The sequence below is a fragment of the Larus michahellis genome, chromosome 7 (genome assembly GCF_964199755.1).
Source record: "Larus michahellis chromosome 7, bLarMic1.1, whole genome shotgun sequence".
NCBI lineage: Eukaryota > Metazoa > Chordata > Aves > Charadriiformes > Laridae > Larus > Larus michahellis.
The window spans coordinates 8,215,603-8,353,507 of NC_133902.1; the positions used below are offsets into that span (position 1 = coordinate 8,215,603).

The 137,905-nt window shown below is 53.1% G+C and overlaps 5 protein-coding genes and 1 long non-coding RNA gene across 25 annotated transcripts in view; 4 read left to right on the forward strand and 2 right to left on the reverse strand.

The window, feature by feature from the left end:
* Positions 1-12,242: 12,242 nt before the first annotated feature.
* SRSF1 (serine and arginine rich splicing factor 1) lies at positions 12,243-17,185 on the forward strand. 2 transcript variants are annotated; one of them, XR_012588210.1, is made up of 6 exons: positions 12,243-13,859; positions 14,141-14,325; positions 14,594-14,766; positions 15,030-15,216; positions 15,633-15,752; positions 16,673-17,185. XR_012588210.1 is itself a non-coding variant. In XM_074593846.1 (5 exons), exons 1-5 carry the CDS (start codon positions 13,666-13,668, stop codon positions 15,653-15,655), a joined length of 762 nt encoding a protein of 253 aa, XP_074449947.1. In that variant the 5' UTR covers positions 12,243-13,665; the 3' UTR covers positions 15,656-17,185. The 2 variants fall into 2 exon arrangements, 1 of the variants encoding a protein (XP_074449947.1); XM_074593846.1 differs by having other exon boundaries at positions 15,633-17,185.
* Positions 17,186-30,047: 12,862 nt separating this feature from the next.
* On the forward strand, positions 30,048-45,062 carry VEZF1 (vascular endothelial zinc finger 1). Of its 2 annotated transcripts, XM_074595931.1 has the most exons (7): positions 30,048-30,269; positions 35,693-36,390; positions 37,118-37,181; positions 38,205-38,388; positions 39,821-40,036; positions 42,237-42,281; positions 42,629-45,062. In XM_074595931.1, exons 1-7 carry the CDS (start codon positions 30,237-30,239, stop codon positions 43,054-43,056), a joined length of 1,668 nt encoding a protein of 555 aa, XP_074452032.1. In that variant the 5' UTR covers positions 30,048-30,236; the 3' UTR covers positions 43,057-45,062. The 2 variants fall into 2 exon arrangements, with proteins under 2 accessions (XP_074452032.1, XP_074452031.1); XM_074595930.1 differs by lacking the exon at positions 42,237-42,281 and having other exon boundaries at positions 30,113-30,269; positions 42,629-44,540.
* Positions 45,063-49,767: 4,705 nt separating this feature from the next.
* On the forward strand, positions 49,768-72,689 carry CUEDC1 (CUE domain containing 1). Of its 3 annotated transcripts, none has more exons than XM_074595934.1 (11): positions 49,768-49,919; positions 63,065-63,546; positions 64,113-64,240; positions 65,676-65,802; positions 67,376-67,559; positions 68,811-68,894; positions 69,874-69,963; positions 70,841-70,934; positions 71,130-71,188; positions 71,760-71,830; positions 72,050-72,689. In XM_074595934.1, exons 2-10 carry the CDS (start codon positions 63,256-63,258, stop codon positions 71,825-71,827), a joined length of 1,125 nt encoding a protein of 374 aa, XP_074452035.1. In that variant the 5' UTR covers positions 49,768-49,919; positions 63,065-63,255; the 3' UTR covers positions 71,828-71,830; positions 72,050-72,689. The 3 variants fall into 3 exon arrangements, with proteins under 3 accessions (XP_074452035.1, XP_074452033.1, XP_074452036.1); XM_074595932.1 differs by having other exon boundaries at positions 49,781-49,919; positions 63,065-63,657; XM_074595935.1 differs by lacking the exon at positions 49,768-49,919 and adding an exon at positions 51,806-52,126.
* A 3,058-nt stretch (positions 72,690-75,747) lies between these two features.
* LOC141746790 (uncharacterized) lies at positions 75,748-76,403 on the reverse strand. The gene is made up of 3 exons (XR_012588486.1): positions 76,270-76,403; positions 76,049-76,127; positions 75,748-75,861 (listed from the first exon to the last, which is right to left on the reverse strand). It is a non-coding gene; the product is annotated as an uncharacterized LOC141746790 (long non-coding RNA).
* A 3,464-nt stretch (positions 76,404-79,867) lies between these two features.
* Positions 79,868-82,281, forward strand: MRPS23 (mitochondrial ribosomal protein S23). The gene is made up of 5 exons (XM_074594371.1): positions 79,868-80,045; positions 80,187-80,354; positions 80,479-80,556; positions 80,672-80,795; positions 81,864-82,281. Exons 1-5 carry the CDS (start codon positions 80,002-80,004, stop codon positions 82,020-82,022), a joined length of 573 nt encoding a protein of 190 aa, XP_074450472.1. The 5' UTR covers positions 79,868-80,001; the 3' UTR covers positions 82,023-82,281.
* A 47,325-nt stretch (positions 82,282-129,606) lies between these two features.
* MSI2 (musashi RNA binding protein 2) overlaps positions 129,607-137,905 on the reverse strand; it is a 251,924-nt gene continuing 243,625 nt past the window's right edge. For 5 of the 16 annotated variants that reach the window (XR_012588490.1, XM_074595967.1, XM_074595965.1 and 2 more), the window contains 3 exons: positions 133,834-133,988; positions 131,826-131,903; positions 129,607-129,824 (listed from right to left, as the gene is read on the reverse strand). Coding sequence is in view for 15 of the 16 variants with exons in the window: in XM_074595967.1 (XP_074452068.1) it covers positions 131,862-131,903; positions 133,834-133,988 (197 nt within the window). In the remaining variant the exon portion in view is untranslated. Of the gene's footprint in view, positions 129,825-131,825; positions 131,904-133,833; positions 134,043-137,905 lie in introns of all 16 variants that reach the window. The other 11 variants (XM_074595960.1, XM_074595958.1, XM_074595956.1 and 8 more) reach the window with 3 other exon arrangements.

Genomic DNA, 137,905 nt, shown 5'->3' on the forward strand with positions numbered 1-137,905 from the left:
TGTGCTCCTCCCGCCCTGTGGCCGCACGCTTCCCATTCCAGGCGATTTTAAGTCAAAAACCACAGACTTTGTGCACATCTGCCATAAGAAACGCAGAGGTCCGGGAACCGAAAGCTGCGCTGACAGCGCGGCTGCAGCATCGCACCAGCTCCACTTCCACACTGCACCTCCACAGTAACATCCCCCACAGAGGATTTTTCTTCTCATTTAACCAAAACTCACTTCGCTACAACTTAGCCCATTACTTCTGCTCTGCCTCACCACGAACACGACACATTGACGGATTTTGTAGCACATGTCTGTAGCAGATGACGGCAGAAATGTTGCCTTTGTGTCCTCTCCCTGCAGGAACTCCTTTCCTCTCTCCTCCTCCGTGTCTCCTGCACCTCTGCTCACCTTGCTCTTCTCCAGACTCCACCATCAGTCACTCTCCTTTGCCAATAATCAATAAAACAACAGCAGCAGTAAAGCACCTTCTTTTATTCATTCACCTCTTGCTCTCCCCACGTGGGCTGGGGGGTGTGGGGATGGCGGTGACACCCGGGCACCCCGGAGCAGGGCGGCTGCCCCGCACGAAGTGGGATTTGGCCACTTCATCGTATCAACATAAACCCCCTCCATCAGGTCCTGCCTGCTGCGGCCGGAGTGCAAACATGACAGCCAGGGTGGCTGCGGGTGCTCTTCCTCGTCTGGTGACATGGCAATCACCGATAATCATCCTCCTCTGGTTGATGCATCGTGTGAAGAGCCGGCAGCTCCCTGTCACCTGGCAGAGACATGCCGCAAAGGAACGGCACGGACAGGGATGCGAGCGTGGAGGGAGGCACTGCCAGCAGCTCAGCCCCACGTCCAGCCGCTGCTGGGGGTAAAGCCTCCTGGAGTCCAACCCCTTGTAAAACGCGCTGTTCTCCTCTGCAAGTGACAGCCCCTCTGCTAGGCACCCATGGGGTGGCAAGCGCTGCCCAGGGGGACAGGTCCCCCATGACCTGCTGATCCCTCTGGCATCTCCTCCCGGGTGCTCACACCTCAATGCCAAGACCTGGCACTTGCCCTGGGGAAGGGGGAGCGGGATCTGGCCCTTGCTCATCGCTGCAGTCCCCAGCTGGGTCCCTCACTGGCCGCAGCCCCCCTCAAAGCTGCCCAACAAGTTATTTTTTACCAGGACTAAATTGTTTTGGCAAGTGTTTTGCAAACTGCATTACAGAGGGTTTGCTATCAGTCCCGGGCTGCTTTGATCAATCTTGTTTGCGAAGCAGTTTTCAGCGCCCTGGTTAATGAACGTTATTATCTCCCTGAATCCCTGCTATAGAACCTGAATAAATCCCATGGAAAAAAGAAAATGCCCTATAAAAGGAAATGCTCTATAACACTCCAGCGGGGAGCTGCCACCGCTGATACGGAGGGTTTGACCACTGTAAGCAGTCTGTTAACAGCAATATCAGACCCCAAGTCCCCCAGTTTATTGTTCACAACTCTGGGACGATAAAGCGTTTTCACTGCCTGCCATCCTCTTCCCTGCAAAGATCCCATCTGGGCGCATTTCTGTCTCCCATGGGTTACTCTCACATCCCCCCTGCGCACCAGAAACCATGTTTTCCCTGTGCCTGGTGCTCTGAGAGCCTTCTCCCCATGCCTGATCTGGAAAGGCTTTCATTCCGAGTGAGACTGGAGTGCATGAATACCAGTCCAGGGACTGTCCCCAGGATCCCCAGCCGGGAAAGGGGTCACTTCCCATTATTGCTGCTGGGAGCAGTGGGGCAGCAGGTGCGGGGCGCTCAAGGTGCTCCTATCCTGGGAGAAATGCTCCTTCAGGGGAAGGACCACCCGGGGCTGGGTCAAACACTTCCTTCCCATCAGCGTCTTGCACCAGGGCTCTGAACCCCCCAAACACCACCTCCAGCCATGCAGTGCCCTCCCTGCCCGTCCCCAAAGCCAGAATGGCCCTCCTGTGGCTCCAGCGTGCCCGGAGCTAACACTCCCCCTCTCCCTGGGTCCGTCCCGGAGCAGAGGCAGCTGCAGCGTGGCACCGCGGCAGGGCAGCCTGGGCTTATCTCCAAGGCAAACGGGCTTAAAAATGTGACAAGCCATAGATGGCTTTTTGTCTAAGCCTTGCTTTCCATGAGGTAGCGTGTTCCTTGCCATCCCGCAAGATGATAGAAAAAACTAATACTAAACGGCTTGCGAGCCTTATTAATATGTATTCAGGTCATCCGCGCTCTGCAAGTTTTTGCAAGTGACTTGCGGTGTGCAGTTCATGCAGGATCCATAAATAAAAATATCTCTCTGGAATCTCGGCGGGGTCATATTAGCACGGGAACATAACAACTGTCTTTGTGCATGCGGAGGGATGAGGGGACGAGGGCCAGCCCGCGGCTCCCGGCTCCCAGCGCCCCAGCCCAGGCTGCCAGCCCAGCAGGATGCACCGGGAGCTGGGAACTCCCTTTAACCTCATCTCTCCCGAAGTGAAAGGCGGGTTTAGAGGCAATGTAAACACCAAAGGAAAAGTCACGTCGAGCCACACGCTGTGTGGCCATGCCTTGTGGCTTCACTCCCGCAGCTCCCGGCAGTCTGACGGCGAGGCAGAGGCGTTTCAGGACACAGACTCAGTGTGTTTGCAGGGCCAGGTCAAGGAGGAATGTTAATTTGGCTTCTTCCTTTGAGTTTCTCCGTTTTTTCTTTTCTGTCCTCCCTCCCTTTATAGCACTTGGGCTGGGTGCTCCAGCACAAGCCCTAAACCCAACATGGTTTATCTGCAGGGGTCCCTCCCTGCGCATCAAAGCTTTCCTAAATTTTTAAGACTGGAAAGGCTGTTGCGATCATCTGCTCCACCGTCCCGTGAGCCGCAGCAGGGCCGGGGTTTTGTGGTTGAGCGGAGCACTGTGCTGCCCTCGGACGCGCTGGGGGATGCCAAGGCATGCCAGGCGGCTTGGGACTGGCTGCGGGGGGGGTTTCCACGTCTCCGTGCCGCTTTCTGCACGTCCTGCGCTCTGCCGCGCTCCTTCCTCCCCTGCCGTGGGTCAGCCGCGGGCTGCAGTCCCCAGGGTGTCCCCGCTCCGGCAACACGCCGGGCGCTGAGGGGTGAACCACTGCAGAAACCACGTGTGAATCACTTGGTGCTCATGCATGAAGTAATTGAGCAGTCATGCACGCACTAATTGGGCATTCGTATGCAGAATAACTGGGTGCTCATGCGTGAGCTACCTGGGTGCTCATGCACGTGCTAATTGGGTGCCGATGTGTGCGGTAATTAGGCATTCATGCATGCACTAACCGGGCATTCATGCATGGGCTAATCCTGCACTCGTGCGTGCACTAATTGTGGCTCCGTGTGCAGGTTGGCCCCGTGCAGGATCCTTGTGGCTGCTCACACCTGTGCGGGTCGGGCTCTCATGCATGAAGTAATTGGGTGCTGATGCCTGAACTCCTTGGGTGTGCAAATGTAAATTTTCCGGGCACTTGTGCATTCACTGATTAGACATGTGAATTAATTAGGCACTCATGCATGACCCGGTTGGGTGCTGGTGCAGGGACAAGTGGAACCCGGCAGCGGGGCAGGGAGACCTGCCAGCGCTGAGCACGGGACGGCGCAGCACCAAAAACACCCGCTGGTTCCCCCCCGGCACCAGTGAGCTGGTGGTTTTCTCTCCCCAGCAGCTTTGCTGCCACAGGCGAGCCCATCTCACACCTTCCCCCGAGCTCCCCGCTGCGTAGGAAGCAGTTACTGCCGCACAGACAACTTATGCTCTGTTCTGGCACAGCATAAATACGAGAAGCTCCAGAAGCAGGAGACAAGGTCTCCACTGTGTAGAATGATTTAGGTCAGTCACACTTCTGCAGTGATTTATTTAAGCTCTAGCAGTTCCTGGCCTGAGCAAGGGAAAAAATGAGGGGGGAAAAAAATAGAATCCCCCGTATTTACACTATTTTTCTGTAATGTTTACGTTGTGGAAGTTACAGCATCATCCGCCAGTGCTGTTTTAATCCAGACCTGCAGACATTTCCACTACACACTCACATTTCTTGGGGTTTAGACTGTGGTGGAGCAACTTGCTAAGCACAAAAATCTCAGCCTGCAAAAGCTTTCGAGTGCTTGGTTGCTTCTCATGGAAAAACGCGTTCCTCGATTGCCACCGAAGCTTCACCAGGGATGACCTTGCCTTCCTGTAGTCGAAAAAACAGCCATTGCAAGCGGACGCAGAAGCAAATCAGCCAGAAACAACCTGCTGTGGGCACAACTCCACAAACCTGCAGCCGTGGACTGTGCGGTGGTGGGAGCCCAGCGCCAGGCAGTGCGTCCCGCGCCGGAGCCGGCACCAGTGCGGAACAGCAGCACCAGAAACGAGGGGCTCCCCAGGACAGGCACTGGAGGTGATGCCTAACTAGGTATCTATGTATATAAATGTATATATGTGTGTATATATATGTATATATACATACCAGGGAGGTATTCATGGGCTTGCTGTGACACAGGTGCCTGGGCCAGCAGCCCAGTGGGCTGTCATCAGTGAAAGCACCGGCCAAACCCCCCTTCCCTGCCCTCCTCACCACCCCGCTCCCTCGTCTATCGATGTCCCCACTGAACTCTACGGAAGGAGCTGCACCAGTTGATCCAATCAATAAATATACATCTTATACATCCCTCAAGTCTGTAATATCTCTCTGTATATAAGAGGCCATGAGGGATTTTGTTTTAATTAGAGGAATGCTTAAGGCTCCTCTGCCTACCGCTTAATCTGCCTCGGAAGTGCAGCGGGGAGAGGTTGTCCTCCGGCAGCGCTCCGCTCACAGCCCAGCGTCTCGCCAGCAGCAACCCGAGGGCTCGGCGGCAGCACGAGGGCAGGAGCGGGCGGACAGAGCGGGGCACAGCCTGTACCCCCCTCCCTCTGGCACCTCCAGCACCAGCCAGGAAAAGAACGTGATGCTAAACCAGAGTGGCTCTGATCCCACCACCCTCTGGACTCGGCTCATCTCCTGCCACAAGCCGGCCGGTGTGGAAAGTGGCAGTGCCTTCTCTAGGCACGAGGGATTTATTTATAAATAGTTGGCTGAAAACCTGCTTGCAACTCCAGCCTAAGTGCAAGGCGGCTCTTCTGTTGGGACGCAGGGAATATTCCCAGTTTCCTGCCAGGGACGGGGCTCTCCCTCCTGGCAGCGATGCCCTGCGGGAGAAGGGTCGAGTACCTGAACATCACCCACCGCAATAGATCCGACCTTGGCCAAACAGCCTTAAACAGCCACAGCACCTACCCAAAGAGTGTGGAGCTCCAGTCCCAGATGCACAAGCAGGAAGAAAACTCAGCTTTTGGTATTTTATGGCTTATAAAATCTCATGGTGTCCTCCCAGCACACAACCCAGGCTCCGGAGAAACTCCGAGCAGCGGGACACCCCCCGAACAGCCTGGTGCGGGCTGGCCCTGGAGCCGGGGGTGCACGGCCGGCATCGCTGCGCTGGGGGGTTCCTCTCCTGCAGGCAAACACGCCCAGACTTGATTTATTGGGGTGGAACTCACACCTGGGTTTGGGAGCACACCCCCAGGCTGGGAATTACCAGGCAGGGTCCAGCCACATCTCCGGTCTGAGGGGTGGTGGTGACTCATGGCGATGCGGGGAGGAGGTGTCAGGAATGCATTTCATGGCGAGGAAAGAGCAGAGGTTTCTAGCGAATGAACCGCACAGTGCCAAAGTTTGCAAAGGTGGTGGGATTTTTTAAGGGGATGGAACAGCTGCTCAGGTCCCACGGCAAGGAAATACCTGTGGGAGGAGAGCAAACCTCCGCACAGATGGTATGTGCCCTCGGAAACAGCCCTCGGTGGCCTCAGACGGCTCTGCCTCCATGCTGGGCTCCACGCGAGCCCGTGTGCCGGCTGCCATCGGACGCGACTGCCTTTGCCGCGGGGCACCAAGAAGCCAGCGGGTTTCCCTGGGCTCACACGCCGCTGCCAGAGCTGCACCCAAACCTCTGCCCTCGGTGTGCACCACCACCGCGGGCGTCTGGAAGGAGCATTTCCAGTTCAGCCCAGCCCCACCAGTGCACAGGGGGCACTTCAGCCCCGGTCCAGCCTGGCACTCAGCTCCCGCTTAACTCCAAACAGGCAAACAGTCGGTCAAGGAGCAAAGCTGCCCTCTGCCCGGGAGGGCGAGGAGGAATTAAAAGGGGAATAATAAACAAAAAAAAGCCCTAGAGGGAAACAAGTACTCACTGACGTCTTTGATGCTCTCAGAGCAAACAAGTAGACGGAGGCACTGCTTTCTGCTCGCCCCTAGGACCGGCAGCACACGTTTATTGTTCTGCTGCTGTTAACAGCAAAAAAGCCTCACAGGGGGTGGCCCTGGGCAGAGGGAGCGGTGGCCACCCAGGCCATAATGGCAACCGATGGAGCTCGAAGAGGTGTGTGGGGGTGTGTGTGTGTGTAGCGAGGGAAGGGGGTGCCAGGAGACCCCAGTGCCTCCTGCGTGGGATCACGTCGGCCGACAACACCCATCCCGGGTGGTGGCAACCCTGGGGGCCAGCAAAGCCCCCCCAAAGGCAGCGCTGGGCTTGAAACCAGGTTGCCACGAGGAGGAGAGACGGGGGCTGGCGTGGGAAGGAGCTCGGCGTGGCGTATCTCGCTGGTTTGCTCTGGCAGGGCTTCGCCCCGCTGTGTCCCACCTCCGCAGCGGCTCCTTTGTCAGCTCACGGCCTCTGCAGCGGAGGAACTCAGCAAAGCCAGTTCCCGCTGCAAAACGCCCACCGCGTCCCTTCAAACACAAAGTGGCGCGTGTCTCGCGAAAACCTCTGCTGCGGAAAGGCAAATGAAGGGAGCAATAAAGTCCTCAACGTTATCCAAAGCGCTGGGTTTAGGGTTAACTGGTTCTCATGGAGGAAATGTGGCTTTTACTGGTGCTCCCTGCCCTCCCCAGCCCATGAAGCTCGCTGCTCCTCTGATCCTTTCTTTCTCATGTGTTGTATTCCAGAGTATAAAAGTGTTAATCTGCTTCCTGGGAAACTATCAAAATAATTTCCAGCGTTTGTGCTGGGTACTGCCTGTAAATCACGATGATCTGCTGGTCTTCCTTACCACCCTCAAGCAACCGCACCCGAAAGGCATCGTAGGAAAAAAAAAAATAAATTAAGTTTCTTCTTTGTGTTTCCTATTTCAGTTGGGCTATTGTGGTACCTGTAAGTCCGATACCATACAAGAAATGAAAATTGTCTTGTTTTTGCCTTGCCCCGCACAGCAGGGTGAAGGGCAGTCACTGCTGGTAGATCGCCAGGCTGTTCCCACTCCCAACCTCTCACTACGTATTTTAACTTGCTAATTTAAAAGCAGTTGATTTTGCACCTTTCACCTTCTTTAAGAACGATTCGTCTACGAACTGTGAGGTTTCCTAAATGGGGAATGTCTGGATAATAAAATGCTGTGAAACAGGATTTCCAGTAGGACCAGAAACAGGCCCTTTAGCAGCGCCCGTCAGCCGGGGCACCGGGCTGGGCAACCTGCTGGGGAACGTGGCTACTGCTCCCACCTGTCAGCGCTGGGCTGGGCAACCTGCTTGGGAATGTGGCTACTGCTCCCACCTGTCAGCGCTGGGCTGGGCAACCTGCTTGGGAACATGGCTACTGCTCCCACCCGTCAGCCGGGGTGCTGGGCTGGGCAACCTGCTGGGGAACGTGGCTACTGCTCCCACCCATCAGCCGGGGTGCTGGGCTGGGCAACCTGCTGGGGAACGTGGCTACTGCTCCCACACGACAGTGCTGGGCTGGGCAACCTGCTGGGGAACGTGGCTACTGCTCCCACCCGTCAGCCGGGGTGTTGGGCTGGGCAACCTGCTCGGGAACGTGGCTACTGCTCCCGCCCCGGGGCCTCTTGTCAGCATCTGGTTTATTTTCCCTCATTTGTTTGCCTTTCGTTGAGCTCTGACAGTAAAGAATGCATGGTTCGGTGTCACTCCTGCCTTGGTCTGTGTGACTTTTTTTATCCAAGCGGTTACCGCAATCCCTCACCTTTCGAAAATGTTTACACAAAGGTACGCGTGTCAAGGAAACAGTTCACAAAACTTTATTTGCATTTAAAAATATTCTGCTTTGAAACAAATTTTAACGCGTTTCTCGGTCCTCCTATTTCCTTGCATTCCAAAAATCAGCAACCCCATGTTGATGCCACGGGGGTCGCATCCCCTCGTCTCTTTTCTGAGGGAGCGGGGCCGTCGGCAGCGCTGCCCGCGGCGCACTGATGGAGAGCTAATGGAAAACCTCCTTTTAGAAACCACTGAGGCTGAGCAAATGGGGGTTATTTTTGGAGAACAAAAAGATTCAGCTCTCCCCGCGCTCCTGAGGCTCGGCGGCACGGCCACCGCCACGTCTGAAGGCAGAGCTCGCTGCCTGTAGCAGGGCAGCTGGTGGCTCTGCCACGGCACGGGGGTTCCCTGGTGGGGAAGGTGACAGATGCCACCCACCAAATAAGAAAATATCGACGCCTCTGATGGACACGTACAAAATGCTGCCTGTTTAATGAGCCCTGCAGCCCAGGTGCCGTGGTTTTGTCTGGGCTGGAGTTGACTTTCTCGCTAGCAGCTGTGTTTTGGGGTCGGGGTGGGAGCGGCGATGCCAGCGCACGGCTGGTTTGGGTTGTTGCTGGGCGCTCAAAGCCTCTTCTGCTCCTCACACCGCCCCCACCAGTGCTGGGCTGGGGGACACGAGGAGCTGGGAGGGGACACAGCTGGGACCCCAACTGCCCAAAGGGACATTCCATACCGTATAACAACATGCTCAGTATATAAAGCTGGGGGAGACGAAGGAAGGGGGGGTACCTTTGGAGTGATGGCGTTTGTCTCCCCAAGTCACTGTTACGTGTGATGGAGCGTGGCTTTCCTGGGGAAGGCTGAACACCCGCCTGCGATGGGGAGCAGGGAATGAATTCCTTGGTTTGCTCTGCTTACATACGCAGCTTTTGCTTTAGTCATTAAACTGTCTTTGTCTCAACCCCACGAGTTTTCTCGCTTTTACCCTTCTGATTCTCTCCCCCATCCCATCGCGGGGGAGTGAGCGAGCAGCTGCGTGGTCCCGGTTGCCGGCTGGGGTTAAACCCCGACACCGTGGCTCGCTTGGCGTTACCTCCCCGGTGCTTTGTCACCGCTGACTGTTCCAGTCCCCTGTATCGGGAAAGGAGGTGCCAAGCCCAAGCAGGGTGGGCGAGCTCCTGGCGCTGCGGCTGTGTCCCCAGCAGTGGCTCCTCGGCGGATTCCAGTGGATCCCAGCAGATCCCAGCTCAGATGGCTGTATGCCGCGGGCCTGGAGCACGGGAAGGCATCGAAGGGAAGCGGGGAAACACCGGGAAATGCACGGAGAAATAAAAACAGCAAAAGAAAAAGGAGCAAAGGAGCAGTTGCAGGGGAAACCCTGCCAGCCAGGCTCTGCCTAACCACGAGGATCTTTCTGAAATGAGCAACCCGAACGGATACGCTCCTTTTTGTTTGTTTATTCCTCAGCAGGAATAAACCATAGCAAGTTTGTTTTCGTTAACAGTTTGCATTCATTTTCCTCCGTCCACGCCAAGCTTTGGGGCATCCCGCCAGGCGGGGAGAAGGAAGAGCGGTGAAACCGGCTGCTGCATCTCCAGCGGGGAGCGAGGGAGAGCAGACGGAGCCCGCAGAGCCCTGTCTGAACACAAATGTTTTCCCAGGGAAAGAAATCAATTAAAAGAGGTTTGGGGGGGGGGGGGGCGCTACTCATCTAAACTTTCCAGGCTGTGCTTACCGCCGTCTCTTCCCTTCCCCGCCCCCAGACGCAGTCCTGCGCCGGCACGGGGGAATCGAAGGTGAAACCGAGCGCTGAAAATCAGAGCGACATAAAAACACGGCAGCAGGAATCACATCAAAACCCAGGAAAAATTCACACCGTCACAGCGTGTTGCGGTTTTCCTTTGCATCAAGACACGCCACAGCACGTGTATATGAAATCTTTTTGCGCACATATAAATCTACATAAATGAAACGAGCTCTGCCGCTATCCACTTTTATGGGAAATATTTTCAAACTTTCACACACTTTCCCTGTCTTAACAATGTATTCAGAGTTTCTCTGAAAAAAAAAAAAAATCACTAACTGCACTTTTGCATCTTTTTTTTTCTACATGGAAATTAATAACTTTGATAACATTGAGGCACTATTTAAAATTGAAGGCCCCCAAAATATCAGCTTAATATTTCAAGCTCCAAAGACACAGTGTGTGCGGTTTTGTGTTTCTGTGGAAATGCCAAAGGAACCACTCGAGCAGCGTGTTCCGAATGACTCTCATGGGAGGGAAACAGCAAGTTTGGACAATTCAAAGCTTAGTTCTCAAAAAAAAAAAAAAAAGTTACAACTTAAGACGGCGTTTTAAAAATGACCCTTTTCTTCCAAACAATCTGAGCTTTGATGAACTGTTATTTTGCAACGAAGCAAGATTAGTCGAGACTAATCCCAGCTGGATCACACCGTGCTAAGGATTAGGGAGAACAGGTCCTGGCTGAGGGAGCCAGGCGAGCCTCCGGTTCGTTGTAAATAAAAACAAGCACTGACCCCATAATAAAATCATTTCAGTACCTTCGCATAAAAAGACCCACCTACGGCATCGGGATGGCTATCGGCTGTAACAAATGCTCTCCAGCAAATCTCCCCTGGATAAATTCAGGGCACTCGGACACTCCCCGTACCGGGTCACACCATTAATATCTGCATTATTCATCAATATTCTCAGTTGGAAAGCCCTGGTTTTCATTACTCTCATTTTGAGAACGGAAGCGTGTCATTTTACAGTAGCCGGCTTTTTACTTTAACAGCATTATTTGCCATTTCCTTCCCAGTAATTTATTTTCTACATAATTAATGTTTAATGATTCTCCACATATACATTTTGCCAGAAAGCCAAAAGCGACTCTGACAAAGCAAATAAACGTTCTGCAGCTTATCGAACTGTTTTAAGCGCTCTGCTGATAACACGGAGCTAAAAAAGGTAACGAGGAAGAAAACATTCAATATTCTATAAAGAGACACTTCATTAAGGTAATTAAGGCAATCACTTAAAGCAGTTATGAGGATTATTAACACACAAAAGAAATTATGCAATAGGGTTTTTGCAAACCAGGCAGACTTTCCATTATTTTATGATGCCTTTAAGAATAACTTTCGGCAGCTTAATAAGCTTCTGAAAATAAAGACTCATTTCTTGGCAAAGGATGGAGCCTGCCCTACACCTGGGAAGAGCATATTCGGGGCCTTTTGAGATTTTCTTTTTTAATATGCAACGAGTCTGGCAAATAACTGAAATAACTTGTTAAATTGTGCTGGTTCAAAACATGTATTTACCCCAAAGCACCCACTGATGTCACATAGATCAAGGCTGGAAGCGCGGGGGCACCGCAGTCACCGTCTCACCAGTCTGTGTTCCGCTATAAACGGAATTGTGAAACCATAACGCTCTTCTAAAGACGTAGAAAATCCCTGGGTAGTTGGTAGTTTATTCTTCGCAAACCACCGCTTCTGAAGACGGGCTTTCTCATAACAGCTTTCAGTGATTAATAGCGGTCTTTATTTAAGCCACTCTCAACCTAACGTAGATAGCACCAATGGTAAAAATCACCAGAGCAAAGCACATCACTGTATTTTAACCTACGCCAGAGAAAAATGAAAGGCATTTACAACAGTCAAACGCGCTATGACGTTACACTGAAAATATTTTTCTAACTGGAAGTCATCAGGATTGCTGTTTTTCTAGCGGAATATGCATTTTTAATTAACAGACAAAAAATGAAGTATGCATGACAGGCTCCACTGAAGAGGCATGACACATTTTTCAAAATCCCTTAATTAACTTAGGAGCCTAAAGGGTTTTTCTGCACACTCAGATGCTACTTTAGCCCCATCGCGGTGGTTACAGGGACTCCAACTCTTCTGCACTGCGGGAACTCGCTTGTGCGGATTCATAAGGTACCAAGGGATCAATGAGAGACATCCAGATTGCAAAAGCGCAGCTATTTCAAACGCTTTTGGAAACATCCCTCCCACATCAGTTGTGTCTAGTGGACCACGCTAAATATTCTCACTTCAGAAGCGATTTGCGCCCTGACTCTGCAGTGCGAGCAGAGGAAGGAGCTGCGCTGGCTCCGGGCAAGGGGGCACAAGCAGTTTGGGGTGCAGGGGAGCAGTTTTTGATTCAAAGCCACATTTACTGCCTTAACACATCTATTAGGGTTTTGTGACAAACTAGACTAGTACACTGGCGTTTTAAAGAGACTTTATTTAAATTATAACCTTGTAATCATAACATAGTTGTACATTATTTTTGTGCTTCTTCCCCAGGGGATCTGTTTCTCCCCTCTTTCATACACATTTCTTGTGTAACTACATTAAGCCTCCTAAGACGCACCACGTAACATGCCAATCTGCAGAAGCAGAGAGCCCTCAGGACACAGCATTTTCATAAACTCGCTCACTTAAGATATGACTTTGCCTTAGTCTCAAATGCTTTTTTGTTCCTCCACTTTTATTAACTTATATAGACAGAAAGTCAAACACGTTCTTAAGGTTTGGTCTGTCCAAAGTCATCGTGCTCAGCCTTCAAAATAGATTTGAATGTCCTTCCAGAGCAGACCACGAGATTAGTCTGATCCAACAGGCCTTAAGATAAGAGCATTCAGAACCATGATGTGTACAAAAACGGCAGAGGACAACATCAAGAGAAAAAAACCAACAAACCAAACCAAACAAGAACCCAACAGGCCTAAAACTGAACTTTAACGCTCTACTGAAGGGGACACGTAAGCAGGATGCTCGCATGGCTGAGCACTGGACACAGGCCTAGATTCAGCTCCCTGTGCCCTCAGGGCAGCCATTTTACCTCAGCGCGGGCGAGCCGGTCTCAGCCTACCTCCATCCTCCCCTCGGCCCTCCCGCCCGCCGGGGAGTGGACAGAACCCCTTTTCCCCACGCCACAATGTGACGGGGCCGTGATCTGCGGCCTCAGCCCTCCTGCCCGGGACAGGGACGGAGACCGATCCTCTCCCTGCCGGCCCCACCGCCATCCCGCCTCCTCTCAGCCGCTGCACACGGCCCGACTCCCCCCCCCCGCGGTGCATTGTGGGACACGCCCCGCGCCTTGGCGCCAACCGCCGCCGCGGTGCACTGTGGGATACACCCGCGCCTGCCCCGGCCGGGCCTTCTTGGCGCGGGCGCCGCACCGGATGTGACGCCATACGGGCTGCCGCCGCACCGACCGCGGCCGGGAGTTGCGTTCTTTGCCCGCGGCGGGCAGCTGCGGCTTTGGGAGGGAAAACCGGGCTCGTCGCGTCCCCGCGCTCGGCAGCGGCGCCGCCAGAACGGGCTCGGCTTCTCCGGTGGAGCGGCCGCGAGGCGAGAAAGGAGGGACTACTTTTCTCCGGCGCGGCGCATGCGCAGGGTGGAGGAGTGAGGGCGCGGCGGAAGACACGGTCTCCGCTTGGTTCTCTGCCAGCGCGGGCGGTGCTGCGTCCCGGGGTGAAATCGCTGCGCGCAGTAGGACCGCGAGGGGAGCCGCCGTCGCCATTTTGAAGCGGTTGTTGGGGGAGGCGGCGTGTGCGCTCCCCTCTGCCCGGCCCGGCCCCGCGCCCTCTCGCCCGCCCGCTCTCTGCGCTCCGGCCCTCTACCGCCGCAGCCATTGCTGACCTTGCCATGTCCGGAGGGGGCGTGATCCGCGGCCCAGCCGGCAACAACGACTGCCGCATCTACGTGGGGAACCTGCCCCCCGACATCCGCACCAAGGACATCGAGGACGTCTTCTACAAGTACGGGGCCATCCGCGACATCGACCTCAAGAACCGCCGCGGAGGCCCGCCCTTCGCCTTCGTCGAGTTTGAGGACCCCAGGTGAGAGACTCCCCTCTCCCCCCCCCCCCGCTCCCTTGGGGTGTCCGTGTCCCCCTTCAGCCCTGGGCCTGAGGCGGGGGCAGCCGCCCGGGAGCTGCCTGTCTCCACGCAGCGCCATCGGGCCGCGCTGACGGCCCCCCCGCCGCCGCCGGGGTCCCGGGGGGGGATGTGGGGGAAGCGGCGCGGGGTGGGGCCGGCGGGAAGCGGGAACAAAGGCGGGGGGGGAGGGGGGCGGTGCGTGGGCAGGGCGGCCGCGCTCACCGCCCCGTCCCGTCCCGCAGGGATGCGGAGGACGCCGTCTACGGGCGGGACGGCTACGACTACGATGGGTATCGCCTCCGCGTGGAATTCCCTCGGAGCGGCCGGGGTACCGGTAGAGGTGGCGGCGGCGGCGGCGGAGGCGGAGCCCCCCGGGGCAGGTACGGCCCCCCGTCCCGGCGCTCGGAGTACAGAGTGATCGTCTCGGGTGAGTTCTTTCTCTCTCTCTCTCGGCCTAAGCGCTCCCCCGGGGTATTCCAGGCAACCTTCCCGGCCAAGGGGGATGCAGCTCCGTGTTGCTTCTTAAAAAGCATCGTCTCTTGTAGCCTGGGTGGAATGCTGTCCGTAGGATGCGAATAGCTCCTCGAGGCAGCCCGTCTGCTTGCTCCACAGTCCTTTTTGTTTGCTGCAAGTTAATGCTGTAACTGCAGACGATGAGAATATAATCGGGTTTTAATGCATTGCTTTTTATATAGGGCTGCCTCCAAGTGGAAGTTGGCAGGATTTAAAGGATCACATGCGTGAAGCAGGTGATGTATGTTATGCTGATGTTTTCCGAGATGGCACTGGTGTCGTGGAATTTGTACGGAAGGAAGATATGACCTACGCTGTGCGAAAACTGGATAACACTAAATTTAGATCTCATGAGGTAGGTTTCATACTTACTTTCTTTGGCCAGAATTGGATACAAGGGGCTTATCAGTAGGATTTGAAGGTAAGGAACATGTGGTGTTCATTGTTTATATACAAAGCAGCTAAATAAGCCTGTGGTCCGTTTGTCAGGAGATAGACTTTAAAGCTTTGATGTCTATTTCCATGCTGTAGTAAACAATATCTTCAGTCTGTCAGCATGCCTAAAAAGATGGCCCTAAAGCCTAGACTTTTCAATCGAAAGTTCTGTCTATTCAATAGGGAGAAACTGCCTACATCCGTGTTAAAGTTGATGGCCCAAGAAGCCCAAGCTATGGAAGATCTCGTTCACGCAGCCGTAGTCGTAGCAGAAGCCGTAGTCGAAGCAACAGCAGAAGCCGCAGTTATTCCCCAAGAAGAAGCAGAGGATCTCCACGCTACTCTCCCCGCCACAGCAGATCCCGATCTCGTACATAAACGATCACTAGCTCTGATCTTTTTGTAGAACCCCATGTTGTACACAGTTTTCCTTTTACTTAGTACAGTCTTTCATTATTTTTTTTTTTTAATTCAAACTGTTTTATTCAAATTGGCTGAAGTGTTGAATTGCATTCTTGTGTAAAATCCCTAGTGAGTATTTGCTCCTTAACATCAACATTCCCCTCATGTTTTTGGTAAATTGTATTTTAATTGATGTCAGTCAGGATCGTTTCAATTTAGTTCTAGTTAAATACCAACATTCTTCGAACTGTGGTATTGCTGTGTAAATGTCTCAGTGTTCAGCTATGGTTTATACGAGCTGGGGATGTTGGGATGTTTGTGGCTAACTTGTCTCTTCTGGGGGATCTTATATTTTATCTTGCCTTTTCGTGTGTCTTTCTGTAGACATATCTGAAGAGATGGATTAAGAATGCTTTGGATTAAAGGATTGTGGAGCACATGTCAATCATTTTAGGATTGTCAAAAGGAGGATTGAGGAGGATCAGATCAATAATGGAGGCAATGGTATGACTCCAAGTGCTATTGTCACAGATGAACTTGGCAGTATTGACCTTATACTGAGAGACAGGCTAATTGAGTACGTGCACCTATGTGTCACTTCAGACATGTTCTAGTTACCGCAAACTACAATTGCTCTTTTCTTTAAAACTTTTTTTTTTTTCGGGCAATTGTGGCTAAGTACTTGCTTTTGTAATTATCTTACTCCATTCTAGTTTTTTAAAGGAATAAACTGGGACGGGGGTGGGAGTATTGGTTTCCTTTGTCATGCAGCATTTGGTTACAAGTGTTAATGTTAACGTAGTATTCGTACACTTGTAGTAGATCAAGGGTATCTTTAAATCAGAGTATAATATCAATACTGCTAAAATCTGCATGTCCTCTGTGTGACTGATACAGCGTTGCTATTTCATTTTTTTAAGTATCAGAATGAAAGGAAAAATAGAAAACCTAGTTGGGAATAATTTCTTAAGTCTCAGCCCTGCCCCCTCAGACTAATTCACAATTGACTCACCGATATGTTTGAAAACTCCGGTTAGTTAATTTTGTTACCTTCCAGCTGGGAGTGCTAGCTATAGATTAGACGTACAGTAGGTGGATAGCCTTAGCAGTAAGCTTTTCCAGTTTCATAAACATTTTTTGCAACCACAAAACCTGTAGCACACCACCGTACGAGCAATGAGTATGTTGGCATTTTCAGTTGACATATTGTAAATATTACAATGTTTCCTCCAAATAGTAATTAACATTTCTGAAAATTTATCTGAGCATCACCATTCAAAAGTTTGTTTTGGGGAATTGATAGTTATTAATGTACATCTGTATTAATTGATGGCAAACATAACTGATCATTCCCCAGAATCCTATTTTTTCATTACAGTATCTAACTTTTTGCCTCCTCTTTTTTGGTTTTGCTGGTTATAAAGGTTTGGATTGGAGAGGGCTCACTGGATCCCAATCCTTGGAGCTGGATCATTGGATTCAAATCATAATGTGGATAGGATAGGGAGGCTGAATTACAAGGATTCATGGAGCGGGATCAAATTACCAGGAACATAGGAGTGGATTCCTGCCCCAACCAAACCGCATTCGTGTGGATTTTTTTTATTCAACTCAATTGGCTATTCCAAAGATATTTTTTTTTTTTCCTATTTTTGACGATTGGAGCCCTTAAGATGCACGATGGAGTTTTTCATTTTTTTGGTAAAAGGAGCAAAGCGAGGACCTGGAGAGGTACGCTGGAGCAATCTCCTTGGAAGGATTCAGCACGAGTAGATGGTAAACGTTAAAGGGGAAAAAAAGGGGGGTTTGTTTAAAAAAAAAAAGTAAATAAGTCATTTCTCTAAATTTAAAGACAAAAATTGGAGTTAAAGATTAAGTAGGTTTTCAATTGGCTATTGCCTTTTTTCTTTGACAAATAAAATTTTTAAAAAAACATGCATGGTTGTCATCATTTGTTGCTAAGAGTCGTAGTCTTTGCTTGCCACTGTAGCTTTTGTTAAATCGCAAGTTTTCAGACAAAAGGCTTTTGTGTTCAACAGAGATGTAGTGTTTCACAGGAAGCGTTGATGTTTGAGCTTCTCCTAAATAAAGGATCAGTTCCCTGGGAAATGGGTGGAATTTATTATATGAGTAGGTGAAAAGAAAGAATTCTTCCCGCTTAAAGGCGGATGGTTTAATATGAATGTTGTTGCTAACGATACTATTCTAAAGAGATCACAGAGGGGAATGTGAGATTAATCTGGCTCCGTGCTCCCCCCGTGATCCTCTTGGAAATAAATACGGGTAGAACTGGTGTGTGCGGAACTTCCCAGTACCAAGTGTTGGATGGGAGGCAAGTAATGATGCGGGTTATTAAGGAGCAGGCTTTAGCGGCAGGTCGGTGAGTGATGACCGAGCTGTCGCTGCCGGCATAGGCGTGGGGCAGTGGCAGCCCCGTGGCGCCTGGAGCTTGAGGCCAGGCTGGGAACGCGGCACCTTCCCTCGGGCAGCGTTCTGATCGCGGAACGGGGAGTATGCGAATATGCCTTTAGTTGTCTGATGAAATGACATTGATTGTGTTTGAATGTGTTTTAATTTACGATGAATTACGGAGCAGAGTGTTAGCACAGAGGTGTTTCTTTCTGCAGAGTATAATTGCCCGTTTGTGGGACTGTCCTGGAGAGCGATCAGGTTAATGTTTAAATAGGGCGCTTGTGTAAATAGTGTATACTTTGCTTTTCAGAAATGGATGACTGTGGGTTGCTTCTGTATGGCAGGGAAATGCAGGGTCCTGTGTGGAGAGGGGCAGGAGGGTTGCTTTTTGTGGTAAGGTGGGATTTGTGTTTGGGGCAGGATTAGCAGATTTGGGTTTTGAGTGTGGCACGCATACTACTGTGAAGGGTTCTGCGTGCGGTGACTGAGATGGTGATTTGTTAAAGTTGTTTCCCTGCAGAATACTGTATTGCCAAAGATGTGTATATGAGGTTTTTCCAAAAATGATGAAATCCTGATAGCAAAGCACTGTATTTAGGGAGGGTAAAAGCTGTTATGGACAGAACACGCTCAAGTGCTGGGGTGGCTGTGGGCTGATAGTGGAGGGGAAGAAGAGCTGTAGGGATGAGCTGGGGTGGCTTTTGTGGAGTTTGTTCGCCTGGGTGTGGGAAACAGGAGCAGAGCAGGCAACGTGTGGGGGTGTGCTACTGAGGAAAGGGGAAGTTTGGCCCAAAAAACCCCAAACCCTTCTGGGCATTGATCGGTTCTGTCGCCTGCACTCAAAAAAGGTGAAATGGGAGCGGTTTTAAAGCAAAGGTTACGAGTGTGCTCAGGGAGGCGGAATGTTTTCTTTCCCAGCAGGGAACCTGAAGAGTTTCGTTTTGCTGAAGTGAAGTGGCATTTGGAGAGGACTGATAGAGAATCGCTTTCTGACTGGGTAGGGATTGGGAAAAAAGTCAATTTCACGGGGGGGTGGCGGGGAAGAGCGGTGCAGGCCGGGACCGTGGTAGACAAAGGGGTTACAGTCTGGTCCCTGGAATAGGAGAGTGGGTTCTGGCCCAGGGAGTCCGGAGTTTCTAAACAAGTTCATAAGGAGCTAATTAATTTGCTGGTGCGCTAATTTAAGGGGTGGTTCAGCTAACTTCAAGGTGGGGGAGTACCCGTAGGAGCTGTGATGATAGAGGTGCTGGAAGGTGCGGAGCTGGCAGGCGAGGGGTGCGCGGGGAGCGGGTTGGTGCTTCGGCCCCGTTGGGTGCAGCTGAGCCCTGTGAGTGGGAAATACTTAACAATTATTTGCTTGGGAGGTTGTCTCTAAGTGGTTTGCAGCTGTAGTAAACACCACCCCGCCGAAAGGCCGGGGGGAGCGCGGGAGGGCACTGAACTCCGCCGAGGAGGAGGCGGTGACACCGGCCGTCCTCTACGCGGGGATTTGTGGACCTTGTCATTTGCCTGCAAAGCTCCTTAACGACCTGGTGGGCACCGTACCTCTGCAAGAAGGCTGCTGGTCCTCCCTCTTAAGTGGAAACGCTGCGTTTTTGTGGAAAAATGGAAAGGAATGGAGCCATCCTGAAGTTCTTTCTCACGTTTTGGCTTCCCACACCGAGGGGAGAGAGGTGGGGTTGCCGCGGCGGATGCCCTGCTTGTCCCTGTCCCTGCCGCTCTGCGTCTGTCCCGGCATCGCGTGCCGCGACCGGCCCCTTCCCTTTGTCCTCCTGTCTGTACCCCACAACGCTGTTCAGCGCTGGTGTTTGTAACGCGCTTTGAGATCCTGTAATAAAACATCACGGTGCAAAAGCTCTGGTGCTTTTCATGCCTTTTTGCTGTAAAATCTCTTCTGCTGTCGTACTGCCGACAGCCGGACGCGCAGCTGCTGGAGCAGGGAAGCCCATTTCACTGGGTCACACTGGACTTTCCCCAAGTGCCTTGTGTTTTTCATTTCTGGTTCTCTGCAGCAGCCAGGGTGTCTCGCTGTCTTCGGGGGGGTGTCGTGTTCTCTAATTGACGTAATGGGCTTTGCAAACAGAGGAATTAAATTAATTTCTTGGAAACGTGCTACAAACCGGTTTTGGTAGTGCTGGGAGAAGTTAGATGGAGGAGTCCGTGCTTTCTGACATACTCTCAGTTTTTAATTGCACCATGTCTCTATGAGTTCATTAACTTTGTTCCTGCGATGGGTGGGGGTGAGCTGAGTGGTGGGAGCAGTCGCTCCTGCCCGGGGGGGCCTTTGGCTTCTGGGGCTGCGGGTGAAGATGAGCCCCTCAGGGAACGCTGGCTTTCAGGCACCGACCTCGCCAGTCACCCACTTGCCCAGCTCCGGCTCTTGGGTAAAACTTGCTTCAGTTTATTTTAATGTCTTAGATAAATTAGCGGAAACAGATTCCACTGGAAGGCAGCAGGAACTGTTCGGTAGCTCTTCTGCAGGTGCTTGTTCTGGGGATGTATTTTTGAGGAGTTAAACATCAAAACCAAGGCACCAAGCGTCTTTTTATGAATGTGTTCTTCCCAAAACTCATTCAAGAGTCCATTGGCTCTGAAGAAAATGGAAAGGGCTAGTAACTGGAAGATGGGAATGCCTGAAACCCCTTTGTTAAGGAGGAGGGGGCACACCAATTTAACCCCCTCTCTGAAACCATTGTGTTGTCCACCACAAGGACAGAGGTTTCCTGGCCGGTTGCACGTCCTGGGTGGAATTGGGCAGGTGCGGCGTTGCCTCCCTGGCGCCCAGCAGCTCTCTGCCATTTCTGCACGGGGAAATCTGCCTTTTCACAAGGTCCCGCGCTTCCGATAGTGCGGCTTTGTCGGCGCACTGAGGGCGATTGTCCCCCCGGGGCTGTGTGTCCCCTCTGTCCTGCCCGCGGCCGGCGCAGCTGCCCGGCGGCACGGAGCACGATACTGCCGTCATTGTGCGGCGGGGAGGGAGGGAGGGAACCCCGCCTCTATCGCTCATCCTACCCATTGCGGAGTACTTAATAAACCGAACATTAGCGCTGAAATAGAAATGGCTAGAAAACCTGTGGTTTCTCCTTGAAACCACAGTTTGGGGTTTTTTTTTTTTTGTTGTTTGTTTTGGGTTTGAACAGAAACTTCTGCTTTAGAAGAGCAGGCTCATTCATTGATCTGCCCGCGTGTGTTAGTCGCGGCTCAAGATTTCTTACTCCTGACAACAGCAGTTAGTTTTTAGCTGTAGAGCAAAATTATAGTAATTTCTAGATTGGCTAAAAATAGCTACAGCTTTGGTAAGAGTCCACTATGCCGAGTGCAAGATAATCCTCGCTGCACCTGCACAGTGAAGAGCAGTTTATCTTGAATTGCAGTTGAAGCTGTTTCAAGTAGCTGAATTTAAAGGGGGGGGTGGGGGGGGACCAAAACAGAAAAGCAGATTCCAGGAAGTTCCGTGTGTAACAAATGTTCCCTAAAATCCCTCTCCAGCACGCCTGAAGAAGGCGAGTGAGTCAGGCTGCAGAGCCTGATGTACCCGTCTGTGCCGTGCCACGCTTTGGCTCAGCCCGGTGGAGCTGCAGGATGGGCATGGATCTCGGCAGAGCTGCAGGACGGGCATGGAGCCTGGCAGAGCTGCGGGACGGCCACGGAGCCTGGCAGATCCATGGGATGGGCACAGAGCCCACAGAGCTGTGGGATGGGCATGGAGCCTGGCAGAGCCGCAGGACGGGCACGGAGCCTGGCAGAGCTACGGGACAAGCATGGAGCCCGGCAGATCCATGGGACGGGCACGGAGCCTGGCAGATCCATGGGATGGGCACAGAGCGCACAGACCTGCAGGGTGGGCACAGAGCCCGGCAGATCCATGGGACAGGCACGGAGCCTGGCAGATCCATGGGATGGGCACAGAGCCCACAGAGCCGTGGGACAGGTATGGAGTCCGGCAGATCCATGGGACAGGCGTGGAGCCCGGCAGAGCTGTGGGACAGGCACAGAGACTGGCAGATCCATGGGATGGGCACGGAGCCTGGTAGAGCTGTGGCAAGGACGTGGAGCCCGGCAGATCCATGGGGCAGGCACGGAGCTGCAGTCCTGGCCCGGGCTCGGTGATGGGCTCCGGGGTCGGTGAGGGGCTCCGGGCTCAGCCAGCTGCTCATCCCCTCCCAACCAGAGGGGCTGCGTGTATTCGCAACAGTTGTAGGGCTATTAACGTAATTTTATGCGCTAATTTGTGTAATCATTAAAGAGTTGAGAAGGGCATTGTTCACATGAGTAATTACCTCTGTATTCTAATAGCTCTAATTCATCCCTTAAGTGAGTTTCATATTTCTATGACTCAGCTAACGATTCACGCTTCGGGTATAATTTTTTATTTTATTTTTTTTTTGAAAAATACCCCATTTGTGGCGTGACTTTGGTTGCGCTCCGTGAAGCTGCCGCCGCGATGGATGCTGACGAGCTCGGACCACGCAGATGTCTACCTGGGAGGATTTGCCAGCGCGGCCCCGGCGCTGGGCTCCCGCGGCAGGGACGGCACAGAGTGTTTCACTCGCTGCCGAGAGGCTGCGGCACGCAGCTGCCTCCAGCGCGCCAGCGGAAATTTAAAACATGACAGACTTGGCAGTTTGCTGAACTCTGGGTATTTTCCTTCTGACAAAGGGCAGGTCTGTGTTTTTTCTAGTGATTTTTTTTTTTTAATACTGTTTCAAACTTGGAGCGGGGGCAGGGGGGAAACTTCCTCCGCGCTCGGCTCTGGCTAGGATTTGACTCTGCCTCCGTTAGCCACGTTGTTGCTCCTGCCCCAAAGACGTGCGTGTTTTTAAAGCCCGCGTTGGAAAGCTGCAGGGTGCAGGTGAGAGGGAAGGCATGGGGAGCATTGCAGGATGGTAGAATCGTAGAATCACAGGATGGTTTGGGTTGGGAGGGAACTTAAAGCCCACCCAGTGCCACCCCCTGCCCTGGGCAGGGACACCTCCCACCAGCCCAGGTTGCTCCAAGCCCCGTCCAACCTGGCCTTGAACCCCTCCAGGGATGGGGCAGCCACAGCTGCTCTGGGCAACCTGGGCCAGGGGCTCACTGCCCTCACAGCCAAGAATTTCTTCTAATATCTCCCTAAATCTCCCCATTTTCTGTTTAAAACCAATCCCCCTCGTCCCATGGCTCACCTCCCTGATCCAAAGTCCCTCCCCAGCTTTCCTGGAGCCCCTTTAGGGACTGGAAGGGGCTCTAAGGTCTCCCCGGAGCCTTCTCTTCTCCAGGCTGAACCCCCCCAGCTCTCTCAGCCTGTCCTCACAACAGAGGGGCTCCAGCCCTCCCAGCATCTCCGGGGCCTCCTCTGGCCCCGCTCTCCACGTCCTTCTTGTGCTGAGGAATTCCAAAGCTGGACGCAGGACTCCAGGTGGGGTCTTGGACCTTTTCTTGACGGCACCGAAATTCCTTTGAGCTGGAGGTGCCCGGCTCTGCAACAGTCAGTGGGTATGGCCAAAGATTTTGTTCATCCTTTCGGAAATATGGTGCAGAGTCAGATCCTTGGCCGGCGGGAGCCTCCGGCAAAGCATCCCCACTCCACCAGAGCGGGGATGCTCTGCCCGAGGCTCCCACCGGCCAAAGATGCTCATCCCCATGGGATGCGCTGAGCGATACAGCCGAATGCACAACCATCGATTCTTTGGGAGGCAATCCATAGCTGCCAAATGAGATTAAATAACACCCGGGGCCTGGGGGGGGGAAAAAAAAAAGAAAATAGCAAAAAATAAAGAAAATGGGGCACAGCGTTGGCAAAGGCACAAGTTGGGTCTTGGGGGACCGTGGCCATTTAGCCGGGTATTAATCCCCACCATCGCCATTTCCTTCCCCAAAGGATTTCCGAGCTCTTCGCCACTATTAATCGCAGCAGCCCTGCGGGGAAGGTAATGCAGCATTATCCACGTTTTCCAGCTGCGGCTGGGGAGGAGGGAGGCAGCCGGCTTGTCCGAGCTTTGCCGTGTGTCAGTGAAAGATCAGGGATTAGCGCTAGGATTTCCTTGCCGGCTCGGCTGCTCTAATTCAGTGGCCGTGGTTTTTTTTTTCCCCTAAATGCACTGACCTTATGTGCCTGCTGCCATACATCCCGTGCCCAGGAGGAGCCGGGGCAGATGGTGGGAAGGGGAGCGAGGCAGAAGCGGATGTTTCCCTGCAGTCCTTGGCCCCGCAGGAATTATTACTAAAAATGGTCACTGGTGATTAACCGGAGGAGCGCGGCGCTAAGTAATTGGTACGTGCTCTGTCTCGGGAAGTTTTCAAATCAAAGTGTGGATGCTTTTCTGGAGAGCAAGCGGTGGCTGAAAGGCAAAGCACCAGGGGCAGCGCGGGGAGGAGGGTGCAGCCAGCGTCAGCCAGCACCCGCCAGCAGGTCTCTGAAATGTCCTTGTGCGAAACAGAAAACCCTGGATATCGGCATATCTTTGTGTAAATCATATACAAATCATATATATGTGCGTAGAAGCGAATATTTGATATTAAGGTAGGCAATCCACACCGCATGGCATCCTCCACCCTCTCCGTGTGCCGGCTGCCCCGGGCTGTCGCACCCGCTGCGGGCAGCAGTCGGGATGGGCAGCCCCGCGTTTGGGGCAGGGGCGGTAATTTTGCAGGTGCCTGAGGGCGGTGACAAGCCATCAGCCTGCTGCCCATCCCCAGGGCCAGCGTGGCGAGCGGCAGGGAGGGCAGCTCTTCCGCTCTGCCGGCGCGGCAGATGACAGCAGCCGCTTTGTGGGGGGAAAAAAGTTGTGGTGGAGGTCACCAAAATAATAACAAAAGGCCACCGGGTGCTCGCGGCATGGGGCAGCTGGGCTGCTCAAGGTGCCAGGCAGAGATTAGCCCCGGCGCAGCTGAGGACAAGGAGGTGGGAAGAGATAACGCCACTTTCCCGGCGCGTTGCCCGCCGGCGGCAGGGCTAAACATAGCCGGGCTCCTCCTCGGCCGCGGCTCGCTGGCCGCCGTCCCGCAGGCCGCGCTGGCCGGAAGCACCGAGCATCTCCCGCGCGGCTGTGGCGTGTGGCGGGCTGGGGCGGGGGAAGGCAGCCAGCCCCCGGCGGGGCTGCGTGCGGGGAACGCAGAGTTCAGGCTGCGGGAAAGCGGGAAGCCACCTGCCGCGGGGAGAGGGGACGGTGCCGGATCCATGGGGATGGCAAAGATTCGGGAGGATGATGACATCCCAGGGAAGGCAGGGAGGGTTTCCCACAGCAGGTGCCTTGGCAGCGTGGCCGAGGGGGGATGCAAGGTGCACCAGCCGGAGGGAAGGGTGCGGGAGAGCTGCACGGAGGGAAGGTCCCCTCCGTGCAGCTCTCCCAAACCCTTCCCTCCCGGCTGGTGCACCCTCTGTGGGGCTGTTTGGTGTGGGAGTGCTTGAAAGCACGGAGCAGCTCCTGCTTTTCCTGCCTGTTGGGGGGCACGGGCATCCCCCGGCTCTCGGGGAGCCCTGGTGGGAGCCGACACCGGCTCCGTACGGACCCGGGGGGGGGGGTGGGGTGTCTCCCCGCTGCCAGGACAGCGTGCGGCCCCTGTGGCTCCACGACTCCACCGCCGTGGGCATCGCGCTGGCTTTTCCAGTTTCCCTCCCCACCCCCTTCCACACTGCGGCTGCAGCGACGCGCGACGCAAAGTTTGGCGCTGAAAAGATGAAAACAGAGTCGAGCAGCGTTCAGCGATCCCTGCTGAGCCCTGCTAACAAGGCTCCTTCCCTTTGAGTAGCTTCTTGCTGCTTCTCCATTGATTGTCACCGTGCCTTTCTGCGGTGATGCAGCCGAGCTGGCTGGTAATTTCCCGCATCCTATTTTCCTCTTTTCAAAAGTGGAGCGATCTTTCAGATGCACTAATTACAAGAAGGCGACGGTGCTTTCCGCAGAGGCAGCGCTGACGCCAAGCCCCGGGGCAGGCGTGCGTGGTGGCCCTGGCACGGTGCGGGCAGGGCACCGCTGCCACCGCTGCCCGAGGGCATGGGATGGCGGGTGGCATGGATGGCAGCAGGATCGCGTGGTAGCGGAGATGATGACGGTGGGCGAGAGCTTTCCCTTTCCCTCTGCCTAGGAGACATGTTTGCCCCCGCAGCACCTTCCACCCGGGTTTTAGTCCAGGTCAGGGACACGCTTGGCCGGCGGGCGCTGGGCAGAGGGATGCGGTGGGATGCTCTTTGGGGGACACCAAATGATCCTCAGGATGGCCGTGCTGCCCCAGAGGCTGTCCCGATGGGGGCTGAGGCTTTGCAGCGGGCACGCACTCTGCTTCAACCTGTGCTTCATTTTACTGTCTCTTTTTAGCTTTTGGGGGGGGAAGTCGAGGCTGCAAAGAGAGAAAACAGAGAAGACACGAAGTTGGGAAGCAGCTGAAGGGAAGCTGCCCGCGGGGAGCACATTCTCGGTAACGTCGTTGCAGCTTATTTACACACTCGAGGGCTCTTCAGCCCCACAGAGCTGTGAAATTCAAAGCACGCCGCGTCGCTCGGGGAGCAGAGCACAAACAGAAAGGGGCTCCTCCAAAGCTGAAATATTTGACAACATTTTCTATTCTTAGCGATGCAAGCACATGCTCGCCGAACGAAATCGGAGCACGGCATGGCAGCAGGCAGGCAAGGGCTGGGGGAAAGCGCCGCGGCTTTGAAGGTCCTGGGTGAAGGTCCCATGCCCAGCCCAGCTCATCGGCGCCGTGACCGCCGGAGATGTGCAGAAAGCAGAAAAGCAAATTAGGGTTGTATCGCTCATGTCCCATTATGGCTCCTAAAGCACAGGGGACTTCTGCAAAGGTTGTGGGATAAAATGGGTAATTTCGATGGTCCTCCTGGGTTCACGGAGGGGAGCCGCATCCCTGAGCAGGCAGGGCAGCTAATGGCGCCTGTGCAAATAGGCACTTCATTAACTGTTTGGTGGCTGAGCAGGGTGGAGGACACAGCTCCCCTCTGCGTGAGTCGCACCGTGAGGTGGGTTTGACAAATTAACCGTGGGTATCGCTTCTTCTGGAGGCGGACGTGGCTGGGAGCCGCGTGCTGGGTGGCAGCAGGGCACGCCAGCGGCCGAGGGCTGCGCAGGGGTTTCGGCAGTGCCAGCATCGGGCAGAGCAGGGCTGCAGCACCGAGGGGCAGCCCCGGTGCTGTTCTGGCCCCCCAAGAGCATCCCCACAACTATCCTGGAGCTGGGGGACACCCCGGCAGCGTTCCCGGCATTCCCAACAATGCGGGAAGTGCTGAGGAAGAAAGGAGGGAGGATTTTTGTTTGAGAAGGCAGGAAAGAGTCACCTCGGGATGGCGGTAAATGGGCCACACGGTTCCCACTGCCCTAGAAATTCCCTTTGCTCGCTCTCCGCGGGTACCGGCGCGGCAGCAGGGTGGCTGCTGATGCTATCGCTGTCCCAGCTCAATGACTAAGGGAGCTGGAAGGTATAAATTAAATAACACAACACTTCAAGCCACCTGTTCTGTGGGTTTGTCCAAAGCAGCGCTGCTTTAATTAAGATGGAGAGTTTACAAATCTAACCTTTGTTTATTCTGCTTTGGGGCATATATAATGTAAATACGTGTTTTCAAACGCTGTGGCTTTTTATATTTCCAGGTATAATTCTGGGTAAAGGAAAGTTCGTCAGGTTTGGCATAGACTTGCCCTTTACAAACACAGCTCCTGCGAGCTCTTTCTCCCCCCGGGCGTTCTGTGCAGCGCCTCGGCTCCCTTTGCTCCTTTTCTTTCAGCGATCGCTGCCCGCTGCGGGATGTGCCGGGCATGCGAGAGGCTTCAGGGGGCTCAGCCCGACGCCGTCGAAAGGAAAGTGGGCTCCAGCTCTGTGTCCCTCTCTTCCGACTCACTAAGAAGGCTTTGAGTCTCCTCCTCTGTTTTGTTCCCGTATCCCCTCTTGGTTCTTTGGTTGTAAAAACAAGAACGAGGAGTTTAGCCTCCTACGTGCTCATCAGGATTTCTTCGATGACTCAGTGATACGCTTGGGTAGTTTTCTTAGCCTTTAATTGAAGCGAGTGTGAGCCCTTCACAAAGGGAGCTCTCCCAAGTCTTCATTAATAAGCGTTAACAAAAATAACTGACCGACCGGCAGAAAAATAACCAGGAGCAGCAGCGGTGTCCCCCTCTCCGCGAATGCGGGTTTCCTCTCCCGGCTCTTCTGCGTCCCCCTGCACTGCCGGGGACAGGCAGGAGGAGGAAACGCTCCGGTGGTGGCACATGGAGTGCAGGGGGGCGATGGGAAGAGCACCACGGGTCGGTGTGATCCCGGCAGGGCTGAGAGTGTGTTGCACATGCACTCGCAAACCCTTTCGACTCCTATTTTTGGTTTGTTTTTCTTAATTCAGAGCTTCTGCAGACCAAAGGTGATATTTTGCAGGTTTCCAGCGCTGCCCACCGGCTGCATCAGCACAGAGGCCAACTGGGGTGCAGATGCGGGTGGTCAAAAACGAGTGGGCTCCGAATTTCCCTCTGAGCGCTGCGGGTCCCCCTGAGCGGGTCAGGCCCCTCCGAGCCCCCCCGGCACACACCCACAAATTTCCTCTGGGGTCAGAAGGCTGAGAAACAGGTGTGGGGGTTTTTTTTGGTTCGTTTGTTTTTTGGTTTGGTTTTTTTTTTTTTTTTTTTAATGCAAACAGATTTTGACATAACCACTTGACTCCGGTGCTGGGGTTTCAAGGAAAAAAGCTAGCAGATAGCCTGGGAGGCACGAAACAACTGCAACTGTGACTCTGAACAGAAAAACTACTGTTTTGCAATGCTCTTAGAAAGTGAAGAAACACTCGGGGAGGGCCGAGGACCAGCACCGCAGGAGCCAGGTGACTCGCCCAAAATTGCACAAAACCACGGCCGAGACGGTGGGCTGGGACCCTCAGTGAGTCCTCTGCCCATGGCCACTTGTTCCTTGCTGTCCCTCCTCACCACCGCAGCAGCGCGGCATCCGCGTTACACAGAGCTGGCGCTTCGGGACCGGCCTTTGCGTTATCTGTAACAGGAGACAAGAAAAACCAGCCGGCTCTCCCGTAAGGGAGGAAGTCGTATGGGAACGTTCATCGACGCGAGCCGTGTTTAGCCCGGCTGACTGAGGTCGGGCTGCACGGAAGCCCACGGTGACACGGCCGTATTTCTTCACACACCCGACCTGCTGGGCGGTTTCAGTGAAGTGGACACCGCAGCGGCCGAGGTCTTGGACACGCAGCACGGCTCAGCGTGGATCTGGGCCCAGGCAAAGAGGATTGATCGGAGCCAGGAGGGAGAAATAAATTAAATAAAGTCTTGTAAGCCTGCTCTCGTCTCCCGCAGTCCTGGGGAAGATGGCCCCGGCATGTGAGCAGAGGTCTGGTTTTAAAACATCCATCCTCCTGCAGTTTCACCCACCGCACTCGTGTTTTTCCTGTGCTTGCCAGAGAAATGCCAGACACCCTGCAGATGCCACCCGAGGTGGCGGTGCAGGTGCCACCCCTGTCCTCCGAGAGCAGCAGGGTGTCATGGGGAGCCCTCCCCGTGCCGGGAGCCGAGGGCCTGTCAGGGATGTGCTTGATGTGTGTAAACACGTAATTAACGGTAAGCATAGACTTAATTGCTTGTGGCTTCGATTTGCATTCAGGTGCTGCGCTGAAGATGCCTTAGATACAAGCAAACCCGGTCAAGTTTGCGGCTCCCGAGGTGTGCAGGAAAGCGGGCCGGGGCGGGGGGCCAGGGAAACCCCCCCCTATGGCCTGAGGCCGGGCGAGCGGCGGCCGCACCGCCCGGGTGACAGCAGGTCCCTGCCCGCCGGGGGGGCCAGCGACAGCACCAGGGCTCTGAGCCCCGGGAGCCGCGGCCCGCCCGGGTGCGAGGCCCGGGCCGGCCCGCTGCAGGCGGCCGGGGCAGTCCGGGTGGGCCTGGGACAATCCCCGGGTGGGCCGAGGCCGGCGCGGCGCCGGGCGACCCCCGGGCCGGCCCCGCTTCCCCCCTGGCCCCCCCGGCGGGTCCCGGCGCTGCCTCCGCCCGCCGCCCGCCCGCACCCGCGGGCGAAGCCGCCCCCCGCCGCCCCCGCGGCTCCCTCCCTGCGCGGCGGGCGGGGGCGGCGGGCGGGGAGGGGAGAAGGGGAGGGCGGGCGGCGCGGGCCGGGCCGGGCCGCGCCGTGGTGAGGCGGCGGCGGCGGCGGCGGCCCTGGACACCTCGCCCCGCTCCTCCATCTTCTCTCGCCACAGCTCGCCTCGGCTTCCCTCAGCCCGGGACCGGCCCATTGCCAGCCCCGCGGGGGGGGCGGCCGGCCCGCCGCGCCGCCCCGGCCCCCCCGCCCGTCTCGCCGCCCCGCCGCGCCGCCCCGGCTCCGCCGCCCGCCCCGAGGCGAAGGGAGCGGCGGGGGCGGCGCCGCGGCGGCCCGGGCCCGCGCCGCCCCGCCGGGCCGCCGCGCCGCCGCCTCCCCCCTCTGGGCCGCAGTGGTGCAGCCCGGAGGTTAGCGGAAGCGGCCGCTCGGCGCTGCCATGTTGAGCCGCCGCCGCCGCCGCCGCTTTGTTGTCGGCTCCATGTAGCTGGGGCCCGGGGGAGGGAGGGGGGGACCGCGCCGCCGGAGCCGCCGCCGCCGCCCGCCGAGGGCCGGGACGCCCCCGCCATGGAGGCCAACTGGACCGCGTTCCTCTTTCAGGTGAGGCCCCGCGGCGGCCGGCGCTGCCCGCCCCCCCCCCTCCTCCCCTCAGCGGCCGCGGGCGGGCGGCCGCCCGCCGGGCTCCCCGCTAGGCCGGGGCTGTCAGTCAGCGCCGCCGCCCGGCCTCCCGCCCGCCTCCCCCGGCCCGGCCCGCGGCGGCGGCGGGGCCCGGCCCGACCCGGCCCGGCCCGCCCGGGGCAGCGGCTGCCCGGCCCCGCTGCTCCCTCCGCTCCCTCCTGCACTTTCTCCGCGCCCGCCTCCCCCGCTGCCGCCGCCCCGCAGTGTTTTGCCTTTTATTTATTTAATTATTTATTTATTTTTTAAAAAGAGGGAAATGTTTATATTTTATTTATTTTATTTATTTTTCATTTTTATATTCCCCCCCCCCAAAAAAAGCTTTTTTTTTTTTTTTGCTTGTTTTTCTCTCCCCCCGCCAAAAAGAAAAACAAAAAAAAAAAAACACCAACCCCAACCAGCCCAGCCTTCCACCGGGCTCTAACAAAACCCCGATGGAACAAACACCGTGTCTGGGAGAATAAATTAATCCCTCTTTAAACAGCCTGACTCAGGGGCCGGGTGACGAGGGAGCTTGTTTTCTTTTAAAATAGGACGCAAGCGGGCTGGATTTCTGTAAAAACTGGCGAAATGCTAACGGTAACAGGGAGGAATAGGGACGGTAGAGCGTGCAACCCCTCCCTTTGCCAACTGAGTCACAATTTTCCCCCCTTCTGTCTGCGAAAGACTGACTTAAAACCACCACTGTTTATGTAATTCCGAAGAAAATCCAGTGTACCAAAAAAAAAAAAAATCCGAAAAAAAAAAATCCTCCCCTGGCTTTTGTGAGCCGAGCCCTTTCACGCCGGATTGTTTTCTGATGCCTCCTGCTCTTTTTGAGCTTGCAAACATAAAATATGGAATTGCAGCAGCAGCAAAAAAAAAAGGAAAAAAAAAAAGCCCCACACATCACCTTTCTCAAGGTAAAATAATCCTCTTTGCACGTTCCCGGCGGCCGTCACTCGCTTACTCACTGTCCTCCTCGGAATTAAACCCAAACCCAACCCGTGACACGAGTTCAAAAACCTGAGTTGAATGAATAAATCCGCCAAGAGCGAGCCCCATTCCTTTAGACAGGAAAAATTATTCCCTTGCAAGTCCCGAGGGATGAGTCAGTCCCTTGCCCGGGTGCTCTGCCTCCGAAAACGCGCCGGGAATGTTCCGGGGTGCCGGTACCGCGAGCTGGGCGCTGGGTTTTCCGCCTTTTTGTGATGAAGGCGGGTGATGCCATCGAGTTTGGCTGAGGTCTTGTGAATTATTTCTCACTCTAGTGGGCAGTTGTGATTCGCACATAGGAAACTTCACGCTAAGAAGTTAATCTCCTTAGTTTAGGGCCATCTCCCTCCGAGTTGGGGCTGTTTTATCGCTTTCCTGTCTCCCAGGCTCACAGATGAGAGTTTTCGAGGGGAAATTATTCGTAGGCTGGCAGGATGGTATTGCAGCAACCTCCGTAACAAACGCCAAGTAATACTTTCAAGTGCATGTCCAGCTTCTTGCTGCTTGTCTGTATTTTTTTGAAGAGTACTGTATTTTGAAATAGCGATGTCACACTTTGATTTAGGAGTAGGCTTTGCTGCTTTTAATTAAGGAGTCAGCAGTTCACTTTCTGAACGTACTTAGCTATGTGCGACTTGGAAGCGTCTTCATAAAGCTGTGACGTGGAAATTTTCCTCTGAGATTTTTTTTTTTTTTGCCCCAAATAATAAAGCTTTAAGACCTCATAATAAATGCTGAACATTGTTTCTTGAGTCATTTTGTTAAAACCAAGGATTTAGGGTGCGAGCATCCTAATGCACCCAACAGAAAGCACTGTTAAGATACTTTTGATGTGACTTGATTATTTTTTTTTTCTTTTTCTTCCCATTCTCGCCAACAGCATGTCAGCCCAAATCCAACCGATTAGTTAAAACTAGTAATAAAAAGTAGATTTAAAAACCCCTCCTGGCCCCCCGCCCCGGTATCAGTTAAATAACAAATGCGAGTGATGAATATACCCGCTCGTTCTTCGTGGGGGGAGTTTGACCAAGTGTGTGTTTCAGCTGTGACAGGATTTCTAAGGGACAGCTTAATACGCGGTGTGTAAAGTTGTAACTTTTAGCAAAACGTTTTTAGGGGAGGTTGCAATGTCTTAATTTTAGTCTCACTAGCGATGGGATACGCGACTGTAAATTGCTCTTTCCAAATAAAGTTGTTTGATTGTGTTTAGGTGGCATTTGGATGAATTGTATCTTTTTAAAGAAACAATCGTAAGACTGAATAAGCAGTTCTTGTTTGGATATTATTAGTCCCTGAAATGCATATTTTGAAAACCACTTTTAGTATCTGCTTGGGAAGTGAAAGTTGTATCTGTTAATGTGAGGAGGAATCATCCATCAAACAGAGTGTTCAAGATATGACTCATGCTAATTTGTTGCTCTCACATTAAGACTGGAGCGCAAAAATATTTTAGCCTCTGGCATTGGAAGTTCACAATGCCACATCCTACCACTCCGAGTCACGAATTACAGGGGTTTTTTTGTTTACTGCCCCCCAGGAGAGAAAAAAATTAGCTCTAGAACGAGGGTATTTTGCACGAGAGCCTGTCCCAGGCGATCAAAATATCGCAAAAATGTTGACTTGACATTAATGCCAGGTCAAGTAAAACCGTGGTCTGTGCCTGAATAAAAATGACTCGCAAGAGGCATGCAGCAGGTGCTGCCTTCCCTTCTCCAACAGCGAGTTAAAAAAAAATACTGCCTGATCCTTTTTTAAAAGGCTTTGATGCAGGCAGCCCTTGGAAACTGAGGAATACCGCTTGTTGCAGAGGGGTTGTTAGAAAGACAGCGCTGCTAATAACACCGGCTATCTGCGAACCAAGATAAGCAGAATTATATAAGCAGCGGCTTCGTAGTAGCCTTATGAATATACATTGTTTTATGTCCACTGTCTCTCTCGGTTCTGTAGGAATAAGTGCATCATTACCTTGAAGTGCTGACGATTCTTTAAGGCTTAAAAATATCCATAAACTGCCTAAGTTTGAACCTTGTCCAAAGGATTTGGGCTCTCTATTATCCGATCTGCTAGCTCTGCCTTTGAAACTGTATCTCTGGAAGCTATCCTTAGGTGCTCTTAAGTGTCTTCTGATGCAGTTTAACAACGTTGTTTTATGCTTATTTAAAGTTGGCTGTAAAACATTTCAGAATTTTTTAAAATTAAAATTGTATTTAAGCACACAACTTGCTTAATATTGTACTTTCAATGTGTATTGTACATACTCTATTCTTTTTATGCAATGTAGATGTGTCAATCGCTTCTTAAAAACACAGAAAATAAATGGTTGAAAAATCCACAGTTGTCACTGAAGTCAGGCAGAAGTTTGATGGAGAAGCTGGAGCTGGTGCTGTGCCCTGATTTAGCAGCGCAGCCTCCAGGAGGGTTCTGCCTCCGCCTCTTCAGCCATCGCTTCTGCAAACCGGCCCCTTGGGCTGTTGGTTGAGGTGGCTGCCGTGGCCAGCGTGGGGTGGTGGTGCCCCCTTTACCTGTTGCATCCTGAGCTCCGGCATGGATGGGATGTAAAATGCAGATAAAACTGGACAGGCTGGCCTGGCTCCTAATGCTTCCCGCAAGTTTTGTCTCCCGTTATCATCCCCAATCCTGGCTTTCTCCCGTGAACTGTTTTCCTGACAGATAGGCTTGGAGTGTTAGGGAGCACGTATTCATACCCAGGTGGGTTAGTGTTTGTATCCACCGGTGGCTTTTATCCAAAGATCACCGGTGTCGCACTCCTGGAAAATGAGTGGCTGAAGTGATACAGGGCTTGTGCGGTGGCAGGAGGTGGCAGGAGCCCGTCTGCAGCCGAGGGACACTTGCACCAAGGTGGCTGCAGTCGCTGCTGTGATCAGGGAGGCAAAGTGTCTGGACCTGGGATGCAACTAAGAAAAGTCACAAAGTGAGCTTCTAGAAATACTGACCTCTCCAGAGGATGAGATGAGACAGGTTCGCATAGGAAGAGTGCGTTCTGTAAAGTTGTCTGTCCTCAACCAAAGTAAAATCGGACAAGTTGGGGGTTGCAGGCCAGCACAGTGTTTTATTCAGCTCTCTCAGCCTGGAGTTGTGATATTAAGTGAAGGAAACCGTAGAGAAGTCCTGGAAGGCTGCAGTACTGATCTAACGGGAATGCAAGTTTCCCCAAACTCAGCTTCAGACCTGGCACGCTGCGTTATTAACGAGACTGATTTAAAACTGGCCTGATGAGACTGAGGCACATCTTGAATACAGATGCGCTTAAACTGGCTTAAGGTGCTGGAGTGATTTATTTTAATGCTCCATTAGGCTGAATTGCTCTGTGTGGTTTCTAAACCACTTTAAAATTGTATCTGCTAGGGTTTTGTCCCAGTCTGTCTGGGTGAGTTTTAATAACAGTGTTTTCTGCCTTAGAATAAACAACGTCCAACGCAAGCCGGCTGTAGGGCAGCCCATAGCAGCTCAGCTGAGCAGAACTCAGCACGCTCCTGCTGGGGGCGGGTTCCCCCTCCCTCTTCCCTTCAGCTTCTCCCACCGATTCTGTAGTTCAGTTCCATTGGGATGGGCTGTTTTAAAACAGCTTTCAAGTCTTTTTTTTCAGACGCCCCCCCCCCCCAGCTGTGTTCTCCAGCATCTCTAGATGTCTACCAGTGCTTATCGATTAGCTTCTCTTCCTATCACAGAGTAGCTGCTGCTGAAGAGAAAAAGAACATGCCGCTATTCTTATTAGTGTCCAGACGCAGAGTGCAGTGGTCAGCGTATAAATGCAGCGGGAACCTGCTAAATATAGAAATGTGGCTTTAGACAGCTCTCGATTCAGGTTGCTTTGGTTTCAGTGCTAACACACTGGTATGAGCATGTTGTTTAAATAAGAAGCCTTATCGCATCCTGGCTCTCTCTGGCTGCAGTTTGGTTCTCAACGTGCACTGAGCTCGGCTTAAAGGTGGGGCGATATTTTGCAACTCCCATCAGTACATTCATACGCTCCAAAGATAGTCCCAAGGTGGCATCTGATACGATCGTTAGCAAAACAAGTTATCTGTTATGTAAAGATCAAACGCTGTGTTAGTAAAAGATCTGACAAGCACCTAGTTGTTTTCCATAAGAAATGTTGCCCTCCGGAAACTTAATAATTATTTGATTGTTGTGATGCGTGCCTTCCTACACTTACCACAGAATCTGCACAGCCAATGCATTTAAAGCGCAAGCGGTTTATCCTGTCCAAAACCCAAATTATGTAACGTTTTCCAGTTGTTGCTTCAATGGCTTTTTGGTCTAGAATGTGCTTTCCTGTAGTTTGCAAATGTTCTCACCGTGTCAGAGTGAGCACCCATCAATAGAATTTAAGTGTGAATGTTTGGTTTTAGGCACACGAAGCCTCACATCACCAACAGCAGGCAGCACAGAACAGTTTGTTGCCTCTCCTGAGCTCTGCTGTTGAGCCACCCGATCAGAAGCCGATTCTGCCCTTACCAATAACGCAGAAACCTCAGCCTGCACCAGAAACATTAAAGGATGCTATTGTTGGGATTAAAAAGGAAAAACCTAAAACCTCCTTTGTGTGCACTTACTGCAGCAAAGCTTTCAGGGACAGCTACCATTTGAGGCGTCACGAGTCCTGCCACACAGGGATAAAGTTAGTGTCACGGCCAAAGAAAACTCCCACCACAATGGTGCCCCTTATCTCGACCATCGCTGGTGACAACAGCCGAAGTTCATTGGTTTCGACTATCGCGGGCATCCTGTCCACAGTCACTACGTCTTCCTCTGCCACCAACCCCAGCAGTAGTGCCGGCGCAACGGCTATGGCAGTGACTCAGACGGTGAAGAAGCCCAGCAAGCCCGTCAAGAAGAACCACGCTTGTGAGATGTGCGGAAAGGCCTTCAGGGATGTCTACCACCTCAACCGGCACAAGCTGTCCCACTCAGATGAAAAACCCTTTGAATGTCCAATTTGCAATCAGCGCTTCAAGAGAAAGGATCGCATGACCTACCACGTGAGGTCTCATGAAGGTGGCATCACGAAACCATACACCTGTGGTGTTTGTGGAAAAGGCTTCTCGAGGTACCATGTAGAAAATCCCAGGCGAGCTCAAGTATTGGCTTTTCATAACCAAGAAGGGTTAAGCTATCATAGCGAGGGGCTAGGAGAACCAGACATCTTAGAAGATTGGTGAGGGGATAAAGAGCCTTGTTTACCTCTAGGGCGTGGGTCTCGATCTGAGCCAGATTGGCCAAAAGTGGTCGCGCTTTTATGAGAATGTTTTGAAATGAAAATTTTTTGCGACCTCATCCAGGTCCTGTAGGACACATGTCTGTGTCACTGGTGGTGACTAGGGAGCCCCTTTGCAAAGGTCGATGACCGAATGGGGCACGGCAGGGTAGTGGCTCCGTGTCTCGGAGCATGGTTGGGGCGTACTGACAGAGCATTGCGGGGGAGCTTGCATTGCTGCTGCCTGTGTTTGTATCTGTGCTTGCAACAGAGAAAACTTCAACCTTTAGAGCCGTTGATCCGTCACCTTTACACACGGTACGACCAACCGTACCATTTTCAGGTGTGTAAGAAGAACACGGTTAATTTTTGAACCGCAGGTTGGGTCTCAGCGTAACTATGTGTTACTCTTGCTGAAAGCCACCGCGTGGGCAAGGGGAATGGATTTATTCTTGCCGCGCAGAGGGATGTGGGCTGCAAGGGGTCATCAGGGCAGTGTTCAGCACCGCTAGCCACGGTGTCGTTACTATGTATTTGTAACAGTATGCTTTTCCTTCTCTGTTCCTCTCTTTTTTTGCAGGCCTGATCATTTAAGCTGTCACGTTAAACATGTTCACTCAACTGAGAGACCCTTCAAATGCCAAGTAAGGGCTAAAATGATTTATTAAGAACAATGTGTTACAGTATCGTTAGAATCTCAGGTGAATAATCATTCCAGAACTGTATTTGCTTCTGGACTTTTCTTTGAAAAGCAAGTTTAGGAATAAAGTCGCATCCTCCTTGCGTACCAGCAGCACTGTAGTTCTGATGTAAGTGCAGAGGCAGTTTAAAAGGATGCTGTGGCCACTTCTGTAGGAAGATTAGAGGCTTTTTGCTTTCTTGGAGAGCACCTACGGTGTGCTGTTTTACCACATGTTTAACTTAGTAGTAGGATTGTAACAGTGTCCTCAGCTCAGTGCTGATTACTGGAGCAATGTGTGCAATGTGGTTTTCAGTGTGTTTAAATTAAACTAGGTGTGTTTCTCAGTATATCCATTTAAAATGGATTGGAATAGTTGATTCTGGATCCGTTATTTTGCTGGAAACTGTAAGCAAGTTGTCAAAAGTTGATGACTGAGCAGAAGAGAAATAACTCGACTGCCCTTGAACAATTAACTGTTTTGCTTGGACTATCCGTGCTTGTTCCAACCTGTGTTTTAGTGACTCATCATATTAAATAAAAGTCTTATGTAGGAAGAATAGTGTTAGAAAAAGGTTTTGTTTCCTTGTTCTGATTTGGATGGGAACAGAAGCAGTTGAGCAATTTGAGAGATCAAGTTCATATTTGTACGGTAACATTCTATCAGAAAACAACTTTGCCTGTTCTAGGTTTTTTTTATAAGCTACCCCTTGCTTTGGTAGGGAAGGCAACCTGCTATTTTAAGAACGTTCAAGTAGTATAGAGTATGATTTTTTGCCCTCATTGTCTCAGAAGCCAGCTTCCATTTTCAGTCTCTGTTTAGTAGTTTGATTTTGGTTTCTCTATAAATACAGGTAAAACTTAAGGTTGTCAGTATGCTTAGGATACTGTTTGCACCCACGAGGTAAAATAGGCGTAGAGTGGGCGTGTAATTCATACTGTAACAATGCTGTCTGCACTTCAAGTGTAACTGTTGTTCTCCATATAGACGTGCACTGCTGCCTTTGCCACCAAAGACAGACTGCGGACACACATGGTGCGCCATGAAGGAAAGGTATCGTGTAATATCTGTGGTAAACTTCTGAGTGCAGCATATATCACCAGCCACTTAAAGACACACGGGCAGAGCCAAAGTATCAACTGTAATACCTGTAAACAAGGCATCAATAAAAGTAGGTGAACGTTTTAAAAACATTTCTAATAACGATGTGTTTGCAAAGGGAATTGCCTTTGATTACGTTAGAATGCAAAACTGTACCCATCAGTCTGGGTATTCACACCTATTAAAAATAGGTATTTGATAAGAGGATCTTCTTCAGTTCAAGAATTGGCATACGTGGAATCGGTTTGCTACTAGACTGCGCTCTTATCCCTTAGGAATGCCCTGCAGTTTGTGAGAATAACCCATCTCTTGAAGAGAAAAGAGTTCCTAAGTTTTCTCAGCTTCTAAGTTCAGTGCTACTTCCTGAACTGTACAGGCTGAAAAGTCCAACAGATTATTCTGGAGATTTTAGGATATTTAAGAACTGCGGAGGTCTGCCAAATTTCAGGTCTGAAGCCTCATCTAAAGCTCATCAAAATTAGGAGAAAGTTTTCTCTGAGCTTTGGCCCTGGGGCTCAGCGGTTCCTCCCTCTGGCAGTAGCTGACAAGAAAAGCATTTAAATCCAGCACCAATATGTTTTGGGCATTAATGACATTTGATTGGTGTTGTGCAGGCGTTCAAATGAGATGTTAGTAATAGTTCCTTCTAGTCTTAAACTCTGTGAAAGTGCTGAAGCCTGAACCTGGGAGTGCCTAGTAAGCAAATGAAGACTTGACTTTCAAATCATCCCTATTAAAATACTTGTAACTAAGTTAACCCACATGCGTACTGGTATACGACTGGTTTTCAGAGGAATGTCTTTGGAAACTTTGTCCTTAAAGCCTTTTAAACAGTATTAATTTACATCTTTGCAGTTCCTGTTACTTCTGGATAATTTGAAGGTGCTGGGCATGTTTAAAATGCCTGATTGTTGAGCTTAGTAGGAATTTTGGATGTGAAGTATTTTTCAAGGTATAGGGTTACAGCTCTGGCTTCCCAAGCTAGTTCGGTGGTGCTAAGCCAGTTCACGTGAGGCATTTACGGCAGTTGTTAGAGGTGGAAATGATGAGCTGTAATGTGGCCAGAGTAGTAACATGCTGTTCTGTGATGTAAAATTTTAAGTCATACTTGCAAAAGAAAGTAAAAAGGCTTTTTTTTTCTTTTTTTTTTAACTGGAGCTGAGGTTTAGAAAAAGTGGAATTGGCCAACCAGCTTGAATTCTAGACACTCACTGTAGTCTTTGATTTCATTCTTCCTAAAACACGAACAAAATAACCAGAAAGGAAGTTCATTTTTGGCAGTGAAAGCAGATGTTCCTGACTTACATTTTGGATTTTAGATGTTGGCAAAGTAGTTTTATAAAGCGCAGAATTAATTATATGGTTTTAAACACTTCTGTGATTTTTGCTCTTGGAATCCTGTGAGATTCCACACACTCTTTATGGAAGAAGCCTTTGTCATCTCAGCAGAAAAACAGAGTAACTTTTCAAGGTGAATTTGTGTTCTTACTTGATTGGCATAGCATGCATGAGTGAAGAGACCAGCAATCAGAAGCAGCAACAGCAGCAGCAACAACAGCAGCAACAACAACAACAGCAGCAGCAGCAGCAACAACAACAACAGCAACAACAACAGCAGCAGCAGCAACAGCAGCAGCAGCAACATGTCACAAGTTGGCCTGGAAAGCAGGTAGAAACCCTGAGATTATGGGAAGAGGCCGTCAAAGCAAGGAAGAAAGGTAAAACAAAACAGTACTTACGGTCTTGGTTTTATAAGATACTGGAGCTTACAGTTATATAGGGAGTTTAAGATGTCAGGAAAGGATGAAAATTGCATTCTTGATGTTAGAAGTCATAGCTAAAAACTAGCAGGAGGGTAACATGACCAAAATTACGCTGTTGTAAGTGAGCTCCTTATTACTTACTTCCCTTTGGTCTCTGCGCTTGAATGTGTACGTAGCAGTCATCAATTACAAAGGGATGTTTGTGTCTGCTCCAAGGCAAGAGCGTGTTTTTTGACTTGCATGTGGCTTTTAGCTGTGTTTATGCATATTTACCGGTTGTTAACTTGTGTGCATATGTGTGTGTATATATATATATGTATGTATGTATATATACACACACACCACCCTCTGTTACATCATCATCAGTTTGCATGTGAGTGCTTTCTGTGTCCCTTTCATCTTTTCTCTCCCAATTTATTCCATTCGCTTTATTATCATGTAACTGTCTTTGCATAGTTTTCTGGAACTCATAGAAATTACTTTTCTGTCTCTGGTGTGGCTTTTTTTTTCATTACAAAATTAACTAATAAGTGATTGTGTTTTCCATTATTGCTAGCTCACAGCTTACCTGTCCCTGTGCTGCTGTAATTGAAGTTGAATAGCTTCCTCTTGTTGGTCAATGTGTCAGTTTTGTAAGGAATAGATTGCTTCAATTTCATGTCGCTTGGAGTATAGTATTTCGGTGTCTCCCGTTACCGCTAGCGTATTCTTTTCACAACGGTTTGATTTCTAATGCCTGTCACATGACTCTCCTGGATTACATGTTTATAAGAAATTCTTAGTGACCGCTTACTGTTTTTCAGTAGCTGCTTTTAGTAATAAATGTTTTGGACTCACCTTTTTTTTTTTTTTTCTCCTAAACTTCCTTTCAGTTTCTTCACTCTTTTTTTCTTTTCTAGGTCTTGTTTGTGTATTAGGCTGCTAGCTCCTTTCGCCTTGATTGTTATTCCAATTTAATTGAATTCTGTGATCAGACATATAGAAACAGCTTATTGATGTTAAAATGTAGTGATAACAGAAACATTAAATATGATCAGGCTGCTAAATTGATAAAGCAAACAGGTGTCAGATTTAGAAAATCTCTGAGATTTTTTCTCCTGCTTGTTCCTTCCTGTGTCTTGTTCCCTTTTCCCTCCCTTTCTTATTGAAATTATTGAATACGCTTTAACAGAAACAGCGGGTTTGGACAGAATGGTGGGTGAGGGAGGTGGGTGCGGAGAAGCGTTGTCAGATTGCTGATATTAGCTTAATTTAATTGGGGAAGGGGCATGGGGCGGGATGTGTCTTTGCGTATTACTGTGCTGGAAGGTGAAGCTAGATCAGTCAGTGCCATGCCTACGTGCTGCTCTTTCCATGCTGCTTCTCCTCTGCTAGTGCCACCTGTTGTGTTGGCTTTACAACACTAGATGGAATTTTTTTAGTCTAATACTATTTATTTTCACAATTTTATTTTATTTTTTTTTTTACTCTTTCCCTTCCTTTTCACCCCTCCTAGATATGGACTTTGAAGAACCAACAGTAACCCTTGAATGGGGCTAATGTTGCTTTCAAAGTTAACTCTGTCTTGGTACATTTGTATTGCCCGAGTGGCAAGAGTGGACTCTTTGCTCCTGGCTTACCTCCTGAAACGTGGGTGTAGACTGAGCTTGGTGTCCTACCCTACAAATGTGGAATAAGACACGACTTAGAAGTGCCGTAACGTTGATGTAGAATTTTTATTTTTTTTTGTCGTTTCTCTAGCACTCATTCATCCCTTCCCTTTTACCCGCTTGTTGTTTTCGGGGCTCTCTGGTGCGGGCAGCCGGCAGGTGGTGCTGATGGATGCCCAGCCAGCCTCCCGCTCCCCCCGGGCCCTCCTGCCTCTGCTTTCCTCGGCACTTCATTCCTGCTTACTGCTAAACACAGTAAAACAATCCCCAAACCGACCCCAAACCCCACAAAACAACTTGGTGTGGAGCTGTAGCTTATGTGAAAGCTGAGGAGATGATGGGGGTTGATAGATGTACTGTGTGGGTAGCCTTGAAAATTGCTAAGTAGAAGTACGGTGATCAGTGGTACAATTTAGTAGCAATAATTAAGACTGAAATAAGCAGGTAAATATTGAAACGAGCTTTGCTTATCAGTCCCTAATAATGACTTTTTAAAACCTTCACAGAATGTCAGTTCACCTTTGAGAAGGCTATAGAGTACGTACCATTCGGTATGTACACTCTCTCCTCTATTTCTAATGTTCCTCTTGGGAGGATTTTTTTGATTGTACGATACTGTTTTTATGAACATGGAAACCCTCTTTGTAAGACAACCTCGCTTGACTTCTCAGGAAAAAAAATATTGAATTGAAATGAACTGCATGAGAGTTTGTATTTCTTATAGGCTATAGAATGTTAACAGTTTTAACTTACTAATAATTCCTAAAGAAAATTATTCCAGAATTTGTACCTGTTCTTGTTTGGTTTTTGTTTTTGTTTTTGTTTTGTTTTTTCTTAAATCTTGTCCATGGTTTTTTATGTGTTAAAAACTTTTTGTCTTTTTATGTCTCATTTTTAGAAGCTGCTAACTTGTGCCAAACCTCCACTGCTGCTACTACGCCTGTGACTCTTACTACTCCATTCAATATAACGTCCTCTGTGGCTTCTGGGACTATCACAAACCCAGTCACAGTGGCAGCTGCAATGAGCATGAGAAGTCCAGTAAATGTATCAAGTGCAGTTAATATATCCAGTCCGATGAACCTAGGGCATCCTGTAACTATAACAAGTCCATTATCCATGACATCTCCATTAACGCTCACCACACCAGTCAATTTACCTACTCCAGTAACCGCTCCAGTGAATATAGCGCATCCAGTCACTATAACATCTCCCATGAACCTCCCCACCCCGATGACGTTAGCTGGTCCCTTAAATATAGCCATGAGACCGGTAGAGAGCATGCCTTTCCTGCCCCAGGCCTTGCCCACGTCTCCTCCCTGGTAAAGAATTTCTAAACAGTATTAAAAAGGATTAAAATGGAATCCTTACCAGCAGTTCTTTTCTGGGTTTTGTTTGGTTGGGTTTTTTTTTGTTTGGGGTTTTTTTTTTTTTTGGTTTTGTTTTAGTTAATAATAAATTCAGACTAAGACACTGGGGCAACATGCACCATCAGAGACCGTAGTAGCATCTTCCCCTGTTGATTTGGCTCATATGGTTCACACTTGAGTTTCGCTGGAGCACTTCATTTAAACTAAGTTTTACCTTTTAGCTGACTGATGCTGACTTAGAGCAGATACTTACTTGCCAGAGTTTAAAAAAAAAAAAAAAAGTTATTAAAAAACAGTTTTATGTTTTATCCCCCAAATTATAACTTAGAAAATTATTTTAATCTAAACACTAGCAAAGACCCCTCTGTATCTTTAACAGGGTGGATGGCTAATTTTAACTTGCCGGTCGTTAAGTCCACTGTTTCTGAGCTAGTGTAGAATCTTTGTCTGTGTTGATGTTTTTTTTTTTAATGAGTAAATGCATTACAATGTTGTCATTTAAAAAAAAAATGCATTTTGGAGAAAATATGCATTTTACCTTTGGGAATATGATAATTTCAGGCAGCATTCCCTATGGGAAAGGTGATACCAGCTCTGATATGCAAAGCATATGATAAATTATCATTCTAACTTCAACATATAATAGGGATTGTGACCTGATATTTGGAGATGTAAATATTACCCAACATATTACCCTAAGGGAATATAGCATTGTAGTCAACATTTTTTTTAAAAAAACTGTTATTGTTTGGTGAGAAACAGCCATGGCTGACAGAAGAGGAGTCGAAATGTATGTAAACATGGTCTCTGAACAGTCAGACCCCTATGGGACTCTTATCTAGGAGCAAAAGGAGTGCTTTGAAACTTAAGAAATATTGCTTTAAGCTGGAAGATTCTGGAGGCACTGGGTATGATTTTTATGCCCTCTGCCTCCCAGTCAGAGCCTGCTGGTGTTACAGCAGGGGACAGACGTGTTAGTTGTTCACTAGAAGTTTTGTCTTATATTAAATTGTATACAGTTTTTATTCTAACCACTAACTAGGTAGGATGCCCCTCCAGGACAAGCAGAGAGCGTCTTTTAATTTCTCCCCTATTTCTTAATCAAGTGTTGTGCAAATCTGTTCAACTTTGTAAATATTTGCAAACATCATCATTTTTACGTTATTCTTCTATTGTGTTAACACATTTCTATCAATTTGTGGGAGTTCTGGGGTGATGGTTCCCACCGGCCAGCCCAGAACTTCTCCACAAATGGTCACACATGTTTAAGCTACATGTGCTTTTTATTTCTTAACCTGTTTATCTGTACATAAAGTAGAAAGCAAAATCTAGGGAAACAGATATACTTTTTAGACTATCATGTCACATATTCACGTTTTTAAAACTTTGTTTAAAAAAGAAAAAAAACAACAAACCACCCTAAACCCAAGACTCCACATTAAAAACAAAACAAAACAAAAAAAAAAAGAATAAAAAAAAATAAAGTTACAGTTGAGATGTTTTTATCTTAATGAAGTTGAAAGCTATGGAGATTAGCGTGTGCGCATTTTCACAGAGTGCTAGCAGGACCGACTAGTCGAAATGGACTGCTTCCGTTCCTACCCTGCCGTGTCAGTGCAAGCAGTGATTGCCAGGCTGCTGGCTCAGGTGACAGGTATCTGTATCATTACGTGAAACTGTTCTAGGGGCTTGGACTACATAGTAAAACAAAAACAAACAAAAAAAAAATAATAAAAATAGAGCTTAGTGTAAAATAATTTTATAAATGATCTTTTGTACTTTAGGACATCAAATTGTACAACTTTTGTATATATAAAAGCTTAGGAACTTTCTGTTTAGCAGAAAGGAAACACATTCCTACACTTTTAATGTATATGTTTGTTATAATGTCCATGTAAACATATGCCCTATGTTTGTGCCTTTTAATTAGTTTGTCTCAATAAACAAAAATGTAGAGAAGAATATGTAGCTATGACTTTGTTACCACTGTTCTTACTCCAGATGTGTAGAGGTCTTCGTTTTTGCACTGTGTAGAGCGTTGGGCGCAGGCAGCTGCATGACTTGGGCTGAGCCGGCCGAAAGGAGGCATGTGAGGCCAGTGCCCCCCAGAACCCCCCGTCTCCCCCAGCCCTGAGCAGCCCCCCATGTGGGACGCGTAGTTTCCAAGCCATCTCTGTCACCCGTGGCGATGGCCACCGACTCCCACCGGTTTCCCGTTGTAGGTGTAGCGTGCTGGATCTGGGTGAATTGCAGAGATGACCCTTAGGTGAAGTTTGGGTGTCCCTGAGCTTAAAAAAACCCCAAAAAGCGTTAAAAGCCGATACGAAAATGTGTACTAGAAGTGGTTATCTATGAATTACTTACAATAAACAGGTGTGAGACTTAATTGTATGTTGTCAATTACTGTAGTATTGACAGCGGGTCCTCCGTCCAGCTAGCGTGCCCTGCGGATGTTATTTTTATCCCAGCAGAGTAGCGGTAGAATAAACACATTAAACACCGGCAAGGAAATCTTTCAACGTGACAGAGGCTTCCCAAACCACTAACCACGGTGCTCTTAGCACGGGATTAGGAAAAGGGCTGTTTCCTTTTTATTTTATGTTGGTTCTGCTCGAATGTACCTGGTTTATGTCCACAAAGCTACATTAGCTAATTGTCAACCTGTTTCATTTGTACTTGGGTAAACATTTGCTTTGTACTGTGTATAAATGGTTCCGAGGTGTGCTCCTCCGCTGTCTCGATACAGACATCAATTTCGCTTTGTAATGCCATCGTATGAAATACATTAAGCTGTTTTTTGACAAACGAAAGCTACCTGGTCAAGTAGTTTATACGGCATGCGTGCTACCTTGTAACGGCTGGGTCATCCACGGAATGAGGGGGCTATTAAATACAGCCCCCGCCTGGCGGGAGACGATGTGGAGCGGCGCGGCAGCGAGGAGGGATTTGCGTGGCGACTCCTGTCACTGCGGCCCCGGGGAAGTTAAGACTATAAGAAAATGGTGGGATGCGAAGAACAGATGCTCCTGTTACACCGAGTTAGTTTCTATGCAGCTGATGCGCTTAGCCTAGTTTATTTCATGGAAACTTTTAAGCTGGATCTGGTCCAACATCCAGGGAAGCCTATTGCTGCCCTTGGTTTGAGGGGGTTTTATAGCCAGCCCATTCAGGGCTCCAATTGCAAGGAGTTCAATAGGGGTTTTATTTTTTTCTTCTGGAGTTTCCATAGGCATTCAGCGTTAGGCTCATGGCTTAGCGCCGACTGAAAGTTTTATTTTGCCTTGGAAAGATCTGTGCCGGGGAAAAGTCAGGACGGTCGGATCGATGGGATGAAAACCGGTGCTGCTGCGGGCAGGGAGCGGGTGTGGGAGCGCGGCTGTGCCGGCTGTGCCGGCGGTGCTGCGGGGAGGCGGGCAGCGGGGCAGTCGGTGCGACGGCACCGCCACCCACGCCGCCAGGAAACTGTAAACACTTTGCCTTGGGCACGGGGGTTTTTTTTTCTTTATTTGGAACACCCCACCACTTCCAGAGGATGTTTGAGGAGAGGAGAAATTTGGGATTTGACCTTCTGTATCTTACCATTGGAGAGTTATACCCGAGTGCTGTAAACTGGGGAGATTTCTGTTCAGCCAAGATCACGGATGCGAGAGAAAATCACCTGTTATTCTCAGCGTCCGAGTTAAATTCTGTTTGCCATTGTTCACAAATAAAAGATTTTTTTTCCCCCCCCCTCTTAGAATAACTTTTTCTTCAGAGTGGAAGAAGAAAAAAAAGTATTTAATGTGTTTGCATTTATCCACGAGAGGTTTAAAGAAAAAACACCAAAAACCCAATAAGCTGTTTGAGCTGCAGCAATCCCGGGTTACATAAAGGGGCCGGGGTTGCGGGGGGATTAGTCAGTGGCATTACTGGTGGTGGTAAGCCCTCCAAGTTCTGCTCGCTCTTTGCTCACTTTTATTTTAGAAACAGTCACTCTGAGCCATATTTTGAAAAACTGCCTGGGGTTAATTTTCGAGGCTGTCAGGGTTAGATGCCCACCAAACAAAGAAGGAAGGAAAATCTGGATTTAAAGAACACTCAGGTTTTTAAAAGCATCCAGTACTCTGATATTTTTTTTTATTTTAGGGTCCCCGTACGGGAGCTGAGTTGTTGAGGAGTGAACTACAGTGTTACACTGCTGGGTCCTTCTGCAAACTCCTGCCTTGCTTTGTTGGTGCCTTAGTTTATCCATCTCAAAAATAGAGTTAACAGTATTTTCAAAAGGCAGCTATTAAAAGCACTTCAGGTTTTTAAATGCCTTTAAGGTCTGTCTCAGTGCTTAAGTGGACCTTTTTACTGCTACTTCGTAGGATAAATAGTAAGTGTAAAAATAAATCTCTTCCTCTCCTAATTGTCAGGTGGAATAAAACTTAAAAACTTGATCCCTTTCTACCTAGTCATTTAATTCCGCGTGTTTATACTTCTTGCTTATCTTTGGATCATTTGCTCACAGCTTCCAGAGCAGCAACTGAAGGATGACAGAGGAACTACGTGCTAATTTTTATGTCAAAAATAGCTTTCACCTTTAAACACGCAAGGCTCAATGACTGTTTTCTAATTAGAAAAAGAAAGCCTGAGCTTCTATTGCGAATCCATTTTACAGCTGTGTTCAGATTTGACTGTCAGCCCCTGGTTAAAATTTAGTACTGAGGTCTTGACCTAGAAACAAACCTTTTTTGGTATTGGTTTGGAAAAAGTATCTGAGTGCTAAGAGAAACCGAGCCAGGCCATCCAGAGCCTTCCCCTCACAGCATTTCGTTGTACGTTGCATCACCCTGAAGCCCAAGTAACGACCGCTGGGAAAGTTGGGCTTACGATTTTTTAAAAATAATAGATTTTTTTGGTTCTTTTGGGTTTCTGGGCTAATTTGAGGCATTTTTAAAAGCTCTGGGTTTTTTCTTTCAGGAAGCATAAACGCTTTTTGAAAACCAGACATTTGTAAAACATTTCAACGTGGGCATCTGCACTTACTGCTTGTGTCAGGGCACAAACCTCTGCTTTCCCTGCAAAGCCTTTCCAACAGCTACCTCCCAGATCAACCCATTTAATAAATAAACAAGGGGCATTTTCAGAATGTGCGGCACCTTTTGTTTTTCAGAGAAGGCAGAAATACTCCATTCACCTTTTCACTTAGTCGTTCTCGCCAGCTGTCAAGACAAAAACATTTTGTGTTCTGTGTTTTCTGTGCAAGGTTTGTTTTTCAGGGAATTATCAATTTAGCTGGAACTGGCTGAATTAAATTCACTATTTTAATTCTTCATAGTTGTGTATTTCTATTCCCGTTTCTTTTTACTTCCTAGACTGATTAGCAGCTAAGACCCATATCAAAGGTCAGTAAAGAAATTTGGTAAAATCACCAGTTTCCCACGAAACAAGCCTGGATTAGGAAAAGAGATCGCAGTCAACAAAGCTCACTGCCAGCCGCTGTGTCACAGAAGAGATGCTGATCTGCGTTTAACTTTGGGAAAACAAATGTTGTGGCACATGTACTTGTATGCACTGAAAGCTGAAGGTTTGCCTCTAATGTTTGCACTCTCACTGACGCCTGTGTTCCTTGTCAAAGCCTTACAGATTTTTACCCAGGCTAAGGATCGTTTAGCTGCCAGACACGGATGAAGCGATTGAGTTGAGGAAAACCTCTGCGCGAAGGGCCGTCCTGCGAGAGCTCTGGACCATCCCAAACGTGTGCTCGGGGTCCGGCACCCACCAATGTGCTCCCCAGCCGGTCCCGCTGGCCATGGCAGGGTGCTGTGGGAGGCTGGCCATGGGTGCCCGGAGCTGCGGTTCCTCCCGCAGCGTGTCTGGAAAGGTTTGGAGAGCTACGAGGCACGCGGGGGCCCTGACCTGCTGCCGATGGCGGTCTCACTCCGGTCTCTGCAAAACGGGAAGTGTTTGCCCTGTGTAAATTGGCTCCTGTAATTTGTAAGAGGAGATCACTTCCCATCCTGAGCTGTTCTGCGGTATGGCTGCAAGCTGTCAGCCGCTGTAGCGCTGGATACCGGAGACGGCTGCTTTCTGTCTGTGGTCAAAGTGATGCTTTGTTATAATCCGTCTCTCATGTTCAGCCCCTGGGGCAGGAGCGGTGCATCCCCTTCCTCACCCGACGCGTGCAGGGGTCCGGAATCCAGGAGCCTGGGATGCTCAGGAGCTGCGGAGGAGACAGAACACCAGCCCTGGAACATCTCCTCGGGAGGCTGCTCCGCACCTCGGCACCGGGACTGGGCCAGGGCCAGAGGTGCCCGGCCCCGCAGCCGGGGGTGCCGGGGAAACCTGGGGGCATCGCGGGGGACCCCGAGCCCCCCCAGACCCTGCCTCAGGGGCTGTCTGGCCCCAGACCCGGGGTGGCGATGGGTCAGGCCCCCGCGGGGTCAGCGGGGACCGGGCGATGCCGGTCCCTCGACGCCTCCGGCCGGGCCGAAACGGGCCCCACGCTGCCCCATGGGGGGACTCCCCGGATCGGGGTGGGGGGACAGGTCGGGACCCGGGGAGGGGAGGGGGGTGTCACCCGGTCCCTAAGCGACCCCCGGTCCCCGCTGCATTTCGGCCCGGCCGCCGCTAGGCCCCGCTCCCACCGCCCCCCCCCCGCCTCCCCGGGCCGCCCCGGCCCGGCCCCGGCCCCGGCCCCGCCGCGCCGCCCCCAGCTGCCGGGCACGGCGGCCGCCCCCGCCCCCGCCCGCCCGTCCGCCCGCCACGTCCGTCTCCCGTCCCGGTTCCTTTCCATGGTTCCCGGCGTGACTGGTGCCTGCCGCCGCCGCCCTCGCAGCGCGGCGCCGACCGCCGGTAAGGGGGGGGCGGGACGGGGCTCTTTGTGCGCCGGGCCGGGCCGGGCTGGGCCGGGCCGGGCGGGCGGCGCCTCCCGGCCTGCGAGGGCCGCGGCCCGGAGCCTGGCGGGCCCCGCCGGGGAGCGCGGGGGTGGCCGGGCCGGGGCTGCGCGGCGCGGTGGGGCCGGCGGCCGCCCCCCGAGTCCCGGGCCGGGCGAGGGGTGCCGACGGTTCGGCCTCCGCCGGGGCTCGGGCCCAGTGGCCGGTGCGGGGCCGCGCCTGTTGCGGTCGCCCGGCCGCCCCCTCCGGAGCCGGGCGGTCAGGGCCGCAGCCCGGCGGCCTGGCCGCGCCGCTTCTCCCGGCTCCTCGCCTCGGCCCCTCGGCCGGGCACCGGGAGACTCCCGCGGGGCCGCCGCGCCTGGGGACAGCCCGCAGGGAGCTGTGGGTGCGGCTGAGGCCACGGCGTGCGTGGGGGCGCGGGTGAAGGGTCCCCGCGTCCCTGTCCCCGCAGCGGGAGCGGGATGGCAGAGCCCAGCCGTGGGGTAGCACTGACCCACATCCTCCCCTGCCCCCGCGGCATCGCCGCTCCCCGCGCGGAGCCCCTCCGGAGCACGGAGTGTGCGGGCAGGGGTTGGGGTTCAGTGACATCCTGCTGCAGGACGCCGTCCCCTTCCTCCGTGCCCTGCTGCTGGAGCGACGCCCTTCCACCCCCCTGACATCGCTGCCAGGGTGGGTCACAGCTCGGTGTAGGATCCACCGAGGCGGTGGCGGTCACCTCCTGGGCTCAGGGTTGTTTGAGGACCCCTGGACACATCGCCCCGTATGGATGGAGGGCACCGTCCCACAAGGCTGCTCCTCGCCCGGGCTTCCCGGCCAGCGCTGAGATTGCCACCCATGGCTTGTGGGCAAACGACGATGGAGAAGGGTCTGAGAACTGCCTCGCCTGTGGAAGTCACCATTCAGAGCAGTGCTGTCATGCACCGTCTGTCTCATCAGGCGGGTTGGAAAGGCTCCTTTTTATTATTTTTTCAAAAAGCAGCGGACTCGCACCTCCTCCTCGCGCCTCCTCCTGCTGCTACCACCAACAACAAACGTGGGGGACGGAGCGGTAAGGATATCCGCGGGGGAGAGCTGCCGTCCTGGGCTGACCCCTGAGGCTGCGACTGGGGCTGTGCTGGCGGGGCTGCCCCATGGCTGGGGAAGCTATGGCTCTCCTCGCCTCCTGCTCCTCGTTCATTTCTAACAACACAGGCTGAAGCGGCATCTGTTCTGCTGTGAAGCTTTTTGTGATTTTCATGAAGGTTTTCCCATGGAAGCGCCCAGCTGGAGCCCAGCCCCGGGGCAGTGACACCCCAGGGGAGCCACGTGCCTCTGGGAGGGGACATTGGCCGGTGCCGGCGGTGGGACTAGAGGAAAGCTTTTGGTGATCCTCATGGCAGAGGACACCCAGTCCGTTGTCAGCTCGCTGTGCCTTTCTCATCACTCCCTGTCGATGTGCACCCCGCTCCTGTGGCCTTACCCGCCATGATGTCCAACCACCCTGGCAGTGCCTGTCTCTGCCGCGGTGAGGATGTACCTGCTGCCGACAGAGCCTCACACACCGATCCGCGGGTGTCCGCGACCCCTTCCTGGTGCCAGAACCTCTGATTGCCAAAAGTGTTTCCTTCAAAGATGGGTCAAAGGCACCCGTCCTCTTCGCAGCTGCAAAGTTCACAGGAAAGTTCTGACTTCATAGAATCATGGAATACCAGGTTGGAAGGGACCTCAAGGATCATCTGTGGTCCAGCCTTTCGTGGCACAAGCACGGTCTAGACAAGATGGCCCAGCACCCTGCCCAGCTGAATCTTAGAAGCGTCCAATCTCGGGGAAAACTTTTTCAGCATTTTATTAAAAAAGAGCTTTCAACTTAAAAAAACCCTAACAAAACAGTGTCTAACCTGTGCACAGACACCTAACCTTTTCCCCTGCCCGGCTCCGCAGTGCGTCTGAGCAGGCTTTGCCGTCGGTGTGGGTGCTGTGGTCCCTCTCCGACCGGGGCTGATAAGAGCTTGCGGGGAGCGAGCGGGGCTTCCCGGGGCGATAGCGAACGCTCGGTGCTTATCTGCCTGCACAAACACCCGCTGCTGGGCGAAGATAACGGGGGGGTGCTGCGGACGGTGGTGTTCGGAGGGGAATGCCGGGAGAGGAGCCGGAGGGTCATTTGCACCCAGTGTCTGTGCCGTGAGGGTAAAATCCTGGGGTGGGACCCATGGGGAGGTGGCTGGTGCCGTGACCATCCAGGTTCACTCACCAGCCGGCGTCGTGCGCTGCTTGTGGTCAGAGCTGGGAAGCTTTTGAGTGGTGTGAGCTAATGATGATGATAATTGCCTACTATAAAATAAGAAAAATGCCTGTAATAATAATATGGAGCCCCTTGCAGGTGTGCGAGGTGGTGATGGGTCGCTCTCTTGTGGTGTGGCCGGGGCAGCAGCGTCGCTGTCACCGTGGCTGGGGTGCAGAGGGATGTTGGCCAGAGCTTTCCCTCTGCTCGGTGGCACTGGGCTTGCAGTAATGGTTCGGGGACCAGGTTTTCCCAGGTCTTGGCCCCAGTTTTGTCTGTCTCCTGGTTCCCTGGGGTCAGTGCAGGAGCTGGATGCGTGCAGTGGTGTGTGAGGTGAGCCAGGGCAGGGACCCTCGCCGGCAAGACAGTCCCTAAATGGAATAGGGAAGTTGGAAGGGGAAAGAAACCCACCTCAGCTGGGTGAAAAGCTGGCTGAAAATAACGGGAAGCGAGAACGGGGGGAACATCTGGGGCCGGCTCTTGCACCACTTCCGCGGCTGCCACCTCTGGGTGATGGTGGTTGAGACTTGCGTCCCCACTGCTGCTCCCACAGTGCCGAAACCACCAGTGTCTTGTGGGTGTCAGGCCAGCCTCTTCCCCTGCCTGGGGGGCTCCCCGCATCCGCCCCAGTGCTGTGGGTGCTGGGGGGGGGCAGGCTGCGGTGCCCCCATCCCCGGTGCCCCTGTCCCACCACGCCGGCTGCCTTTGATGCGGGTGAGTGGCAGGTCCATTGTGGCCCCTTTGTGCCTCCTTTGGTTCTCCGGGCCCACACAAAACCTGCCATGGAAACCAAAGCCAGCCGCTGCCCCAGGAAACCCGCAGGCGCAATTAGGAAATGCAGATATAAATGCAAATTCCTGTGCTGCCTTCCAGGGCCTGGAAAGTTGTCCCTGGGCCACCGATGTCCCTGGGCCACTGGTGGCCCCGGTTGCGGGGATGGGGAAGGCATCGGCGCAGGGCCGGGCAGCAAAAGCTGGGGTGAGCCACTTTTGGGGTGCCCTGGGCTCTTCTCCAGCCGGCCCGTGCTCGGTGGCGGGAGGAACAGGCCATCTCGGCCCGTGCTGAGCGGTGACTCATAGGTGACAATATGACATTGATATTTTTTTTTTCCATCCTCTCGGTTGCCCGGCGACGAACAAACAAACAAGTGTCTTAAAACCCTAAGTAACTGCCTCGCAGGAGCTGTCCCCTCCCGCCACAGTCGTGTGTGGCTGGGCACCAGCGTGTCCCCATCGCTGGCGGTTCTGCCTGTATCATCTGGGGTTTGTTTTGGGGAGATAAATGTCTTTCTCGCATCCTGCAGCCGCGGTGCGTGAGCCCGGCAGAGGGAAGGCAGGTTGCTGGCTTGCCGGTAAGGACCCTCCTTGCCAAAGCGCACCAAGAATAGATGGAAAAGGAGATAAGATCCACCCACGAATAACTCCAGGAAGCACAAACGCTTCAGGTCTTCATTTCTAGGTGGCATTTATGAGCAATGGATGCTTGGGCCCTTCCTCAGGTCCCCAGAGGAGCATGTGTGGGTGGGGTGGGGATAATGGGGGTGAAGACGATGGAGGGGAGAGAGGGGAGGTTAAGGAAGGATGCTCATCTGAGCAATTCCCCTCTCTGGGAGGAAGCAATAACATTTTCTTTTCCCATCTGCTGGAGGAGCTGTAGCTGGGGGCCAGGGAGATGAGGTTGGCACATGGCAGGCATCGTCCACAGCAATAATCTGTGTGGGGAAGGGCAGATCCTTTATGCGCCGATCTGAGCCCAATTTAGGGCTATCCTGTTTAAACCCAGGCATTTGTTGGTAGCTTTTATTTTTCCCAGTTGCAGCCCCTAGGTCCTTCCCTGTTGGCGGCTGAAGCGGTGTGGGATGTGCGTCCCCATTAGTGGCGCTTTCCCCCAGCCCTGGTCTGTTTTATTGCTGGGAAATGAGCTCTGACTCCTGGAAGTGGTATTTCTTCCTTCTGCCTGACAGCTTGTCGATCCCTGCCCTCGCTCGCTTCCCCGGGGAAGGCGCACTCAGCTGGGCACGCCGGCGATGGAGCCTTGCTGCTGTCCTTGGCGAGGAAAGCAGAGCTTCAGCCGGGGGCCGGGGGGAAATATGCAGATCATCTCCGGAAAATGGAGCGTGGCACACTGCTAGATGGGTTACAGGGACACCCAGGCTCAAAGCTGGTTTTAATATTTGCCTTGGTTACGGAGTCAGTTATAACGGTGGGTTTTCTCTTTGCCACCATGCTTCCAGGCAGTGGTTGAACGCACACGAGAGCAACCTCTGCAGCAGCCGGGGAGCACGGGGAGGCACTGGGAGCTGCACTGACACCCTCCTTCATCGGCACAGCCCTGCCTTCACCTCCAGGTGCCATCTGCGAGGGGATAGGGAGGGACAGGGCAGACAGGAGCCTGGGCACAGCTCGCAGGCAGGACTCTGCCGGTGCTCCCTCTTGCACCTCCCGAGAGCTGGGCTGGGCACGGGCAGGGGGGGAACGTTGGATGGAGATGTCCATCGGAACCCCAGCCGATGGAGATGTGTTGCGTGGGAGCGCATGCTAGGGCCATAAGGGGGACAGGGGACAGCCTTTGGGGAGGATTCCCAGGCTTCTGGAGCCTATACCGTTGTTTGTAAAATCCTTGTGGCTTTGAAACTCACTGTCTGGCGATTGCCATGATGAGGCCAGTGCAAAGCAACTGGGACAGGATGGCGATGGGGTTGTACGTGAATTAATTATGTAAACTTAAAAATAATGAAACACAAGCGAGATGGGATTTTGAAGAAGAACACGGCCTAGTTTGGTGGCCGGGCACAGCAAGCGGGCGATGGGGGCAGCGGGCAGAGCTCGGGGGCTCTGGGTTTCCCTCGCTGCTGAAAAAGGGGGCTGTGCTGGCACGGAGCAGACTCTGCTGCTGAGCTTGAATGGAGACCGAGAGCTTATCCGAGCGTTGGCCTGGCTTCAAATCCAGGTTAGCATCCCGTATAATTTCCATATAAAACCGTGATGTGCTGTGACGGAGCAGAAGGAACGAAGCAAACTCAATACTTCAGCTTTCGAGGGCTTTTCTCTCCCCCGAGAGCCCTGTTGTGCCGGGGATGGAGGAGCGTGTTCTCGCGGCTGGCTGGAAATGCTTCTGCAGGAGGGGCCTGACGTATTGGCATTAATTAAATATCCGTCCCTGGCGAGGTGTAGCGTTTCAAGCAGGTTCTCCTCTGCTGAGCAATGTCACCCGGCGCGAGGGAGGACAAAAGAGCGGCGCAATTACAGTGTGATGCCGCGTCCCAGGACAACAAGGATATGGCAGTGCCCGAATTGTCGGCTTGGTGCTTTCGCGGGATGGCTTGCATCAGCCATATGGCTTAGTGATTCATAAAAAAAAAAAAAAAGAGCTGCTCCATTTGCAACTTAATTAGTCCCTTTCTTCCCCCCGAGTCTTGGCTCCCAGCAATCCTGACTGTGGGCTGAGCGGGGCTGCGGCAGCTCCTGCCTTCAACGCGGTGACAGCATGGGCTTGTCCTGGATGCCGAGGGATGGGTCACTGTGCGGGGTGGCCGGTGTGGGCATCGGGCAGGAGCCTTTTCGCTGGCTTTATGCCATGCATTGCTGCCCTGCCATCTAGCGAGGGGCTGGGGAGGAGGGAGAAGCGAGGGGTCCTGCTTGGGAGGGCAGATTGGTGTCTTCTGTGTTACCTCTGCACCCAAAATACGGCAGGACGGCCCCGGGGCTCCCTTGGCTTCCCCGGAGAGGCTCTGCCAGGGGGTCTGCGCCCACTCGCCCTCCCTGGAGGGCAGGAGGAGCCAGCCCATGAGCAGCCCGGCACCGTACCTGCGCTCGCATGCCTGCTTATCGCTGCGGTCAAGTTGTTGTAAAAAGCAAAACCACAGGAAGGCAACGGCTTCGGCCGCCCGCAGCTCTCCTCTCTCGTGCCAGCTTACTCCTGTCTGCTCGTCACAGCCTCCCCGTTGCTGCATCTCCCCGTTGTCCCCCTGTGCCACCCTTGTCCTCTCCCTGGGGACACCTGAAGCTGCAGACGTGGTGGTGGAGGTGCAGGACCTTCCTGACGGGTTTCACCACGCGCGTGGTGTGGAAACCCAGGGACTTTCCTCCTCCTCAGCTGCGGTTCGGTGCCACAGGGAAGGGGTTGCCAGCAGCCCGCGCGGTGAGCACCTTTAAATCTTTTTACCAGACCCCAATGGCCAGGGGCCTGTTCTGGTGAATAATTCACCGTGCCGTCAGTGAGAGTTTTACTCAACTAATTTTGTTTCCATAGAAACTTGTGCGGTCTCGCTGCTCCATGGAGCCTCGGGCAAATCAGCATGGGTTTTTTTTTTTAGTTTCCTTTGCACATTAAGTGATGGCCCTTAAACCCCGACGGCAGGAGAGCAGCAGCTGCAGATGCTGGTGGCTGGGCAGCACCTCGGTGCTGCCGTCGCCTGACTTGGCCCTGGTCGTCCCTGCCTGTCCCTGCTGGCATGTCCGGCTTTGTGGGATGCCCTGGGCTGGATCCTGCCGAGATGCTCTGCACCGCTGGGCTGGCGCAGGGGCAGCCCAGTCTAATCCCGGTCCATTCCCAGTATCTTCCGGGGGGGGGGGAAGGGGCTGTTTCTGCTCAGGCTCTTTCTCTGTTTTTTTTCCCCTCTTGTCCTTTAATTTCTTTGACCCTTGACCTAAAATGGCAAATTAGCATTTGTGAATCAGCTGCGCTAATTAGCCAGGGCACAGGGCTGGCGCTACCCCCAGTTTGGCTTCGCTTTTGCCCGCTCCTCGTTAGGTGCTCGCTGACCAAATCTAACCCCAAAATTGCCCAGACGTGGCTCCTCCACGCGCCCTGACCTGTGCTGGGCCCCGGGGAGAGCCGGGCACCTTTGTCTCTGCAGGAATTTTTATTTTCTTTCACTCCCCGCAGCTTTCCGGTGCCTTTGTGCTGAGCTGGGGGCACAAAGGGAGAAGAAGGGATAAGCCGTTAAAGATGGGTTTGTGTGACATATGGCGCGAGGGCTTTGCACGTCGGCTGCGGCCGGTGCTGGGGGGATGTGTGCGGGCAGGGGGGTGCCTGGGCTTCCCCCCTGCGAGGCTTGAGGTGGATGGGTAAACTGAGGCAGGACCTCGGCGATGGGTGCAGGGCTTTCCCGCGGCACGGAGGCAGCGCCGGCACCCCGACCTTGCTGCTGTCGCGTGTGCCTTCGCACCAGGCAGCGCTTGCTCCTCGTAGCTGTTTTCAACAAGCTCTAAGCTGATTTTTCATCTGGGACATGCGTGTTTTGATGTTGGCGGTGAAAACCAGAGGAGAAAAGGTCGCTGATGTTCAGCCGCCTCGTGGAATAATCTTATATCGGCCTCTCTGCTTTAGGCAACGTCTTGCATCTAATTTATTACACGTTGCTACAAGATAGAGTTGAACAGAGATGCAGTTAAAGGGTACAAAGGGATGCTGGGTTACTTTAATCACTCACACTTGCTTGACCTATTTTTTTTTTTAATCCCTTCCTGGAAACCTTATTTCGTGTTTGAATTCCCTCAACTATTTTAGGAATGCCGTCCTACCAAGCTCAAATTACCTTCAATGAAACCAGTGCAAGGCAGCCTCGCGAGGCAGGCGACTTTTTGATTAAGATCTAGTGCTGCCTCATTAATGTAGGCTTAGTTTTGGGGCGGGGGCTGTAATTCTGGCATGGCAAATGTGTGAAAGCCGGGGATTAGCGCGGCACAATGCCGAAGGGCAGGGGGGTGGCTCTGCCCTGGCTTGGCCGACAGGGCTGGGGGTGTCCCGGGGTGGCCCGCAGTGCCAGGACCCCTGGGGCTGGGCAGCCCTGCGCATCCCACTGCGTCCTGGCACCGGCGGGGGAAAGATGGGTGCTTTGGGTGCTGCTCCAGGGGGCGAGGGGTCCCCGGCAGAGCCCTGCCCAGCAGTCCCTGTCCCGGCTGAGTGCAACCCCGCAGGTTTTAGCAGGGTGCCGTTGGTTTATGAGCCAGCTGGGTGCTGTGGAGGGCCGACATCTGGTCGGCTCACAAAGGGCCCTCATAAATCTGTCCAGGAGGATGGCATGGCCGGCCGCGGCCGGGTGAGCAATGGGTGCCCCGAGGCAGCAGCAGCCGCCTCTTCTTCTCTTAAATGTGGTTATCGTGCATTTCAGAAGGCAGGCTGGCTGCGGGCTCCCCAGTAGAACCATCAGGTGAGAGCGCTGGAGCAGTAACGCTGATGATGGCCGGCGTTGGGACCAGAACGGCTTCGTGGCTCTCCCCGGTTCCCTCCCGGCGGCTCCGCGGGCTCTGACTGCTCCCCTCGGAGCCCGGAGGGGAATTCCGCCATGCAGAGGGGTACGTGCCGCACAGGCTCTCAAACAGGGCTTACTTCTGCTCTCCTCCCTGATTGCTTTTTGCTTTGAAAAGGGCTTAAACCCAGCCATTTTAATACGTGGTAGAACAAGTATTAAAGGGGATCCTCAGGTGCTTATTTGTTTCCGTGAAAAAGGATTTGCTCGCAGGCAGTTTTCCCAGGCGGCGGGCGGGGGGTGTGCGTGTGCATCCCCTGAGGTGGACGGAAAGGTGAGGAGGGGATTTTGGAGAGACTGGTTAGGCCCCATCCTGCACATCCTTGACGTGTGCTCTGCCTTTCCGTTTGCTGGTAGACACTGCTGTAATTTTTATTCCCGATTATCCCAATTTCAACCCTATTATAGTCACACCTGCAGCTGCTGAGCAGTCACATTCCTGGACTTCTCATTCCTGTATCCATCAAATCTGTATCCTGCTTGGCAGATCTGCTCTGGCCGAAGCCGTTATTTCTGGTTTAACGTCTCTAGTTTTGAGATTTCCCCTGAGAGTCTTCCCTCCAGCAGCCGGGGCGCTGGCAGCCCTTGTCTCTAGATAATCCAGTGCATGGAAATTCCTTTCCCACTTCTGCCCCGCGTCCCCCAGCCCGGTCATCACAGACCTGGGCTTGCAGCCGCCGAGCGATGGGTGCCCTCGGGGAGCGCTGGGCTGGAGGGAACAAGTGCTCGATGATGGTGTCACCCCTGAAACGGGGGTCGTGGCTCCGGCGTGTTTGCAGGATGATCTACAAACGCAGCGTGGCAATAGCAGGGGAAGAAGGGCTGGGCTGGTTTAGCGGTGTTTGAGCAATCCCATCTGTTGTCTGAGCTGCAGCAGACACCGGGGAAGGGAAAATTTGCGTTTGCTCTTGGTGCCAAGGCTCTTCCCTGAGCTGCGAGGGCTGCGAGCGATCAGTCCCACTGCTTTTACAGCTGTTCGCTCCTCCGTTCGGGCTGCCTTCCTTGCCGAGCTGAGCAACTGTTGTTTCCAGCGTGACGTTACCGGTTCAACCAACCCCTGGGATTATCCAGCTGCTCCAGCCATCCAACCATTCCCGGATGGCTGACAGCTGAGCTGCAGGCAGCCTCCTCCGCACCTCACACCGCGCTTGCTCCCGGCTGGAGCTGACCCGAAGCGCCCGCAGCCTCTGGGGCCATCCTTCGACGTGGAAAGTCCATTTCTGCGAGGTTTCGAGTGCCCCGCTCCCAGGGCTGGGTGAAAACCAGCTCTGTCGAGGTGGGATGCCGGCCGCACAGGAGGATGTGCTCCCCCAGGCTGTGCATGCCTTATCTGCTCCCCGACGAGCGTAATTACGGGTTTCTGTGTGGCTGCCGAGGTCTTGTTCTTGGCGGTGGCTCAGGCGAGAGCGGATCCGAGTTGTGCAAGTCGTTAGCGGCCTGGGCGGGAGAAAAGACAGGGTGCACCCACGGGCTCGCGGGGGTGAGCTCCTCCCCGAAGGTCAGCTCTTGTTTGGTCTTATTTTATGTTTTTTAAGCGGTGAGCTAACGGCAGGAGCTGCACCCAAAGGTGTGCTGGTGTCTGAGCAAGGTGTGCAGTGAGAAAGCAACCGTGGGTGCGTGCGGGAGAGCATCCCGTGCCGTCCTGGCGGTGATGGCAGAACCGGCATGGGCATTCTCTGTGCTAGCCCCCGTCCCGGCGCACGGAGCCACTCGGGTGGTGCCGGAGCTTGGATGAATGAATAACAGCATTCAGGGTCCTTCTTGCATGAGAGCAGGGAAGAACTATTTTAAGGCAGGAAGAAAGTTGATCAGGCACCAGCTAAACGAGTCGTCACAGCCTGATTCTGCAAACGGGGGGGCAGGAGGCGAGGAGAAGCCCAGCCCGCACCCCACCATGCCCGCACCCCGCCTGGGCTGGCAGTCGGACACTGGATTTCTTCTTTCCTTTTCGGGAAATCCGAAGGATTTTGCTTTTCCTGGCGTCTTCCCAGCCCTCGCTGACACCACGTGGGGATCGTGCTGCCCTCCCCGCGGCTCACCTGAAGACGCTGACGTGGACAAGCAGGAATTGGGGAGGATCCTGCAAACACAACCACCGGCTTATCTTTTAAATTAACTCCTGCCATTGTCGTGACTTGCTTTTTCTCTGGATTTTAACTCATGCCAGTCTAGTGGTTTGCGTTTCTCTGTATTAGCAGCAGGACTTTAAAAAAATGGGTTGAAAAGCCTGTGTTTGCAGTGTTTCACTGCCCGCAGCGGTGTTTGCCCACGGGGCACACAGAGCCACCCTGGTCTGTGCCGGGGGCACCGGCTGCACCCCAGTTGTCCCTAATGTAGTTCATCTTCTGACCAGAAGCTTGCAGTCGCTCGTCGCGTTGCTGCACTCGGTCACGCTATCCTGCGTGGGCTGCAGCTTCAGTGGTGTTGTCCCCGACCTGGTGACCAAAACCTTCCCCAGAACATCCCCGTTCGCATCAGGAGGGGCCGGTCCCTCCCCGGTGGGGCAGAGGGATTGACGGGGGATTGCCAGCACCTGGCACGGCGGTGGCCTTCGTGGTTACAGAAAAGACCTTAAATACACACTCAAAGGTCGAATGCTGGGGGACAAAGATCCCCCCAACCACAGGCGCTTCTCGTTACTTTATAGATGTTAGGATTTTTAAATAGATCTGGGATTTCCAAGCACATTTCCTGATTTTGGGGGCTGGTGTTACTCTTTGAGGTTTGTGAGCTAGCGTGGCATTTCTGAGCGAATGGTTCCCTGCAGAAGTTCTCATCTTCATATTTGGATCGTTGTGCGTTTGCAGTGTATCCTGTAAAAGCTGTTTTCCTCTTGATGTCCCAGCTCTTTCCCCATCCTCTTGGAGTAGCCGAATCTTTTAAGGAGCGTGTGTACCCTGTGAACGTGTTATAACTCAATTTAACATGTGACTAAACCAGCCATGCAATATTGCAATTAAAGTATAATACCAGAGGTGCGAACAATGCCGGCTTTTTGCTATGAATGACTCATGATAGCAGAGGAGGAACCGAGAAGCAGTATTTTATTAATTGACTCCAGCAGATTTATTTGTCCTCGGTGAATAGAGCCGGGCAGGGCTGTCGGAATTGTTACTGCTTGGCTCCCACAATGCAGCTCCGCGCCTGGCTCCTGGCGAGCAGGAGCCATTCCTGGGAACAGAGAGCTACTGCGGGGATGGGGACAGTTCTGGACTGCGGGGACGGGGACAGTTCTGGGCTGAGTGATCTGTTAAATGCTTTTCATTAGTGAGCAGGGAGCGAGCTGGGGGTTCCCGGTGCTGTTTGGAAATGGCCCCTCGAGCCCGGCAGTGAGTCTCCTGCTGCTTTTCCATGGGTGCTGGGAATCCCTGTGGGACGGGATCCCTGCGGGACCGTTGGTGTGTGCCTCAGAGGTCTGTTTGCAGCGTGGCCACCCTGTGTCCCGCGGGAGCATCGGCTGGAGGGACCCATGGCACCGAGGTCAGCCCAGGGACCGCTGCCCTGAGCCATGGTGCAGGGTCTGGCTGGTGCTGGTGTTTGTGGGGGGGCTGCCGTTCGGGCTCACTCACGGCATGCTCAGTGCATCTGAATACAAATGCATCCAGGATTACAAAAAAGGCAGGGAGAGAGAGCGGAGTGTCATTCCCCCATCCTCTGGAGGTGTCAGCAGTCCCTCTGGGTACTGAGCCAGAGCAGGGCTGTCCCTGGGGACAAGAACGCGGGTTAACCAGCATTGCAAAAGTAAACCTTCTGCCAGAGTTCGTGCCCAGTTTCCCAGGTTTTGCAAGTGCATTTTGCTCTCGGCGGCCTCTGGAAGCCCCCGGGAGCAGCTCGGGGCTGTGAGCCGGCACAGCGGCCGAGGCCGGGTGAGCGCCGGGGACGTGGCTGTCACACACAGCCTCGCCACAGGCAGGGAGAGCCCGGGTGACCTTCAGAGGTGACTGCTCCACTTAATGGCTTTGAATCTGATTATACCCTGTTTCGCTAAGAAATGTGCTTGGCATGTTCTTCTGAATTAAATACCATTTTAGGGACAGCTATCTTGAACTCTCTGCCTGCTGCTTAGGAAAAAGCCTTTGAAAATGATATTATGGATCAAAAGTGTTCCTGGGGTAATTCTGTTTCAACAGTGGAGTTAATCCAGAACTGAATTTGGCCCTGCATTTCCAAATGAGAAGCAGTAGCTGTATAATCTGTTTATGGTTTTAAAGTGAATGTTAATCTTGGATTTGGTGGCTTTTCCCAAGGGTCGGTTTGCTGTGCTGCAGAGTATTTTAGCCCCCTGCTCTGAAACTCTCTGAGCCGACTCCATTTTTTATTTTAAAGAGAGATTTTACTGTGTTTATAAATACGTGTCAAACCTGGAAATATTAAATCTGGGGAGCCCTTGGCAGTGCAAGTAATGCCATTTTTCTTACCATGCGTTTTATTTGTACGACACATCCGAGCCCGGCATGCCGGCCCCGCTGCGGGGATGGGACGGTCCTGTGAGGGTTGAATTGAATTGAATGTCCCCCATCGAGGCGGGGATCTCATGGTACCTCTGGGTGCTCTGTCCTGCGGTTGACTTTCTCCCCTCTCCCCTCCGCAGGTGGGAGGATGCTGCAGCGTGCTGGGGGCTGACGCACGGCGCCACCGGCTGCGGGGAGCGGGACCCCAACCGCCCACCCATGCTCCCCGCCAGCTGCCGGGGCAGCGCCCCGTGAGGAGCGGTGGTGGGCGCCTGCCTCGCCGCAGCCGGGACCGCAGCCGCTGTGCCCCCCCCGTGCCAGCTGCCCCACCATGACGAGCCTCTTCCGTCGGAGCAGCAGCAACGGCAGCTCCCGCGGTGGCTCCTCCGCCCAGGAGCTCAACAACAGCCGCCCTGCCAGGCAGGTCCGCCGGCTGGAGTTCAACCAGGCCATGGAGGACTTCAAGACCATGTTCCCCAACATGGACTACGACATCATCGAGTGTGTCTTGAGGGCCAACAACGGCGCCGTGGATGCCACCATCGACCAGCTCCTGCAGATGAACCTGGACAGCAGCGGCTGTGACGACAGCTCGGACTCGGAGGACAGCATCCCCGCCGAGGTAACCCCTGACGGTGGTTCCCGGCATGTGGCTATGGGTGGAGGTCCCCTGTCTGGATTCCTGGCTGCCACGGCTGGCTCATGGACTCCTGGCCACCACGGCTGGCTCATGGCAAGTGGGCAGCTCAGTCTCATCCTGCCTCATTTCTGCCTGGGCATGGTGCTGCTCGGCTGCTGTGGGCAGATAGAGATTTGAGTGCCCAATTCAGCTGACCTGGAGCGTGCAGCACGGCTGGTTTGTCTTGGACAGGGCTTGAGGCTCAAGCCAAGCACTGTCCTCCCTCCCTCCCACCCCAAAATCCAACAGAGACCCTTCAGCTGCTCTCAGAGGGCCCCCAAGGGCTCTGTGCACCCAGGGACAGGCTCACCTGCCCACCCAAAATGCCGTGCCTTGTCCCATGAGAGCAGCACCTCCAAACCCCATGCGGGACTGGTGCTGGGATATCCCCATCCTCTCTGCAGCAGCGTTCAGCCAGTCCCATCCCCACTTTGCTGCCATGTGTGGGGGCCTGGACCGGCCGGGAGTGTGTCCCCAGCTCGCCCTCACACTGTCCTCTTGCCCTGCAGATCTTGGAGCGGACCCTGGAGCCCGACAGCTCAGACGAGGAGCCCCCTCCTGTCTACTCCCCTCCCGCCTACGAGAGCCAGGCGTTTGGCAGCCGCTACCCCGGCGCGCCGCCCACCCCGCCGCCCAGGTGAGCCCCCAGCCCCGCGGCTGCACCGCACCTTCTGCTCCTGGCGGCCAGCAGAAAAGACGTAAGTCTATTCTGACCCTCTGCTCCGCTCTGGGGAGACCCCACCTGGAGTCCTGTGTCCAGCTTTGTAGTCCTCAGCACAGGGAGGACACGGAGCTGTTGGAGTGGGGCCAGAGGAGGCCCCAGAGATGCTGGGAGGGCTGGAGCCCCTCTGCTGTGAGGACAGGCTGAGGGAGCTGGGGGGGTTCAGCCTGGGGAAGAGAAGGCTCCGGGGAGAGCTTATTGTGACCTTCCAGTACTTAAAGTGGGCTACAGGAAAGACGGGGACAAACTTTTTAGCAGGGCCTGTTAGGATAGGCTGAGGGGTAATGGCTTTAAACTAAAAGAGGGAAGATTTAGACTAGATAGAGGGAAGAAATTTTTACACTGGGAGTGGTGAAACACTGGCCCAGGTTGCCCAGAGAGGTGGTCGATGCCCCATCCCTGGAAACATTCCAGGCCAGGCTGGATGAGGCTTTGAGTGACCTGGTCTAGTTGAAGATGTCCCTTCTTATGGCAGGGGGGTTGGACTAAATGGGCTTTAAAAGTCCCTCCCAACCCAAACTATTCTGTGATTCTGTGAAAGCACCCTGCGCTGGCACCCGGGGGTCTTGCTGCGCGTTCGCTGCCCCGGCAAGGGGCATCTGGTGTCGGTTTGTTAGGGCTGGGTGAGATGAAGCCAAGGGAGATGAATGAAGCTCACAGCTGGCTAAAAAATCCCTGAGAGGCCCTAAAAAATGAACAGCTGAAGGGCCTGGAAAGCCGCTCCAGCAGCGCGTGGAATGGCAAAAATCAGCTACTGGAGGCAGGGAGCGCTCGCCCCCGCACAAAAACACCAGGTGCTGGGCGGCCCGGGCCCCAGCCTTGGGTCGGTTTGACTTGCAGCCGCCGGGTTGCCAAGTCTCGGGGGTCTGTGGCCCTGGGGGGTGTGAGCTCTCTCTTAGCAGCATCGCCTCAGCTGTGGGCTTGCAGGAAGGCAAGCGCCAGTGCCGTGGCCACCTCTGTGCCAGCCCCTCGGCCGAAGGCGCTGCTGGGGGTGCAGGCTGGGTGTGACATCTGGTGAGAGATGTCCGTCAGCTTCATAAGCACGATCCTGCCCTGCTAGCATTCCCACAGGGCTGTTTTCTGGGAGTCTGAGCAAAATGGGGTGGAGGAGGGAAATCCAGCCTGCACAGTTGTGGGTAAAAGTTGGAAAAGCAGCTCCCAAAGATTTCAAGCTGGCATGGAAAGCCTTTCGCTCTCCAGAGCTAACGCTAATGCTGTGGATCTGGGAGGCATGCTGTGGTTTCTTGGTTCCCAGGACCACTGGTGGAGCTGGGCACGGGGGCTGCCATGCTGCGGCACGCGTCGGTGTTTCTCTCTCTCACCAAAGATGCTGTCTGTGCTTGTCCCGCAGGACGGACGTGCCAGGGCCCGGCAGCACCCCGGCGCCCGGGCGCTACAGGAACTGGAACCCGCCGCTCCTGGGCAACCTCCCTGAGGACTTCCTCCGCATCCTGCCCCAGCAGACCGCCGGAACACAGGTGAGGCTCGACGCCCCTTCCAGCCCGTGCCCCGGCTCCACGGTGCGGCATGGAGCACCAAACCCCATCCTCGGCCACTCTGAGCTTGCAGTGGCGGTGCTCTGAAAGCATCTGGGCATTGGGCACGGACTAAACCGAACATCTTGGAGCACTTTTTGTTCTTCAAGGCGAGCCTGAAGTGAGCAAGGTATTGAAAGGGGAATCTTCCAGCCAGGCTTTGATGTTTTTCCTGCCTTTAGCCCAGCAGTTAGTGCCAGAAATGCCACTTGGAATAAGCACCTAATATTTTAAATTATTTGAAAATCTTACCCGCTACCCTGGTGAGGAGCCGCAGGACCAGCATACGCTCTTGGGGAGAGCGGCTCTGCCAGGGCACTCGGGGGCTGGTACAGTGGAACCTGGGCAGAAAATCTAGTGCAAACCAGCGGATTTGCTCCTGGGAAATCGGAGTCCTTATGTGCTTCATAGAGGTTTTGGAGCCACAAGGCTTGTGGTTGTGGGTCCCTTTCTGCCCACAATGGGCAGGCAGCGGGCAGCACCCCATGGGGAATGAGCACCCCCAGCACAGACCACGCTGGGCACCCAGCTCAGCTCCAGGCGCATTCCCAGGCGTCCCCCGGCCCCTTTGCTAACACAGGAGCCAGCCTGCAAACGGGGCCAGTGCCCTCCCGGCACGGCGAGGGGCTGGGGGGGCTGCAGGCACCCTGCCTTGCCCCTGCATCGGCTCCTCCCTCCCTTTTTGGCTCCAAAGGCAGCCTGCCACGTTTTCATAAATGATTGCCCTGCAAGTTGAGCTTCGCGGGCTATATTACCTTTCTGGGAATAGGAACGTGCCAATTCATTTGGGCTCAGGGGGAGGAGAGGAGCAGCTGCTCTTTTCTTTCCCTGGTAATTGTGTGCTTTTGCTTTTTATGGCTCTCTGAGAGCAGCTACAAATCAGATAAATATTGTAGGCGAGGATGAGGTTGCGGCTGCATGGCGTGGCTGTGCGGCTCCCCAGGTGTGAATGCACCGGGAGCCTGGGGAGAGCGTGAGGTGCTTCCTGCAGGGACGTTTGTCAGCGGAAAATTGTGGTCTCTGCTTTTTAGATAGGAGGAAATAAAAGCAGCGATGCTGGCTGAGACCTTTCTCCCTTGCCTCCACACCAGGTTCTGTCTTGGCTCAAACCCGCGGTTTAAAGTTAAAAATCTCTGCCAGTCTGTGCTCTGCAAAGGAGCAGGGGCTGGTTTCTCCTCGTGCCACGCTGACCCCAGACTGAGATGTCCCCGTTCCCACGTGTGGTGTCCATCCCCTCCTGCCTCTGCCCCGTCCCCCTTCCCGCTGGGCAGTGGCAGAGGTGCCCTGTCCCCCTTTGTCCCCCAGCCCAGCGCAGGGGACGGTGCCTGGGGCTGTTGGGCACCAGGTGTAGGAGGGAGGAACCCTCTGGGAAGCAGCAGTCGATGGCTGTCGGGGCTGGGGGTGCAGCAGCGTCATGGAGGAGCAAAAGGCCAAGCTCAGCTCGAGGCGTGTGTGCTCCTCACACAGCGGCACCGGGACCACTGACGGACCTCTGCCATGTTTGCCTCCTGCGCAGGGCTCCCAGGGCTGCCGGCAGCCCGTGCCGCGGGGGCTTGTCCCGCGGGGCCAGGGCTCTCTGGAGCAGGAGCGGCGGTGGAAGCAGTACCTGGAGGACGAGCGGATCGCGCTCTTCCTGCAGAACGAAGAGTTCATGAAGGAGCTCCAGAGGAACCGGGATTTCCTCCTCGCCCTGGAGAGAGGTGAGAAGTGCCTTCAGAAACATCTGCCTCTGCTTTTCGAGTGCGTGCCTCCTCCTGTGATGCTGGTCACCGACTGCGTTTCCTTGCCTGTGGCATCGTGGCTCTTTCCAAAGCAGAGCCAGCGCAGGATGCGGCCAGGGTGGTGGCAGGGGGTCCGAGGGGCTGACACTGGGCAGTGGGCTGCTTCTCTGGTGCTCAGCCGCCTGCCACGAGGCTCTCCTCCCCCTGCCCGCCTCTCTGCGGTGTCTCTGGCAAAGCCCAGCAAAATTCATAGCAAGGAGCCTCAGAAATGTCCTCTGAGCCCAGCCCAGCCGGTGCACCCTTCCCGCTGCACCCTTTAGGCAGGGCCTAAACTAGAGAGCATTTTGCCATGATTGCTCCTTCCCGGTCACCACGCTGCTTCCCGGTGAGCCGGCAGCCCTGCGGGGAGGGCTCGAGGGTGTCGCTGGTTTTGCTGCCGCTGAACAAAGAGCCGCCCTTCCCCTCCCTCGCACTGCCGCCGGCTCTGAGCCCCGCGGCCGAGGGGCTGTCACCCTCAGAGGTCTCGCTGCAGGTTTGCAGGGTCCTGGCAGCACCCTCGCTGCAGGGCTTGCCCCCAGCCGCCGTGGCTGGAAAACCACCGGCGCACTTGTGGCGTGCTCGCAGTTCCTCTGCGGCGGTGAGCGGAGCGCTCCCAGCTGCTGCTGCGGGCTCCCACTGGTGCGCTTGTGGCTGCTGTGCTGAAGCAAAGGGCTTTCAGCGCCGGGGCGGTGAAGGCGCTGGGGGAGAGGTGCCTTCCTCCTGTGCTCAGCCCGGGCCCTGCTCCTGCCCTGCTGAGGGTACCCAGCCCAGCCGGGAACGAACAGCCTCCTCACTCCCCGGCTACGGCAGGGGAGATATTTGCTGTCCCTGGAGCATGGCAGAGGCCAGAAGCGTGTCCTCGGGGAGGAGTACATCTCTGAAGAGCTTTTACGGCTTTTTGGTAGATCATTTCTACCTCACTTCTACATGCAGCGGGATGTACCTGGGCAGGAGGTGCTTCCATGTTACCTTGGGGCTGCAGCCTGGCTGTGCAGAAACTCCCTTGCTGGGCTGGGTCAGGCCATTCCTGCGGCGGCCGAGCTGCTGTGGGACGCCAGGAAGCCTGAGCTCCATCTCTTGCCGTCAGCCTGTCCCTCTGGCCGTGGGGGCCGGGAGAGCAGAGGGGAGCGGAGCCGCGTGCGCTGCCTCGGGAGCCTGATTGAGCGGAGCGCCGGGCTTTTTGTTTTTCAGATCGATTGAAATACGAGTCAAAAAAATGCAAGTCGACCAGTCTTGCTGTCAGCAACGACTTTGGTTTCTCCTCCGTAATATCAGGTAACTTTCAAGATGCGCATCAGCATCGCCTCTCAGCAGCTCCCGCGTTCCCAGCCCTCCGCCACCGCTGGCTGCCTCTGTGGTAGCTGCAGAGGGGGGGAAACTGGCTGATCCCTCCCTGCTGGCCCCCCCAGCGCGGGAGAGGAGCTGGGGGGTGAGGGGAATGGGTGCTGCTGCCCTCCCTGCCCACCCCACCTGGAGGTGCTCCTGCGTCCTGCCTCCGTCCATCCCTGTGGGTGGGAGCTGGGTTCCAGTTCCCAGGGGAGACAAAGCCCTCCCTTGTCTTGGCTGGAGCGGAGGATTGTGCCTGGGAGGCATAATGACTGTTCCCGGGTAATCCTGATTAACCTCGGGGAGTGGAGCAGCTGCCTGGGTTCAGAATTAGAGCTGGCGTCTGCCGATGTCCCTGGGCGGGAGCAGGGGACAGGCAGCGGCTGTGCGGCATGGCCGAGCTCTGGCTGGGTGCACGGCACTTCGAGGGCACCCAGACCTGGGCAGGGGGCACAAGGACGTGGCTGTTGGGGTCCCTGGTCCGCCTGACCGAGTCACTGGGATGCCTGAACTTCTGCTCCTGATCCGGCGGCCCTGCTAACCCGGGTACTGAGCGTGGGCACAGTCTAATACCCAGAAATGCAATTAGTGCCCAGGGTAATTTGGGGTCTCCTGCTCGGCAGTGGTGCAGGTGGGGGGACTGAGCTGCTGCTCGCCCCATGTCCGCTCGCAGGGTGAGCAGCCCCGCGGGGCTGGGGGTGTGCTGCAAGCCCAGCTTTCTGCCCCCACCGTCTCAGGGGTTAATATCTGCAGAGGGTCCTCCTCCAGAGCCAGCCCCGCCATGCCAGCGCCCTCGTCCTGCCCGCTCTCGCTCAGCTCTGCTCGTGGAGGGGCTGCGCTTCGCTAGCGCTGGAATTGGGTCATGGAAATGATTTGTCTCGAGCCTTGCCGTGCACGCACTCCCGGTGACCAGATGTTTGCCTTCCAGGTGACGTAGCCCCCTCTGTAACCAGCGAGGCCGGCGGTGCCGTGTCTGACGATGCCTTATTCAGAGACAAATTGAAACACATGGGAAAATGTGAGTCGGTTTGCAGGCTCCGTGCTGGCAGCCTGCGGGGGCTGGAGGGGAGGTGGGAGCGGGGCGGGCAGGGGGAGAGCCGGCAGCATTGCCTGGTGCTCCCCGTTCATGCAGCGTGTCCGCTCTTCGTCACCTCTCTGGGCACGCGTGTCCCCATTGCCCCATGAGTCACAGAGAGCGCTGGCACGTTGCGGGGCAAAGCACAGGCCATTGCACGCTGCGGTGGCATGTTGCACTCAGTCCTCGGCCCCGGCAGCGGTGCGTTAGGGTTGAATTTCCATCTGCGTTTTACAATCCCGGTGCATCCCTGCCCTGCTCTCCTCCTGGCCCTCACCAAGGGCAGGGAGCTCCCATGCCACGCTCCGGGGCTGGGTGCCAGCACGACCGACAGGAGATGGAGATCTGGGTGTCGATGCCCCAGCTCTGCACTGTCCCGTCTGTCCCTGGTGCACCTGTGGGTTGTGGTGTGAGTCGAGGATGCCGGTGGCGTTGGGGAATAGAGGAATTTCTGAGCAGGGTTTGTGTGAATCCTAGAAAAGCAAGAAGGTTTGCTGTAACTCTGCCCTTTCCCATCCTTTCCTCTCAGCAAGTCACAGCCCGATTCTCCCGTTGCAAAACAGAGCGGGGTCTTTGGGCAGCTTTGAGCCAGCTGAGACACTGGGGAGATGTGGGTCAGTCGTGGGTAGGGAAGGTCACGAAAATCCCAGTGAAAGGGTAAAAATGTCAGCACCCCCCGCTGGGGACCACCCTGTCCCTGTCGGTCACAGGACCCAGCTCTCAGATCCTGGCAGCCCTGCTGGCCGTCTCCTCCCCATCGCCCATGGCAGTTTTGGGAAGGGTTTTGGGGTGAGACCCTCACTCAGCTGCTTCCTTCCAGCCACGCGCAAGAAGCTGTTTGAACTCGCCAGAGCCTTCTCTGAGAAGACAAAGATGAGGAAATCGAAAAGAAAACACTTGTTGAAGCACCAGGTGTATCCTAAAAGGGGCTGGGGAGCTGCGGGGGGTGCGGGGCTGTGGAAGCAGCATTGCTTGGTCTCCCCAAGGCTGTGGTCTGGCTGGAGCCTCCTGGTTGCCTCTTGCGGCTGCGCTGTGGGCTGTGAAGGACGATTGTGGTACCACAGCCATGTCCTGGCCCCACAACTGGTTTTCCTTAGCGGAGGGCGCAGGCTGGGGACAGCAGCTTCCACGGCAAATCTTCTCGACGATGTGGAAGGACATTCATGCGGTAAGAAACGCCGAACCGTGCTATGCCCAGTGCGCTGTGCTCAGCATGGCTACCTGGGGTCCCGCAGTGCCCGGCCCTGTCCTGCCCCACGCCATCGTCCTGCTGGAGTGGGCTCCCATTGGGACCACGCTGGGGTATGGCCACCCGTGCAACGGGCTCATCCCTGGTCCCGTGTGGCTCCCCTGTGAGCGTGCACTTTGCCAGGGTGACTGGAGACGGGGATCTCTTTTGGGGAGTCTCGGGGGCTTGCAGCCGGGCTGTGCAGCCCTGCGGGATGTGTAACTCGGGGCACAGTCCTGGCAAATCTATCACCAGCCAGATTTGCACAGAGGTGGGTCTTGGCAGCGGGATTTGTGCCAGCCCCGACCACCCCGTGGGCCAAAACCTCCTTCCAGTGTTCTCAGAGAGTCCCCGTGTCCCAGGCTCTGGGGATTGTCTCTCTGGGCGAGGAAATCCCTGCCCCGGGGCAGGGGCCGGGCGTCCTCCCCACTGGGGAGCCACTGGTGTGGCCGGTGTCCCGTGTGGAAGCTGCAGCAGCCCCCAACAGCCCCCGCCTGCCTCTGCCTTTCAGATGAAGACTTCCAAGCACGGAGGCAGCAGCTCCGGGAGGAGGAGGAGACACCAAAGGAAGGGCAGTAAACGGTGAGAGGCACCTGGGGACAAACGCTTCCGTCCATCCGTCCTGGCTGGGTGCTCTGGGTCAGGTCCAGAGCGTGTCCGGCTGGGGACAAGCCCTGTCAGTGGCTGCAGGTGCCGTGGCTGGTAACAGCCCCCGGTGCCACAACGGGCCGGTGCTGGCCACGGTGCGGCTGTGGCTGAGCACACGTCGTTCTCCTTCCCTCCCCTTCTCCTCCCCTCCAGGTCCCAGCGCTGGGGTTTGTTGTTGGCACAGAACGTGCACGAGGCTTCATACGAAGATGGCTGAAAAAGGAAAAAAAAAACCACCCAACAAATACCCCATTCTTTTGGCTGTTCCCCCTCTGCTGTTGTACTCCTCTGAAGTACAAGTATCGAAGTGAGGCACAATGTTTTCTTACCAGCAGTTTGAAAACAACTTCTCCTATCTAGCAAATCAGCCAAAAAGGAAAAAAAAAAAAAAGGAAAAAAAGTCGGCAGCTGCTGTGGAGGAGCCAGTGGAGCTCAGTCTTGGGAGGAGCAGCATCCCGCCTGCTCTCTGGGTCCGAGCGGCGTCGCAGGAGGAATGAAAATGAGTTGTACTAACGAGGATGCATTCACATGTGGGATCTGCTTGGCTGGAGCACTCCTGAACATATCTCTGTAGCGATCTGATGTAACTTTACTCTGCACATACAGGAAAAAAAAACAAACCACGTGAGAAAGAGAACCTAACAGCCGTTGTCTACTATTGCTAGGAGTAATGAGCAGAGATTCAGATCAGGTAATAGTCAAATAATATAAATTGTTTATAAAAGGAAAGGCCTTCTTTTCGTAGGCGTTTCACTTTGAATTAAACCTTTGCCTTCGGCATTGCTAAAACTGCCTTGAAGTCCGGACGCTCTGTGGGCCGCGGCGTTGCCGCAGGACGCCGGGCAGCACCAAGGGCTGCATTTCCCATCACTTTAACCCTCACTGCCGAAACGGGACCCGACACGTCCCACCGGGTGCGACGTGGTCCCGGCTGCCAGGTAGGGCGCTCGGCGGCTCCGGGGATGTCCCCCCACCATAGGTAAGATGCGAAGCCCAAGTAGGGGGGGTTGCATTTGAGGCCAGCGGAGGCGTTTTCGGGACAGAGAGTTTGCACAAGGGCTTGGGAGCTGCCGGGTTTGGCGTGGGGCCGGGGCTGGCCCGGTGGCAGGAGCAGAGCAGCCTTTCGCCGGGGAGCGTGGCGCAGGGCTGGGGGGCTGGCGGGCAGCACTTGAATCGTCGCAGCTTTCGGAGATGCTAAAAATAATTACGTAAACAAATTCCTTCCCTGTGTAAGTAATGAGTGACGAGGGTAAAGTCAGAAATCGCTCCCGCCAGCACATTTTCTTCTCCTTTATCGGCATAATCTGTTTACTGCTAAATGCAGGAGGTGGCTATAGACGTGCCTGTTCCACTTTCTGGCTCCTGCGAACCAGCACAAATGTTGCAAGATTGGAGCTGCGAAGGCGGCAGACGCAGAAACCCCAGCCATCAAACACACACGCAACTGTTTTCCCTGCCTCTCCGCGGGGTTTGGTAACAAAAGCCCACATTGCAGGCGCTGCCTCCCGACAGGCTCCTTTTCAAACCCCCCCGGAGCCCGCGTGCCTTTGAAGCGGGCGCCAGGATTTCTTTCCGCACCTGTTGAGCGCCGCTGCCGTCGCCCCCGCAGCCGCGACGGGGACCAGGGGGGACCCGGCTGCTTCCCCCCCCCCACCGGCTCCCTGGCTGGCACTGGGGCTGCTCCGAGGGGTCTGGGGCTGCAGGGTCTGGGAAGCATCCCCTTAGAGCCCGGGGTGCTGAGGGCGAGGGCAGGAACCACCCCGGGACCCCGGGGAGCTTTGCGTTCCTGAAACCGAAGGAGCAGAAGAGCCACCCCACCAAGCCGAGCCCAGCTTTGGTGTCTGCTCCTTTTCTTTGGAAGGAAGGAGAGAGGAGCATCTCCCTTGGGTCGTGGCAGCCCAGCTGATGGGGTTACAGTGTCCCCCAGCCACGCTGGCCTTGTCCTGCCCTGTCTGCCCTGCTGTGTGGCGGGCTGGCGGGGGGAGAGGTGCCGGAGAGGCACGGTGTGCTTTGCACCAGGCTGCCCTGCACCCTGCAGGGTAAAACGGGCATCTGGAGTGGCGTGTGCCCCCGCCTGGCTCGGGGTGCAAGCGTGGCTGCGGGTGCAAGGGGCTAAGCGTGAAGCTGGGGCTGGGAACAGAAGATCCTTCAGTCCCGAGTGGGACTCTTATCCCCAGGCTGAGACTGGTGGGGAGAGAGGAGAGGCTCCTTTCCTACCCTCCGCTGGCTCTGGGGTCCGCAGGAGGCTGCCGTTACTCCCTCCCAGTCCAAAGCCGCTCTCTGCATATTTGGAAGAATATCAAGCTTGGAACCGGATCAGCTTGTCAACGTTCCAGCAGCTCGTAGCTACCGAGGGCTTAACTTTCAGCGAAGTTTCCATGAGCGCAGGAAGCACCAACAGGCAGTCGGGCGGGAGCTCGGGCTCCTGCGGGAGGGAAGTTCTGCTTCTCCCGGCTGAGGAGGTTGTTAGCGGAGGGCTGGGCTGGAGCGTGGGGAGGAGAGGCAGCGAAGTGCTTGTGCTGGGCGGCTGCGGCGTGTCTGCCCGCTGCCCGGCCCTTGGAGGGTTTGCTGTGCTCCTCGTCCTTGCTGGAGGACGGGCTGCGTTGTGCCGCGGCTGCGGAGGATCGCGTTGAGCTCGCTTTGGCAGTCCCTGGCGCCGGGCAAGCCACGTTTCGCATCACGTCACAGGTCAGTCCTGCTGGAACGGCTGGCTTCCACGGCAGCGAGTGGCGCAGTGGAAATGCTGCTGTTCCTGCTCAGTCGGCACCGTCGTTAACACGTTGCCTCCGAGTTGTGTTTGTAACCCCGCCGTGGTTTGCAGGTGGAGAGGAGCCGGGAGGCAGCAGGCTGCCTCTGCTTTCACTTTGCTTCGGGCTGGTCTGGCCGAGCACGCCCCCGAAGCGTCCGGCATCCTCCGCTCCCCGCGATGCTGCTGGGGACCCGATGGAGCCCGCGCAGGGCTGTGGTCCCGGGAGAGAACGGGGGGAGGACGGGCAGCTTGGGGGCCATGGGGAGGGAACGGGCATCCCGGTGTGACCTCCGCTCGCTGCACGCGGTGGGTGCGAACCCCCTGCCCTCGCTGGCTCCCTTTCCCCTGCCAGCAAAGATTTCACGTTGGGTGGGTCTGGCGACATGCGCCAACCACAAAGCGTCCCGCGCCGAAAGCGGGCACCGCACCCGTGAGCAGACGGGGTCGGCAGTGGGCTGGCAGCGTACGCTCCACGGGGGCTCGGGGATGTCTTTGCTAACACAGTCTAACAACTCGCCCTTAAATATCCTCGGCTAGGCAAAGCCCCTCTGAATGGTGTCACTCCGTAGCCGTTGCAAAATATCTTGGAGGCACAAAGCGTCGTTTTAATGGAGGATGAAGAGTGATTATTTTTATGTCCTTTAAAAAAAAAAAAAATAAATTCAGGTCTAATGAGTAGAAAGGCCACTAAAACCGGCTTGGAAGCCAAAATGCATTTCTTACATAAAAATGTACAATTCTCAGTGGCGTTTGTATCACTTCTATACAAAATGGTTTCAAAAGAACAAACCAAAACAATCTGTGACATTTGTGAGTGTTACTATTTTAGAATTTATTTCCATAAGTGATTTTTTTCTTAAAGATGTTTAATAGTAATTCATATAATAAAGTCCCGTTGTACTCTTAACGCCCAGGTGTATTTTGCTTTTTTTACTCCCATTTCTTTACAGGGGGAAAAAAGGAGAGAAATGGGGGTACGGAGGCAAATTCCAGCTCTAGCCCAGCTCTAGCTGTGTCCCCGCCATGAGCTGCAGATGCCCAGAAGCCGCCCTGGCTCGTTGCCTCCCTGCTCGTGTCAGTGCAGAATTTGCGTCCGATGATTTTCTTGAGAAAGCGATGTGGGAGATCCGTCGCTGGTGAGCTCGTCTCCACCCGGGAGCAATTCCTGCTCCCACCCGGCAGGACGTGTGGTTCAGGCACAGGTCCCCCCCGGTGCCTGTTGTGGGAGAGTGCCAGAAGAGCACCGGGAGCTCATGGCGAGCAAGTGGCAGCGAGAGCCCAGGGTTTGGGGAAAGCCCCCTAGCACAGCTAAGGGTGCTCTGGGGACGCCCCGTCCCTCCCCACTTCACCTCGGCAGGCAAAGAAATGCCACCCCAAGGCACAGTGGACACAGGGGGACTCACCGCTCCCCTCTGCCGTAGGGTCTCGGCCGGGGTCCAACGCAGAGGGGTGCACTGGGGTCAGAGGCGGCGAGGGTGGGCTCTGCACGGGGGAAACCGAGCAGAAATGCCGACCCACGCTGGCGGGGGGGCCTGTGGAAGCTCACAGCACGCCCGTGGCCAGCTACGCGTGTGGGGACCTGCCTTTCAGGAAAGAGCGGAAAAGGAAAAATGCTGTGGCTTACCCGCTTCACGCTGAAAATAACAAGCCTCTCGGGGACGGGGTGTGTGAGTTTTCTTTAAACTGTTTCATTAGCTATCGCACAGCAACTCCTCCGCGTCTGTCAAGCAGGCAGTCTGGCTCCTTTGCCTTGTCTCCTGGTGGAATGGAAATGCGTTATTATAATGAATTATTTCTCAAATACGTGTTATTCACCCGCAGCCCTGCACGTTTCCGCACCATGCCGAGCTGGCGGGATTGCCGGGTCTGCAAAGTTGGAGAGCGTGGAGCTGGATGGCGCTGGCAGAATTGCTCCCGAAGGGGCTGGTCACAGCATCGCTCCCGTAGGGAATTCCCTGCTCGGCGCCGGGCTGGGCTTCCCCTTCCTTTCATGTTCCCTGCAACCGGCTGGAGAAGAAAAACTTTTGGTGAGAAACTCCTCAGAGGCTCAAAAAGCACCAAATGGACCTGCAGCTGACGGGGGGCTGTGCCAGGCGTGAGGGAAGGGCCCCCTCGCCGCGGGCAGCCCGTGACTGGCAGGAGGAGGGTTATTTCCCGGTGTCAGGGAGCCATCGAGGCTGCGGGACATGGCCCTTCATGGGCAGCCCCCAGCGGCAGCGGCAGGGCCAGGGGACACAGGGAGCATCCCCCTCGCTTGCGGGGACGGGGCTGGACTCTGCTTGCCCTGCGGCAGCCGTCTGGGAGCAGCTTTGGGCTGCCAGCAGGATTAGAGCTCCCCGGCCTCACGTGTGGTTTGGAAACCTTCCCTGTGAAAGAAGATGCTGGAAAAAGTCAAGGCATTCTTGCCTTAAATGTCAAAAGCATCGAAATGCTGGAGAAACCCTGGACATCGCCTTCCCGCGGCGGCCAACCGAGCTGTCGGGAGCCCGTGGGGGAGCCAGGGCTTTTTCAAAGAGCTGAAAAGACCGGGGCTGCCCAGTCCTTTGAGCAGCTCAGATGTAGCCCTGGAGCGGTCCCAGCATCTCCCTTTTGAATTCTTTTGCTCTAGGGAGGGCAAGGGTTTTTTTCTTCCAAAACCGCATTTTTAAGAAAACCAGCAGCTGAGAAAAGGCCAGGACTGAAAACTGTGGTCAGATGAGGGTGAATGCTGGAGGTGCTTTGGCCTGGCATCCAGTACCTGCTGGCTGTCAGTCTGCGGTGGAAATTTACTGCCCCCTTCCTTCCCGAGGCTGGAGGATGGAAGGAGGGATGCATTTCTTTTCCCATCAGCTCATTCCCAAGCCAAGGGCTGCACCTAGTGACCAGCCATCGCTCGCTGCCACACAGTTCCCCCAGGTCTGGTTGGCGGAAACCAAATCGCCTGGGTGTAGCGGCTGGATTTGATAAATCGAGGTGAAAAACACTGACTGGACAGCCCAGCACCGTCTGCTGCCACCTCCTGGGCCCAGCAAGCAGTGCTGGGGCTGCCCAGGGCAGGATCAGGCCACGGTGGGACGCCCGGACAGGGCTTGCGTGAACCATGGTGGCAAATCCCACAGTTGTCTCTCCGTCCGGGTGAGACCCAACACCGAAAGGCGACCGGGGCGAGAGTGATCCTCCCCGCATCCCGCTGCTGATGCTGGTTTGCAGCCCAGTGTCACCACCGGTCCCCAAGCTCCTTGGTGGCCAGGGGGACGTAGTGGTGCTCAGCTCTGGGGACAGCAGACGGGGCAGATGTGAAGTGCCACGAGCGGAGGAGCCGAGCCCCAGCCTCTGGGGATGGTCATTCCTGCCGTACGGAGAGAAATGACTTCACCGCGGAGGTGCAGCACGCGATGGCAGTCTCTGCAGCGTCCCCTCCTCGTGGGACCGGCCAGCGCGGGCGACAGCGGCTCCTCTTTTCCTTGGGGACCGTGTCCCTCATCCTGGGCAGCTGTCCTCCCCCGTCACCCGCAGCAGGCAGCGGGGCAGCCCCGATGGCTCTGTCGGAAACCGGAGAGGGCAGCCAGGCCGCCCTGCGCAGCTCCGCACGCGTCCGGCGAGCACAACGGGGGTGACAACTGCTGCCTGTGCGGCTGGGGCTTCTCCGCCCTCTTGGTTTCCCAGCCCTCAGGCTTTAGAGAAGCGCAACTGGTGTCACCTCATCCCAGAGCTGGTGCCAAGGAGGCACCCTGGTATTTTTGGAGATGGTCCTTCCTTTTTTGCCCGTCCGCAGCACCTCCTGGAGGGCTGCGACCCCACACCCTGTTGCTGCACCCCCTCAGCCCCGCAGAGCTGCGCTCTGGCCCCGGAGGAGCCAGCGTTATTTGGAAGCAGAGGCTGGACGCTCAGAGCTGCTGGGGGTGCGAGCGTGGCTGAAGGCTGGGGGGGAAGGCGAGGGGTTTAGCGGTGGCTGCCGGGGTTGACCCTAAATGAGGGTCCTTCACCCGCTGTGCGAGAGCCGATCAACACGCCGAGTCGAGATATTTGCTTTTGTTTCAGTTCTGCAGAATCGGGTGCCGGGCATTTAACAACAGCCAGCACACCTCATGTTTCCAACTGCCTGATATTTATAACGATAAAATACAGATGATTAGTTAACAATGATTCACTCACCACTCCTACCTATACATATGCACCCAAGCCCCTGTTTTAACACATTTAGGGAGGTTACCTGATTAGCATGCTCATTATTCACATAGGGGTGTGTATTTTGGCATTATGATTACCCAAGGTTAGTTTGGGATAGACGCTTGGCTCGAATTTGGTCCAGATGATGTATTTTTGCTATCTTATGTCTAAGTCAGCACCTGCAAAAGAACACCTAAGACACATTGTTTGGTTTCACATCCTATTCAAGGTTAGGTACCTCCTGTGATGTCTCAACCACGTCCCAACCGAAACTTAGGATCACAGGATGGTTTGGGTTCGAAGGGACCTTAAAGCCCACCCAGTGCCACCCCCTGCCCTGGGCAGGGACACCTCCCACCAGCCCAGGTTGCTCCAAGCCCCGTCCAACCTGGCCTTGAACCCCTCCAGGGATGGGGCAGCCACAGCTGCTCTGGGCAACCTGGGCCAGGGGCTCACCGCCCTCACAGCCAAGAGTTTCTTCCTGAGATCTCATCTAAATCTCCTCTCTTTCAGAGTAAAACTGTCACCACCTGTCCTATCGCATCACTCCCTGATCAACAGTCCCATCCCCAGACATGGACAGACTGGGGTGCAGGACAGACGGACACGGGCAGGGTGGGTGCAGGACAGACCCCCCAGCAGGGGACGGGCCCCAGCCCTGGATGCCCTCCCCCCCCCCGGGGGGTCCTGCCGCCATCTCCCTCAGGTGCACGACATGGCGGCAGAGGCCTCCCGAGGAGACGCGGCTCCGCACAGGCCACGGGACTCCCGGCCCTTCCCGTGCTGGGGCTGAGGGCCGCCATCCCCGCCCGGGGAGACCCGGCCCCACCGGGAGCCCCATCCTCGGGCCTGGCATCTCCATCGCCTGAGGGGAGACCAGCCCCAGGCGGCCGTGGCCGTGGCCGTGTCCCTCAGCCTCCGTGGCAGCCCCGGCCGGGCGGCGTGCCCCGGCTGTCCGCATCAGGGCAGGGGGCGGCCGTGGCTGGGGGGCGGCGCTGGCCCTTTAAATGGGGGGCGGAGACGGACACGGCACGATCCGGCTTAGCCCCCGCTCGGTCATCGGCTGGCGCTGCCTGGGTGCCGCCTTCCTTCGGCTGTTGGCTGCGCGCCCTGGCGGCGGCCCCGAGGGCGTTTCCGCTTCCGGGTGGGAGAGCAGACCGTTGCTAGGGGGAGCGGCGTTGCTAGGGGAGGCCTGGCCGCCGTCGCCATGGCGGGGAACCGCATGCAGAAGATCGGGAGTGTGTTCAGCCGGTGCGAGGGGCGACCGGGCGTGGGGTCCCCTGCTGCGGGGGGGCGCGGGGAGGGCGAGTCGGGAGGCCTGGGGTCTGCCGGGAGGGAGGCGCAGGGCCCGGGCGTTCCCTGAGCCCCCCCGCCTCTCCTCTCCCCCGGCAGGACCCGCAACCTGCTCCGCGTCGGGGTGATCGAGAAGCCGCTGTGGTTCGACGTCTACGCTGCCTTCCCCCCGTTGAGGGAGCCTGTCTACCGGGTGCCGCGGCCGCGCTACGGCAAGGTGAAGGATGTTGTCCCCCCCATCTTCTACCAGGAGGACGAAGTGCGAGCGTGAGTTGCCGCTTTCCCTCCCCGGGCGGCCGCTGAGGGGTGCCTGAGCCCCGCCATTCACCAGGCACCTTCCCCTGCGGAGGGAATACCCTTGTCACCGCTCCTCTTTTATTTTTTTGGACAGGAGATTTTACAGAATTTATGGCAACGGTCCAAGACCTTTCGACCTGTTGCAATCAAACTACAAATCTACTTGCCAGAGGTAAGATTTATTTATAACTCAACTGGAAATATTTCTGAGACTTGACCCTTTCTCCTCTTAAGTCAGTGAACCGAAATGTTATTTGTGAGAGTAAAAATACAATCTTTTTATCTAGGTTTGTTGAGAAATTCAATGAACTGAAAGAAGAAGGAAAAATTGAGGAGGAAAAATTGTTTGAAGAAACAGGAAAAGCCCTTTTAGCAAGTGGAATAATTTTACAGAGAAGAGGAACAGATAAAGTAAGTGCTAAATATTCAGAGTTAATTTGCCAGTGGATTTAGAAATTATATTTTCAGCAAGTCAGTCTCGTGCATGATGGTCGTATTAAAATGTCTGCTGTGCAGAGTAAACTTTCCTCTTAGTCATGAATGTGCCAAGGTTAAGGTACTTGTGGGACAGAAAAGAGAAGTGTTGTGGTGGTGAAAGATTTCAGTCTTCAGTGCTTTCAAATCATCTGTCGGTGGGTCTGTATAAACCGTTTGGAAATGAGTATATGTATTACTGTGTACATGTTATCTCGCAAAGGTAGTGGGGTAAATTAGAACCTCTTCTGGTTCAAAGGTAACCGATACGCTCTTCCATCCCTTTTTAATAGTTAAGTAGTCTAACACGCTCTCACTTCTGTTCTTTAACCTTGATCCTGAACTGGAAATTTTTGCGTAAGTCTTGCAGTTTGGTGTTTGGTTTTCTTGTTTGTTTGTATTTTTAAGGTATTGAAGTAGAGCATTGCTTACTTATAGCAATAATAGAGGGTTGTTTACTTATATTTTTGGCAAGAAAATAACTGTCAAAGTGTTCTGTCACTGCTTTTTGTTTATCCCTGGTGTACAAGAGGGGAAATGGCTCCTGGGCACGTGGAGTCTAGTTACTTCAGGCAATGATCACATAACTCTTAACATAAAATGAGGTAAAAAAAACCACACTGAAGATGCTTCTAGAAGAGCCCATCGGGTAGAGTAGAACACGGCTGCTCTGTGATGGTTAGAAGTCTTTTATCTTGTTCATGACTAACTGATTAGCATTTCTTCTGAGGATGCTGTCCTTGTAGCTGAACGCCCTCAAAAAGGCAGAAGAGCTGTTTATAAAAGCTGCAGTTTTAAACTCCGTTAGCTAAAATCATTTTATCCTGCTTGTGGTACGCTCTCCATTCTCCTCATTGTCCGCTTATCTCTGGACCAAGAACTTTTCTATCCACTTTTTTGGACATACAAACTGGGGCTGTTGCTTTCTATAGCTTTCTTCAGTCATGCTTCAGCGGAAACTTTTTGCAACTTTGTTTTTCATTGATCGTTTGCCTCTAACTGTAGGTAGCACAACAGGATCATCAAGGTGCTGAAACCAGAGATTCTGTGTTACACCAGCAGCTTCAAACTGTGTTGGAAGAGATACAGGAAAAGAAGAAAGATCGGGAGGAGCAGACGCTGGAATCAGCAGAAACACAGAAGGAAAATCCTGTACCCTCCTAACAGGCGTGGTGGTGTCCTGTGACGGGATGTCCTGTTGTCAGCTGGTGGTTATGAGATGTTTTCCTGTGGGGGAACATGCCTCAGTTATCCGGCTCTAGTGCCTTCCCTCATCGTGTGTGGGGCACACGTTCTTCCATCTCCCCATTCATAAAATTGGAGATAATCCCCTTTTTTGAGGTTCGGAAATGTTATCACAAATTGTGAGTTGGAAAATATGAGTATAAAAGTGAAAAATTAAACATTTTCTTTAAAAATCGGAGGTTCTGCCTCTTCAGGTGTCTTATTTGCAGTAGTAAAGGTGATTCTTAACTTCTTGCACTTTTCAGTGCAGGCCGTGTGAGGGTCCTGCTGTTGAAATGGCAGATTGCGCTTGCTTGGTGCGTTCTAACAGCTGTCTGAAGTGTCATCTTTTTATAGCTAATTGAGAAGAGTTGCTATTTATAGAAATGTAATAATATACTCTTCCTATTCCATCATTTGCTTAACTTCGCAATAGGATAAAGTGCAACAATACCAGATAATTTTGACCTCTGCAGTTTTTTAGTGACTTTTAATGAAACTTGTCCCTTCAGAAGTGTGAAAGATGTGATGTTACAGCAGTTTGCTGGCGACCAAGTTGAGTGCTGCTACAGAAACAGTCCCGGAAACTTTGGCGTGGAAGAATGTAAGAAAATAACAATCCATCTTACTGGGATTCGGAGCTGATTAGAACTTCATTCTTCCCGTGCCTGCCAGTGCCCAGTGTATTTTTTATTAAAGATTTTGGCTTTGGTCTATATGAAAAACAATTACTGCTTGTTTGTGCTTTTTTCTCTTTTGTTTGTGTTTTTTTTGGCTCTCTTTGTTTGTTTGGTTTTTTTTCTTTAAAAAAACCAAACTACCACCAAAGCCAAACAGGTATAAATCATGCCAAACAAATCTCTCCCTCCTTGTCTGGCTCTCCCCTACACGGAAGAGGGAAAGATTTCCTTTTGGTTTCATACCTACCTCCCAGGCAGATTCCCCGCAACACAACTTAGCGTGTGATGCAAGAACCCTGTCTTACGCATGTGTGTTGTGTGTCAGTGAAGAGGAGGATTTAAAAATGCCCGTAGTTTGGTTTTGTGTGGCTTGATTCACTTCCTGGTGGCAAGGTAGTTACAGTACAATTACTCAGTTATCCTTGGAAGGTCAAACTGTCTTCTCGATTCTGTAATGGTAGAGGAGTGCGGGATTTTCTTTCACAGAGCAGAAGGCGCCTGTCTCAGCACTGCTGCGACTGTAGGCTCTGGAGATCTGGTTCCAGAGCTGACCTCGGTGGCACCTACGCCTGCCTGAGCAAGGCTCTTCCACGAGGAGTGGGAATCGCTGCCTGAATCCCTAAATCCAGAACCCAGCAGCCCCTTAGAGGTGAGTGTGATGGATGCTCCCACCTCCAGTATCCAAGTTTCAGAACCGCTGGGTCAAGGTAGGAGGAATTATAATGTAAACAGATGAGAAAAATGCATTACGATGGGGTTCAATCTGAAACGGTGCTGGAGCGGAGACACGTGCTGAGAGTAAATCGCAGCAAGCCCTTGGCTCCCCTGCAGGCAGCCTTTGGCTGGGGGTTCCCTGGATCGCAGCAGTTCCCGTTTGGCTGGGGACCGAGGTGAGCTGCCCTCGGCAGGAGATCGCTGGCAGCTGGGATGTGAGTGTCCCGCCTCCTGCCCTCTTTTCTTGCTGGGGCCAAATGATTGTCACCAGCCCAAGGGAAGAGAGACCGACAGCTCTGTGTCTTCTGTGCTGCAGCGTTGTCTTTGCCTTTTGTGGATTTTGACAGAGGTAAAAGATTTTACTTTGAGCATCCTGTTTTGCATTTTCAACTGTTGATGATGCTCTTAGCTTGCCAAAAATATGCAGAGGGAAGTACTTTAAAAGGAAAAGTGCTATGAAGTCGAATGCAGCAACACATGAGAGATTTCTCACTCCATTCACAGCTCGGTGGTCTCCTGTTTGTTTTCACTTCTCTAAAAAATTGCAAACATTGCTTAAAGAGCCTTTTCCTCTATCATCTGCTGTAACTGGCTTCATCCTAGCCTCTTTATTGAGCTTGGCTCTGTCTTCCTTTACTCATCTGAAGCATACTGAGCAATAACATTAAATTTAGAACACAGAGTAGAGCCGCAGCCTTGCGGTGTGCCCTGAGCAAGTTCCTGTGCAGAGCAGGCAAGAAGAAAGTTGGAATTCATTTTCTCTTTTATCCTGTGTTGGAAAAGGTCACTGGGGTGGGGCTCCCCCGGGGCTGAGCACTCCCAGCTGGGCCAGCAGCTCTGTGATGGGCTGGGGAGCAATTGGATTCACAACTGGGTGGGAGTCAGAGACCCCTCGTGGGTTTTTCTTACCCTTCGACATCTGAAATGAGGTATAACCTGTCGGGTGGGAGGGTGGTGGTGTGCTCCACGCCTTGCCAAGCAGCCGTGTAGAACAGTTGTGTACTTCACTGACGGGTGCACGCTGTTATTCTGAAGCTGGTTTGCAGCCAAATTAGCTGGAAAACCTGTATGTAAAGGAGCAGACACTCAGTGGGGCAGCAAAGGAGGGTGGGACCCCTCGGATGGTGTAAATCGGGAAATTATTCCTTGGAAGCTCTTGGGCCAGAGCTGGCCCTGGGGCTTGGGCAGGTTGCTGGCTGTCTGCGGCGGATGGAGAAGCCGGTAGAGATGTTCTGCACCGCGGGTGTGTTACAGCTGGTGGGTAACGGGGAAGGGGTGTGAGCTCAGGTATTTGGTACAATTAGGAGAAAACACAATTAAGACCGGAGTTCTGTGTTTGTTTGATGGATGCATTTGCTGGGCTGGGATTGAAATGCCAATCACCGTGACCTTAGAGTAACTCAACTACTTTAATTAAAAGGTTTGAGCAAGAGCCTGGGGTGAGCGATTTATTATTTATCAAGCATTTATCCTCCAGCCGTCAGCAAAAGGTCAGGGGCCTGGCAGGAGGAGCTGGGCTGGGAACCACCTGGGATGCGCCAGCCCCCCCCCTGAGCCCCCAGTGGGTCCCCACTAGGTGGGAGCCGTGCTCCGCCGCCAGGAGGGTCCGGGGACTCGGTGTCCCCCAGGAAGGGAGAGTGGTGACAGGGTCCCTGTGGTGTCACAGCGGGGGGGTTTGCTGGCACCCGGCAGCGTGATAAACATGTGTCAGCCTTGCCTTGCACATGTGGGGTGGTGCTGGGGAGAAATCCAAGCTTTCGCCAAAAAAAAACAGTTGAAAAGAAATCTCATTTTCTCCTGGGAGTAAGCGGGGTGCGCAGCCTGTGGGGTAGAAGACGCAGCAAGGGAATTGGGGTGGAGGGAGACCCCCAGGGTACAGCAAAACCCCTGCCTGTGCTGGGGCAGGCAAAGGTAGGGTTTGTAGGCAAGAGCCGCAGATGCGACCTTGTCGTTGCCCCTTCGCCCGGCATTTCGTGCAGTCGAGTAATTTCCTTACGTCCGGGCCAGCCTGTCCTCCGCTATTGTAATGCTCGGTAATGACTGGAGCAAAGCTTTCGCTGCCTCGCAATCCTACACCCCATTACAGAGCGGCCCCGTGACCTTCTCTGGGCTAAATTGCTGACCTCCTTCCTCCTGCAAGATGAGCGGTGTGTGCAGCGGCTCCTCTCTGTGATTGCCAGGCTATTTTTAAGTGACAATAAATGCCAAAGTATCAGTTACAAGGTTCCTTACTCCTTGAGGCATTAAAAAGACAGGGCAATGGCAGGCAGTAGAACCCCTTCTATAGCGCTGAAAGCCAGCCTGAAGGTTTCCCAAGGTCAATTCCTAAAATTGTGGGCCTGACCTGAAAATTTTAGGATGGAGAACTCTGCCTGCCCTCCAGCAGGGCCCATCGTAGGACCTAGAAGACTTGATTGCAAAGCTTGCTGCTTTTGTGATTAACCCACTTGCGCACAGGTTCTCTTGCCCCGGTAGCATCAGCAATAAAACCAGTAAAGCAGCTGGGCTGCAGCTGCTGGGTTTGTGCAAAGCACTTGGAGGGGAAACCCCTTCCCGTCTGGAAATTCAGGGGGGCTGTCAAGGCTCGGGGCTGTCCCTGCAGTGGCACGTCCTGGGGTGGTGTGTTGCAAGCAGGTCCTGCCCTGCTGGCGGAGCCCTAAGGAGGCAGCAAATGACGCAGGTACATCCGTGCAATGAACCGTGTGAAAGAAAGTTTCTAGGGATGCCATAGCATTACACAGACCGGTACTTTACCAAACAGCATCACTCCTTGCGTGCAGGATGTGTCCCACCGGAGTGAACACCTCTGGGCCCACAGCTTGGGGCTGGAGGACGGCGGCAGTGATTGTCCTCCTGTGCTTTGCACTGGTGAGGCCCTACCTTGAACACCGTGTTTGGTTTTGGCCCCTCACTACAGCAAAGACATTGAGGTTCTGGAACGTGTCCAGAGAAGGGCAACGGAGCTGGTGAAGGGTCTGGAGCACGAGTCTTGTGAGGAGCGGCTGAGGGAGCTGGGGGTGTTCAGCCTGGAGAAAAGGGGGCTGAGGGGAGACCTCGCTCTCTGCAACTGCCTGAAAGGAGGGGGTAGCCAGGGGGGGTCGGTCTCTTCTCCCAAGGAACAGGCGATGGGACAAGAGGAAACGACCTCAAGTTGTGTCAGGGGAGGTTTAGACTGGATATTGGGAAAAATTTTTCCATTGAAAGGGTTATTAAGCATTGGAATATGTTGCCCAGGGATGCGGTGGAATCACCATCCCTGGAGGCATTTAAAATATAGGCAGACATGGTGCTGAGGGACATGGGTTAGTGGTGGTTTTTGTCAGTGTTGGGTTGATGGTTGGATTTGATGATCTGAAAGGTCCCTTCCAACCTAGACCGTTCTATGATTCCATGACTGGTTTCTGAGCTTGGGCACTGGTTAAACCACAGGGCAGCTGCCCCCCGCCACGATGCACGACCCCTCCAGCGGGTGGCCCACATGGCAGAGCCGGGCACGTGTCCCTCTGCGGGGACACATCTCCAGCCACGCTGCTGGTCATGCCCGGGCAGATTATCCACGGTTACGTGTGGAGGGCAGGGAGACGCGGGATTTAATAGGATCAGGTTTTATGTCTGGAGCAGCCAAAGTAATTCATCAGCTTTGCTGGAAAAAACAGGTGATCTGACCTTGCCTGTGCCAAGCTTCATCGAGGCAGGTAATAAAGCAGTAAATGTTTTAAGAACGTAGCTCTAAGTAAGATGTTAAAATGTTGGCGTTGCTGCGATGTTGTATTCTTCTGCGATTTACCTCTGCCCACCCTTCGCTTGCACGCACACTGGCGTTTGGTCTTCAAATCTGCCCCGTTTTGAGCTGTATCTATCTGTTAGGATCTTGGAGCCAATTTATTGTATTTTTATACTCGCCTTATTATTCAGCACCTGATAGAAGATACGCTAAGATCTATCAAGGACTATGGTGGCCTTTGTAACCCAGAGATGCGGCAGTCTCATTGCTTGGCACTGCGAGGCAACAGCCTGCTTTGCATCACCTGAAATTAGGAAGCTTTTATTTGGGTAAACTGTGGGCTCTCCTAAAGCAGTGGGGCTCGGGGCTGCTTTTTGGGGAGCAGCTGCCGCGACGGGGCTCTGCAGCAGCCATTCCCGAGGGCGGCCGGGTGGACGCACCGGGTGTTTTACGCTCGTTTGGCAGGAAAATGCATGTGGCATTGGAGTAAGACGCTGCCGGCTCGGTTAGCCCTGCAGGTTGCGGCGCGTCGAATCTCCACAGCGGGAGAGGGGATGGCACACAGGTGGCTTCTGCTTTTGGGGAGGGTTTGCAAAACCTCGGCAGCATCGGTTCCTGCCATCTGCTTGGTTTGTGTTTTAAATTAACGCGCCAGAAATGCCTGTGTGACGTAGTGATTCCTGGCCCAAGAGTTCTGGGATGGGTAAGGTGCGGGACAGTCGCCCCGAGCAGGGCGGGAGGCAGGAGCAGCACGAGGGTCGGTGCATCCCCAGGAGACCGGCAGGCTGAGCTCAGCGGCGGCTCGTGGTGAAGAAATCGGGCTGCTGACTTACCAGGAAATTTCAAGTCCTTGCAGGACTTGACGTGCTCGGTTTTTCGATGAGTTGATGCAAGCCACCGGCACTGTGGCCAACCAGCCCGCCTGTGGCCGGGTCAGCTGGAAGGGCTGAGCCCCAGAGGGCCCCCGGCTGTGGGGCACGCGTGCTGTTGGGCGCTGCTGCACGTTTTATTTTAATGAACATTTTAGTAATCATTCAAGCAAGTGCAGGCTGTGTTGGTCCCGTGGCTCGGGCGGGCTGCTCAGGGGCTGCTCGGGAGGGCTTTGCTGGCGGGGAGCGATGGCAGCCTTGGCGCAGCCATGAGAAACCCCCGCGGCCCCATCCCGGCGAGCTCTCGCCCCGGTGCCGGCAGCGGGGCTGCTCCCTCGGGGTCGCTCACTCCCCTGCCTGTTCTCCTTGGCCCAGGATTTGAAACCTTCATGGGACATGGCAGCGATTTGGGGGTGTCCCCTGCTGCCGTGAAACCCGGAGCATCAGAGATGCTGGGGAGGGTCCCCCAGGAGCCCCGCGGCTCAGCTGCCCTTGGCTCTGTCTGTCTCCCTGTGCTGCTGCCGCCTGTATGCATATTGCAAGCTCATTCTGATGTGCGCTAATGCTATTATCCCCCAGAAATTGAAATCAAGTCTGAACCTATAATGTTTCACTGGGAGGGAATTGGGGTTATATATTCCTGTGTACAGCAGCATTCTATTTCAGTCATAGCATTTAATTATGATTGGTGTGTTAGTGCCCACCAGAGCATAACAAATTGTCATTATGTTATTCTGCTGAGTCTAATTTAATTGGCAAGTTGTCACAAAAGCAATTATCCATCATTTATTTTGTTGCCATAACCACATCTTGGAGAGCACCTGCTGTCTGAAGTGGAAAAGGCTCTGCAGTCTCTTGGTCCTGGATTTCTTCCACTTGCCTGACACAAAGACACCATTTCCTCCTCTGATTTGAAAATATGTTCCTCGTTTCCCAGCGTGGGCTCGTGCATGAGGCTGGGAATGCCGGAGGAAAGGTGTCGTGCAGGTAGTGACCCACTCGAGTGTCCGGGGCTGGGGTGAGTTACGGGGGCTTGTCCCCTCCGGAGACCTGGGACACCCGGCGCGGTGGCTGGGTGGATAAATCGTGGATGCCGCTGTCTCCTCATTTCTGGAAAGTCAGGATGAAATAAGGAGAGAAAGGGAAGTTTGAAGATGAGATATCCTCCGCCTGCAGTAAATGAAACACTTCTCACAAATCATTTTTGGGCAAAAAGGTGTGGGGGGGAAAAGCCCCCAGACCTCCTGAGAGGAGCAGAAGGGACGCGTCGGCTTTGTCTCAGCAGCCTGTGCCCGGCTGGACCCCCTCGTCCCGGAGCTGCTCAGCCCGGAGGCGGCTGAGATGAAGCACAGCCATCTGAAGTTTGATGTCCGTGTTGGCCCTCACCGAGCTGCTCCCATGCCGGCAGATTTGCCCCCGCCAGCGGCACTGTTGGGGGGCACGGAGCACCCTGTGGGTGCCAAATCCCACCGCCGATCCCCATGTCCCGGGGCCGCCGCAAACCTTCACCCAAGCTACTGCCCCGCAGGGCAGGGTGCTGCTCAATAAGCAAGTTTGAGATAAGGTATCTGGGCTCCCATAAAGATTAGGACGCTGGCGAGGGAAGATTAGTGTTTTTTTATAATTTAGCAGGCAAAGCAATATCAGATTTCCCAAGACCAACCCAAAATTGCAGATTTTCCTCCTTCCTGAGATGGCGCGTGGCTGTGACCTATTAACTTTTTAGATTTTGGAGGCGGCATCCCAAAATCCTGCAAGGCTAAAGCAGGCTGGAATGAACTCAAAGCCTGTGACTCACTGTGATAAATGGGTAAATAAATGAAAATCTGTTTTGATGTCTGTATTTCTTTCAGTTACTCCTCTCTCCGCCCTGTCTGTAATCTCTTCCCCTCTGGTAGTTCTGATTAGCTGCTAATGAGGAAAGATGATTTTGTAGTTAAAGCACAGAGGGTTTTGTTCCCGGTTCTGCCTTTTTTTCCCTTCCATGCCTTGATTTCCCCATCTGTAAGCCCAGATACTGTTTATTTAAGATGGATGTTGTAAAGTTAAATTAATCAGTATTTGCAAAGCAATTTGCTTCAAAGGTAGGATACAGCGACTTGAAAAGGAAGGTTGAACCTGAGGAATCGTAACTTTTCCCTCCCGGTGTCCCTGCTGGGACTGAAGCTGAGCTCCGGCCGTCTCTGGTTTCCCAGCAATGAAAAGCTGCGGTTTGCCAGGCTCCTCACCTCGCCTTTGCCAGGAGAAGGAGCTCTGGAGGTTCGTAAGGCTGTCGCTCGTCTGCATCACTGGTCACTTGCCAGGTTTTTCCACTGGTGATGGAAGGTATAATCAAAAGCTGAGGTTTACAGGGAAGGGGGGATGCGTATCCCACCAGCCGCATCCCTGCTCGCGGCGCACCCACGTAACCCTCCCGTGCGTGAGGCTCGGTCTTCTTTAGGGCTGGAGCCCCCCGAGGGATAACCCCCAGCGATGCTGAGGGCACCACAGGGTGGGTACGGGGTGGGATGGGGCGCAGCAGTTCAGGGGGGGCTGTGGCTCCTGCAAAGGGCCGTGCCCGGGTGTGGGGTGAGCAGGGACCCCTGGAGCCCAGACTTGGGGCTGCTGCTCCGCCAGAGCAGGACACAGCCCTCCCTGCGGGGATCAGCATAGCATGGGAAGGCGATGGCTCAAAGGAAAGGCTTCCAAAGCATTTTGAGCATCCTTGGGTGGTAAAATGGTGTGGAAATGTATGATTTGAGTTAAAACCTTGGTTTCTTCTGTGCCCTTTTCTGGGCAGGGGGGAGATAAGAACAGCTTTTGTCTGATAGAAATCCCCATGGTGCTGCGGGACACACCGGTGCCGAGGGGACAGCCCCATGCTGCTCCGGTGCCTGGTGGTGGGAGGTCAAGGCGGGGAGGTGGGTGCTTTGGGGCTCTGCAGCAGCAGTTTGGAACAATTTGGGTGTGAGTCTGGTTTCCTGGGCTGTGGTCGGGGCAGAACGCGGCTGCTGCGGAGGGTGATGTGTCCTGATGGGCCAGATCCACCCCTGCTGAGCTGGGAAAATTCGATTATAGAAGATGCAGTCTTGGCATCCCCAAATTGCATTTCCTTTTTATAGCAGAAAAGCTCGTAATAATAATGGGCCAAGAATTGCCAGGCACTGACTAGACGCTCGCGGTGCAGCGGGGCTGAGCTCTGTCTTGGAAATTAGTAAGTGGAGCCTGTGAGAGTTTTCCCTTTTTCCCGGGCTGGGTGTCGGTTCGGAGGGGGGATTAGGAGCACCCATCTGCTGCCTTCTCCCCTTGCTGCAGGCCATGGGTGTCATCCTGTGCTGCGTCCTGAGGGCAGGCGGTGCTGTATCACTCTGCAAGGCGGGGGGAGAAGGAAGAGCCCTCCTTTCACGCAAGTGTGGGGGAAGGAGTAGCATTAATTTGAGCGAACCGATTTCTTTTTCCTGCTGCGTGACTCAGGCTGGAATTCCCCAGCCGCCCACCCTGGAAAACTCCCAGCTCCCTACGTCGCGGATCCCTCTGCAGCTCTTACACCATCTGCCGCAGGAGCCGAGCACCAAAAAGCCGTCAAGGTGCCGTCCTCACCCACCTCCCCGTGTTGCTGTGACGGTCACTCGGTGACACCCGCATGCGGAGTACCTGGCTCTGTAAAAGGCCACGTTGCCTGGCCCAGCGTGGCTCTCGGGGTGGCATGGTGGTGGCAATGCTCCAGCCGCTTCTGGCCAGCCAGTGAGTGCATTTACAGATGCTTAATTCTCTGGTGTTGGCTTAGCCTCAGTGCCCCGTTCCCACTCCTTGCATCACTTTTCTCTCTTCCTGACTCTCTGTCGGGTCTGCATCCCTTCGTCGGGTCTGCATCCCTTCGTGTCGTGCCTGCCACCATGCCAGCCACCACCTGCACCCCGGCTGCCTGCCCCGTGGGCGGGCAAACCTGCTCACGTGCCAGTTTGGGTGCTGGCACAGCCCTCGTGCCGGCTGGATCTGCCGCTGTGTGCTCAAATCCTCCATCCCGGGTTCCCTTCACTTGTTCCCAGGACTCCTGCCAGCCCATGATGCAGGTTCCAAGGATGAGTGCTCAAGGAGTTAATGGACGCGATCCGGTCCCCTGGAATGTGGAGCTGGGAGCTGTTGGAGAGCTGCCCTGTGGTCCCAGTCCCACACCAGCAGAAAGCATCCTCAGGACGCGGTATCCGGGCAAAACCATCTCCTCCTCTCCACACCAGGAGCGGCACCGGCAGACATCAGGTTGAGCTGGTGTCACCAGCTCCTGCCGGCCCCACTTGGAGGGCAGCAGGGCGGGGAGAGCCAAGCCGCAGGAGCCTGGAGTGCACCTGGATTATTTTTCCCTCGGGGCTTCTCCGCCCTGGGAACTGGGCACTTCCAAGCTGCTCCGGCTGGATCTCCTGCAGCTTGGCAATCAAAGGAAGAGGAGCAAAGCGCCATCCCCTCTGCTCCTCCCTTTTTAGGAGCATTTAAAGAATTTCCGTATTTACCGGTGTCTAGGATTTTTCTCCATTAGTATGTGCCTGGCAGACGAGTGCCAGCGCCTGTGAGCTCCGCAGCACTGCAACGAAGCCATCGGGTCTCAGCCCATTTATCAGCTGCCTGGCACGACCAGGAACAATTGGGCTCACGTCCTACTCACAGCGCTGGCCTCTCCCTTCCCATAGTTGCCATCTGCGAAACAAAGTGAAGCGGGGCGCAAGGAGGGGTGCACGCGGGGTCTGGTGGCACGCGGGGCAAGAGGGTCGCTGGTGGGACCGTTCCCTCCGGGTCCCCAGTCGGGATGCAGTGCGGGTGGTGCCTGGAGGTCAGCAGAAATTTTGGCTTGTGCAGGGATGTGCTCGGTGGCCACCCAGCCGTGTGGCAGAGCCGTTGGCTTTGGCTGCCTGTCTGGCTAGTGCTGGGCTGGAGGGGCAGCCCCTCTGGCACCTCCCTGACGCGGGATGGTGCGCCGTATTCAGGGTATCCTCCAAATACAAGGCCGATAGAGGTGTTGCAGCCTTCAGCCCTTCGCAGGTCACACGAGAGGAGCAGGTAGGTGTGCCGTGTCCACCCAGGGCTCAGCTCAGCCTGGTGCCTCCTGCCCGTCAGCTCTGCCGATGCTGCTCCATCCAGGGCAGCTCCGGACCCTCCTGGCCTCGCTGCATCCTCTGAATCCCCGCCTGTGCTGGGTCATATCCCTGGGAACACCCACTCGAGGGCCAGGAATATCCAGCCTCCCTCCCAGGGTCCCTTTACATCCTCAGAGCAATGGATTTTACTCTCGTTTACCTCTTGGTGCCACTTTTGCTTCTCCCAGGAGTGTAGCCCCAGAGGTGGAGCTCCCAGCAAAGCTTTCTCCTCCGCTTTCTTTACCTGCTGGGTTTGTGTCTTCTGTTATTTCTATTCCTCCTTTGCCCTGTGGCTGCTGTGCAGAGGACCACAAGGAGAGGAGCCCCAGGGAGGGAGACGGCTGTCCTGGGGCAGAGAAACGCTGTTTAATTCCGGCGATGCTCAGCCCGGGAGCCGCTGGGGCAGGTGGTGGGGGTGTGTGTCAGGGGGGGACAGGCGCTGCGGCAATGCCAGTGGGTATTTGTGGGACTGATTTATGGGTGAAATTCCTCCAGATGGAGGGGGGATCACGAAGCTGCTGAGTGTGATAAATAACTCATTGTCATGTATTATTTAGCAAATTATAATGAAAAGCAGAAAATATACAGAGGGGAGCAGACAAATACATTCCCCAGTTGGCAAGTTATGGACTGTTTAGAGCCAAGAAGTGGATATTTAAGAGGGTTTGGGAATTTCCATGGCTTCCCCTACAGATAAATCACCGCTCTGCAGACGTATTTATTGGGTGTCCTGCTGCTGCGTTTGATCCTAGGGGACAAAATCACTCCAAGAGCCGGGAAAAGGCTGGCGAGCACCTCGCTTCTAGGCTGCTGGTTTGAGCGTAGCCTGCCCAAAAGTTGCCTTTGGCTGCTGGCTGGTGTGCAAGGAGTTGTTGGTCCTGGTCCTGTATTCCCAAGAGTACCATGAGGATTCACTCGAGTCACCCCCAAAGCTGGGGCTGGTGGACAGGCTGGGCAGAAGGGTGCCAGCTTTGCTCTCTGCATTTCTGCCGTGTTGGGGCCGGGAAGCCACTGGCAGACCGAAAGTGAAGTCCCCTTGCCTCTTCCCACCACAACAAACTTCTCCTTGAAGCGTGCAGAAACCCCTGTACAAAACCAGTAACATTTTCTCTCTCTATCACCACAGTCAGGTTCCAGCACGCTCTTTGCAGACTCACCTCGTGCAGCTCCATGATGCTGTAAGAGGAGGTGGGAGCATCCCTTTTTTTTAAAAAAATCTGGATCAAAGAACCAGTGCTGTTGCACGGGTCACTGATGACCACAGTGGCACAGTGAGGACAGGACCCCAGCTCCTTGTCGTGCTGTCACCAGCAAGGCGGGAATTTCACCACTGGCACCAAAACCCACTTCTTCCCCAGGAAGGAAGCTACATCTCCTGCATCCTGGCCGTCGGGATGGGTACGGTCCCAAACCAGTGTGCTTTGTGCTCAGAACTGAGCAGGCAAGATCTGCCAGCCTGGCTCATCACTGGCATAGTTTCACCTGGGAAAGAGTTAATTTTCTTTCTAGTGATCGCTGTGAAAGGAGCGTCAATAATGCATATCGTTTTAGTTGTTGCTAAGTGATGTTTGTGCTTTTCAAGGACTCTTTTCATCTTCCCCTAGAAGCTGAGAAGGAGCATGGACAGAACAACGGAATGGCCAGCGGAATATTCCGTACCATAGACGTGCTGCTCGGTGTAGAAATGGGGGTTGGCCAAGGCGGGGGAATCCACAATCACTGCTCGGGATGGTGCCAATTCACCAGGTGGTGAGAGTGACTTGTGTCATTATTATTGCTATTTTCCTTTTCTGATATTGTTCTATTTAATTGTCTTTATCTCAACTGACAAGTTTATTTTCCTTTCCCCTCCTTTTCTCCCTCTTCTCCCTACCGTTTGGGGAGTAAAAAGAGGGTGAGCGAGCGGCTGCATGGTCCCAGTTGCTGGTTGGGGTTAAACCACGGCGATCACATTCGTTGTTTTGCATGAAGCGTACTCGTGAGTGAGAAAACAGAAGAATTTAATTGCCCTTACGGCTCGCCGAGGTTTTGCCGGGCGGTTTGCCGGCTCGTCCCCCGCAGTGTGGGGTGCCCCATGGCCGAGCCCTGCGGCGTGGGGTGCCCGTGGCGTGGGGTGCCCCCCGGCAGAGCCCCGCACCCGCGGTGGCACCAGGGGGTGCTGCCTGACCGTGGCTCGGTGCTGCCGGCGGGACCGCAGCCACCACGGCGAGGAAGTGACTTTGTTTTACCTGGGGTTTTATTTTTTTATTATTTTATTTTATTTTATTTTATCTGATTGTTCCCAACCCCTGTCCCGTGGATGATGAAGACGCTGTCGGGAGGAGGTTTCCCACGGCGGTGCAGGGTGCTCCCTCTGCTCCTCGCTCTCGAGATATTTTAACTTCTGTGGTCTATCGGGGGAAAATACATCCTTGTGCTCATGACCTCTGCCAGCAGCCCGGGCCTTGGCAGGGCTGCTGGTGGGAACAGACCTCTCCACTGTGAGCAGCCGCTCCATTGAAGGCATCCCAAATGGTCCCAGTTGGGCTTTTCCTTGCGGCTGCAGGGATGGAGGCGATGCTGACCCCCTCCAGGCATCAGCAGGGAGGGGGGGAGGCTCAGCGCGGGGTCCCTGGCTCCATGTCCTTCGTGTTTGGTCCCTTTGCATGGAACTGCCCGTGGGACCTTCCATGCCAGGGAAGAGGGGGCAGAAAGGAGCCATGTGTCTCATGATTTTTATATACCCTCAAATGTCATCTGTGACATGGAGCTCCCGCACAGCTGTCTGTGCCGTGTGATGCTCGGCGCTGGCAGGGCACGCCGCAGAGCTGCCAGCCGTGGGAGAAGCTGCCTTTACCCCTCTCCCTGCGCAGGCAGCCCCGGTGCTGTGGGACTGCTCTTCCAGGGTGTCCCACGGTTCAGAGCCCTGGGCTTGGGGTCCCCTGAGCACCCCAAAACTGGACCCTTTTGGCCTGCCCTGTGTGCGCAGCCGCTGTGCTGCTCCGGTTCCTCTGCTGGTGGCTGGCTGGGGTCTCCCAGGAGCCCCTCCCAGTGCCCCATCCAGTTCTCCCAAGCCTAGGGGAAACTCTGGTGGTGTTTATGGTAAAGCAAACAGACAGTAAAATCAGGAGGTGGTTGTGCAGGTTTACAATACACTTGAAAAATGAGGCCAGTGTTTGCTTTCAGAATAATGGGGATGAGGAATGAGGTGCTGCAGCCGTTCCTGAGCAGCGGTCGGGGCTGGTGGGCAGGAGGAGGAGGAGGAGGATGCGCCTGGGATGGGACCAGCATCCCTGGGGCCGCAGCCCCAGGGAGCAGCCGCCCTTGCTCCCCGCATCCCTCGGGTCTGCAGGCAGCTCCGGGCACTTCTCCTCTGGCCGAGCAGGAGCCGCCTTTCACCTTGGCAGGAGCCGGTGCCGGGTTTGAGCGATGAACTTCCAGCTGGCGATGAGCACAGGGCTTCCAAGGTCTCCTTTCAGCTGTGGCGCCGCCCGATCGGCGTGATCTGCGGATTGCCACAGCCGGCGTTATCGGCAGCACAGATAATGTAGGTGCTCTCAGTCGTACGGAGGAGGAGAAGATAAGGGGCTTGGAGAGAACTTGACTGGGTGACTAAGATAAATTTACTGTACTACAGGAAATCGAAATGTGAAATAAAGATCTCAAACAACTGAAATATTTAAAAAGATACAGAAGTTGGGCGTGCGTGAGAGCCATTCTGAGCGAGCCGGCTCCCGCCGGGACTGTCCCTTATCAATCCATCACCCAGCCCGGCTGAATTTTATAAAAGATAATAGGGTGGAGGGAGAGTTGAAATAGAAACTAGCCATTACAGGAGGCTGAATGACAGCTTCTCTCTGTAAAATAAGATCATAATTAGCAGGAGAGAGACGGAAAGTTTTCCACTCTCTGCTGGTGGTGGTTGTCCTTTCCGGCTCTGCGGGGCAGGGTGGGTGCACAGGGGTCTGGGGGGGCTTGGGGATGGGGGACCCCCAGCATCCACCAGCACCCACCAGTTTTCAGGTGTTAGCAAGCGGTGTTGGAAGGCAACCAAAGCTACCCAACGTGAAAGCCTTCATCAACCAGCTGTAATAGCTCAGAAAGAGGTGTATGAATTCCCCTGGGTGAGTTGGAGGTGTTCCTGCAGTGTGGATTTCATCCTGGGCTGGCCATCGGGTGTTTGCAGCTCTTTTATTCAGCATCTCCTTGTTTTGTTTTGCTGCCTCGCAGCCCCACTCTGTTCACGTGGTGTCCGCAGCCAGTGAAAGCCCTGGACCTCTGCTGGAAGGAAATCCAGACTCTCCTGTCTCACTTCCTCAGAGGGAAGAAAAGTTTGGTGTCCAGGCTGAGATCCGGTTTGCCTTCACGTGCCTGCGGTGTCCTTCCCACCACGAGTCCAGTGGTGGTTTTGTTCCTTGTTTTGGGAATGTCTCCCTTTGCGCTGCAGCTGCTTCTCGAGGTACTTCATGGGTGGCTTTGTGGTGGGGCCCTCCAAAGTAGCAGCTTCTAAAGAAATGTACGTGCTTTTGCGCTTTCTTGGTATAAGCAAGGTTACTTGGTCTCCATCTGCTGCTGCTGATGGCTCTTTATTTTCTCAACACAGGACCTCCAGCCAAGGCCTCCAGCCTGCCCTGCTCCGTGAGCGACTGGGGTGATTGGAAAAGTAAGTTACATCTTCTTAATGTCGTGCCAAACTTCACTCCTCTCCTGGCTGCACTGACACCCGCCTGTTCTTCCTCACACAAGTAAACGATGAAACCCTCTTGAACGTCAGCAGGAGCCGGGTTGTGTTCTCTGTCTTTAAAACGTCCTTCAAAATCCAAATGCCTGAGTGAAAACGTTTCAGAACATTTTTCTTCTGGCTCATTTAACTTTGAAGCAGCATGAGGAGCACTGCTACTACTATTAAACCCAGTATTTGGGAATGTGAAATTGCAACACAAGTAACGGAGTTTGCGAAGCACACTGAGTTGCAATGGGAATGGATTGGGTGCATTCCAACGCTGGGAGCCGGGAAACTGTGCTCAGGCACGGGAAGCCTGGCAGGGAAATCATCCAGAAAGGCTAATTCCTGAGTGAAAGGGAATAGCAAACCACAGGCTTGCGATGCTGGGCAGGAAATCATCCTAATTTGCTTGTGTTTAGTAACCCGAGACATATAATTAATAACATGAGTAGGGACGTCTGAAAAAATACGTGTTATGCCTATGTTGAATCTGTCCGTCTCTGCGTGTGCTGCAGATAACGTTAACCCTACAGCTAGAGACCGCGGTCGGGCTCCTGAGCCTGCTGCTGGTTTATCCGGTTGCCCAGAGCACGCTCAGCGCTCCGTCTTCCTGTGGCTCTGCCTCCCTCTTGAAAGGCAGGAGTTCGGGGGGGTGCAGGCAGATTAGACCGAGCAGGCTGGGTCAATCCGTGAATTCAAAATCGAGCAGTCGTTGGGGTACCAGCCTGATTAACGGTATAAGAGGTATTGTGTGAATACAAACACGACCATCTGCCCGTCGCTGCGACGGAGTCCAACAGGTCGTCATGCAAAACGCTCAAATCAGTTCATTTCTGAGATGAGGCAGCCTAAAAACGCCCAAGGTAGAGGAAATGGATACATCATTATTTCTTGTTATCTTCATCGCCGCAGTCACCCTGTGTGTTGGAAGGCGGTTTAGGGCTGAAGGATCACTACAAATGCACGGGGGCAACCGGAGCCTTTCAAGTCATGCTGCTGAGCTGCCCGGGAGCCTTCAGGCTTTGGAAATTAGGCAAACAGAGCTAGTGTGCTGATCCAACATATCAGTGGTGCGGTAACCTTTGCATAACCTTTAGAAAACCTTTGGATGTGTGAATCGCAAGCCCAGAGCGCCCGTATTCCCGGGATGAGCTGGGAGTGTTCAGCCTGGGGAAAAGGGGGCTGAGGGGAGACCTGTTTGGTCTCTGCAACTCCTCGGAAGGAGGGCGTAGAGAGGTGGGGGGTCGGTCTCTTCTCCCAAGGAACAGGCGATGGGACAAGAGGAAACGGTCTCAAGTTGTGGCAGGGGAGGTTTAGATTGGATATTGGGAAAAATTTTTCCGCTGAAAGGGTTATTAAGCATTGGAACAGGCTGCCCAGGGAAGTGGTTGAGGCACCATCCCTGGAGGTATTTAAAAGACGGGTAGACATAGTGCTTAGAGATATGGTTTGGTGATGGTTTTTGTCAGAGTTGGGTTGATGGTTGGACTCAATGATCTGAAAGGTCCCTTCCAACCTGGGCAATTCTGTAATTCTATGATCATTGCTTGGGGTTAAGGTCCTTGGACTGGGGGAGACACAGGGCATCGGTCCCTACCTGGGCTTTGAGTTACGCCTGAATGGGTGCTCCCCCATAGCGGTTCGGTTCACTTCTGCTGCCCACGCTGAGCCAAGGGCTGGGCAGGGCGGCCCCCAGCTCCCCCCAGCGCCCTGCCTGGGGCTGAGCTTTCTGGTTTGTACAGGAGTAAAGGGGAGTTGGCAAAACTGGGGCTGACAGAGCTCTCATGCCCCCAAAACGCCGGTGCGACAGGAACCTTGTGCCTGGACATCACCGCCCTGGGTCGATGGCACCCTGGGATGGTGGCCGGGTCCATCCCCCCCGCCCAGCAGGCAGCCCCTGGAGGGACGCAGCCCCGCCGTCGCGCCGGGAGCAATCAACGCGCCGCGCTGCCGCCAGATTGCCTTGTCCGTTCCAATGATCTTTAACTCCGTTTTTCCCCGAGCAATCAGAAGCACTTTCTCTTCGTCCAGGTGGTCTTTTCCCATTTTGCTCTTTCCAGTCCCAGGACCCAGGGCAGTCACATCTCATCACGCCTTTTCTCAAGCCATTTGTACGTCCTGCTTTTTCCGTTGCCATCAATTCAGTCGCAGCCTCCCCTCCCTGCTCCGCTCCCTCCCGTGCTCACCACAGCTTATTCAGGAATGAAACTCGGCCTTCAGAGCCCTGGCAGGTGCAAAGCCTGTTCTCGTCAGCTTTTCATGCAGATGGGAGGGTGGCTCTCCCCATTTTTTGGGGGGAGGATCAATCCCTTTAAAAAATCTCCCCTAGAGAGGCTGCTGCAAAGCAGATAGATACACACGTGGATTTTTAGGGGTGAGCTGTTGGCTGCTGAGGAAGTGAAGACTGAAAACATGCAGTAGCACTGCTTTCCTGAAGGTTGAATAATAATAATAATATTATTATTGAATAATATTGAATAATAATGAAATTATTATTATTGCTGTTACTATTACTATTAACAGGCAGCATCCTTTGGCCACCTGGGCTTTGAACCTTTCCCATTCCCCATGTTCTGCACCTGCACGCTCCCTCCGGCTCTCCTCTGAACAAGGTGTCCCTTGTCACCCCCATGCACTGAAGGTCATCTTTGCCCTGGAGGGTCCATCCTGGTGCTCCCCAGAGGCACGTCCATCCCCAGGGAAGGCAGCCCCAAGCCCTCCCGGCATCCCGTTCCAAAGTGCTGAGGTCCATGCTAATTAAAACAACAGCCTTTTTTGTCCTTAGCTTGCCCAGGCTTCAACCTGAGCTAGAAATCATTCAGCAGCAGACTGTAAAACATAGGATCGTCAGCAATAAAAAAGAAAAATATAAGGATATGGAAATAAAAGCTCGCTTAATAGGAAGTCCATCCTGCCTCCAGTGCGCCAGGCATCAACTCAGCAAAACACTTTAACTGTGTGATTAAATATAAGCTTGCTCTTAGGTCCATCGCTGTTCAGCAAAGCAGTTTGGCGAGCGCTGAAGTACTTTGCTGCGCGGGGGTTTTGCTATCTCTCTGTTTCTCCTTGGGCAGAAGAATTAAACTTGCGTTGGTATCACCTATTAATAAGGCAGCGAGTAGCCGCGGCAGTACTCGTGCAGTGCAACAGAGCTCATCATTTTTCTATATATGAGCAATTAAGCTGCACCAGGAGGCCTGTGTCTTTATATCATCACCTAATGACAGTGCAAAAGTATTCAGGGGAAGGAGAGGGGAAAAAAAAAAATCACATCCATATTTAATTGGCAAAGTTATCACCTTCACTTCAGAGCCCTAACTTACAGCCCTTCTGGCCGATTTCCAAGTCAGATCTATTTCCCCAGACTGGAAAGCGAGTAAAGTGTCCTTATATTATACTTCTGCAACAAAATACCGTTTGAAAGCTTGTGAACATGCTCCCAACTGCAGTAAGTAACAGATAGTCTTCTTTTCTTTGCAGCAAATTAAGATATCTTTGAGCTGTTAGGTTCCTTTCATTTTTTCAAGGAAATTATTTGTGTTATTGTTATTATCCAGCCTCACACTTGCCTGTCAGATTAAATTTTTTATTGCACTAAAACAAAAAGCCATCTGGAGCTCCTCACATCCTGCTCTTGGTACCGGCGAGTGGCAGCGTGGCCCTTCTCTATGCTGCGTTTTGATTCCTCCCAAGGTCGTTTTGTTTGTTGGTTTGTTTTTTTTTTTTTTCAGCAAATTCTCCAGTCTGTTGTTTTCATCCGCGTGTCCCCTAAGTCTCTCTAATTCTTGATTGCGTTCCTTGGGGCTCAGCATCTTTCCGCCCCGTCCCTGGGCCGTGCGTTCCTGGGGGGGGCGGCGTAGCTGGAAAGTGAAGAGCGATAGGGACTGTCCGCTTTCATTACGCGGGCGAGGACATCCATCGCTGAGCCAGGGGACTGTGTCTGTTCAGCCAAATACCTCATTTACCACCTTCTTCATTTTGTTTTGCAAGCCCCGAGGTCCTCCTGTCGGTTTGCAATGCTTTGCTTGGGCCCCGGGGTTGAACCGAAGCTATTTATCTTTTTCTCCCCTTCTCTCCTCCCTCCTCAGACGAGCTGAGCCCTGGCTGGTGATGGAAGCGTCTGGACCCTCAGGTTTCATAACGTGCCTCGGGACTCCCCAGCTGCCTTCAAGTGTCCGTGTCAGTGGTGTCTGATGGCTCCTTCCAAGGGTTGTCCCTGTGGCTGCAGTGGAGGAGAGCGCCGGCACCCACCAGCAGTGATGGTGAGGGACCCGAAACCACGGTGGGACAGCAGGTCTGGCCTCCGTTGGCTGATGCTGGGAATGACCGCAGAAAAATCTCACCAGGAAAGAGCAGCCCTGACCACCCAGGCCTTCTTGGCTTGACCACCCAACTCTTCTTGGCTTTGCAGTGCCCTGACGCAGGGGATACTGCCATACCATGTTCTGAAGAGACAAAGAAGAAAAGAGAGAAAAAGGAGAGGAGAAATATCGATAACTTCCATCTCCTCAAGCCTGGTAACTAGACTTTGACACTTCTCCGCCACTTCAGCTTCACAAAGCCCCAGCTCTCTGAAGATTAATTGATGTAGGCCACTCAACCTATTTTCAAATCCCTTTCAGTTACCATTTAAAACCTTCTGATTTATTTTTTTTGATAAAGTCACTGAGGCTTTTTATGGATTCTCAAATGATTGTCCAGCTTGACAAATTGGATTCTTAAAGCTGGTTCTTTAAAGAAAAGGATGTGGTTTGACAAGACAAGAAACAGCTCATCTTTGAGACAGGGGGATAAATAAGAAAAAAAAAAATCCCATTCTTTGCGTTGGGTGTTACTCAATGGGTGTCTCGCTCGTCACTGATAATCTTATCTGTTTGTGATGGGAAGGGACCCGCACAAAGGGGTCCCGGCCCGGCTGGAGGGCTGATACGCCTCTGATTAATAGGACTGTCCGGTGTCTGCAGAGCCTGGGGGAAGGTGATTAATGCCATTTGATGTGAACTCCAACCCCCTCCCCTCGCCGTCACCGTGCTGGGGGCACCTCCTGCTGCTGGTGATGGATTGACTCCTGCCTCCCGCTCTGAGCACCCGGTGCAGCTGCAAGGTGGTGGCAGCTGGGTTGTCACCCTTGGCTTGTGCTGAGGTTTCTAAGGTCGTGTCACTCCCCGGTGCTGCAGTTGATGTTTCTGATGGAGTTTTTATTGTCCGTGCACAAACCCTGCTTTCCACTGGAGTCCAGGTACCCATTGTGTCACTCTGGGCTCTGCAAACAGCAAAACTGCGCTCACATCTAGCGTAGGGATGGGGCAGAGTAGCCTTGGAGCCTGAGCAATGCGTTTCTGATCCTTATGAACCCAAACAGGGATGCTCCTGTAAGTTCTCTTCCATACTTTCTGTCAATCAAGGCAAATGTCCTTTTGGATGTGCCTGAGTAAACCCCCTGTTTTATTAATAGTTGCACCTCCAAGAGCAGTTGGAGCGAGGACCACTGGGATAGAAGACGTCTGAAAGACCTGTGTGCAAGCGCCTGTCCACCCTCTGAAGATCGGGCCCTCCGAGATGTGCTCAGGCAGAGCCCAGGTGAGGCACCTTGGAAAACCAGCATTACTGGGAGCTCCGTGATGACCTGGGTGATGGGCCTGCTCTGATGTCCTTCTTCAGAGCACCCGTGGGCTGGTGTCACTGCTCCTCTGCCTGAAGGTCAGGCTCGGAACAACCTGAAGGTGCCAGCTCAGGTGGTACTGAGGAGATGCTTGGCTCTGGCGGTGCAGAGCAGTCATGCAGATGGGTCCTGCAGGGCCACCACGGGGTTTGGTGGCAGGACTGTAGGTGTCACACTGCCGGGGTTTCGGCTTGGGCTGCAGGGAGGAGAGAGGTGAGGAGAAGGGACCTCTGTGCATCGCAGCCTCAGGGCTGCAGCGCGGCCGGGAGCCAGAGCACTGGGTCTTCCCAGGCAAAGCAAGAAATAATCTCTTTCTGTTTAAGTAATATTTTAATTGCAGGCTTTTGCTTTTCATTTTTTATAATTGACTACCTTTACTTTGAAATTTTCACACCTAGCAGTTACTCTGAATAATGGAAGTGCATCATAACTCCTACCTGCTCTGTATTGAATGACTCCAGGTGATACTTTATATCTTATTACGATTATTTATTATGATGTCCGGTTTAGTTCTGTAGCAGAGGGAGATCATTAACCTCTCCTGCAGTAAAGAGAACTCTCCGTGTTGTTTTCAAAGCCGTTAAAGCTTTGAAAAACTCCTCTGATTTTTTTTTTTTTTTTTTTTTTTTTTTTTTTTTTTAGCTAAAAAACCTACAGGGCTGCAGAATAAAATGCTGACACAGGTCGGCTAATGCAGGAGGAGCGCAAACCCTCCCACTGGGTCTCACTGAATTGCAAACGGAGCTCCGGAGTGAGGAAGAAGTTATTTGCTTGTTAGAAAACACACGCGTGGTGCTGGGAGCCGGGAGGCAGATTTCGACGGCGCTGAGAGAAGCGGAGGTGGCTTGGTCTCAGGAGGAGTGGGAGATGCCACCTGGGCTCTCCAAGGACAAGTGTCCCCGGGCTGAGGTGAGGTGCAGGCTCTGCCGTGCGCACCTCTGCGGGGGTCAGCAGCTCTTTGGGCTGGTCCACGTGCATCGAAGCAAATTTCTTTGCTCCTCCAAGAAACCCTTTAAAAGTCCCCATGGTCTACTATTACCTTGGGATGCTACTCTTGGCTGCCCTGGTTTTGGGTGCTTTTCCGCTGTGCCTGCCTTGGTGGGAGCGGGGAGTGTCTGTTACAGATTACCGCCTTCAGCAGCTGCATATGGTCACTTAACATCTATTTATGGCCACCTAACGCCACCCGCAGATGCTGCTTATGGTTGCTGGGCCTCCACATGGTGGGAATGGGGAGAACCTCTCAATTTTCCGTGGCTGGCTGAGGTTTCAACTAAGGTTTCCAGCTAATTGCTGGACAACGAGGTTTCCAGCTAATTGCCGGACACACAGTTCAGCCTGATGGGAGGTTTAATTAGTCATATGGGGAATGTATCTGGAGAGAGATGGAAGCAGATGTTGCGTCTCCCACCCAGGCAGGTATCCACTCTGGAGACTGCATTTTGCTCAGGAGCGAGAGGTGATCCTGATTAAAATCCCGTCTGCGGTAAGAGGGATGCTCGTGTCCTACAGAGTCACCTTGCCTCCCAGTCCACGTTGTGTTCCTTCACACCCAAAAGAACCTGAAATAAGATGTTTCCCCATCTCCATATAACCACAGGCTACTTTAACGTGATGGCTGATGGTAATAAAGCCTTTGTAGATGTCCCTGTTTTTTTGGAAGCGCATCGTGCTGACCATATGGCTGGGGAATATGGAGGCTACATTCATGATGGGATGCTAATGAACTGGTAACTTTATCTGGCCTGTCTGTGCCTCTCAAAAACAAGAAAATGCTGTTCATTAAGCTCTTGTTAAAGTGCCATCATAAAGAAAAAAGCATCTCTATGGAAAATATGCTGCAATTCCTTGTTATTCTTTTCCCAGGTTTTCCACATGAAATTTGCTCCGTTTGAAAGCCAGGAGATGATTTTCCTGATGGCCGTAACTACATTGCTCATGTTCTGGCTGCTCAAACCTGCTCCTATGGCTGCGACGCGTCTCAGGGGAGGTGAGTATTTACTTTTCTACTAAGCAAACACTGTGACTTGAGGGAATATTGAGAATTAGGTGCTGTTTTCACAAGACCGCCTACCCCAAGCAGCTGCGGCTCCATGTACCTGCTTGCAGCACCTCCGTCTCCACATCCCAGGGAGCTTGCTCCCGTGTCGAATGCTGCCTGAGAATGTGTTCATCGCACATGGAAACATTATTAATGCCATTTAAAAGATTGAGGTGTTGAGGCCCAAAAGAAGTTGAAGGATGTTCCTACCTGGGAACAGAGCCTCAGTCTCCGGACACCCATCTGGGGCTGTAGGCACCCGAGCAGAACATCCATCACCCCAAGGTTAAGTGGGCAGGGACCCCTTGGCAGTCTGAGCCTGGCGATAGCAGGTGAATAATAATTATGGGATATTAATATTATCCATAGAGCATCTGTAACTCTTCCAGCGGATCGTGCGGTGTAACCTTGCTGCCTGGCCAGAAATCCCTGCTGGCTCCTGACTCATCACAGCAGCTTTCAGCATCCCGGGTGGCCCAGGTGAGCTGGACGGAGACGCCTGGACCTGCGAAACACTGGATTGCTGTAAGCGGCGATCTGCTGAGCTGCCAGGTGAGCTTGTGATGTGTGCTGTGCCTGGGTTGAACACCAGCATGCAGACTTCGTCTTCTCCTGGGCTACAAGGAGGTTTCACCGTGTTACCCACCGTAACACCAAGGTAGGTCCAGGCGCAGGAGGGTGGCAGAGCTGGTCTGCTCAGACCACTTGCTCTCCACTCTGTGTCAAACTGCTGCTCTCTCCGCTGCCACAGAGAAGGTGACGCTCACAGGCGGTGGGTCCTCACGCCAGCCTCCAGCACCCATGGGACTTTTGCTTGTAGAAGTTGTGCTCAATGTACAGAGAACGACGTGCATCCCACCACGGGCAATGATGTACGGAGGTCGGTGAGCATCCCACTGCTGGCAACGAGATACGGAGGGCAGCGAGCATCCCACCACAAGCAACGATGTACAGAGGGCAGCGAGCATCCCACCATGGGAAACGATGTACGGTGGGCAGTGAGCATCCCGCTGTGGGAACTGAGGTATGGAGAGCAGTGAGCGTCCCACCACAGGCAATGATGGGCAGAGAGCAGCGAGCATCCCGCCACAGGCAGGGACCACTCAGGTGCCCCGGAGGCATCCTGCACCCTTCCATTAAAGCGCAGGAGTGTGTTTGTGGCTGACGCACTACAATCATCTGAGTTTGTAGAGATGTCGCGCTGAGCGATGCGGACGCTGAGTGACCCCTTACCATTCCCCAAGAGCCTTTAAGCTCTTGGGGATGCTGGGGGAGCGTCAGGATCCAGGGCAGGCTGGGGTGGTGCACGCCGGTGCGGGGGCTCACGGACGGAAAGGACCGGGAGTTTGAGATCGGGAAGGAAACTAGGCCAGAAAATGCAGCAGGTAGTTTGCAAAAGGATGATCCAAGCAGCTTTGATATGGATATGTTCCCTCGCAAAGACACAGCGCTGGAGAAGCTCTTTATCAGTGTCAGGCGATGACAAACGACAGCGGGGGAAAGTCCCGGGGCTGCAGCGCGTTGTCGCAGCTGCAGCACCTTGGAAATGATACAGGTATCGCTGCTGCTCCGTGCCTCGGGGTCCCGCTTCGGCCTTAATTAATCACGGAGAAAAAAGGATTGTCTTTTCTTCCTGTTCTTTTTATAGCGCGATAAATGAGAGAGGGAAGATGGGGCAGAGGAAAATCGCATGTGGGCACATTTGGGGCAGATCATGCCCCATCCCTGGCTGTACGCAGACGTCGCTGCCTGGGTGGCGAAAGGGGTTTGGGAACGCAGGACCTGGCCCCGTGGCAGGGAGTGGCGGGAGGAAGAGGAGGGGAGGCAGCAGCACTCATACCAGCACCGAGAGCTGGGACCTTTCCTGCAGGGTGCTGCTGGAGGCCAAGGATGGCACAAACCAGCAAGGCTGATTTAACAAGAAATAAAAAGAAAAAGGGGAAAAATCAAGCCAGAGTTTCTTACCATTACCTCCAGTCCTGTTTTTTTTTTTCTTTTTAAGAGTTCCCTTGAAGCCTTGTCTATATAAATGTTGAATTATATGGTTCTTTGACTCTTTACTAGAAATTGCTCTGAATTACTTTTTTTATATATAATCTGTTTCATTTCCAGCACTCTGCCGTATCTCGCAGAGGAATATCTGTAGCTGTCGACTGGCTGGTTCTCCCGCTGCCGGGCTGCTGTGCTCTGTCTCCTAATAAAGTTGCCCTCTGTTCCATGGCAGGGCAGTAATCTGTAATGAAAATTTTATACGAGTGGTTGAGAAATGGAGTTTGAGTCTGGGTTTCAAGTACGATTTTCATAACACCCTGGGCACATATACTCACAGTGTTTGGGGATTCAGAAATAAAAGGGATCGCTTCCCAACAACCCTGTTTTCCTGAAACCCCTTCTTGAGGGGATCACTGGAAATGTTTGCGGCTCAGACCTCTCCCTTGTGAGCCCCCTGGTTATGGCGGGAATTAGGGAACCTGATGGTTCCCAATCTCGGTGGCATCACCAAGACATGACATCACGGTCGTCCACCCTCATGGAGATGGTGACATCCCCGCGTACCCTGCAGGAAAATGGGGCTGTTTGGTGGCACTGCTGTCACTCCGCTGCTGTGCTTGGGGCCGCAGCAACCCTCGCCAGAACAACCCAGCCGCAGGTCCTCGTGGTGGGCTCAGTGATAGGTGATATCTGAAGAAGTGAAAGGAAAAAGGACACCGTTTCTAGAGGCTTCAGACAAGATGGAGAATTTTATACGGGTGTCATCTCTGTCCTGCTGGGACCAGTGGAAGTCTCTTCATTGCCCTCACTGAATTTGGCTTGTCCTAGAGAGGCCGTGGGTTCAGTCCAGCGCAGTGTTCCTGATGTTATGCTTGCCCATGAGGACAGCCTCGACGGCTGGGCTCACTCAGGCGTTCATGTTTGCCCCCAGTGTCTGTCTGTGCACATATATTAGCATCTGTATTTCCGTTGTGGTGATGTTTTCAGTGGCTGCGGGGGCTGGTTATGAAGAAGGTAAGAAAATCCTCAAAAACGTAGGGGAAATAAAGTCTCTTCAGAGGTGGCTGAAACCTTCCCTGGTCTTCTGGACTGACCTTAAGGATGCGGTCTGGGAGAACAGAGCCAGGATGCTCCCAGGCATGGTACCGATGCGATACAACCCCAGTGGGGGTTTGGCAAGAGAGGATGCTCGGTCTCCACACTCCAAACACCTCTTGGAGGGTCCTGGGGGTGCTGGGCACCCCCAGCCCCATGAGGAAACCCCAGGAGCAATGTCAACACTGCCGGTCCTGTCCTCTGGTTACAGCACCTTGCTCCAGGGTCACAGCTGAGTGCCGGGCAGGGTGGTCTCCCATCAGGGTCTGTGAGTGTTCCCAGTCGCTGGCCTGAGGGGTTTCTGCTCTTGTCTGGCAGCGTGATAAACAGGTTGGTAACTTCTCTGCTTGCCTGTGATGATCCCTGTCTTTTCCATATCCCATATGGTATTTTTCTTGGTTTTCTTGTTATTGTTGTAATTATTATACAAAACTCAATTAAATGCAGAGCAGCTGGACCAGGACTGGGGTCCCACCTGCGCTGTGAAGTGCCGTCAGGCCCCCACTCACTACCTGCTGTGACAGTCACTGTGGCCGGGGACGGGACGCGGGCAAACATTCAGGCTCAGCCGCTGCTGTTTGAATGTGGCACGTCTATGCTAAAGAGGCGGTATTAGCCCTCTCCGGGATTGATCAATATTTAATGTGGAATTTACAAAGATTGACTTGAGGATGCGTTTAAAATTGGAGCATTAGCCGTAGGTGGCAATTTCCGAGTCGCAGCAGTAGGGTTTGATTATTTAGAGAGATGGCATTTCGTACATTTAAAATAATCCTTAGGACTGCGGGGCCTGCTGCAGCCCTCTCTCCCCCTAAAGTGTTGACTTTTCAATTGTTTTGTTTATTTATGCTCAGTATTAATGCTCCCGAGCTCCTGCTCGCTCAGCGCCGGGCCAGGCTGACGGGGCTCGTACAGCCAGCGCTGGCCGTGGCAGGGACACAGCTCGGATCCATTTTGGGGTTTGCTGTTTTGCCGGCGTCCAAGAGTCGAAGCCGTTTTGGGAAGCGGAGTCTCGTGGCGTGCCTGGTGTGTGCTGGCCGCTCCAGGCCGGTGGGATGTCACCCCGGGCACGTCCCCGCAGCACGGGCATCGGCGAGCGCCTATCTAAGGAGGTTAATATTTATGTCCAGGGGAGGCTCCACAACCTCCGCCAGGCTCCACAGAGCTGTGCCACTCGCCTGCCCGGGGATGCCACCGCCCCAGTCCTTGGGACCAGGCTGGGTCCTCTCCTCCCACCCCTAAATCCTTGTGGTGATTTATTCATCTCCCGGTGCAAGGAGGCCGGGGTGGGCCGTCGTGCATGCACACAATACGCACGCACACAGAAACTAATGAAATTGCTGTTTTTTTATCTCGGTTTGCTTGTGCTGCGAGCTACATTAATAAGAGCTGACAGGTTTGAAATAGCTGATCTGCGTCGATTCGGGTTGCGAATGCAGCAATCAGGAGAGCGCCTGGGCCATGGGATTGAGCTCGGGCACCTTTCGGTGTCTGGGCTGGAGCAGTGAAGGATGGCTCCACCAGAACCCAAAGCGTCCAGGGGTGCGTACGCAGCCAGTGCTCCCCGTGCACTTCTCTGCATAAAAGCAATTCAGGCTTAAATGAGAAAAAGAAACCGCGCAGCCCGGATAGTTAAGGGCCAGAAGGAGGATGAGGTGATGGCTCCCGCCTTGCTGATGTCCCTTGGCTGCACCCACAGGTGCCCACCGCCTCGTGGGTCCCTTGGTTCGGTACCGAGTCCCTGGGAGGGGAGCTGGTCGCTGCGCCTGTGCTCAAGGGGAGTCAGGAGTCGGTGTGGTGCCGGCTCTGCTGGGGGCACCGGCTCCTGGATCCGCGGCACGTCCTCTGAAATCCAGATTTCACCCATGATGGCCGAGCCAGCCCTGCACCCCTTACCCAGGCAGCTCGCAGTTGGAAAAGCAAAACAGCAGCTCCTAATTTATCATTTCTTAGCGCAGCGTTGCAGAGCCCAGGGACGACCCCAGGCTTTCTCGTGTGCTGGGGGGTGGGGGGGTGAGCAGATTTATTCAGGCTGAGAGCTAGGGTTGTTCAGCCTGGAGAAGAGAAGGCTCCGCGGGGACCTTAGAGCCCCTTCCAGTCCCTAAAGGGGCTCCAGGAAAGCTGGGGAGGGACTCTGGATCAGGATGAGGGGGAATGGTTTCAAACTGAAAGAGGGGAGATTCAGATTGGATATTAGGAAGAAATTCTTGGCTGTGAGGGTGGTGAGCCCCCAGCCCAGGTTGCCCAGAGCAGCTGTGGCTGCCCCATCCCTGGAGGGGTTCAAGGCCAGGTTGGACGGGGCTTGGAGCAACCTGGGCTGGTGGGAGGTGTCCCTGCCCAGGGCAGGGGGTGGCACTGGGTGGGCTTTAAGTTCCCTCCCAACCCAAACCACTCCGTGATTCTATTCCCTTCCTCTTGAGGCGACCACAGATCTGTCCCTGAATTTTACCCATCTCTGCAGTCCTTGCAAGGAGAAAACTCTTGCAATTGCTTATATGATAGGGAGAAATTATTTCGCTTCCTCCTTCCCTTTGTCTAACTGTTCTACTAAGACTTAGCTCAATTTTGTGTAATTAAAGAAGCTTGAAAACAGCTTGTTTCATATATGGAAAAGGAGCACAACATATGGTAGCGACAGAGCTGTTCATAAATATGAATGTTTTTATATTTAAAAAAAAAAAAAAAAAAAAAGAAGTGGAAATGCATTGCTGAAACCGTCATTGAGGTGTGGGTGAGGAGAGCAGGGGCACCCATGGGTGCAACCTCAGCCACCCATCCCCAGACCGTTGGGATCCGGCTGTTGGGGGCCGGTGGGCTCCGTGCTGGAGGGATGCTGGGTGTGATTTGCCGTGGCAGGTCCCCGCTTTCGTACAAAATAGCACGTGGAAGGAAAAATGAGGACTTATTTCCCCTTCTCCTCCCCCCTCAAACTGAAGCACAAATATGACAAGTGTTATGATTAAGGCTGAGCTGTGGCCCCGCACATCTCTCCCCTTGCAGATTACTATGTAAATCAGCCACTTAATATTGCCGCTTCCCTCCGCCGCGCGGTGCGTGCCAGGGTGGGAGCGCTGGGACGCGCCGGGTGACAGCCTTGGCCCCTGGCGAGTCACAGGCTGCCGGGGCCGGGGGGACACCTGTGCAGCGACGGAGCAGTCCACACGGCGCGTGTCGGACCTGGCTAACGTGAACCTGGCCAAACAAGTCACTTCATTGGCCTTTTTGATAGTAACTTGTGTTTTCTTCCTGGTACCTCTTGTCTGAAAAGCCAGGGCAGTCTCCAGCGCTGGGTAATGAAAGCTGCGTCCCCGGGGACACCAGGGAGAGGAGCTGTGACATCTCAATGAGGTTAAACCCACCCCCACCGAGGGCTGAGGGGCTGCCTCCTGCCTGCAAAAAGCAGCACTTGTGACAGTCGCTGCTGCCCTGGAAGAGGAAGCGCTTTCCCCGCTGCCCTTGCTCTGTAAAACGGAGGTTTCCCCGGTAAGAGGAGGTGGTGACAGCGTTGGGTGACAATGGGACCCTGTGCCATGCTGGGGAGATGCTGGGCTTCGTCCTTGACCGGCTGGCGCCTGCGCTCCCCGTGCACAAACGCTTTCCATCCGTAGCTCTGGAAATGGAAAAGGAGGTCAGGTTTGATCCGAAGGGTGCCTAACAAGAAAGCTGGAGAGGGACTTTTTACAAGGGCATGTAGAGGGGAATGGCTTCAGACTGGAAGAGGGGAGATTTAGATGCGATCTGAGGAAGGAATTCTTTGCTGTGAGGGCGGTGAGCCCCTGGCCCAGGTTGCCCAGAGCAGCTGTGGCTGCCCCATCCCTGGAGGGGTTCAAGGCCAGGTTGGACGGGGTTGGAGCAACCTGGGCTGGTGGGAGGTGTCCCTGCCCAGGGCAGGGGGTGGCACTGGGTGGGCTTTAAGGTCCCTTCCAACCCAAACCATCCTGTGATTCTATGATGGCTGAGCAGAGCGAAGCACAGCTTCGTTACGTGTCTGGTCTTGTTTCTTCTGGGACTGCAGCAGAAGCTGCCAGGTTTGGGGGGGGTCAGGTTTGGGATGCTCCCAGCAGCCCCTCCATGTGCTCCGTGTGGTCCCATCAGACTGACGGGTCTTCAGCCCCTCCACTGGGCACCCGTCGCATGTTGTTCGTGTTATTTAATGTCACACCGCTAATGACCTCCACGCACAAGGCCACTGGACTCATCTGGTCCTGGGAGGGGCTTGGTGGGGCCATCAATGTCTCTGCTGCCTTCCCACCGCGGCCTGCCGGCATCCCCTCCCGCCTCCCCTCTGCTCGGGATCTTAGTGTTTAACAAGGGCTTCAACAACTCCCTCCCGCTAATAAATTGAGGGCTGTTCGTTTCTGTTGGTTTTTAATCTCACTTGTTTTGCTGCTTATTTCTGTAAGAAGATTGAAATAGCAGCGGGACGCGGTGGGCTGCGTTGTGGCGTATGTTGCAAAGCTGCGATGATGGAAATGGTTTCACAGTAAAGACGTTATTAATGAAGACTATAACCAGCGAAGGTACGCCAAGCTCATGTACCTGATCTCGCCTGGGTTGTACTTGACCAGCACATCCATCTATCGGTTGTGTTCATCCATTTTTTAAAACACCTTCACCGTAGATGTCAGCCTGCCTGGGAGTTTTGTGCCATTTAAGAGAATCAAAACAAATTAAGTCCAAAAAGTTCATGTCTGAGGTGTTGCTGCTTCCCAGCTTCCGGGCTGTGAGCGAGGGGGGAGCCCAGGGAGGATGGCACCCCAAATTTGCTTGTAGGATGGTCACAGACCATAGGAATACTTATAGTCCTGTTCCTGATGGCTTAGCATCAGCGGGACGGAGCTCCCGCTGCCATCCCAGGGCACAGAGCACCGGAGTGGGTCCAGGCTGGGACCTCGGCCCCGTGTCCGCTGTGGGGGGCCGGGAGCATAGGGGCTCGGCGGAGCTGCTTGGCCAAGACAAACGCAAATACAGGACAATCAGCCTCCGCGGCAGCAAAGATGTGATGAAACCCAATCAGTTAATAACACTTCAAGGCAGTGGAAGAATTGCAGATGAATGTGTTTTTAAATAACATATATTTTTTTTCTTTTAATCCTCACCAGAACTATTGCCCTGGATTTTTACTGAAAAAAAACCCCTCATTTTGGTTTGTATCCTGCACAAAGGGCTGCTGGTTTTAAAGCCCAGAGCCAGGGAGTCTTGGCAGAGCTCTACCCTTGCGTCCTCCTGCGCCATCGCGGTTCCTGAAAAGGCACCTCTGTCCTTGCAGTTGGCCCCCCTTGAGCCTCCAGCTGCTGGAGGAGGGTCCCACGGGAGCATCGTGGGGACCCCCCTACCTGGGACCCCGGGGTGGCCCCCCCCAGGGGCTGCCACACCGAGCTCCAGCCGCCCAGCATGGGAATAAACACTGCAGGAGCAAAATGGTTCGACAGAGACAGCTGACGAGCATGAGAAAAAGAAGGGTTTTGAGACCTGGATAGTAATCAAGAATAATTTGTTGATTTGCCATCCAGAATAATTTCTTGCTTTTTATTTTTTTTTATTTCCCCCCCCCCCCCTACACAATTTGCTGCCTGCCTTTGGGGAGGGCGGGGGGGAACGCGAGCCCTCCATCCTCCGCCGAGCCTCTGAGCGAGCTCCTTCTGCCTGATTAAGGGCTGTCGGGATGATTGATGTGTTCTTGCCGCAGAAGGTGAGTCCCTTTGCCGTGACAGCTGGGTTTGACAGCCATGCAGCGGCCGGCCCTCGCCGACACCCTCCTCTTCAAATACCTCTATTTTCCCAGCCGGGACAATACCTGGCTGTGAGTCTCCGGCAGTGAGGGCTCTGCTCTCCACCAGGTGACAGCATGTGTCCTGTGAAGGTCAAAAGCCCCCAAAGACCTGGTGTCATCCCCAGCACGGTCCTGTTGATCCCTGGATAAGGACCGGAGGCAGCGGGGGCTGGCGGGGAGGCAGCTGGAGGGTGGGCAGCTCCCCGGTAAGGTCAGGTCATGGTGGGGCAAGGGGTCGTCCATCGGGTCCGTCCATCCTCTGGCTGAGGATGAAGGGGTTTGGGTCAGACACTGAAGATGTGCAGGTGATGGAGTTTTTCTGAGGTCAAACAGCAAGATTTTGTCATGGTTTCGGCTGGGCTGGAGTTGACTTTCTCGCTAGCAGCTGTGTTTTGGGGTTGGGGTGGGAGCGGCGATGCCAGCGCACGGCTGGTTTGGGTTGTTGCTGGGCGCTCAAAGCCTCTTCTGCTCCTCATACCGCCCCCACCAGCGCTGGGCTGGGGGACACAAGGAGCTGGGAGGGGACACAGCCGGGATCCCAAATGCCCAAAGAGACATCCCATGTCATGGGACGTCATGCCCAGCCCTCGCAGGGGTGGATGCCAACCCAGCCTTCCGCCGCGGGAAAGCAGGTGGGGAACATGAAGCTATGGAGAAGGGCAAAAGGCACGAAGCTCCTCGGGGTAATGCCGGAGACCTTTCCCTGGGGAACACCAATGCTTGGGAGGGAAAAGGGAATTCGGCGCTTCTTGAAACTCATTTGGTGTATGGGAAAGGGCATCTGTCCTGGAGAATACCATGAACAGATGCTCTAGCGCTTATTATTTTAAAAGCTATGAATTTAAAAATGTGTTAATTAGGAGGAGTGAAGAGAAACATCAGCAATTCCAACTGATCATCCACAGGAGCCTTGTACAGGAAGATAAATGATAGAGTGCAAAAAGAGAGCCTGGAATCACGGGGTAGATGCTGGGCTTTGCTGCCCGCAGGACTGCAGCCACCTGACCTGGGGCGGGGGGGATGTTTTCTAAGCCCTGAAAAGTAAAGGAATCAGCCTGCAGTGAGTATTTATTTCAAACTTGAAACAATCTGTGAATGTGTGGATGGGGCAGACGAGGTTTAGCGGTGTGGATGTGGGAACTTTATGTGCTTATTTCGTATACGCTGTCAGACGCTGCCTGTCTGGCTGGACAACTGTGTAGGGAAGCCGGGACGAGATCAGTTGGAGCAGCCTCCTCCAAAACCCCAGTATGGCCTACTGGGAGCCCGCAGCCCGTTAGCATCTCCTCGGCGTGCCGTGCTGCTGCCTGGTGCCCGTGGGTTTGTGTGAGCGCAGCGCTGCCGGGAGAGAATACCATACGCTGGGAAAAAAAAAATCTTAGTTAAGTCTTTGCAAAGCCACAGATAATGCACTGCAAGAGTGAACAACCAGGATGAAAAATAATTGCACTCCTATTTTTCTCCAGCTTTTCTTATCAATGACTTTATCACCTTTGGTTTTATTTTACACCTTATTTAGACTTTACTGTAATCCCAGCTATTTCACCATTGACACCTCCTTAATACCTTGTCTAACACCTCTGACACCTCTGGCTAATGCCCGGGCCCTTCTCCAGCACAGAGCAGCTCTAGCAAAAAGGAGAAGAGCTAAAATGGAGAGAGAAAAATTATTTACTGCCCAGGCTCTGTGAATAATAACCCTTGAGGAGAAAGGGTGGGGACCAGCCTTCCCCGTGCAGCTGAACTTTGATATCTACCCGCATTAGTCTACAGCTGCCCCTTTCTTAGTATTTAAAGATTGTGCAGCAAGTGTTACGTGGGAAGAAGCAGACAGAGGATTTATTGTTTGAGGGAAACGGCGACCTATAAAGGCTCAACTTAGTGAACTCAAGCAAATTAATTCCTCTTACTTAGACACCCTGCGCGAAGTCCAGCCCCACTCAAACCTTCCCGTCAGCGGGATTCGGTGCCGACCCGGCACCCGTGGCTGCTCCATCGGGCCTTTGCCCAGCAGGTTCCGTGGCCAGGGCTTTGCCCCTCGCTGCCAGCCCTCAGGGGGCATTTCTGGGGGCTGATTCTCCCTTTGGGGCCGGGGCAGGTACCCACCTGTTTGCAGGGGATCCTTCCTTTGCGGTAGTGAGAGTTGCTACTCAAACATTCCTGGTTTTCTGGTTGGGAGGAGACTATCCGGGATGCTGGGGCACCCAGCTAGGTTTGCGGGCTCACCGGGTTTCCCTGGGGGTCACTGGGGGTGGGGGTCCAGCAGCTTCTTGTGCCGGTGCACAGGAGCATTCCCCCGCCATGCAGGCCGGAGCAATGCTGCCAGAGCCAGGAATGCCCACTAGGAAAACTCTTCTCCCTCCGGTGGTGTCTAACAAGGCTGACTTTTCCTGGCAGCCTGACCTGGAAGAAATCCTATTGCCACCCCAGCGGTGGCGATAGCGCAGCAATACCCTTCTATTCACACATTCCCCCCCCCGCCCCGGTCTCTGAGCCTAAAGACTATTGCTACATTACCTAGATTTAACTACCCATTACACAAACTATATCTCTAAAGCGAGGGATATGGCAGCTTTATTATAAGTTTATTACATGCTAATTCAAGCAAATAAATTTGCTCCAGCTGTGGAGCAAAGGAGATTAATAACCTCGAAGATCACTTCGCTGCTTTGATGAGTTTCTTGAACAGAGTAGAGTATATTTAGGAAGAGCAACTAGATTAGTCAAAAAACCCCTTTAATTATTAGTGACACTGTGCAAACTGCTTCGTATGAGTGGAATACCAACTACTTAACTCCCTGACCTTATTATTCAAATAAACACTTCTTATTATAGCAACATGACTTGCTCGTCAACACATGAAATCAGCTGCCTGGGTGGTGGTTTGGGTGTCCCCTCTGTGTCAGCAGCCGGGCTGCGCAGGGGCTCCTGCTCAGAGAATTTAAAGACCTTTATAAGGCGCGAGGTGAGCAGGGAAACGCACTTTGCTGGGATGGTCTACAGTGCTCGCTCCTTCTCCTGCCCAGGGTGTTTGATACTGGCTTTTATTCTGCAGTTAATTCCGGTTTTTCTGGAAGTGCTTACGGCTGGATGCTCGGAACTGCCTTGGCGTTGCTGATGTTTTAATGCCTTCTCCAAGAAGCGCGCGTGCGTTTTATAGAACAGCCTTGGGTAGAGGATTGCAGGGGTTGTTCTTGTCGCTGGACCTCTGTCATCCTCTATTGCCATCCCGTTTGCTGGAATGCAGGGCAATTCTGCACTTTCTGGTTTGTCTTCCTCGTAACCGGGGTGCAGGTGGGATGCTGGAGCAGGACGTGGGTTTTTCTGCCCCTTTGCGTAGACAAAAAGCAGGCGAAGAGTGGCTTCAAAAAAAATGATTTCAGACGTCATGAAAATACATGTGCTGTTGGCTGGGAAGTAGAAAATTGTCAGAGCTCCTTCCTGGTGCAAAGAGCTCCACTCTGGAGGTTTTTCTGGGGAGCGATGAGCAGTGTCCGCACTCCCCCAGGGATGCTGCCGGGTCCCATCCCCGGGGAGAGCGATGCTCTGCGGCTCCTTCGGCCGGGCACGGGGCACGTGCCAGCTCCTCAGGTGTTAAATGAAGCCTGGTCCGGCCCCATGTAGGACTTGCTGCTTTTTCACAGCGCTGTTCTTTGGGAGGGGGGACAGAAAACAGGCGCTGGTGTGGCACTGCAGCACCCGGGGACCTGCCGGGGAGCTCGTGCCCGCACTGAGAATGAATGCGTCCCACCCGTTTGGGTAGGAATTGTGTGGTTTTGCTTGTCGCCACTTGATTGTGGGAGGAATGTATGTGTGCCCCGGTGCCAGGGCCTGGGTACGGGAGGGATCAAAAGGCACCTTCTGCCTTCTCGCAAGGGGAAACGTCCCCAGCGTCGCGTCCTGTGCCCTTAAACCGCAGCGGCTGCCCTTGAGCCGGGTGGATGGATGGAGGCTCCGGTGAAGCAGAGAGGACACGGAGCACTGATCCGCATCGCTAGTTGCTTCCCTTCATTTTCTCTGGTCCCGCTTTACCCACTGGTCCAGCCAGACTTGGCAGATGCCGGCACCTGGGGGGGTGCTCGGCTGCTGGGAGCGCGGAGGTGTCACGGCGTCAGGAGGGTCCGCAGGGCCTGTTGGCAGCCTGGGGGGACAGCACGGCTCCTGCCGCTCTTCGAAAAGCAGCAAATGGAGAATATTCTCCTGCCCCGTGCTTCCTGCTCTCCCCTGGCTCTCCGCCTTCTGCCTTCAAACAGCTTCTATTATATGTAGAGCAAGCAAAAATGATGTGTTAAATACAGCCTGGGCTGAAGCTCTGAATCAAATCAATTCTTTTTTTGATTCCCTGAGCTTTTGAATTTTCAGCCCTGCCGAAGAATTGTTAGCACAAGAATAGGGCTGAAGGAGCAATCCTTTCGGCTCGCTATTGACTCAATTATTTTGCCTCTTGATTTTCTATGAAGCGGGCCGCGATGCCGCGCCGATATGCTGATTGCTAATGGCAGCGCATTGTTTGGCGCCGTCTCGAAAGGCACGGGGTGGAATGCCTTCCGCTCCCCACGCGCAACGGGCTGCATCTGGGACCTAGTTTTATTTTGATTGATGCAAAGTGCGGCGCACAGGGGGCTGAGCGGAGCGGGCTTCTCACCGGGAGGACCCTCGGCTGGGCTGCGGGCTGCGGGTGCAGCAAAGGGTTACGGTTCTCGCCGGCGTCGGTGACCTTCCTCCGTCTGACCGACTCGCAGCCCCGCTCTTGGGATGTTCCCGGCACGGATCGATAGGGCCAGCGCGGCACGAAGCGGAGGGGTTGCATTTACACAGTGTCACGACTATCAATATTGACAGGTCGGGCGTGTGTCCTTCGGGCCGGCGTGTGCTGACAGCGCCGCGTTATTAATGCCCCAGCAGCCGCCCATGCCCCGGGTGCTGTGGGGGGGGGGTCTCTGGCGGCTCCGGCCCCGTGCCCAGGCAGGGATGCTGAGCCCAGCCATGGGGGCTGCATCCCTCCAGGTGCTCACCTCCCTTTAGCATCTCGGCTGGGCCATCCTTCACATGGGTGCTGTGTCACCCAGGCCGGGGACGGGGATGTGGCTCGGGCTCCACCGCGGGCAGTTGGGAGCGTTTGGAGCCTGCAGCCCAGGTTCAGGCTCCCTCTTTCAAGATGAGAGAGCGGAATTCCCCACCCATCAAAAGGTGGTGAAAGAACGGTAAGAAGCGCTTTGGATCTTTGGATGAAAGGGGCTGAGGAGGAGCAAAATACCACCTTGCTTTGAAGATGTAAAGCCCTATAGAAATCCTAAGCAGTTTTACTACTGGTTCAAATGCACGGCAGGCTTTAAAAAGGCGAAAGTATGGACTTTCTCGGGCTTATTATTCTTGCTGGTGTTTACGTTGCATCGCCCACAATGGCCAGGTGCTCTTTAGCGGCAGGAGGTGACACAGGCCGGCTATGACGGGGGGGACTGCGAGGTCAGCGCGGGACTTTGGGCTGGGGACGGGGCAGTAGTGTCCCAGCTGGGACAGGGACAGCCCGTGCCATGCTGCAGGGACGGGGGCAAGGGCAGCGATGGGGCCGGCCGTGCGATGGGGACCCCTGCGAGATGGGGCTGGGCTGTCCCCTGGCTCGGGGAGGGGGTGGGAAGCCAACCTGCCACGCACGCTAAGTAATTTTCGTTCGAACTCGCTTGCTCCAAGGTGCGGTCATACAGACAGCGGGTTGAACGCACACAAGCAGAAAACTTCTGCTTTTGTGACAAGTGGCCTTGAAAAAGCGGAGGAGCGGGGGAGCCCGGGGAGGAGCATCCCTGGGGTGCAGCCGAGCGGGCTGTGGGGGGCTGAGCAAGGAATTAGAGCTGCTGGACCCCAGGCGAAGGAGAAGCCCCTGGTGCCAGCGGCTGCTGGGAACCCCGGGAAGCTGGGGATGGGAGCGGGCTCTGGAGCAGCCCGGGACCGTGGGGCTCTGCAGGGCCAGCGCGGCCTTTCTCTCGGCAACACCCTGGGTGCCAAACTGCCAGGGCACGGAAGAAAAACCCCGAATCAACATGATATGATGATTTCAATTGGGCCCATTTTCAAAGCTGTCAGGCGCTGCGAGTGAAGTGCAGTAACCGGGAAGGAAAGACGATTTTAATTCAGACTCTTTTTGGAAAGCAGGACCCGGTACGGGGCAGCTCCTGGTGCCCTTTCCCCAGCAGAACAGCGTTACCTCTGAGCGAAGGGGCTGGCGGGGGGGTGTGTGTGTCTCCCTCCCTTTGCCCCTCCATCTTCTCAGGTTGCCGCAGGAACAGCTTTTCCCTCGCTGGTCCCCGTGCCGGGGCGGCTGGCATGGCTGATGGATGAGCTGGAGAAGAAAGAAGGCTCATTTTCTCTAATTTGCTAAACCACCCAGCAGAATTTTTAAAATTTCAGTCTAAGAAATAGCGGCAATGACCTCTCTCTTTGTTTTCCCATGGCAGGGCAGGCGGCAGCACCCTTCCCACCTTGCTTGGCCTCCTGAACCCCCGGCCAACGCCGCCTTGGTGTGGTGGCAGCCTGGAGCTGGGGACGAAGCTGTTGTTAGACGACTGAGGCAGTTGGTTTGTCATTACAGGGTTTCACCTCCCTCCCTGCCCGGGACATGGCCGGGATGGGATTTCCAGGACCACGTGTGCATCCCACGAAGCGCCGAGGAGGCAGCGAGGACCAGAGCCCTCCTTCAGCCGTGCTCCCCCCCCAGGTTCATTCACTGCGTGCTTGCCATGGGAGAGCCTGTCAGCGCTCGGTCACTGCGGTGCTTCAAATTAGTGGGAAATAAAAGACTGAACGCTGGTGGGATGCAAGGCCCCGAGGTGTCCTGAAGTGGTCATTGCCCCGCATCGGCCGGCGGTACCCAGCCAGGCACCCGTTGGTGCCGCTCATTGTGCCCTTCCCTGCCTGGAAAACACCGAAGTGAGGGGTTTAACGCCATGGGCTGACGGCAGATGGGCTCCCCGGCCCCGGTTCCTACCACGCGGCTGAGCACAAGCTGCCGAAATCCTGGGGAAATTCCAGCCGCCGTTAATGTTTGGAGCCACTGTAAGTGATGATGTCGTAATGGCGCCCGTCTCTCCGCGGCTGGCTCGAGCTGGGGGTCGTTCGGTTAATGCGCGTTTCAGTCTTCATTGCCTTTTTAACTAGGTTTTAATCAGTAATTATTAGCGAGCGGGAGCGGTGCAGAGGCTCCTCTCGCCCGCTCCCTGGGCAAGTGCCACTCAATATGTCACGGCAATTAGCACCCAGCCGCGGCGGCGGGGCAGGGGCTGGACACCGTCACCACCACTGCCACCATCGCCGTCACTGCCACCGTCCCCACGCCAGGGCCTCGGCTGGTCCCTGGGCTCCGCGGCTGCGGGGCCGTGCCGGCTGGTCCCGCAGAAGCCGAGGCAGCGGATGGGAAGGTGCCTGAAGACCCCCAGCCCCGTTGTGGTTTTAGTTATTCGTGTCAATAAATAAAGTCAAGCCGGGTGTGAGGTTTGGTGACCTGGGCTCGCTGCCACCCCGGGGTAAAAACGGCTTTGAGGACCGGGCCCTTGCGCTCGTACCAAAAAAGAAACTTTAATTTCCTTTGTTCGCCCTGCAGACAAGAAATTACGGAGCAGCGGATGCGAGCGGCAGCCGCCAGCCCGGCCCATGGGAGCCCGCGCTGCTGCTAATTACAGCCGCTGCCATGGAGGTAAATAGCAGGGAAATCAGCCTTCGACTGATGCAGAAATGAAGTCAAGTATCAGTGCCCTTTGCAAATAGCTAATGAATTACAAGTATCTCTCTACACACGGGAGCTGCCATCGCCTTATGACCAACTGAAAACCGCGGCCAGGCACCCTCCAAATGTAGAGCCTGTTGTCATTGTTCATGGCCTACGATATTTAAAATAATTGCACGCAGAACGGTAAAAAGGGGGGCTTTGGGGTGGGATTGTCAATATAATCAGGGTTGCAGCATTCGGTGCTCTCGGGCCGCACGCTGGGTGGCATCTGGGCTCGTGCCCACCGTGGGAGTCACTACCCTGCGGAACAAATGAGCTTTAAACCCCCTCTATTTTATTACTCTTTATTAATAATGAGGAGGGCCTCGTAAATAGCCATGAAAGGAAGTGCTTAAGCTCATAATTAATAAACGCTGGCTTGGTTTCTGCGGCCGAACTGCAGCCTGGAGATGCCTGATGGGGGTTCTGGAGCTCTGCCGGACAAGCGGAGGGTGCGCGTGTCTGCGCCGTGGGTCCATAAACCCGGGAAATCTCACCCCTGTTCCCGGGTGAGCCGGGACAGCCCCCGCTGCAGTGGGTACCGCACCGCCATGCCCCCGTGGCGCAGGGTTGGGGGTGTCGTTGGTGGGGGGAGGGGGCACGGGATGGGGATGGGGTGCAGGGATGCGGGGTCTCGCCTGCCCCTGTGGGTACCGCACCATGGGCCCCCCGCCACCGCGTGGCTACACCACAAAACCCCAAAGAGCCCCGGCTGCCTCCTGAAACCCATCGTTACCGCTCAGTCATAAACGTTTATGACAGGAGGGAAAGGAAGTAAATCACATTTATATCCCTTGTTTTCTTTATCGGGGCACTAATTTGACAGCGAAGGGAAATTTTTGCTTATTTTACAACTCTGATTTTGGCTGCAATTTGATTTCAGTAGCTGGGAGGCGAACACAAAATCTTATTTTTATTCCAGAGTCGGTATAAAAATTTACATTTTGACACAGACCCCCACTAACATTTTAGTGCAGATATAGCGGGCCTCCGGGCTTTCCACAAAACACATAACCCAACATATAATACACTCATAATTCACTAATGTTTGCTGAATGACAGGGTTAAGTGGCTGCTATTCCCGGCCTCCCACCACACTAATGTACTCCAGACCTGCGCTCCTTTTCTTCTGGATTGCAGTCAAATCGTTTCCTGCAGCCCTCGCAGTGGCAGCTCCTTCCACCCCGAATAAACACTACTTCCGAAATTATTTTCATTTGTTTTTCTAATCTAATTTTTCCCCTCGGTGCTCCACTAATCATCAATCCCATTAAGGGCTTGATGTGTTGACTGCTTTCCAGAGAGGAGCCCGTCCCGCGTCCCGCCACGCGTTGACCTTCACCGGCGCGATCCCGGCTGAGCCCCGGCGCTGCTGCCCCCTCCACCCCGGGACCCCTCGGCGGGGACGGACCCGGGGGCGATGCCCAAGGTGGGGGCTGCTGGGGTGGAGAGGTTTGTGGGTGCTGGTGGGGCTGGACCATCCCGGCCCAAACCCGCATCCCAACCTCCTGGTCATGCCCCCGGCCTGCGGGAACTTGTGCTGTCCCGGCTGAAATAACCTGAATATTTAAGACATAAAGGAGGAGGATCGGGGCGGGGGGAAGTTGGCTCCGCTCCACTTCCAAGTGCCAAAGTCAAACATCCCCTGGTGAAATATCCGAGCTGCGAAGAGGGGGCGAAGCCAGACAATGCGTGTTGCTCCTAATGAGAAAAATAAACGGCGTGCGCGTGGGGCTGAGGGATTCATCTGACCAGATTGGGAACACATGGCCGCCCGCCGCCCTTCCGGCAACGGGACTGGGAATGGGACGGCCCTCGCATCCCGGCTCGGCTGCCTTTTGTTACGGGGCCAGGAGCTTGGACTGGGACAGGGAGGTTGGGGCTGGTTTTCCTTCTCTCTCTCCCCCAGAGCTGCTCTGGAAGGCACGTGGATGGGTTTGATGCTCTTTATGGGAAATTTGATGGTTTTTTCCCCTATGAAGACAGGCTGCTCCACATCCCCTGCCAGCCACTCCCTCCCCTCCGAGGCAAGGGAAGCCGGTCCCCAAAGAGGGAGCAAGGAGAAAGCAGGTAAGATTCCCCCCCCCCGCCTCAAGTAACTTGGTAAAACACATTGAGATTGATAAATAGATACACTGACAGACGCCTGGATAGAAAATACTGGATAAAAATACTTCTAAGCCACAGAGTAAAGCCCTTCCCTTCCGTCAGGGCTTCCAGAGCACCAGGTTAGGAATGTTGGGTTGAGTGAAAGCCATTAAGAATGGTGGCACTCACCACAGATGTCCTTTACCTGAGGTTGCGTGCGCCGGGCGTACGCCGACGCGATGTGTCTGCGGGGGCGGGCAGAGCTGCCAGGTCCCCCTCACTCAGCCTTTCCCCTGGGAAGGAGACGGTCCCCGGGGCAGGGACGCGACATCAGGGAGGTGCCGGCTGGTGCACGGCAGGAGGGACAAGACTGGGAGCCCTGCGCAGGGGCATGGGGACAAGGATGTGCTGGTCCAGCCGCCCCCCCCCCCGCAACGGGAGCAGGAGGGGTGATGGGGTGCCTCCTTCCTGGCCTCCCTCCCAGGAATAAACATTTCACACACACACACCCCCCCACAAATGAAAGGGACTCCATGGATCTGTTCAAAACAGTTTATTGTATTTTTTCGTCAGACAAACACATTGATTTCTGGACCACAGTAGAGGATGGAAACCTTTCACAAACTTATTTATTTGAAAATACAAATATAAAATTATACTTTCCACATCTGTGATGTGAGAGACCCCCATCCACATAGTATTTTACAACAGGGCTTTAGAAAGCCATACACAGAGACCTGAAAGATGCTTGATATATATAGATACATATATATATGTATATATATAAAAAAAAAGTCACTACCAAAGTTCTCATCAGTTCATACTAAAGTATAAAAGGAAGGGCTAGGCCTGCCACTGTGCCATAGTTTATTTAGGTACATTTATGACCACCTGAAATGCTTAGACTTGCATCCTAGTACTGATGGAGTTCAGACCTCGTACAACAGAGAATGACGGGGATTTGCTACCTACGACGGTCGACGCGACACAGGAGCCCGCGCGTGGCGTTACGAGTATGTACAGAGCCGGGCGCAGGGGCCGGTCCTGCTTCCCCCCGGCTGCCGGGGCTGCACCCTGCTCGGACACGGAGCTCTCTCCAGACAACACACTCGGACTGGTTGGGAACCGAGAACCGATCACGAGGATTGACTTTCTCAAACTACTTTTTTTTTTTTTCTTTTCTTTTTTTTTTTTTCCTTTTTTTTTTTTGGTAATTTTTATTACAGTATTAAAGTATTGCTTAGCTTACAGAATCTCCTCACGTAGTGTTCGCACGCGGCAATGGGTTTGACTGGGATTCTGTACGTATGAAACTCTACAGTGTCTGTGCGCAGACCGGGATCTGCCGGTGTGTCTTCGATGCATCCTGTCTCTTCACCTTACGCTAAACTTCAGTTTTCTGTTTGAACTAGTTCGCTTAAAAAAACCAAACCAAACCACTAAAAAAAAGAATTCAAAAAATTCCACCCAAGAGACATTTCCATAGCATAAAAGACAGCTATGAGTTAGTGTTGGTTTTGTTTGTTTTTTTTGTTTGTTTGTTTGTTTTGTAAACAGTTTCATATGCAATATCATACATAACCATGGCTGGCCTTCAGTAAAAATGTAGTAAACTATATTGCTTTATTATTGATTATGTTGCATTGAGTGAATGGCAGAAACGAAACAGGAAGGTAACGGTGGCTGGAGTCGCTAGCCCTCATTCACACTACAGATGAAAACAGCATCCTAGGCTTCCGAGCAGGGAAGAAAAGAAATCCGAACACCTTTCAGGTCGTTATTACCAACAATTACCCAATGGTTTAACTAGCCTAGCAAGATGTGTAACATTCACCAGCGGTACGCTGCTGTACAATGGAAAAACAAAAAAAACAATAAGAAACTTACAGCAAAGAGAGCCATGCTACCTTAAAGTCCAAGCTACAAATTCAACTTAGAATGAACGTTTATGAAGGAAAAAAAAAAAAAAAAAAAAAAAAGGACAGATCAGGCTTCATTTTAATCAAGCCGATCACAAAGGACTGTTTTGGTTTTTAAGGGGGGAGGGTACCCGAGCTCTTGTGGCTGGCTCCGACGCCTCTCCAAACGTCCCGGCGCGTGGGACACGGCCCGGCCCTCCCGCGGTGCCACGGGAGGAACCCGCCGGCCCCGAGGAGCAGCTTTGGGTGCCCATTTCGCACAACTGGATCGAAATCTCGCTCTTTTTGGTCACTCCGGGGGCGGGGAGCAGGCCCGTATGAGATATTTGGAAAGAAAAGGGCAATACGCCTCGGAAGGATCCTTCCCTCGCTGTGCTTGACTAAAACAAAGGTGGAGCTGAACCTTTGTGCTGAAAAATTTACAATAAAACCCCCAAACAAACGAACAAAGGGAAAAAAGAAGAACCCTTCGAAATGGATTTCTAGATGAGTGGGGGACTAACGTGAACCGTAGTCTAGGTAGCCACATCAAAACATATCGGATTCCACGACATTTGTGCTATGGGCCACTGGGACTTCTCAAAAGGTATATAAACATCTAAAACATATTCACACAGATTAGCAATTTCTTCTGAGCATTCTTAAAAAAATATTTTTTTTTTTCTCTTAGTAAAATCGTTTTAATATACCGTGCCTCCCTCTTTTAAAAAATAAATTAAAAAAATCCAGTTTTGCATATCTAGCATTAGCATTTAAGGTAGTATGGCACATCCCCTTTCCAAAGTCAAGGGTGGGGATCTAGAAATGCCTTAGGAGTTTGCCAGCATTTTTAACATTGTGAGACCTTTGGTTAGTTGAAACCGCATCAGATCAGCAAAAGAAAAAAAAAAAACAACAAAAAAGAAAAAAAAAACAACAAAGAAAAGAGGAAAGAAGGAAAAAAAAAAAAAGGAAAACCTTCCCAAAAATTATTAGCATTTTTTTTTTCTTAAATAAGAGAAAGTTCTATCCTTACTGGTCCTAAATCTGAATAACTACATCTAAATTTTTAACCTTAATTACGATACACCTACCAATATGTACTAGAAGAGGAAGAGAGAAAGAGGGGGGGAAAAATTCACTACACTAGCATCAGGACAGCACTCTTACAAGATAGCCATTTTATACACTATTAACATACAACAATGATCAACAAAGAATATTCTATGAGGTGACAGGGAATGGAGAGGAAAACCAACTGGTAGTACAGTACATCATCAACATTGACAAAATAGCAATAAAAAATTCCCTGACGGTACATTGAATTTCAGGGAATTTGCTTTGTTGTGTGTGGTTTTTTTTTTTTTTTTTTCCGTTTTTATTTTTTAAAGAATTGTTTTATTTCTTTTATTACTCGATCAAGTCTCAATATTTAAAAAGCGTCCAGCATTTTGCTTAAACCTGGTTGTTCTGAAATAAGAAAAAAACCTAAAACATTACATAAAAAGCATGATCCTTTTTTAAAAACAAGAAAAACAAGGTTTTCTCCTTTCGGTTAGCAGTATGGTGCCTTGTTTTTGTTAAAGATGCCTTGCTCTACCTTGTCTATTGAATGTCTACATTAGTCTACTCGTTAGTAAAATTTACAAAAATAGGAGTGCAGCAGCTCTTTTTAACAAATGTCGCATTCAGTGTCTTATACTGGCTGTACCTAAAGTACCAAATTTATAAACGTAACAATTTAAAAAAATATTAATAAAACTTGTCAATATTACGTTAAAAAAAGAAGAAATATATCCACACTACAGTATGTTCTTAATGCCACCTACCATGTTGTACTTCTAGTTTGCTGTTGCAGGCCTATTTACCAATATTAAAAAAATTAAATTAAAAAATATCCTTCATAAGTTTCCTCCCCCAACAGAGGACCATATATATAACAGCCAAATATTAAACATGTGCAAATAGGAAACTGTCAGTTTTTCCCCTACCAGTCACAGTGCAATGATGTTTTATACTTTATTTTTTTTTTTTTTAAATTCTGTTTACAACTACAATAAATTAAAATCTTCCGTTGCTTCTAGGGTGAAACTTGTAGCACTGAGGTATTCCCAAAAAAAAAAAAAAAAAAAAAAAAAAAAAAAAAGAAAAAAAAAAGAATAAAGAAACCAAAAACCGAAGTTGCTTTCCTAATTTGTAAATACAGGAAATAATGGATTAACAAAAAGGTAACGACGCGAGCTGTAGAGCCGCTCTGCCCGCAGCGGTGGGTGCGGAGGGGGGACCTGGCCCCGGAGCAGCTGAAATGACTGGACAGCAAGTTGATCTAGTTTAAAACAACTTAAAAAAAAAAAACCAACCCAAACCATAAAGGTGTGCTTTGAACCGTAAATGCATTAAATAGGAAAAGAAAAAAAAAAAAAAATAAAAAATCGTAGCTTCTTTTTCAGTCTTGGGAAAAGCAGGTTTTAAATTAAAAAAAATAAAAATAAAAAAATAAAAATAAAAAATACCACGAGACTGTTCCTTTGTAAGCTGTGCACGTCTGAGAGCGCAGATGCTGGTATGACGCTGGGAGAGCTGGAAGGGCCACCAGGGCTACGGAGCGAGCGGAACAGCGTGTGCATCACCCAACTCCCGCGGGCCAGCTCCGGCAGTCCGTCAAAAAAGTCTACAACTTCCTCTTTTTTTTTTTTTTCTTCCGTTTTTTTTTCATAGAGAAACTGCCTTAGGCTGACTCCATCACAAAAATAGGTTTGTATTTCTCTTTCTTAATAGTTTATATGTAGTTAATGGAATTGTATTTACAGTATTTTTCTTTTTTTTTTTTTTTTCAGAATTCACAATTTCAAAAAACCTTATATCACCTCTTTCAACAAAAAAAAGCACTTATAGAAAAAGGACGCACAAAAAGTTTGTCGTCCTTGCCTTATTGCCGAAAATAGAGAGAATTAGGTTAACGAAGACGCCACAAACGAAAAGAAGGGCCAGAGAACCTGCTGCTCACCCGCGCTCCCCCCCACCCCCCCACCCCCTGCGCCCTGCAAGGCCACCCCGAAACCGTGCCCGCCGCCGGCTCCGCTCCCCCTGCCAGCCCCGGCGGCCGCAGGGCCGGCACCGGCGGCTGAGCCTCCTGTCACCATCTCAGCATCCTTTAAGCAACAACGACTACGTAAAACAGAAGGGAGAAGGAGGAAGGAGGCGGGGGGCGAGGGGTGGGGGGGGGAGAAAAAACCGAAAGAAACTCCTTAATATAACAGTTACGCTATGGTTAGGCTCTTGCTAGATACACAAAGAATTAGAACTACGTGGCTACGAGACTATGTCAAAACGCTACGAAAAAATGTGGTTTGGAGAGGTTTAAAAAGAGAAAGGCGGGGGGGAAAACCCATCAAGAAAATAAAACGAACAAGAAATGGATTTTATATACATACTTTTAAAAGCTGTTGTTTTTATAGTACAGCAGATTCATGAGATGATGAGAGAGATTTTAAACAACCTAAGTCCGTCGAGTGCCACCTCCCGTTTGCCTGCGTTATCGGTGATGATGTCGTGCTCAAAGTCTGACGAGATCACCCAAAGGTGGGCCCGCTCAGAAACTTCGCCCCGTCTTGCCCGGACATCCAGAGAGACTCTGCGGGGAGAAGGGACGGGGGACAGGGAGGAGAGAGCGAGTTAAGAGGATTTAGTTAAGGAATTGGGATTTTTAACAAAAAAAAAAACCAAACAAACACCAAGTGTTTGCAAACGCAGCACGCTCTGATCCGCACAAGGCTTCGGTAAAATGAGTTTTTTCTAACGGCACGGCTAAAGGACTTGAAAGGCAACAAGTTCTACACGGGCACGCTGCAGCGGTGGTGATTTATTTTATACCGCAGGCTCCAGTTTCTAACGCTCTGCTCCTGCCGGTGCTTAACGTTCAGATGGAAACAAATATTGTGGGGCTGTTTCTGCGGCGGCCGCTCACAGGGCTGGCTGCGGCGAGGAAGGCACGTCTTTTTGGGGGTGACCTCCAAAACCCGTCCCCAACCAAACGGCCACGCCCGGAGCCACCAGTGCCACTGGTGCCACCAGCAGCTGTGCGGGATGGGCCGGTCCCTGCCCCGGGGACCTGCGGCTCCTCCTGCCCTGGGGAACGGGGGCCGGCGAGGGACCGGGCAACTCGGGATGCGCCGCCACAATGGAAATTTCAAACTCAGTGGTCCTTGAGGAATTAATAATAAGGCTCATTTCCCCTTCTCAAAATCTATTTTAATTAGTAATGAGCAACATTAAAAGCACTTTCTGTTTTTAAGTCATTAACGGTTTGAGTCTTAATACTGGCCAGTAAATGATGGTTACAGTTTGATGTGTTGTGGTAAGTGTGAAATGATTACAATACATTAATCTGATGAACGCTGCCTTTACTGCAGCGTTATTAGCGTGAACGATGATGTTCTGCCGAGGTCTCAGCCGGCCTCGGGTACCACCTCCTTATTACCCAGCCTGACGGCCCGGAGAACGTGAAGGATGCTGACAAATTGATCCGGGAACGTACACGGATACGTGCAAATAATAACTGGGATTAAAGCAAGAGTGCTTACGCCACTTTTTTTCTTTCCAATAAAAAATACTACTCGGTGGAGCAAATCAATTGACGGAGCAATTTCAGGTAATCTTGGGTGTATGTGGGTAGATGAAGAGTAAATAGAAAACCCCTTTATCCACTAGTATTTAGGTATAAACCTGTTTTTATACAATTTAAAGCCTCCCAATGTTTTCCACAGCTCCTAGCCCCCTGTCTAACTATAATTCTAATTTCATACACCGATTTTGAACGTAAAAGATGTGACATTGATCAGGCAGTGCCGGGCAAAAGGCAGAGGAATAAACTCTGTCACATCCACTGCATTTGTCTGTATGGACTAAGAGCTCTAGAGGTAAATCTGTGCCGTTTAATGGGGGGTAACTTCTGTTTTTCATTGACTGAATTTTCTAATCTACTCTGTTCTCGGTGTAGGAATATTTGTTTGCAAAGATGAATATGCCAAAGGCCAAAAAAATAATAAAAAAAATAATTTAAACATTTAATTAACTTGAGCTTAGTTCAAAGGGTAGGAAACTGGCAGCGATCCAAGGATGCATTACTCAGGTAATGTCTTTAATTTAATTTGCTTAGGTTTAATTTTTTTTTAATCTTGATAATTGCTCTATGGTTACTAGTTACAATGTTATCTTTTAGCTGTAATATTTGGTATAGCACTTAATTAAGAGTGATGGTTTCTCCGTAAGAAAGCAGCGGGGCTCGTCTATTTTCAGACCGGTGCATTGGTAGCGGATCCATAATCCCCATCGGGACGCTCTCAGCTGCCACTTGGTCCTTTCCCCACAGGTTTCTGGGATCGCTGGTTTTTCTGCGGGGTTTTTAACTCTCCAAATTATTGCACTAAGCGTCGTGAATACGAAAAAGGAGGTTTAGCTCCCGATCTGTCTTCCAGTTTCCAACCCGTGAGATTGATTCAAATAACATAAATCACAGAAAGGAATGATTAAAGGCCAAGGAAAGACGAAATGAAGATAAAAAATTGTTCACTTAAAGTAAATACAGGGGAGATGGTAGTTTAGCACAAAGTACAAATGGTATATACTGTAATACCTCCAAGTGAGATGGCAACCAACCATGTGTAACGTTTCAATGGTATCCATTTGTAAAAGCCGTTGCAATCAAAGGTCCCTAAAATTGTACAATTGTTAAGTTCATCAGTGCTCTATACATGGGAACAGATGATTATTAATTTTGGCAAGAAATTATCAAAGGACTTGAAAGACTGTGTTGCCAGCATGAATAGGTATTTCCGAGAGCTGTTCTGGTCACCAGTGACCCGGGTGCGCTGGACCCTGCCGTTACCTTTCCAAGACCGTAATCTTCTCATTCCCCCAGCTGCAAAAATAAGCTTGGGGTTTTCCCTTCTTTATTTTTAAACCAGGGTTAGTAAATGGAGAGTGTTAAGTAAATATATATGTAAAAAAAAAAAAAGCTACGGGGTTCTTTGCAGTTATTGGGGGAAAATAAGAGGCTGCCAATCTGCAAGTCAAATACAAATCGTCCTTTGGAGAAGCGTTAGTGCAGACAAATCTGGATCCCCAGGCTCGTACCTCGGACACAATTACTTGAAAAAATCAGGTTGTCGTCGAGGCCAAAGTGCCCAAGTTTTCAAGAACAAACAGGTCTTTTTCTTCAGGTGAAAAATGGAAAATAAGAGGTGTTGTAAGTGGTGAGAGATGGCAGTTTAAATTGATGTAGCTCTTAGCAGAGCAATAATATTGCGTGTTTGGTACTAGAATTGATCCAAAGGGATTGTCAAGTCCCTGGCGTGACCACGGGAGGGGCAGGACCAGGATGGGAGTTGAGCACAAGGGCACAAACGGAGGTAGCGGGGCGTTTTTTGTCTTTTTGGGGACTGGTTGCTTATGCAATTAAAATAACAGAATTTCAGGAACGTTGTCTGCACTACGCTCCCGCTCCCCCCACCCATCCCATTCGGCCAGAGAGTGAAATTCTCCGCTCGGTTTGCGGGGTCTTGGGGGAGCCCTCTGTACTTCGCCACCTTTATCGTACGAGAGGGAAAAAATAACCAATCTCATCGTTTTACTACAAAAAGGGAAACGACTTCGGTCGCAGTTTTTCTGCTTGGGAGAGTGACAGCCACCAACGAGGCCCAACCACATTCATGCTAACACACACAGGTAAAACAGCGCGATCGGAAAACCAGCATGCAGCTTTGTTAAGCAAATCTCCATCGCCCATCATTAGTGAGACTGCAGACCCGCGCCGCGTTAAAGAGGCACTTTTCCAATGACTTGACAACGGACCGGAAGCGTCTTACTGGTAACCTGCAGATTTTAAGGACTTTTAGCAATGCTGTGACCAGCTGGAAGTCACCCAGGAGGTCAGCAAATGCCAGCGTCCACCCCGGTTCGCAGGGATGCTGCAGTTGGAGGGACAGGCGGTGGGGAGTGGGACAGCCCCATGGTGGGATGGCTGTGGGCAGCCCTGGGGTCCCAATGATTGAATTAATGAGCTGCTTTTTGCTCATTTCATAGAATCACAGAATGTGTTGGGTTGGAAGGGACCCTTAAAGGCCATCTAGTCCAACCCCGCTGCAGCCAGCAGGGACATCTTCAACTAGATCAGGTTGCTCAGAACCTCATCCAGCCTGGCCCTGAATGTCTCCAGCCATGGGGCCTCCACCACCTCACCTCCACCATTTAGGTGGAAGCAGGGACTGGTGCGTTGTCTGCAAATGGGCGCATCAGCCGGGATGGGCGGTTGGGCTAATAAAAAGCCCGTATAGATGAGCAGAAACTTTAAAGCCCATAATTATTAAATATTTCCTTTTGGAAATTGTCGAGTCTGGAGGGCAGAAGGCGTCAGATGAGCACTTCTGGCCGAGTTGGGAACTGGAGCGGCGCAGCCCATTGGCAGCTCCAGCGGGTCGGGCACAGCTCTAGCAGGCTACGGCAGCAAGGCGCCACGCTCGCCGTCAGGTCACAATTAACAAAAAAAACCCAACGCAACCCCCCTCCCAATCATCATTAAACAACGAAACACCCCCGCCGCCCTTGACCGAGACGCCGGGGCGGCAGCTCTGGTCGGTACTTACGGCGATGCCGTGGCCGAAGCCGGAGCCCGGCTGCGGGCTGGCGGCGCTTATGTAGTTACCCACGCCGGAGTCCTGGCTGGCCGTGCCGTAGAGGTCCGCGACGGGCCCTGGGCTGTTGGCCCCGGGGAAGCCTCCGGGTCGGGCTGGGTTGGAGCCTGCCGGGGAAGCGGGTGCGCCAAAATTCGGTTGAGCACTGTAGCTATTCAAGACTGGTGTGCAGAGAATAAAGCTGGGTATGAGGCCAGACGCCGGGCATGCACCGTTATTACAAAGCCAAACACCAGAATAAACAGCCTAGGCCCAACTTCTAACACTTAACCAAGGCCATGCGATAGGAGAGCAAGTACTGGATAAGAGTCAGCCCGTACTACTACGAAGCTTAGAGCTCCAAAAATATATATATGGATATATATAAAAAAAAAAGAACAATCATTCAACACACTACTGCAACCAGAGACTGGAGGTGCTCATTTTCACCAAATTATCACAAAATATAATAGATATTTTTCAACATCTGACTTGATGCTCATGCAGTAGTAACAAGTTCTCTAGGTCTGGGCACGCCGAGACAGCATTCACATCCCATGCAAACTACAAAGGAACTAGTTTGAGACTACACATTGTGGTAATATTGATATTAAAATGTTGACAGCAAATAACTTCAATCGCGTCTAGGAAAATCGTTTTTGGATCCATTCGATACTTTTGAAAAAAAACAAACCCGCCCTTTTAAATCAGTAAGCTGTAGAAATAGTTCAATAGTAGATTTTTAAATTTTCTTTAAATGGTATGGAATGGAACAGTTTGGATTTTTTTTTGTTAATATGACCAAGGAGAGTGTTGTTTTATTTAATTTTTTTCCTTTTGATTTGGAGAGCGAAGACCTACCTTCGTCTCCAAAACCATGCTTGGGACATCAACCAAAATTAAACAAATAAATAAAGATCAAAAGCAAAAAAGAATTCCAGAGGGTGTATGACAACTCACCTCCTAATGTGGAAGTAAAAGAAAATTTTTTTTTTTTCCTCCCTTTATTTTTTTTTTTGAGACAGAAAAACAATGTAAATAAGAATGATACTAAAGAATAAATTTAGATATTAAAGCATGTTAGATGATCAGGCTTCTGGCATTTCTCACATTTGCTCTTGGATGTAGGATTTATGAGTAAAAAGTTTCAATGCAAAAGAAAAGTTAGCGGACTAGGAGGAGCTGGATGGAAATGGCTTGCGGGAAGCTGGAGCTACACCTGAGCGGAACTCGCAGGGTCCTTGGGGAGCACGCGGGGACCCTCCTGCCCGCACCCACTACTGCCTCACCGCATCCCTGCCGCGGGCAGCTACCGGCAGCGCCGAGGCACTCGCTGCAAACGGCTAACGGCCGATCTCCCGGTCACCAGGGCCGACCTCCCGGTCACCAGGGCTGTGCACGCTGCTGCACATGCGCCTGGGGAGGGGACAAGTCCAGTGGTGGTGACGAACACCGCAGCCGCCCCGGGCGCCTCAGCTGCAGGTATTGGTACCACCAGGCACCCGGCCCACGGCAGAGCCCATCACCTCCGCGTTTGAGGCTGCGCCAAGATTTCTTCAGCCTTTTCCTCTGGCTGCGACTTCCCGCGTATCTTCATTAAGCACTAAAAAGGGTTTATAAAGTTTGACAGCCTGCAGTAACCCTCGGCCGCTAGCCACAGGTCAGAGCCGTGCTGACCCACCGCAGGGATGGAGACCAGCCCTGGAGAAAGCCCTGCTCGCTCGCCGCGGGCAGCCCCAGGGAAGGCTTTGGCAGCACCTTATGTGGGCTGCGCTGGGCTCAGCCTGGGCTTGCTGCTGGGCTACCACCTCTCCTGCCCTGGCCCCTTCCCCCTGCACCGAGAGGTGTGTCCCCCCTCCATTTTTCAAATGAATGAATGAACCGGTCAAAAAAAAAGTCAACCCGGTAGCTGTCGGCTCTGCAATGACAGGAAAGTAAATTTTACAAAATAAACTATTTAATGCGGCTCTGAACGGGTAGCAGGGGAAAGTAAGTAGGACATCTAAGCTAGCAAGTTAAAAGAAATAAGGCATGAGAGAGTAAACAGATTTTGGAATTCACTGGCAAACAAAGTGCCTTTTTTATTATTAAAGATTAAATGTCAAGATAACATTTGGCCTTCTCACTCATGAAGAAAAATATCCAGCTGAGATGTTCAAAAGCCCTTTATTACTATAAGCTAGCACTTTTTTTCCCTTTTCTTCCTTCTGGTTCAATAAAGCGGATGCGAGTTTTACTGCCAAGTCTCACACAGAAAACCCAGTTGGCCGCTCGGAGCAAAGGCAGGAGCGCGGCAGAGGGACGGGGCAAGGCAAGGGGGGGGGATCCTGCTACTAAAATACTCCTGCACCCCACGGCGGTGGGGCCAGGGAGCCCATCGTGCCCCACAGCCTTGGGGCCAGGAGCAGGGAAGAGCCTCAGCCCCAGGCAACTGCCCGTGCGATGCCCGGAGCCACCTGCTGCCGTGGCCATCACGGGGAGGAGCAGCGCGCACTGTGCGCTGACAGGCTGTGGCCATGCCATGGCTACCAGGACAGACACACAGACAGACATCCACCCCGTGGGAGAGTTTTGCATCATTAACCCGCAACCACAGAACCGTGCATGAGGGACAAGGGGACATGCTTTGCCGTGTCCTGAAACCTCACAAATGGAGACTGAGGAGCCATGGAGAGAGGCTCTGTCCCCCAAAACATCCCACCCTGGCCACTGTCATTAATGTCTCTAAGAAGACTGGAAACACCGGCATTCATACATGCAGAAAGAGCTGGCAACCGGTTATTCAAAAGTCCTTCTGATTCTGGGTATCTAATGTAAGAAAAAGACAATTTTCTGTCCACTGAACACCAGTTGAACTCACACACCACTCACAGGAGCACCTGCAGAAAAAGGGGCACCCCAAAAGCCCGCCCGCCGCTCCATCGCCCGGGAATTGCCGCTCGGAGACTGGGACGCACCGCTCTGCACGCCTGCGGAACGGCTGCCTGCAAACCAGCGCAGAGAGGGCTGGAAGCTTTCACAGAGCCGACACTTTGCTCCAGACCCAATAAATGAAACAGAACAGCTCTCATAATTACTAGGAGGCTAAGCGCTCCTCAGAAAGCCGTATTTTAACGATTCACTCAGCCATGGTGAGTTGCTAAATATTTGTCTCCCTACAATAGCTGCACATAAGCTCACCTGGAGCCAGAAGCACTTTTACCATCGCTTTGGAACAACAGCAAAGGGACCTTGAATGACTTTCCCAACATGCAAAATGTGATGCCTTCTGGAAAGAAATACCTGGAAACAGATTTGTTTTACACAAACCTGGAATAATCCGAGACTAAAATGAAGAACACGACACCTACCCCCAAGTCCCCCCCAAATCCTCCAGGCTCCAGATACTGTTTCAGTCCTCCAAGAAAATTTAAGACTCTTTGGAGATGTATCTTTATGACCAAGTTCCCGATGTTGGCTCAGTCGCCGGAGGAGGCAGAAGCTGTCCAAGAGCCACGGCTGCTGTGAGCTGCGGGAATCGCAGAGCGTTAAGATGGATGCCCTGCAGGCTGGAAGGAATCTGAGAGCTTCCCCCGGCCACTGACACCCTGCGGTCAGAATGGGAAATAATTAAGGGCAGAAGCTCGGGAGCACATTGCTGAAAAACTGCCAGGGGATTGCGCTGTCCCAGCAGAGGGGAGGGAATCACTGACCATGTCTTGATGCCAGTCAATGGGGACCAGCAGCAAAGCCCAACCTGTTGCCTGGTCCCACCAGAGGTACTGGCCAAGCTGACCAAAGATTTCCTGACTTTGGTTTGCTGGCAGGACTCATCAGACTGATTGAGCATTACCTGGGGCTTGGCAGGACCATCTCCTCTCCTTCCAAAGACTGCCAGCCCAGGAAGTCCTGGTAGTCAAAGTGCCCATTTCCAACATGCTCTGAAAGGTTCAGGTCCAATTTACCGACCAATTGCACAGGAAACCATCCTGCACCGGACGTTCTCACAGCTCTGAGACTGCGGCAAAGTGCCTCCAACTCAAGGGTTTCCCCTGCACATAATTCA

Excerpts from the sequence above, each read along its gene's own strand:
- MRPS23 (XM_074594371.1), top strand. The coding sequence starts at position 80,002 with ATGGCGGGGAACCGCATGCAGAAGATCGGGAGTGTGTTCAGCCG. Across the intron at positions 80,355-80,478 it reads CAGGAGGACGAAGTGCGAGC|GAGATTTTACAGAATTTATG; the intron begins GTGAGTTGCCGC and ends TTTTTTGGACAG. Across the intron at positions 80,796-81,863 it reads AGAGAAGAGGAACAGATAAA|GTAGCACAACAGGATCATCA; the intron begins GTAAGTGCTAAA and ends CTCTAACTGTAG.
- VEZF1 (XM_074595931.1), top strand. The coding sequence starts at position 30,237 with ATGGAGGCCAACTGGACCGCGTTCCTCTTTCAG. Across the intron at positions 30,270-35,692 it reads GGACCGCGTTCCTCTTTCAG|GCACACGAAGCCTCACATCA; the intron begins GTGAGGCCCCGC and ends GTTTGGTTTTAG. Across the intron at positions 37,182-38,204 it reads AGAGACCCTTCAAATGCCAA|ACGTGCACTGCTGCCTTTGC; the intron begins GTAAGGGCTAAA and ends TTCTCCATATAG.
- CUEDC1 (XM_074595932.1), top strand. The coding sequence starts at position 63,256 with ATGACGAGCCTCTTCCGTCGGAGCAGCAGCAACGGCAGCTCCCGCGGT. Across the intron at positions 64,241-65,675 it reads CCGCCCACCCCGCCGCCCAG|GACGGACGTGCCAGGGCCCG; the intron begins GTGAGCCCCCAG and ends CTTGTCCCGCAG. Across the intron at positions 65,803-67,375 it reads AGCAGACCGCCGGAACACAG|GGCTCCCAGGGCTGCCGGCA; the intron begins GTGAGGCTCGAC and ends CCTCCTGCGCAG.
- SRSF1 (XM_074593846.1), top strand. The coding sequence starts at position 13,666 with ATGTCCGGAGGGGGCGTGATCCGCGGCCCAGCCGGCAACAACGACTGC. Across the intron at positions 13,860-14,140 it reads GTCGAGTTTGAGGACCCCAG|GGATGCGGAGGACGCCGTCT; the intron begins GTGAGAGACTCC and ends CCCGTCCCGCAG. Across the intron at positions 14,767-15,029 it reads CTAAATTTAGATCTCATGAG|GGAGAAACTGCCTACATCCG; the intron begins GTAGGTTTCATA and ends TCTATTCAATAG.